Here is a 131,646-nt window from a genome sequence, read left to right as displayed (position 1 = left end):
TATATGTTTTTCATTCATCTAACAGCTATTGAGAACTTACCACTGGGTAGGGATATTTTCAGGTATCAGAGGCACAACAGTGAAGAGAGCAAAAGATTTTCATAGCAATTAGAATCTAGTTGGGGAAGAAAAGCAAAATCCAATTAAATAGAAATAATTTTAGATAGCAGTAGGTGTCATAAAGTAAAAGAAGCAGGTGGTATAAGACATATTGCCCAGGTTGGAGGTACTGCCAAAACTCCTGGAAACACAATTTACCTGGTTTTCTAGGTACCACTGGAGCAAAAGGGTTGAATGAACCCTCTTTATAGTAAGTAGTGAGGAGGTGGCACTCAAGCTGAGATTTTTTCATAGGTTCCCCAGCATTCAATTATAAGATGAGGATTCACGTGCAGTTTATTAAAGGGTTACTTTCAGAAGAAAACAGCCTAGGAACAGGGGAATCAGGAGAGGCTAGGAGAAGAAGCCAAGATAAGGTAGATTTTTAGGCAAAGGCCCAGCCCTCCGCCTGTTTTCTCAAGGTCCCCTGGAGATTACATCAGAGTAGGCTTTGCTGGAAGGGAAGAAACTGGGGCTTTTACACATGGTCACCAGTCACTCACTGCTGCTGCCCTCCCCAGGAGGGTACAGGCTCCCAGGCACCGCTAGCTGTCTGAGCTTTCAGGGGAAAACTCCTGAAGCCCCAATGTGACCCTCTCAAAAAAGCTCCACGTGCTGGCATTTGGAAGCAAGGAAGTCCCACAGCGATGGAACTAGACACAAAGAGCCAGTGAAAGGAATGTGGGCGTGCTCGACAAAGAGTCAGCTGTGTCTGTTTCAGACCTGTATGATATAAAGAGTTGGCATGCAAAATTCCAAGCAAAGATCATTCAGGTAGGAGAGAATCAAGTGTCAGTGCTCTGAATGGAAACGACACTGGTAGAGTTGGACTTTGTGAGGAAGGGGGGCATCGTGTGACAGGAGGTTGGAGCAGCAGGCCATCGCCAAGAGCTTAGCTTTTGTTCTAAGTGTGATGGGAAACCTCTGAAAAGCCTTAGACATGTATAATTTGTTGTTTTTAATTATTTTGACAACTAATGGGAAGATGGCTTGTAAGGGGACTAAGATGAAAGTGGAGAAATAGCATACATAATACCACACACACATACACACACAAACACACTCACACTCACACTCACTATGTGATTTAACATAGTTCAAATCCTATTATGTGATTCTGGATTTAAGTTAGAAAGAGAACTTGAATATAAATGACAATTGAAGTATTTTGAATGTCTATCTATCTATTCATCATCTACATACATACACACATACTCACACAAATGCAGAGATTCTTTTATTTTATTACTACTCATGGAAACTGACTATATTCAAACCAGATTTACATTTAAAATTACAAGGGACTAATAAGACAATCTTTTCCCAAATGCCAAACTTCTCAGACATATTCTGTCACAGAATACATAAACACCCTTTTATGAATGTTTTGATTTAATATCTCTCACAATGCAAATGCCCAAGAGATTACATAATAGGACTTATATGCCTCAGATGACACATTCTCTAAAAATTTTTGAAACTAGCTCACATAAAGCTGTGTGAAAGATTAGGCTAAATTACATTATTAAAACAGGCTGAATTCCATTATAGTTTAATGTTGGGAAATAAAGAAATGTATAACTAAACATTATCTGTAAGAATATACAAAAGAATATAAATGTTTTCATGAAAATTTGGACTGTTTTAGATATCTAGGCTGCTTCAAACAAATACCATGAAATGGTTCAGGTTCTAACAATGGGAATGTATTAGCTTACAGTTTTGAGGCTGAGAAAAGGACCAAACCAAGAATCATCAAGGCAATGCTTTCTTCCTGAAGACTGGCTGCTGATGACCCTTTGTTATCTGCTACTTTGCAAGGCACTTGGCAGTGTCTGCTGGTCAATCCCTTCCTTCCCCAGTTTCATTGCTCTTCCAGCTTTTCTCTTCAGGGGCTTTGCCTCTTTTTATCTGAACTTCATTCTCTTATAAAGGACTCCAGTAAGAGGATTAAGTCCCATCCTGAATGGGGGAGGGGAGTAACACCTTTATTAGAATAGCCTTGTCAAAAGATTATATTTATAATGCATTTATACTCACAAGAATGGATCCACTCTAAGAACATGTCTGTCTTGGGGTACATACAGCTTCAAACCACCACAGGTACCCTTGGGTTAACTGCTGCTGCTGTTGCTTGCTTGCCATATGGCAGATCATTTTGACCTGAGCCTGTTTCTCTCTCTAGATCTGTTGATCCTCATTATTTGAAACAGATAAGAAGGCATTTCCATGACAATTACTACACAATAATCATCTGCAACAGTCTGGATTTCACTATTGCTTTGTGATATAGATCCTTTATAGATAATATGAAACATGAGCAAGTATTTACAGCTAAGGAATATTTAATTGCCTTACTCAGTATCAAATGATATATACAAACATTATTTTTAAACGACTTACTGTTTGAACTTTCTCTTGACAAGTGTCTTCTATACTTTCCGGAGTAGTTATCTGATTTGTAATTAATATTCTTTTTTTGAGTTTAAATCATATTCATACATTTTTAAACCAGAGGCATTTCTACTAGCCTGTTTCCTGAAGGTTACAGTGATAGGTTCCTATCCTTAAAGAATTGAAATATTAGCACATAATTTACACACAAAAAATTTTAGTCATGTTGATCAAAACCATATTTTAGGATGTTTATGTTTTTAAGTCCAAAATAAAGATACTAAGGGCAAAAAGCATTGTACCAGTGGCTGTATAATAAACCCCAGCCCTTTGTTTGATCTCATGCATTTAAAGTTGCGCTTTTATGTTGTTGTTGATCTACAACTTTGTTCTAAACTTGAAGCATTCTGGTTGTATATGAATATAGAACACATGCAAATAAACATTTAAATTGCATAAATGTGGCTCTGATCATTTTAATACTTGTACCTATTAGATTGTACTTTTCCTGTAGAGACAAAAATAGACAACCTTTCCGAGGTATGAAAATCACAGCACAAAAGAGAAGATGTAAAGAATTCAGCCCTACATTCTAATTTTAGCAACTATTCCACCCTCTTCATTCTCCTTTGGCAATGAATTTTTTAAAGTGTGTCTTTTTTAAAAAATCATGGTATATTTACATTTTCTATATCTATTTCCTCAATTATCTCTTTCTTCTTAGGTACTTTACATTTTAAACATCTAGTTTTGTCGGAAAATGTTTAATTGAAATTTTTTTTAGAAAGCGTACTTGTTACTGAAAAATTAATCAGCAAAATCAGTGAGCTAATTTTAATGATGATTACTATTTTAATGGAGGAATATTTTTAGCTCTATCTGGAATGCAAAAATGCTCTCTGACTTAGTGAGATTTAAAGTGAGCACAAACTGTGTTATGCCATATCTAACAAGCACATAGCACATTATCTTAATTCAAATTAGCAAGATATTTATAGAATAGACTGAGATGCTGCTGCACAGGTAATGAACAAAGGCACAAGAGGAGACCAAATTCTTCTAAGTGGATAATGAGATTGGCACTGTAATGGCTGCAACCAGCTAACTGTCCTGCTGAGAATGACAATGATTTCATTCTATCCCCTTTTCTTTATTTTATAAAGAAAAAATATATATCTTGTCAATTCAGGTTAAAATTGTAAACTACTATATTATACCTGGTGGGGTAAGTTTATGACTCTCATTAATCAAAAATGTGTGCTGTATGTCTGGTATTTAGTGAGAGTAGAGAATGGAATTTTCCATAGAACATCATGTTATGAATTGCTCTGACTCATAATAGGCTCCCATAAATAAGCACTCTATGAAAAGTGCATTGTGATAGTCATTGTGTGGAATATCTGGACCAGTAGTTTTTGACCTCGGTTTCTGTTCTGCACACTACATTTTCTGTCATTTATTTTCACAGTTGAAGCATTAAATGAAACCATATTTACTACTGTGCATTTGTCCACTGTCCGTATTATATATTGCTAGGGAGGATCCTGCTGTAATGGTGAGGGATAGGGACAAGAAGGGAAGGAGATGGTCAAGGTTTAGTCAGTGTGTTAGCTAAAAACAGTAAATATGCAATTCCCTTGTTTCTAGAATACCCTAGTGAGGTAAAATTAATTAAATCGAAACCTCTAAAAATAAAAAAACTAGTGAAGCAGGCTCATGGAATTGGAGACCAAAAAATGAACTGTAACTGTGATTTATCTGTTACCCATGTATCCCCTAAGCAGCAGCAATTCCATCTATTTTGGGGCTTTTGCCATCATCAAGGACAATGACCTCAGGGACTCAAGGCATCTCTCCAACCATTCAATCCTTTTCCTTACCCAGAAGACTGTTGATAAATTAACAATTAGGGCTTTTGGCTCCAGTAGTAACTGGCCTGGAACTAAAAATATTTCATCTTTGGCAACTAGCATCCATCAAATAGTAAAAAGATGTATCCATTATTGACCTACCTACCCTTAGACCAGAGATTGTCCCTGAAATGAAACCAGTTGATCCCAGCCTTTTCTCCTGTGGCAAAAAAAAAAAAAAAGAATAAAATTAAATTGCAAAGAATAATTCCTTTTCCCTGAAACATTTTTGCTAGCAATTTTCCCTTTTGGAAATATTCATTTAACCTTTTATAATAAATGGAATAGCATCTAATTAGATAAATGCACAAATTCATTTGCAGTACTATGATTTGAAATTTTGCAAAGCATCTCATTACTTCGAGAAAAAATCCTGCATTCACTGATCTTAAGGGGTTCTTTGTACATGCCTCAGGTGGCAGGTATCGTAATTCACATGAGCATTGTGGGGGCCGAGGGCCCGGGACCACCTGCATGTGGAGAATATTTCTAAATGTAGCTGTCTACAGTGACAGGGATAGAAGTTAAAGGTCTTCAGACCTCTGAGATGGGGGGAAGAGAATATACAGATAGAAATGTAAACAAGACATTAAAACTTCCCTCTCTTGGGCAGGCCACGGTGGCTCACTGACAGAGTTCTCACCTACCATGCTGGAGACGCAGGTTCAATTCCCGGTGCCTGCCCATACAAAAAAACTAAATAAAGTAAAAAGTCCCCTCTCTTGATCACTGATATTGATAATAAATCTCCAGACCCCTGTGTCATGAGACCCTGCTGGGATTTTGTAATCCAGAACCAGTCAGTCATGGGGGGTAAGGAGAGAAACAGTGTGAGAGCCATGACTCCCAGGTACTTCCAAGGGCAGTCTTCCCAAGAACATCCTTAGCAGCAGAAAGCATAAAAACCAGAAATGCACACAGAGCTGGCCAAAGAAACAAAAGGGGATCTAGATGACGCAGATTGTATCTGCTACAGTTCTGTTGTTCCCTTTCTTAGTTTCCAGAGTTAACCAATCACCATATTTACTTTCTGCTTTTTTTAAAAATCAAACGAATGTTTTTATGATGCTATATTTTATTTTATATAATCGTGCTGTGACAAAAATCTTTCAGAGTATCTCATATATAAGGTATCTGGTTCAACAGTGAGGTTTGTGGTTATAGAATTTTACCAATGAAGATTTGTCTCCAGGAATATTCAGGAAAAAACGAGGGAAAAAAGACTGAAAGGTATTTATCTTTAGACTGCCCAACCCTGCTACCTTCACCATTCTAATAAGTTAAGGACAAAATTTAAAGTTTAGAGTGTGTATTTTATTTGGAAATAAGGAAAGACAATGAACACAAATAGCAGGACATAAGTATTTGTAAGAAGATATTCATGAGGAAGTAGCAAAACTCTTATTTTAGAGGATGAAAATGGGCAAAAATTTAATATTTATTGACAACTTCCTAAGTGAGTTAGGCTTTAGAAGCAACCACATTTAATTTTCACAATGATCATTATGGCATTATGGCAGAAATACATTCTTTATTTTATTGATGGAAAAGCTAATACAGTAAACGTATTTGTCAAAAGTCACATAGCTTGTGCAAAGTAAAGCTGAGATTCAAACCTAAGTTATTCTAACTCCAAAATGGCAATCACACTTTTCAATTGATATGATTTGCATTCTACACTACACTTCCCAGCCTCACTTTAAATCACATATGGTCATGTGATTGAATTCTAACCACAGTAATATGAGCAAAGGCTGCCATGTTGCTTGGTCCAAGGCTTTAAAGAAGTGGGTTTGTCTTTGCTACACTTCTTTGTCAATTTCACCAACAACACACAGATGACACCAAGGGACAGAGCTACAAGATGGGAGGAAAGTAAAAACCTGAAATACCATGTGGAGGTTAGGCCTAAGAGTCATCCCCAGAGAACCTCTTTTGTTGCTCAGATATGGCCTATCTCTCAGCCAACACCCAAGCAAACTCACTGTCCTACCCCTCTCTACATGGGAGGTGACTCTCAGAGGTGTAAACCTACCTGGCAATGTGGGACAGAAATCCTAGAATGAGCTGGGACTCAGCATCAAGGGATTGAGAAAACCAACTGAAAAGGGGAAGAGAGAAATGAGACAAAATAAAGTGTCAGTGACTGAGAGATTTCAAATAGAGTCAAGAGATTATCCTGGAAGTTATTCTTATGCATTATATAGATATCCCCTTTTCAATTTAAGGTCTATTAGTGAGGCTAGAGGATGCCTGAAAGTGTAGAGCTGTGTTCCAGTAACCACGTTTCTTTTAGGTGATTGTATAATGATAAAGCTTTCGCAAAGTGACTATGCAACTGTGAAAACCTTATTCTGATGCTCCTTTTATCTATGGTATGGACAGATGAGTAAAAAATATGGATTAAAATAAATAAACAAAATAAGGGGAAAAATGTTCAAATAATTGGGTAGAGGGAAATATTAGTGGTCAATGAGAAGGAGGGGTAAGGCGTATGGTATGTATGAGTTTTTTCTTTTTTCTTTTTCTGGAGTGATGTAAATGTTCTGAGAAATGATCATCGTGATCAATATACAACTATGTGATGATACTGTGAGCCATTGATTGCACACCAAGTATGGAATGTTCATACCTTAAGAATGTTTGTGTTTGTAAGTTGATTGGTTTTATTAATAAAAATTGAAAAAAATTATATCTAAACCCAGTTTAGAAGATGGAAGCAATGAAACTAACTCCTCCTGTCTTGTAAATCTAGACAATGCATAATGAGAATAAACAAAGGCAATAACAGAAGAGAAAGAGAGAATAGGGGAGGGTGATAGTTTGAAGTTATATGAAATGATCATGTCCTTAAAGCTCATCCATTCCTGTGGGTGGGAACATTTGGTTAGGTTATTTCAGGTGAGGCATGCCCCAGGTGACTCGTAATCCTCTTATTAGGGTCCTTTATAATAGGATGAAATACAGAGATTGAGGCTGAGAGAGAAGGGCACACACAGAAGATAGAGAAGAAGATACAGAGGTTCAGAAAGAAAGCTACAGATGGGACAGCCAGGAGCTTGAAACAATGAAACGTAGGAGAGAAGGGAGAGACCAGCAAACACCGCCATATGCCTTGCCCTATGATAGAAGTCCCAGATCACCAGAATCCTTTCTTCAGGGAAAAAGCATCATCTTGATGGTGCCTTGGTTTGGATCTTTTCACAGCCTCAGAATGGTAAGGTTGTAAGTTAATATATTCCCATTGTTAAAAGCCAGTCCATTTCCGGTATATTGCATTTTGTCGGCTTTAGCAAACTAAAATAGAATAAGAGGGTGATCGCAAAAATAGAATTAACAAAATCTGATTATAATTTATAATAAGACAGTCTACATGTTATAATTAGCATACATGTTTAAGATGTGATTATGAATTTCACACTTGATTTTTGTTTTCATGTCCAACCATACTTTAAACTCACTCCTACACTATGGTTGCTGCATCAAGAGATGGGTTGGAGTGAGAATAAGCTTGTCTTGTGTTACTTTGTCATGGCATTACTTATAACATAGGAATTTGCAAACATAACTGAAATACTCAATACCTGTGCCTTTAAAAAGTCACTGCAAGTTCAGTTGAAAGTTTTCCTTTTTGCCAGTTATTGAAACAGAGGAAAAGAAAGTTTGAGCAACTTAACCGTGGTCTCCTTCCAAGTATGTGGAGAAGCAGACAATGAAATAACTTCTAGGCTCCACAGCATTCCTTGTTGTAGGATATAAACTAAATTCTCACTCACCAAACAGAAGAACTCACAGAATGAGCCCTACTGATTAGAGTTTATGTATGGCCCATATAACTTTTTGATATATTAAAAGCAAGTCAAGAAGTGAAGAGACAGTAATCCTACAAATACAAACCACTTGACTTTTTTCCTTTGGTTTTCTATTGCTACTGACAGAGAAGAAATTTAAGTCTCCAGCCTGACATCTTAGACATACCACTGGTGTGAGGCCTGCCAGAACCGCAGCCCCAAATCCAACCTCAGACAAATATTTTTCATCGGTAGTCCACTGCTGCTAATCCTAGAACTAGGGGGAGATGAAACACAGAGATGTGAGCAGCAGCCAAAAATAGACAAACATTGAGGAACAGCTTCTCTTTGTGTTTCGTTTCCTAAGCATGTTGAACTCTCAGCTATACACAAGTGGATTCGCTACCCAGTGAATCGTCAGACCCCAGAAGTGATGCCGCTAATATTGCAGGATGTACGATGGATAGGAAACGTCTGTTACCTTCCTCTATGACTTAAACTAGTTGCAGACAGTTGGACCACAAAGAAATAATGGATTGGATTTTGGGTTCTATATATTATCCCGTCATTTGCAAAATAAATGAAGACTGATTGCTGACCATTCATTCATCTCTGAACAAGTTAAGGCTGAACTTTATAAAGTTATTCCATTGAAAGATCCTCTCAGGTTTCTAAATCCAACAACTAAGCTGCTGATTCTAATATGAGTTGAATGTATAAGGAAAAAGAAATGCATCGGAATAGTTCAAATTTAAAGGCTTAACAGCATGATTCATTTTGGAAGAGTATTTCAAAATGTGAGCCCCATTTTAAAAATCCACATTTTAATTTTATCTAGGACTCTGACAGTTCCACTAGAAATGAATGATTCCTTCTCAGAGAGAAAATAAGAAGCAGTTTAATCTTGGTCTTCTATTGCATGAAACTATTCCACCTCTGTGAACTCATTTCATATTTGAAGTTACCAAAAAAAGAGCAAAGAGTTTAGCAAACTCCCATGTGACAATGTATAGCTAATAGAACTACTTAGTAATTTTTTTTAAATCCCACTTTTCAGAGAAGACACTATCATCTACTCTAAGATAGGGTTCAGTGTAGTTTTGTCCTAATTGCTATCTTGTGAGACAGGATTAGTATTTATTTACTCACTCATTTAAATATTTTTGCTAAGACATTGTGTAAAACACTGGGAATGATTCTTTGAACAAAAGATATGTCCTGGGTTCACTTAAAGCTTACAGTTTCACGAGAGATACCTACACATTAACTTGTCATAGAAATATGTTGCTGAAAGGGCTGTGATAGGGGAAGAATAGGTGCTCATATGCAAAAGTCACATAGCCAAGCAGCATGGTCTTGTAAGGCTGCCAGTAGAGGAAGCATCCAAGCTAAAGCATACGAATGTGGAGATACCAGCCTCTGAGAGTTGAGAGAAGAGTGTCCTAAACAGAGGCATATGAAAATTCCTAGATGTGCCATCGTAAGGTGTTAATAAAGGGTACCATAGATAGCTCTCACAGTTTTGACCTCAGAGAATGGCACCCCCCAGTTTAACCCCTTTCTAGGAGAAAAACCAAAGGAAGAAATGCTCCATTTGATGATGACAGTAATATTCCTCTCCTGTTCTAATTTGGGTGCTGGGTGAGTCACCATCCTTGTACAAGCTTACCAACCCTTCCATCTTATCTCAGTCTTCCTGCTGATGGAATTCTCACCTGGCCATTCGCTTCTGTTGATCCTGTCTCCAATTTTCTCTGATATTCTAGGACCCTAATTCTAGTACTACTCAAATAAGCATTTAATTTTCCTACTTTGCCAATTAAGTGTTTCCTGTATTTATTATTTTGATTTACTCAACAAAAGTATAAAAGTACAAATCCTTGGAGTACAGTGAACATGTTTCATCACATTTTGATCTGTTTTCTTGTTTTTCACTGCCCAGTGTGCTTTACCCAGTTCTGCATAGGTGCAGTTTAGATCTGCAAAGAGGTTATTTAAGCAAGTGTAAAATGAGAAACAAAGGAGGGGGTATTAGTAGGGTGAAGGAAAATATGCTGTAATGAGAAGATCCTAGAATGCTTCAATAATAGTCGCAGGTGGCTGACAGGTGCCATCTAAGCAGCAGCGCTGGCAGGGCAGCTTGGCCTTAAAGTGTGCCTTCCAAAGTTGCTCCAACCCTTTCAATTCATAGTCAGCAAGAAGGAAAGTTAGGATTAAGTCATCGCCAAGGGATTTTTAAGCAATCTAGGGGCAAAATGAACACATTGCACATGCTCACAATCTACTGATTATAACGTAATCCCATAGCCATGAGGGAGACTGGGAATTATGGTCTAAAGACCATATGGTACTAAGAATGAGGAAAAAATCTGAAAAGACTAAGACACATATTTTGATATTCTCAAATCTGTTTAGTCCTTTCCATCAGTCCACGATAAGTCCTTCCTTTTGTATATCTAACATGGGTAGAAGTATGAGAAATATTAAAATCAAAATGGTACTTGTGACTATACCTAAAATGATTATCTGGAATTTATGTATCTGAGATAAAATAGAAGATTACTCCACCATCTTCCTAACTCTCTCTGTATTAGGTGTTCCAGAAAAAAAAAAAGTAGCTGATAGACTATGTATGTAGAAGAGAGAGAGACAGAGAGAGTGAGACAGAGAAAGAGAGACATAGGGAGAGACAGAGAGAGTGATTTGTTAGAGGAATTATCTTATATGACCTAGAAGATTGGCAAGTCTAAATGCCATAGGCCACAAGTTGTAAACTTAATAAAGGCGACCCTGAATACCCCAGCAGAAACTGACTGGATGAGGTACAGATAAAGATTCTTCTTTCCGCTTGCTGAAACCTTCAGTTCTTGTTTTAAGGCCTCTAACTCTTTAGATGATGAAATTCCTCCCATTGCTGAAAGCAGTTTCCTTTGATTGTAGATGTAATCAGTCTTAGATGCAATCAGCTAATGATTAAATCCATCTGTGAAATACCTTCACAGTATCAACCGATTTGGTCAGGTGTGCTGGACTAATAACTGAATACCATAACTTAGTCAACTTGATACGTAAAATTAACCATCACACCCACCATAAGCTACAGATATGCAATAGCCTAACTTATTTAGCCATGATAAAATAATTAATAGGACATTTCCAAGAATCCTCTTTCCTGTATGTCTCCAGTTAAGCTGGGTTAATATGGCCCACAAGAGAGATTGCTGTGGGAGATTTAGATGAGGGCTTGCATGAACACCCATATTTTTCTTATTCTCATGCATATTATCTCTTATGTGCTAGGGTTAGCATGAGGCAGCATCTGAGCCTGCAACTGGACCCTCCTGAGCACACAAGTATATGTGTTTATGGCCATGGAAGAGAGTTTCAGCTTTTGCAGAACACCCACATAACTAAGGTCAGTGGCAGGAAGAACTGCCATGGGTGTCAGTCTGCCCTTATGGGATTCTGCTTGCATTTGGGGTTCCAGCTTGTTCTTGGGCTCCCCCGCTTTATAACCACATTTCCTACTTTATGGACTTTAAGCTTTGGTATCAGACATGAAGATAACCTTACTGAAACTGTTCCAACAAGTCCCACAATTTCATAAGGTCAAATGCCTGTTACAAAGAAATGTATATAATCTTGTAGTTGTTCTGCTTCTCTGCCTTAAAATTGGTTGATAAAAGTTCTCACTTTTATACTGAGAGTGATTCAGAGGAAGAATCTTAAGGACCAGCTCTCTGAGTTGTTTCTGGGTTTTCTGGAATTGATTTTCTGGTCTGATTAGATATAAGGACACTAATGACCTGTTTCAAGTGGTAAAGGAGGGACTGGTTGTCCTTAGCATGTAATAGCAAATCAGTTACTCAGTTATCACCTTTAATTACCTGTTATTAAGTGCTTATTGAAGACAAGATCCTGGGTGACCAGGTATTTGCTGAATTTGAACATTTTATTGAAATAAGGAGTGTAATGGATCTGGTTGATTGCTGACTGTGCTGGACAACTTGGGCAAAGAAAATAATAGAGTCCAGGGCTTTAATCCCCAGCTCAATGTCTACATAAAGAACCTGAAAGCTTCTATATTACCCCCAAAGCAGCTCATATCTCCTGTAGCCCTGTGGACCAAGATTTTGGAAAACTAAATCCAAAGTTTCATCCTTCAGGTGGGTGAATAGCATTACAAATTGAAATTCCAACATCATGTCTCTTTCACTAAAATTAAGACATTGAATGGGAAGGAAAGTTTGAGATGGGGATGTATGATTAGAATCAGATGGAGCTACAGACCTCAAGCCCTTAATTCTGTGGCCTCCTTTGATGCTAGAAGAAGCCTCTGCCCCTGCATGAAGATTCTCTAAGACCTCCTCTAAGGTACTTGCCTTGCAAACCCTCCTAATCCTTGTGAAGATCTACTCTCACCACCTCTCCTTCGTTCTAGACCCATAATTAAACACAAATCCCAAACCTCTGATGGGGTGTGACCTGCACCACAAAGAGTTGCACAATTTCACAATTAATACCAGCAGGAGCCTGTAGAATGTGACTGGCAATGCATTTTAAGAGTGTGGGATCAAGAATGGAAGGACATAAAATCAGATTGTTCTGACTTTTCTAATATGGATCTCTAATGTTACATTTTAACTTGAGGAGCTAGAATGGATTAATAGTACTCTTGTTCAGTTGGCTGAAATATGGAAGGATGTGGGGTCTATGATAAATAAAGTTGAAATGTCAGAATTTTCTTGGTATACTGCAAAGGAAGGTATCCAAACCCTTAATGAGATTGGAATGCAAGAGTGGATTCATCATGCAAGACCTGTTTAACTACCTGGGAGGGTCCAGAGGACAAATCTTTCTCCTCAGCTGAGCCTTAATAGAGAATGAATATGTGATTATGGGCCATGAACTTGAGTAGCTCAACATGAGCTAGGTGCTGTCTTTACCACTGCACTATATATATATATACACACACACACACATGCACACACATATTTACTTTAACAAGGACTTTTGTATATGTTATTACAACTTGGAAAGTTAAGAAAGATTGGTTCTATCGCTGTTTTCCTGGGTTGAGAAAATTGAAGTTCATTTAAGATTCTGCATTTCTATATTGATAAAAAATTGTACATATATTTGTATAAGCCACAACTTGAGATAACTAAACAATAAAATAGTAGATAATAGTAAATTTTATTCAGTTATAAGCAGTGCACTTAATCACATCTAAAGTAAAAACATTAAGAAGAGTATAAGTTACCAGCTTAAAACACTCTGAGAAATTCAGTCATGTCAAATCACATTAGGAATATATTTAGGGGAAAAGTACATCTATCCTACATTTCATGGAGTAAGTGAGATGTGTGGGAAATGACTTGAGCCCTTTTCTTCCATTAAAGGGCAGAGTTTTTTTGGAAGAAAAAAAACATAGTTCAATTTCCTCCCTCCAAGCTGTCCTTTTAAAATAACACAACATAACACACATCTTGACATAACTCCACATGACTCAGAGGTCCTTCTTAAAATAAGACCAGACCAAGCGTTCATGAAGACTGAATCACCCCTAACCTTCCAAACTTGGTGAGTATTACTAATCAGGATATTTTTTTCATTCCTAAGATAGTATGGGAAAGTTTGAATCTTAACAGTTAACATAGAACTCAATCAATTATATTATCGTGCAGACTCTTATTACCAAATTTTGTTTTTCTTTTCTCATTGCCTCACTGAGAATAATAGACAGCCCATATAAAAACTATGCATTTTCCTGATGAAATTGTGACTTTCCATATCATGAAATAAATCATGATTTCTAAGATGGTTTTAAAAATGAACAGAGTAGCTTGAAAATTACATGAAATTCATCTACATTAGGATCTCCCATGGACATTTTACCACTGAGTGATGTATTTAGCCTCTGAGTTAATTACACTGGAAAACAGGTCTTTCTCCAGGACAAAAGAAAACTTTTTTCAAATAAAACTCAGCATTTTCTTCTGATCAAAACTTGAGAAATAAAAGTAGATACTGCGAGCGGGCCATGGTGGCTCAGCAGGCAGAGTTCTTGCCTGCCATGCCTGAGACCTGGGTTTGATTCCGGTGCCTGCCCAGGCAAAAAAAAATAAATAAATAAAGGACATGCTGCTAGAATGTACCTATTAGTCCATATTGCATTCCACCTCTTACTATTGTGATTAGTTTACATTTCCATGATTCTTCAGGAAGTCTTAAAAAGCTGTGCATTTAACAATAACAAAACATATATATATATACATATCATAGCTCTAGTATGGTAGAAAGAAAATTAAACAAACATAAACCTTGAAGACCAGGATTTAAATCTTTATCTTTTCCTACTAAATTTTTGCTTTCAATTTTTTATTTGAAAAACGAAGATAAATAATATTTTCCTCGAATTTGAATAGACTGTGGTAATTAATAAGCTAATACAATGTTAATGTTATTGCAATTAATAATAGCAAATTTTGGGCTATTGTGACTAGCCTGAACTCATTTGCTCAGTGTTTCCTTAGAGACTGGACCAGATGATAAAGAGTTATGATTGCTTCCTGGGAATGATGTCTTTCCCAAGTTACATTGAATAACTTTTGCATTATTCATTTTTAAGCATTCACCTATTTGGGAAACATATTTCTCCCTAGGCATCTGTATAAATCAACCTTAAGAATAGTGATATCTTTGTCTGCTCAGCTGCTCTTCTTCATATCACATCCTCCCCTCCCCTTGTTCTCACTTCCAATCACATATAGAAATTTAAGCTTTTAACGGCAGTTATTAGCTCTAACTTCCTTCTCAACATTCAGTTGATGACATCATACAGCAGTGGAAAAATTTCTTGCCGAAAATATTAGTCACCTCCCAGGTGTGCTGATTTTGGGGGCAGGTCTTGAATGACATGTCCTGGTGGGAAATGACTGGCCATGTTTTGTTCATATTCAAGCCCTGTTGACGATGCAAGTACCACAGGTGCCCCTCTGAAATTGCCACTAAAATAACTTTTTCCAGTCAAAAAAAAATAATAAACATTTTTGGGTCTCATCTCATATGTATATCTGCACATCTTTATCTTTTTTAAAAATTCATTATGTTCCACTGATAGATTTTTAAAATTAATCTGTTGTGGCAAAATTTAATCATAATTAATAATAATAGTAATAATAATCTTCTTCCCTGTTGCCAAACTCTCTTGTCCCATTTCTTCGTTTTCCAGTGAAGGAATGCAATATCTGGCCATCATGAATGCAAACTGATTTTCATTCCTTTCTCTTCCACCTACTCTCTCCTAACCTCTATCTTCCCTAATATAGACAATTAAACTAATCAGTGGGCAGTTTGGACCCCTTTTTCTGGAGATAAACTTTTTCACAGTTTTAACTTAATCGGAAGAAGAAAAAAAGAGAAAACCTTAAGCATAGCCATCAAATAAATAAATAAATTCACAAAGGCCCAATGTGGCTGAACTCCTAGAGTATTGGCCAGCAGCCTTCAGCAACAAAAGTCTGGCTGTTGAAACAGAGATAGGAATAAACCCAAAGGACCACATCTGGGAGCGCGAGTGTGTGAATGGAACTTAGCTGGCCTCCCACACAACAGGAATTCCATCAAAATTATGTGCTCTGTATGGGAGGACAAAAAAAAAAAAAGTGTTTATACATCACTAAGGAAACCCAGATACATTATCTTTGCCAAAGTACGGAAGACAGTGAGTACAGTTAGTGACTGACATGACTTTGAAAGAGAGACCATGCATTTAATGATGTTGACAAAGCAGGGAACAGAAAACAAGGGATGGGAGCATTTTTAATGCACTACAAAGTACAAGACACCTCCCTGTTCACAACACCAGAGAAGATTCCCATTGTTTTTGTTTTATCCCTCATGTCTGTGGCTTTGTTTGGTCTTTAAGTTGTGGATTTACAGAACAATCATGGATAACATCTGTGGCTTTTTGCAGCCAAAGGATAATCAGAATAAATGCATTTCAGTCTTTCTGCTCCAAGTTTCTAGCTGTAATACATTTATCTTTCAAATGTCAAGATGCTTTTCTTGCTTTTACACCTTTAAAGTGTATTTTGTTTCAACATGTATTACACAGTTTAAACTATGTTTGACCTCAGAATTTTGAGGGTATATATTAACCTCTAAACTCTCACTCCAAGAAAAGATACCATGTGTATGTATGTGTGTATGTACGTACAGTCTTAAATTTTATTCAGCAGCTTAGGTCCATTTTAGCATTACAACAGTGAATTGCTCTCTAAAAAAAGCATTGAGATATGGCTTATATTTATGAAGGTTAGGCAAAATGACACCACTTGCAATTTCCTTCAATAAATTACCAACTATTAAAAGGTAATAGGGGTGGGTAGGCCATGGTGGCTCAGCCAGGCAGAGTTCCTGCCTGCCTTGCCGGAGACCCGGCTTCGTTTCCCGGTGCCTGCCCATGCAAAAGAAAAAAAGTAATCAGATTGATATTTTGTTACATCATAATTTTTCCGTTATTGTTGAGGCATGTGATGTATAATTGATGTTTCATTATGAATTAGCCTAACTTCAATCCATTTGTGTTTTATAGGTTCCACTCCTCAGTTCCTTCTTAAAGCTGTCATGCATTATTTACCATCCTGCTGTTATATTTTGGCCATATTATTAAAATTCAATCTATTAAAATGCACACACACAGTGATATTAATTCTTCTAAGAACGGTCTAAGCAGAAGACCTTATAATCATTGGTTCTTAATTTAGCAGCACAATGATTTCGTTAATCTAAGCAAGATCTCACCGACTGAGGTAGGAATTTATTTTTGCTGAATGTCATAGAAGTGACATTCAATCTTCCTGTTTCCTAACACAACAATAAAAGCAGTGACTATCTCCACACATATGTACTTGGATGTAGCTTCATAAATTGCACTCATATTTTTTAATTGGATGGATTTTTTTTTTCTGAGAGCTAGAACTAAATGAGATTCTGGGGAAGAAATGTGTGCATTCTGGAAAGTCAAGATTCAAAAACAGGTTGGACAGAAATATTTGACTCAATATGGGAACACATGGAAGGCAACCTCTATGAGGCACGTGAATTATCTATTGATTGGACATCAATGAAAGGAGGACCCAAAAGTTTGTAAGTGCAGAAAATGCATTCAAACCAGTTAATATGAAGGCTAGAGATTGAACCAGCAATTGGTAGAAAAATAAATAAATAAAGCAGGCTAATAAGACAAATTTTGTGGATAATAGCTGTAAATTATGAATTCCAAGATGCAAGATCTTGTCTAACATATGTTGAAATGTTTACCAAAGAAACTGTCTCTATTTTTATCAATTCACTTATTATAAAGCATTTAGTATCTACGATATAACACCTATGATACTGACTGATTCATAAACATACATCATTTAAGGGCAAAAATTGCAATAGGTAAATCTGACACTTTCGTTAAGGTCTTCGTCTAATCCAGCTAGAAGACAAAGTCTATACATTTTTCTTTAACAACAAGCTATGTTTCTAATCACATCCTATATTGGAAGATAAGAGTGAGAGTTACAATAGTTCAAGAGAGAGTTGAGGTCTATATCACTGGTAGACAAGCAGCATCCTCCAACTTGAAAGAAAACTAAACATATAGCATCGAGCAGCACTTTTAATGGGCTTTCATAGGACTTAGTATTCATTGTTTCACTTAAGTACATTTGAAACAAATTTCAAGTAGCACATTTCAAATTAAAGACCCTGAATACTACAGCATTTTATAATAATATGCATCCTTTTGTGTACTATATAACTGCAAAATTAAACATTTTATATACAAAAACATTTGCAAAAGCCACTTATTAAAACAGTGCTTTCTAAATACAAGGCACAAATTCTTAAGGAAAGATTCACTCAAGATTTCTTCGGCCCAGATACAGAGAAAGTCATTTTTCTGAATTTGAACTCAAGGAACTTGGACAAGTAGAAGCGCACACACACACACCTAAACAATAACTTCAAAAATACTTGACTATATTCTACATAGCAAAACCAACTCTCAAGATAAATTAGCACAGCAAACAGCTACCAGAAATAGCTTATTCCTTCTTCCAGTTCTCCTACTTCCTATCTAGTTTTCTGATGTTTAAGCATGCCTCTCTTTATACCTTGTATAGGATGAGTTTTGATCAGCATCTATTTATATAAAGTAACAGTAACAATCAGCAACATAATCTACAGCAGTTAATTTGGCATTTATGATATAAAACTAACTGCACAAAATATCTCTCACCAATTCAAAAGTACGCAACATAATTTATGTTGGCCATAATGATATCTTTCTATTACCTTTCAGGGCAGCATGCTTCTACTCTGAAGATTCGTTTCCCAGCCAGCTTGCATTAAGATTAAAGGAAAACGGGGGCGGGCCGCGGTGGCTCGGCGGGCAAAGTGCTTGCCTGCCATGCCGGAGGACCTCGGTTCGATTCCCGGCCCCAGCCCATGTAAAAAACAAACAAACAAACAAACAAAATACAATAAAACAAGAAAATGTTTAAAGATGTTTCCCTTTCTTCCTCTCTTCCATCCTTCCTTCCTTCTCTCTGTCTTTCCTTCCCTTCCTCCCTCTCTCTTTAAAAAAAAAAAAAAAAAAAGATTAAAGGAAAACGTATATGTGCTCATTTACAGCAGGCAAAGAACATGGGCTACTAATGGGGGAGGAGGGTGAAATCTTATGGATGATAAATAACTTGGGAAGTATTTCATATATTAAAACAATATAAAATTAAAATTTGCAGAATGGATTAAAACACAGATGTAACTCGAGATTTTTTTTTATTAAATGACATGATACACCCCTATCGTAATAACAATGCCTTACTGTTTCTCTCAGTCATTATAAACATATAGCAGAGAATATATGCATTCTTAGTTGTCATTTAATCCGCACAAAAATTTGACAAACAAGTTAAAAGATATACAAGCTATCCAAGAATAATATTCAAATATTTGACAATTGTTATGGCACAAGTGGTGAACGAACAGTTAAGACATTGGTTGTAAACAACAGAAGGGACAGCTAGCTTATTCTGGCTGCTTATTTCTGACAAATCATTTGAACTTACTGAGGATATACCTTCATCTGACACAGTTAAAAGGAACACGTACTTCATGGTGTGAAAAATGTATGAATAAAGTGCATGGAAGTACAAAGAGAAGACTAGGGAAAACCTTCTAGTGCCCCTCCATTCACATATAATATGGCTCCGAAACATATTCTGCTGTAGTCCTTTGATTTCATGTCTGGTCATGCAGACAGCTGTGTTCCTTGAGAACAGGAATCACGGGAAACTTCTATACCCTCAGCACTTAGCCTTAATAATTACATTACACATGTAATATGTTAGCCTGTACTAAGTAACAGCATGATAAAATCAGCAGAAAAACAAAATAAAGCAAAAATTAATAGTAATAACCAGCAACCAGTTTGGAGCTCAGTGTGCGAATCGTCCAAGCAAATTTTCTTCCATTTGCTACACACAGCTTAGCTCTCACACAGGTATAGCCCGAACCATGCTCTAGGAGACCTGGTAGTCAGGCCTTGGGGCCAACAACACTTCAATCTGAGCAGTCCAGAGTACCTGTTAGTATGTAGGGGTTCAGATATCTGCTTAGCCACAGTGAAAGAGAAGGTGGGTGCCAGAAATAAACAGAGCTGGGTGTAGTAAATGCTTCTGATGTCACCTTTGCCGTGTAAGTTAATTGTTCCCAAACGTTGCTCAAGAAAGGAAAAAAAGGACGCTAAATTCCTAGAATGCTAGAACGACCCTAGTTCCTGCTCACATCTAGCCATGAGGATGGAAATCTAGCTCAATAAAGTCTGTCCAAAGTCTTATGAAAGTGTATGTCTTCTGTATCTCCACAACACAGCATTCAGTACTGTGTGTGTGTGTGTGTGTGTGTGTGTACTATCTATTCAACTATAGTCAGCTTTGTCTAATCCACACTACTAAACAGGAAGGTCCCTCAGAACCTGGAACAAGGCTAATGTTTTCCATCTAACATTACTAATAGGAGCATCGCTGTGTACTCTGAGAACAAGAGGATTATAAACGGGCCAAAGAACAATGAAAGCAATAGTAACAGTAAAATAATATTCACTGACAGTTTCATTTCTAAATCTTTAACAACTATTACAATCAATTTTTGATAGCCATATTTCAATCTCTAACTCAGAAAATAAACAAAAAAATACAAAAATTCATATATTCAAAACCACTCAGATTAAATTTCTGAAGCAAAGTAATACAACATAATCACTGAAAAGTTGTCAAAATTATGATGGTGCTTATCAGAAATACACCAACAAATAGAGTCAAAGGCTTCAACTTTCCATAATATAGATTAAGGACCCAACTTCTCAAAAGCATGAAGTTGCACAGAGCGGGAACAAATGCTGTCCTTAAAGGGCCAGATAGTAAATATTCTCAATGACGTAATCCTCCTGTGTCTGTTCCAGTTACTAACTCTGCCGTTGTAGTGCAAGACAGCCATAGACAATTTGAAAATGAATGGATGGCGTGGGACAGTGTGTCAATAAGACTTTATTTACAAAAACAAGCAGCAGGGATCCTGAACAAGCAGGATCCCTGAACTGTAGTTTGTCAACCTCTGTTTGAAAGAAGCAAGTGCCTGTCTTTCTGATTACGGGTCAGAGGTACCCAGAAGCTTACCTCAACCTGTGACAGCTCCTGCTAGCCTTCATCAGCATGTGTTCTCACTAGAGGAATAGAACAGCAGTTGGGCACATGGCCACTATTCCACTGGGTGGAACTGGGAAATGCTGGTCATCAGCTTCAACCACATGCATAATAAAAATGCCCTAGAATAGTGGTTCATAAAGTATAGTCCTGAATAAGCAGTTTCAGTCTCATCTAAGAATTTGTTTGAAATGCAAATTCCCAGGCTGCATCCCACACCTACAGAATCAGAACCTCTGAGTGTGGAGTTGAGGATTTATAACTTAACAAGCTCTTTCAGAGATTTAAAGGCAAGCTCAAGCCTGAGAACTACTACCCTTGAGGTTAGGAAACAATTGTTTGGAAAGAACCTGGGTCCTTCTGTGAGAAAGAGAAATACATTTTTGTATTCTCTAATTTTAGATTATATTGGGATCATGTTGTTAGCAGCTGGGGTTTACCCTGATGCATCTCCTGCTTTATGTTTCCTTGAAAATCTCCTTGTGCCATGTCCACTGGTGATTAATATCTCCAATATTTTCTTCACTCTTCCAGAGAATTAGAAAACATGCTTGCCTGCACATTTCTGAGTGCTACTGTAAAGTTGAAAGAAGGATCACTTTTAACATATCTTATCTCTCCAAAGGCACAGCCCTTTGTGATCCACTGGCGTCCATTAACTCCAGTCACCTTTGTGTCTCCAGAGGTTCCCGCTGCAATGCCCTGCATTCACCACAAAATATGTGTCCTAACCTCTGAAACTTCCCAAGAACATGAGGACCTTTTTGTTTGTTTGCCTTGGCTTTAAAAGTTTGGAAAAATTGTATTTACTCATGAAGTGCACATACCAAATGCTTGGTTTCAGAAAATGGGAAGGCTGTTTCTTGGTTTCCCATCTGTGGTTTGTATTCTCCACGTTCAACCAGAGGATATATTGGTGTCAATCTGGAGAAAAAGTGATAAGGAGGCTCACATAAATACACAAGCAAAAACCATATTTATCTAAGCAGAATTAAAACCTGGTTTAATTCCCTCACCAAAGCTTGCTGTGTACCCTATTCCCTCAAACTTCCTCATGAGCCCACACCACCCTTCTTGTTTCTATTTTTCCAACCATTTCACAGGAAGAGATGCCTACAAAATACTTAAAGGTGCATTTCTATTTGTGAAAGTCTCTCTCATTTTAAGACAAAATAATAAAACTTCCTATACTCCACACTCCTCTTTTACAAATGCCTTGAGGGAGTTGTGTCATTCGGTGGAACCATTTCTTCATCCATACTCCTCCACGATGTCCATTGTGGCTTCTCTCCCCCAATGCTCCACTGAAGCACACTTCATGTCATTAAAATTAACAACATGGTTTTTGGTTCTCCTCTTATTATCTTCCAATTGCATTTAACAGAGTTGAGCATTTTTTCCATCCAAAACATTCTCTTCTCTTGGCTTCTGTAACACCACATTTATAGTTCTTCCCCCACCTCTGTGGACCTCTCTTAGGCCTTCTTCAAGGATCAGTCTCCTCTAGCCATCTCTTTACATAAACATTATAAGAATGGAATATAAGACTCATTATGTTTTGAAACCTATTTTCTTTTCACTTAACCAAATAATCATAACAGTTCTGATTGCAGAATTAGATACATATCAAATTTGTTTTTAGTGGCCACACACTATTCTACTATCTAGCTGCAATGCAATCTATTTTGCCAGTTACCCTAAGATGGGCTTTTAGAAGGTATATTATACATGTTGAACTAAAAGTACCTTAGATACATTTGTTTTGTATGTATCTGAAATCACCAAGCTGGTCTATACTTTTGCTGAATGAGTTTCCTGTCTCTATGTTTTTCTGTCTGTTCAAAATGCATATTTTTTTACATTGTAACATTTTGAAGTTGGGATGCATTTTGTAATCTGTGAATTCAGAATAAGTGAAATGTGGTACTTTCTTTCTTTAAACCATCAATTAATATTAACCAGCAAGATCTTCTGAAGAGATGAAAATATAAATATGCTCACGTTACCTTTGATGTTCCCAGGCATTTTGTCAACATCTCAGGTGATGTAAACACACTTCTTGCCGAAGCAGTGAGATGTTACTCAGGTGGAAGGAAATGGAGAGAATTTCATAAAGGAAGACATTAAAGATGATTCACAGGTCATAGTGGTTGAACGTGCATTGTCTTAGACTGTTTATGGGTGATACAACTCTCAATTTCTCCTCCTGTTGTTTCTTTTAACTGAATGTGCCACAGTAATCTATTAGACTGCATGTCCCCTGTCATCCAATGTCAATCTACTCCTTGAGTTTTATTTTCATTTTAATACTACCAAAATTGGTCAAGCTGGCTCCAAAACAGAAGGTTTAGGCCTTGTGGTCCTCTAAGGCAATATTTCTCAACTGTAGGTCCAGATCCAAAATGTAAGTCAAGATGCAATCTATAAATTGTGAATCAGTGCTTTTATTTGTGATTAAACAAGATAGAATGATAAAGCAGTGTGCATTTGCATGAAGTAATACTGAGTATTAGTTCATGAAATCATGGGTTCAGTTTTTATATATGAGTTAAGTGTGAATATGTCTGTGTGTGTTTGTGTGTACTTGATTGCACTGAATCACAATCTACTTTTAGAAGTAAAATTGAGTAGAACAATAAATAACATGTTTTTGCACAACAGTATTGTTGAATGTTAGTTATTGAAATTATTGTTTTGGTAACTATGAGTGGTAACACACTGAAATATAAAAAGATATTTCTTACTGAGATTAAGGGTAGAAATATTTTTAAAATATTACTCTATACGAACCATGTTCAGTACCCTCCATTCTGGTTTTATCTCTACTAATCCTCAGCTGCCATTGAAATTTCCAGATTCTATACCCAACAGGCTGAGGTGAGGCTATGTATCCTGCTTCTTTTATCATCTAATGGAAGAGAATAATTCTGGGGTCAGAGTTTCATGAGTAAGATTGCCCCCTGCATCCTTCCTTTTCTTACACCTTTCAGAAAAGTTCTTTTATTCTCAGTTGCACAGCTAGGTAAGCAAAAGCTGTGCAGTACTTGAGAATTGTTGCTGATTAAAAAACGTTCACTTTTCCACAATTTAAAATTCCTTAGCTCTTTCTTCCTCAATATTTAACACGTGATTGTTAAACTGCTCTCAAGGGTAACACTCCTTGCACATTCTAATGAACTCTGTGGGGAGCAAAAAATGTGAAATCCAGAAAATATAACATATAATTCCCTGTAATCTGAGAGAATGCATGGACTCTGAACCTGGGTCACCTACAGATCTTTTGGAATCCATGTAAATCCAGGTTAAGTACATCAGACTTATAGATTAAATATGTGTAAATGAATAAACATATTCGTAAAATAATATGTTTAAAAAATAGATATGCTTTCCTTGTCCGCTCACTCTGAATACCAGGAATTTCACCTGCAATTTTCAAGTTGAATTTGGCTGTGGGAACAAAGTCAGAAAGGAGAAGACATTGCCATACAATAGGAAAGTCAAGGAACTTCAAGGACTGCCAGCAAGCCAGCACCTGTACACCAGTTTTTAGGGAGAAAGCATGTCCTCTCTGAGGCTTGATTTTGGAATCCTTCCAGCCTCAAATCATTGACAAATAAATCCTTATAGTTTGGGCCACTATATTGTGTGATATTTGTGAGGCTGTCTCCAACAGACTAAGATAATATGTGTAGACTTTCTGTTTGGGATCTCTAACAAGTCTTGGTAATTGATGGTGAAGAAGCTAGTACAGCATCGTGAATGCAATTAATACCCCTAAAGTGTACACTTAAAAATGGCAAAAATGGGAATTTTTGTGTCATCAATGATTCCACTATAAAAATAAGAACTATCTCAGGCAAACCTGGATGTCTGACCTCTGTATCTCTGTTACTTTCCATAACTGCAGCCATGTTTTTGTTACCTTCATTTCCATGTAGGTCATACTTTGGGCATAGGTATAAGCCAAATAATAAAAGCTCATGACTTTTGAGTACTGTGAGTGAGAACTAATTAAGACTGATTTAAGTCAGAAATTAAGGTTTCATAAAGGTAAACTGTAGAAGGACTATACACACTACAATAGGCAGCTTTGACAGTCTTGCAAAATTCGAAAATCATGTTCATTTCTTGTTGCAAAAATGGATACATTAAAACATTCTGATGAAGATTTATAGCTTTTAGAGCAAAAGCTTTCACACTGGTTTGCCTTCTCTCCCTTAACAGATCTCTTTGATATGATCGTTAGAAGTACGTGAATAAAAATATATATATATATGTGTACATGGGTAGTTTAGTAGTTAGAATGCCCTCCTTCCATGCAGGAGACCCAGGTTCAATTTTGGGACCGCGCACCCAAAAAAATAAATAAATAAAAATAAATAAGTATGTGAATCCCAGCAGGGATATCAGTCTCCCAAAGATTTTGACAAATTTCTAGTACATTGGGTGAGGATGGGATGTACTGCCCACTCTACCAGGAGCATATCCTCATCCCAGGAATGATGTTTTCTTTGTCACACTAACTCCCAGTTTTATACTGGAAGTATTGAAACCTGTGCTAGATTCTTCTCAATCCTTTGCCACTTCCATTCTCTGTATGACTCCTGGACTGTTTCATCTGTCAGAATGATCTCATCCTCTTTCTCCAAAGGGGAAGGTGAGCAAGGAGAATATTTTGGAAGAAAACATATTTTCTGTAAAAACCACTATGATTTTGAAACTAGGCCTCATTATTGATAATACTGATAAATAAGATATTGACCCTGCCTGCCTCATTTCCAAATTTTCTTAAGTATATTAGTTTTCTAGAATTAAATCTCCTTTTCTATGGTCCAATTCTATTTTATTGGTTCTGGAGTGAATGAAGCGTACCTGGTCATATTATTGACTGTACTTATTATCAGTTTTGCATATTAAAAATACTACAAACAGGGCAGGCTATGGTGGCTCAGTGGCAGAGTTCTTACCTGCCATGCCAGAGACCTGGGTTCGCTTCCCAGTGCCTGCCCATGCAAAAAAATACTACAAACACACAAAAGAAAGAAATTATGATTATAGAGCAAATGCAAATGCTATGTCAAAGAAAAAGGTAATGATAAAAGATCTCAAAGAAATATAATGAAATGATTGACAATTGTTACTAGTGAGCAGTAGTGTGAGAGGAGAGCTAGAAGGAAATATAGGGTCATAATTACCTTATACACCATGGGAAATGAGAGATACCGTTACTGATGAGTCAAAAAAATATATGTTGAGATATATTATTTAATTCCATAATAACAACCAACAAGTAATTATAAATGAATGTAAAACTAGCAGGAATTTGGAGCTAGAGCAAGTAGAAGGAAGGAAAGCAATTTGTAGTATATTATCTTTTCACAGTGGTATCAATAGATATGGTTTAAAGTTAATAAATCAAGAAATAAACATAGCAAGATACTGCTTTCTCTAACTACTGTAGTCAAAAAAAAAAAAATCAATAGGGGGGTTTGTTTAAAATCCCCACTCAAGAGACTGTGATTTTTTGGGGGTCAGATGCAGACTGAAACAATCTATATTTTTAACAAGCACTTGACATAATTCTAAAACAAAAGTTCAACTGAATGCAATCTTACAAACATCTCCCAAGACTAATATTCTATTCACTGACTTGTCCAAAATTTTAAGAACAAGATCTGTTACTATACACACCAAAGAAAACTACACCACCTTTTTTTTTTTTTTGTAAGCTGTATGGTGGGAGTTACATTTCATTCTTTTTCCATGTGGCTATCCTGTTACTCCAGCACCATTTGTTGACTTTTTTTTTATTTGTTTTTTCTTTCTTGTTTGCTTATTTTCTTTGCCTTGGGAAGTGCATGGTCTAGGAATCATTTTCTTTTCTTTTTTTTTTTTTTTAACATGGACAGGCACTGTGAATTGAACCTGGGTCTCCAGCATTGCAGACCAGAACTCAGCCTGCTGAGTCACCATGGCCCATCCAGCACCCTACCTTTTAAATATGATAACTAAAGAATGCAATGTAATATTAAAAAAAAAAACAAAAACTATCATCTAAGGGTTTAATGAGTGAAAACAATGCCATGTGGCAAACATTTTGAGTCCCATTTCAAAAATTTGTTACTCTTTCTTTTTTTTTTTTCACAAAGATGCAGTCTTCATGAAATCTTATCTATTCCCTAATAGTAGATTTTCACCAAATAAATTCTGTAGATAAATTATTTTCTTCTCAGTTATACCCCATAGATTTTAATTTATAAGCATATCATTCTTGAGAGCAATATATTCACGTTTTAGAATGTGCTATTACATGAAATTTCAAAAAGAAAAGCATTTTAACACTATCACAATTTAAGACAACCTTCATATTGCTAAATTCAGAAGTTACTTTAATCCTCATTTTATGCCTTCACCAGGTATCTTTGGATACTATTAACACACCGTTCTTGAGTCGCTCTTTCCTTTTGCTTCCATGGCACCACAACTCATCCTGTAATATTATCTTTTAATGTTGATATTCATAAAGTCTTGACATTTGACTATCTTCTAATTTCACTCTCTTTTTTCCGTATGCAGTTTTATTCTCACACATGTCTTCACTATCATTTTTATTATCAAGTACTGATAATTCTAAAATTATGTCCTTCACATTATAACTGAATTCTGAGCCCTATTTCCTTCCAGACAATTCCTTGTACCATCTTCACTTTGATATTTCAAAGGCATCTCAAACCCAATTTATCAAAAATTGACTGCATGCTGTCCTTCAATAGAGAGATAACAAAATGCAAACCTTTTTTAAATAGCTTCTATCTCTTCAAATACCCTGCCTTCCACCCTGTTGCCAAAGCCAGGTAATATGGAGTCATCCTTTATACTGTCTTCTTTCTCATACTTCATTTGTAACCTGATAATTAACTTACTAAATGTTCCTTAGGTCTCTTCAGTTCTCTTCATCTCCCTTCCCCAGCTATAGTTCAAGCTTCCACCATCTCTCACCTGAGTACTGTAATCACACCTAAATGGTCTCTGCATACCCACTTTGAGTGACCCTGACAATCCATTCCCCAGTGTAGCAACAGTAAACTTCTGAAAACCTAATTCTGATCAGCTTCCCCCACTCCACTTTACCTCAACAGTTTCCCATTACTTAAGTTAAAGATGAGCAACTGGTCATAACCTCAAAGACGTACGAACTGGTCACGGTCTTCCTCTTGGGATGACCTCATGCCATTTTCTCTTCCATTCTCTGCCCTTGGGTCACACCAAATGGGATGTTCCCCTTCTATCTTGGGGTATCTATTGGGAAAATGCTCATGCTTTACTCACTTATTTTTATTCCTCAGATCTCAGCTCAAATGTCACTTAGAGAAGATTAATGATGGGTGTCACTATCATTTTGATATTTCATCATTTTCCTTTATTTCAGTAATGACATATACAATTAGATAATATCTCTTTGCTTTTTTTTGAACTAAAACTTTCTTAAATACTATATAATACTTAACTCACTAAAATTTAACTTTTATAAGAGCAGGGGTGATGTAATTTGCTTAACATTGGTTACTTGACAAAGAGAATAGCAAGTGGCAATATAGTATCCCATATCACTTTGATAAATGATTTTTATTAATTGTGTCTTCATCCTCGAAGGCTAGGTGGTATCCTAATGTTGTAGATGAAGGAACTGAAGCTCAGCCATATTTAGTGGTTTTCCAGATTAATTTATATGCATTCATGGTAGCCTATTATAAGAGGTATCCATCTTTATCCTATTATTATGAGGTATCCATCTTATTATTTGAATACCTATTTTCATATTATATCAAAAAAGTTTCTCTACTGGTGCATTTTCTCAAACACAAAAATCGTAGAACAAGTTGTATCTATTGGTCCACTTAAGGAAAAGTTCAGAGTCTCATTTTTCTCTCTTAAGTGACTCCACTTTTAAACTGATTTCATATGGTATGGTCTCTAAAATTACTACCTGAACCCCTTTTTCTCTACTTCTCCACTAAGTAATAGCAGGAAAAGCATTCCACTTAGTTGAGTCACCTAGGGGTTTTCCTTAAACTTTCTGATCTTCAATGTCTTCTCTTTTATAAATATGCATCACACATTGACTGAAGACTAAGATTACATAAATGAACAGACATAAAAATTCTGGTATCTCGTAGGTATCTGGAAGACATGAACTTCCTCATCTTCCTGATATAATCTATACTATTTTATCAGTTTTCACAAAGTAAATATGTATTGATTTATCAAACATAAATATTAAGAGCATCACATATGGAGCATGATATAAAAGCTTTATTAATAATCATTAGCAAGAAATCAACTATATACTGCATGTGGACCTCAGGGTCTCCCCAAAGGAAGTTGCCTGTATTTTTTTAATTTTGAAAAAGACTAGAAGAAAAATATCCTGAAATACTAAAATAAAATAGGCAAGTGTGATGGCTAAAAACACATGTTCTTAAATCTACTCCATTTCTGTGGGTGTGAATCCATAGCAAGTGGGACCTTTTGATGAGGTTACTTCTGTTAAGGTGTGACCCATCTTAATCAGGATGGATCTTAGTCCTGTAACTGAAGCCCTTTTTAAGAGGATAAAATTCAGACCCAGAGAGAGAAAACCATGGAGGTGAAAAGCTGAAATCAGTGAAGAGAAGGGAGAGGCCAACAGACACCGCCATGTGCCTTGTCATGTGAAAGAGGAGCCAGGGTTCACCAGCAGCCAGTCTCTGTGAAGGAAGCATCACCTTGCTGGGGATGCCTTGATTTGGACATTTTCCCTGCCTGAGAAATGTGGATGAGTAAATTCATTGTTTGACCCATTTCACAGAATTTACTGTGTGCAGCTTAGGAAACTAAAACAGTAAATGTTGATTTTTGTACTTATGGCAATCATTTCTCAGTTAAGAAGCTTAAAGTTTTTCTTTAATGGATAGACAAAAGTAATTTGTAATTAATGGATTCAATGCTTCCTTGAAAATGCTTTATTTAAAATCAGCTTTTCTCTTGTTGTATTAGAATTTTTCTCTGAATTATATTTGCACTGTTAAGCAGCTATTATCTTTACAGATAGCAAAAAAGTAAAAGAAGTCATAGCCCAGCCCAATAGCTTTATTATCACAAATATGAAGATGAATAAAATGATATTTAAGTACATTTAAATTTGAATTTAATATGGCAAATTTTTGCTTTTATTGTCTGTGGGGAATGTATCACAAAACATGTTTCCTTTCATAAATGCAATATAGCTTTCTGTAAAACACAATTCTAAACTCAACAAACTGAATAATCACTTATGATTTTATCATTTTGTAATCAAGGTGTGATTTTTTTGTTAAATAGCTTGAAACCTCTATAATCCAAATACATATGCTTTTTGAGATTCTCATGTGTGTACATATACGCAATCTTAGACACTTATATTAATCTGTACACCGTAAATCGAAAGGTCATTTGTTTCCAGGGATGTGAGATTTTGTACATCTTTTTCTGAAAAATTTTCATAAGACTCGCCGTATCTTGATATGCATCTCAGCTTCCTAATTATTTAGAAATATGTAAGTACTGAAGATCGATATAACTTTCTTCCCTGTGTCTTAAAACTGTCAAACTGGTAAGGCTTATTGTAATTATCTTTAAAGTTCCTGATACCATAAAATCTTTAATAATCTGACAATCACTTTTTATCTCTAAGATCTTTGATAATATCTAAATCATCTTTATGTTTCTCAAGAAAGCAGCCATTTACATGTCTTTGTTTATAGCGGCTTTTTGAAAGAAAATGCCTTATTGAGGTAATGGCATTACATTTAAAAATGATAACTTGATCCACACGCATCACTTGAAAATGGACACAATTTCTAATTGACCAGTACCACTACTTGGTTGTATAACCATCCCCCATTGATTGAAAGGCAGTTTGGATCTATTGTCAGCTGCTAGTCAGATGAGAAGAATGAAAGGATAAATACATTGCAATTACTATTATTATTATTATTTATTATTATTATTATTATTATTCAGGGCATTTTTATGCCTGATTAGTGGTGCTACCTGAGAGTATTTTGACATGACATGCTATCAAGAAGGGAAAAAACAGAAGCTCCCCTCTGGAGATGTGTTACAGTTTTCACTGCGGTAATTTAGAAGAATAAGGACTGTCAAAAGCAATCAAACTAACACATAAGTCTATTAACTGTTAGTGAAGATATTTTGGCAGATCAGAAGTGGAAAGTTCTGGTGACACTGTCCCTACACGTAATAATAGTGGGAATTCAGCTGTCACTGATACTAACTAACCTTATCATAAAGCGGAATGAGAACATTTTGCCTAACTAGAAAGATTGCAAGATTTACATTCCAATTAAGTGGCACAGACTCATGTAAAACACAGAGCCTTGTCAGCAAAATACTTTTAAAGGGGGCGGGCCGCGGTGGCTCAGCGGGCAAAGTGCTTGCCTGCCATGCCGGAGGACCTCGGTTCGATTCCCGGCCCCAGCCCATGTAAAAAAAAACAAAACAAAATACAATAAAACAAGAAAATGTTTAAAGATGTTTCCTTTCTTTCCTTCCCTTCCTCCCTCTCTCTTAAAAAAAAAAAAAAAAATACTTTTAAAGGGATTGCAGAGTGTAAGAAACAGAAGGCTGAGACAACTTGTTAAACTATAGCTTTATTTACGATAGGGGTTTTATTTACAATAGAGGTTTTATTTATGATAAACCTCTGTAAATAAAACCTTCCACAAGAACACATTTTTTGTTCTTTTGATGGAACGCTTCCACACATCAAGAAAATCACTATGACACCACAGCTTTAGCATTAGTCTCAGACTGATGTAAAGTGGTCATGAAGGTTAAAAGGGCAGCTGTCTGCAAAACAACCAGGAATTTAAGACTAGACAGTCCGTGGGCTGTAACCTGGTCAGATCCACTTGAATTCTAGGAATGTGGCAACAATAATGGCTACTTGTTTGGCTCAAGAAATCATTCATTGGATTCTCTGATATAGTTGTTTCCCTGCTTGCATACTGACCTTTGCACTTATTCTACAAATTCATTGAACCTCATGAATTTTAAGGGGTTTACACTTACATAAATTTATGAAGAAGCAGAACTGGGTTTCTAACATTATATTAAATTTATATAGCCGCAGGGCTTACAGCAAGTATAATAACATCACTTTAAAAAGTATTACCTTCTAACACACCGTTTAAAATTCCTTCAAAGAAAATAAAATTATATTTCACACTTGTCAATATAATTCCAACATATAATTTTGTTCTATCATAAATAAGGTTATGTTCCACTAAGGGCTTTCTATTTGCAGAAGTTCCCATATTATTTATATGTAATCTAGATATAGTTCTTCACATAAAATTAAAATGCTTCAAGTTTAGCTAAGAAGCATTAAAACCTTTTATTCATATTTTACCTTTATACCCCTTATAAAAAATAGATGATATACTTTTCTTGTGGTGCAAGTTTTCATATACAAATAAAATAAATAGTTAGCAACAGTAAACCAGAAAATGGATTAATGGAATACTTGAAGGGGAGGGCAAGAAAATCCATTTCTTTCTCAGATGATTCCACAGATTCATGCATGCATTCATTTAATAAAGCTGTAATTCATCAAGCCACAGGAATATTCTACGGAGAGAGTTAAGGAAACTTGCTTCCCTTCACATGAGTAACAGAAGCAGGACAGCCATCTGGTAATGCTCCTGACAACACTAAATTTGTCTTGAGCAATTCGCTTTGGGCTTTGGAGGAGCTGATGCACAGGACCTTCAATAACGTAAGTCTATTCGTCTTTTCACCCAGGCATGACTTCCTCAGGGCTGCTCTCCCAGACCTAGGAGAGCATTCTTTGCTTGATTCTGGGCCAGAAGCCATTCAAAGATGGTGATTTCAGATAGGTTCAGAAGGTCTAGCATGTCAATGTCGTACCACCTACCTACTGGATTTGCAGAACTGTAACACTCTCTGGACCAAAATTTTAGTAATTCAGCCAAGCCTTTTGGTGAAACAATAGCAAAGAGCCTTGGTCCAGCAGGGCAGAGCCATTCTGGGTCTACCTGTGTAGAAAAATCAAAGCACTGGAAATATTTAAATGATTTCTTAAACATTAACAAACAAAACAAAAAAAGAACTTCAGAGTCAGGCAAGGTACCAACCCATAATGTCTTGGTTTCCTGGATGTGAAAACAAATGCCATACAAAAAATAGATAAATAAAATAAAGTAAATGCCATACAAAAAATAAATAAATAAAATAAAGCAAATGCCGTACAATAAGTTGTGCTTAAAAACAGGAATTTATTGGCTTACAGTTACAAGGCCAGGGGAAGTCCAAAATCAAGGCATCATCAGGGTGATGCTTTCTTCTTAAAGACTGTGGCATTCCGCGACTAGTTGCTGGTGACATTTTGTCCTTGACTTTTCTGTCACATAGCAATCATATGGCGGTGTCTTCTGCTTTCTCTCTGCGTTCTGTTGACCTCCAGCTTCTTCCTGTGGCTTTAGCCCTGTGCATTTTTATAAAGGACTCTGGTAATATGGATTAAAACTCAACCTGATTCAATTGGGCCACACCTGAACTGAAATAATATCTTCAGTGGAATTCTTTTATGATGGATTTACACTCATAGGAGTAGGGACCAAGATCAAGAACACGTCCAAATAGGGTACACAATTCAGTCACCACACATTACCCACTTAGCATATCAAGGTCAATGCTAAATGTTTTGCTCATATATTATAGGTATGAAAGCTATAGTGAAAGAGGCTAAACTTGAGATGCTTTCCATTCCTGTCTAAACTATCATGTCCCATTTTTTTTAATTATAGCATTTTTTAATTGTAAAATTTAATGTATATCCAAAGCAAAGAAAGAAAAAGTAAAAATTTTCAAAGCACATTTCAATAAGTAGTTGCAGAACAGATCCCAGAGTTTGTCATGGGATACCATTCCACCATCTCAGACTTTTGTTTCTAGCTGTTCTAAAACACTGGAGACTAGAAGGACTATTAATATAGTGATTCAGCAGTCATACTCTTTTATTAAATTCTTTTTTCTCTATTATACCTTCTCCTTCTCCTATGATCACTCTCCCAATCTATAGGGATCTTTAAGCAATGCCCATTCTGACTTTTTCATGTTGAGAAGAGGTGTTGACACTGAAGGATAAGGGGATGTAATCAATCAATAATCTTGGAGAGGCTGGTTCTCTGGGTTTCAGGATTTAGATGACCTAGGAACCCTCCCAGGACTATAGATTCAAGGAAATCAAACACTGCATGAAACCTTTATAGAGCCTCAGTTAGAGCTGTCAGTATTCTTAAGAGTCAACAGAAGTGACATTGGTTGGGGTTTAGCAAACCATGGCAATTAGCACTATCTAACTGAAGCTTGCATAGGAGCAGCCTCCAGAACAGCCTCTTGACTCTATTTGATCTCTCTTGACCATTGATGCCTTATTTTAATACATTTATTTTCCCCTTTTTGGCCCAGAAGGCATTGTAGATCCCACAGTCCCAGGGCCAGACGCATCCCCAGAAGTCATGTACCATGTTGTCAGGGACCATGTCTCATTTTATAAGAAAAAAATTATGCTGACAAATAACATGATTCAAAGACGATTTTATAGACCTATGTTATCATGTTTTTCCTTTTTACTTGCACAGTTTTTAGAAGTGCTATAGACTCCCAGTTTCTATAACATCAAGTTTCTTCTCTAGTTCTAATATCCAATTAAATAAGATTGAAGAGGTTGACTATTTAAAAGAAAATCATTCTTTTCATTAAAAAGAATGCTTTTTAGTAAGTATGATTATCTCCTTAGCATGATCTTAAATTTTATGAAAACACATAAAGTGCTTAGTGTAATGCACTTTTAAATATTTCTTTAGAAAACACTTTGCTGATGATGATCAAATGATTGAAGCTATTGTTTCATATGTTTTGACACTTTTCAAAGGACTTTTATAGTCATAGAGCCCATATGTGGATTGTAGTTTTGGGAGAAAGAGACAGAATAACTGGATCATAAAGCAAAGCCTGGAAGCTTCCCAGTCAGAGGATGAGAAATTTCCACGCATAGCCTTGTCCTAAATCAGAATATTAAAATATTATAAACAAATACATTTGTTGGGGGTTGTTCTAGAGTCCTCATCAGAGTTGGGGTATGGTAACAATGTTTACATACTACACATGTTGTTAAAAGCAAAACACATCTGTAGCAGAATGAAATTTTCAATAACAAAAAAAAAAAACAGATGTAAAATCATTCAGAAATAATGACCCCTTGGAAAGCAAGAGGATATTACTGTGGCTCTAAAAGGAAGTTTTTAAGGATGATGTAGTTTAGCTAGTTTCTCAAATGCAACATGACAAGAATTAATTATATAATTAGTCTTTGTTAATTATACATATGTGATATAATCAGATTTGGGGATAATATCACACTATGGAACTGCAGGTTTTGTCACATTAAATTGATGAGAAAAATTATTGCTTCAAGAGACCTTATGACATCTTAATAAATGGGTATAGTCTGTAAAGAATATTAACAAAACCTGTCTGGAATAGATTATACATCCCCAATGAGTTTTTAAATTACTGATACCTCCATGACACAGAAACACAAACTATGGGATTGTAGCCATGTCACCTTTGCATCTACGTGGCTTAAGAAAATATCAAGATAAAAGTCAATGATTAATAAAATGTGTCTATACATATTTGAGATAAATTCCAGGTTATGTCCATTTTAATTGTACCTGTGTAAAGCAGTGCACCTGTGGACATTTCAAAATAGCATTTGCTTAATCTCAAAGCACAAGGAAGGTCTAAGTATGTCTTCAAAAAGAATAGTATGAAACAAACATACCTAGTATTTGCTTAATATCTTATTAGACATATTTTTGTCATAAGATTAAGCTTACATGAATGATGTAAAGATTTAGGTCAGAAAATATTTTTTAAGGTACTTTATTGATCCTTTAGAGACAATCATAACAAACATATTTAGAGCAAATACTGCGTATTAATCACTGTTCTAAGTACATTAGAATTATTCATTCACTCATTCTTCACCACAACCCACTTTATGAATGATGAAATTGAAATTCATACAGATTAAGCCATTTATACAAAGTCACATACATAATAAATAATTCTCAGAACATAGGCTTAAATCCAGGCTGTAACTAAATTTTATCAATCTAAACACACTAATCCCTGCTGCCTCCCATAGTTTCTAAGACAACCAGCTCCATTAAACTTTAACTATATTGAGTAAATAAAGTTTATCAATTAGATCTTCAGCAAATCATGTAAGAATATGAGAGACAATTTAGCACCTATTTACTTTAAGTCCTTTCACCATATCAATTACCTCAGCTCTACTGAGAAATATATCAGTGTGTCATACTCATGAAGTTTTGTAAGAAAAGTTTTTGTAATTCTTCTCAACTTCCTTTACTAAAAGATGACAGTAGGGAGAAATGTGATAGGCAAATATGTAGAAGTGAAAAGTTGGCAGCTATTTAAAGTGGCATATTCAAAAAGTGTATTTAACCCTCTGAATCCATTCTTACCATGGAAGCCAATGGAACTTTGCTTTTCACGATCATTCTGGTTTGGGTGACAACCATCAGACATTTTAAGTGAACTTTAGTGGTGTTTCTTAAACATGGTTATTGAGGAACAATGGTTGTGATCTAGCTCTTGTCTTCTAAGAGGATGCCTGGAATTCCCCTTGAATGAAAGTTCTGCTTGCATTACCTGTAGGTCAATGAGGAAGGATTATGGAGTGAAATCCAGACTGTGAATCAGGTGGATGACCTCGGACTTGAAAAATCTCAGAAGTCTCATGAAAAGAAATTCGAAGAAACAATTGGCAACTCGATTTTTCTTTCATATGGACTTTTTTAATATACTAGAAAGATACTGGCAAGATAACTTTCATTCAGTCATTCATTCATTCACTCTAAGGCTGCACTCTTTGGAAAAGCTTTCATTTGCTTATTCCAAAATGAGCAGCAGATTTGAGGTAATTCTATATAATTATATTGTCTTAGGCTACGTAGGCAGGGCTCTGAATCTCCCATTCTCATTCTATTTAATATAGTTCCTTTTATATCTGTTTTATATAATGTTACTCTTTTGAAAAAGAAGGGGAGGGAAGCCTTTATTTAAGTAAATTTTTTGTTTTGTGTTTAAACAAAACCCAATTTTTCAAACTGATCCAGATTCTACCAACCTTAATCCAGGTTTAAACATGACAATACAAAATCGCTCTAAGTAAACGGACACTTGCCAATATTATTGAAAATTATCACATGTTCTTGGAACTCTGGGAGTCAATACAGAGTGGAAAAGGATTCCTCAAATACTAAATCAAAGAAAGAAAATATACACCAAAACCAGGCAGGAGATTTACATCCTAGACCCACCATTCTGGCCCTTCGCCTTCACTGGGTCCTGTTCAGCTGAGTCCTTGCACAGAGGCACCTTGACCCGGGTCTCTCCTGCTGTGGATGCAGAACATAGAGCCATGTATGAAACAAGGTAGAGCCCTACATATATCCAGGCCCAGGGACTCAAGTCCACAGAGACCCAGCACACAACACAAGGGCTAAAGGGTGCCACATAAAAAAGCACAAATTTTGTATGATATCACTGATATGAAAAACCTAGAAAAAGCAAATTCATAGTGAAACTAAAATATGGGTTACCAGGGCCTAGGGTAGGGGTGGGGGATAAGGCATGGGAAGTTCATTCTTAAATTGTACAGAGTTTCTATTTAGGGTGATGGAAAAGTTTTGCAAATGGATGGTGGTGATGGCAGCATGACATTGTGAAAGCAATTGACAGTACTGAATTATGCATCTGAATATGGTTCATGGGGGAAAACTTAGATTGTATAAATATTACTAGAGGAAAAAAAAATAGCACTGTACCATACAGTGAACCCTATTGTACCACACTAATACAAGATATTAATGACAGGGTGGTATATGGGAACCATGTGTTTTATGCACGATTTTCCTCTAAGCTCTAACTTCCCTAATAAAAGAAGAAGAAGAAAAAAAGGTAAGGCTAGTAATGGATCTCAATCCCTTGAATAAAATAGGAATCCATGATTCCGTACTGAAATAAATAAATAAATGAACAAAAAATAAATAAGAAGGGAAAGTTCTTCGATGAGGCAAAAGCCAAACTAATAAATATAAAACAAATGACAGATTTAGAAATTACCACTTTGCAATTTCCATATTATTAATTGTTTCAGGCAAGAATCATCAATGGATGCTAAAAGTAGTAGGTGAAAACTTGATAAGAAACATGATATTTTTATAGTCTCAAAGTATCTCCCCAGGAGATTCTTATTAAATTCAAAGGATAAACTAGTAACTTTCTCATAGAGGAGTCTGACAGATATAAACTTGCCCCTATTACCAAGTGATCAAAGTTAATATCATCAGTTATGGGACAAATCAAAATCATGTACTTACTGATGTGATGCATTAAGAAGTACATAAGAAAACATCAGACAAACTCAAATAAGGGAAGTTCTACAAAAGTAACTGGCCTGGACTCTAAAAAATCAGTAACATGAAGACAAAAACAGATTGAGGAAGTGTTCTAGATTAAAGTAGACTGAAGTAATAAAACAAAAAAATGTAATGAGTGAGCCTGGGCCCCCCAAAATATTTTGTTTGCTATAAAGGATATTAGTGAGATGATTGGTAAAATTTGAATATGGTCTGTAAGATTAAATAACAATGTTATATCAGTGTTAATTTTCTCATTTTGATCATTGTACTGTGGTTATAATGAGAAAGTCTTTATTTTGGGGAACCAATCACTCAAGTATTGAGAAGTAAATGAACATCAGTTGTGCATAGAGAAAGAGAAAGTAAAGTGGATGTGGTAAATATTAAAAACAGGTGGTATACAATATGTTACAGAGTATATTATTTTTGAGTATTATTTAAAATTATTTGTTTTTGTTTTATATCCCTTGTTAACCCTTTATGCTTTATCATGTCATATTAATCATTACTCTTCTAGTTTAATTTCAATAATTAACTGGAAGCAACTAAAACTATTTAAAATTAAAAAAACTATTTAAAAATCACTAATAGGTTTGTGTGTTGGTTTAAAAGTATTATATACCATAGAAAAGTCATGTTTTAATAATGATCTAATCTTGTGGGAACAACCAACTATTTCTTTTAACCCTGATTCAATATTTATGTAGAAGCTTTTGATAAGATTATCTCCATGAAGATGTGACATGCCCAATTGTGGGTGTAATCTTTTGATTAGTTGGAGATATGAGCCCACCCATTCTAGGTGGGTCTTGATTTGATTACTGGAGTCTTTGAAGGGGGAAACATTATGGAGAAATGACAGAACTGACAGAAACAATGAAGCCTAGGGAAATGACAGAAGCCTCAGAGTCAATAGAAACTTGACCACAGAGCTGACACAGATGTGGACACGTGGAGAATAAAGGCACAGTTGTTTGGAGATGCTTGCAGCCCAGCAGATATTGCCATCATATGTTAGCTGAGCCAGAATCTGGAGAGAGCCAAGGGAAGCCAAGAGATGAAAGCCAGCCCTGGGGAAATAAAGTGAGGGACCCCCGCTGGAACAGAGGCTGAAAGCAACGGAGCCCAGGAGCATGGGACCAGCAGATGTCAGCCTCGTGACTACCCAGCTGACAGAAGTGTTCCTGACCCATCAGCCTTTCTTGAGTGAAGGGAACCTCTTGTTGGTGCCTTAATTTGGACACTTTTACTTCCTTAGAACCAAAACTTGTAACATATTAAATTCTCCTTTATAAAACCCATTCCAGTTCTGGCATATCACATTCTAACAGCTTGCAAACTAACACAGTTTGTTATTTTTTAAATCTGTCAATATTTTCTCTAGGAGATGCCAGGGTAATGAATGGGTAAAGAGTTGAGAATTGTGGTATAGAGTTGAGTGATTGCTGAAAAGTGCAAGGAGAAAAAATAAGTTCATGCTTTAAAGAGAATTGAACTAGAAAAAATATCTAGCACTAATTAGCTTTGTATTAGGTAGAAGTGCTTATCTCTTTGGTTCAATAAATATTTTAACTGTTATCCATCATATTATTTGTAGCATCTTACTCAGTTTAATTCTGCTTTCATTCATCTCATATTGCTTCTTCACATAAGCTATTTTCTTCACAGATCAGCTGAATAAATTGGAACATTACCAAGGTCCTCCAGCCAAGAGAACGGAAACAAGAGTAGATTTTCCAGATGGGTTATGGCTATGAGTAAAAATCAAATTCAATTCTAGACCTCAGTGAATATATTAAAGTACAATCACCTTTATTGATGTCATTTTCTTAATTAAGAAATCTACATGCTTTTCTAACTCTTCCTTGTGTTTACATAATTTTGATACTTCATTTTCCTTATGGTGAGAAGAAAAGAAATTATGGAATAATATTTCTATTGTGCACCTTTGTTGTAAGATTTCTGGGAATGATACCTGTGGTAGTTAGATTCAAGTGTCAACTCAGCCAGGTGAAGGTGCCTAGTTCTGTTGGTGTGGACATGAGCCATTGGCATGTGAAGCTCATATGTCACAGATTGCATCTGCAGTTGGCCTGGGGAAGTGCTTCCTGAAATGAGTGATGTTTAGTTTAATTGGCTGGGTGATTAAATGAGAGAGCTCAATGCAGCACAGCCCAAGGAGCTCGGCATACCTCATCTCAGCACTCGTAGCTCAGCCCAGACCTTTGGAGCTTTAGAAAGGAATCATCCCAGAGAAAGCTGTGGGAATCCAGAAGCTGGGAGAGAAGGCCAGCAGAAATCACCCTGTGCCTTCCCCTGTGAAAAAGAACCTCAGATGAAAGTTGGCTGCCTTTCCTCTGAAGAACTATAAGCTCTTAACTAAATAACCCCCCCTTTATCAAAAGACAATCCATCTCTGGTGTATTGCATTCTGACAACCTTAGCAAACTAAAACAATACTGAAAGACACCTTACCTACCTAATCAACACTGGATATATAAGGTCCGTGAAGTTGATTAATCAGGAACTACTAACTTTATCTTCTTACAACCAACAGCTAAATTTGTATTTATTTCTACAAATGTTTATTGTCTGTCTTTCTTAGTTAGATTATAAAACCTATGATGGGGATTTTTTTGCTTCATTTATTAATATTTCCCCAGAACCAAGAACGGTGCCTGGCATGTAGTAGCAGTCAATAAATATTTGTGGAATAAACCAGTGGAGAATGGATGGATGGATGGATTGGCAGATAGATGGAGTGGATCTATAGATAGATGGATGGGTAGAAGTGTGGGTGGACACATGGATGGCTTGATGGAAGAATGGGTAGATAGAAGGATAGATGGAAAAATGGTACATCCCTTATGACCCTCTCTGGACCTCAATTTGTAGGATCCAATTGTCTACTTTTGCAGACTTTTTCTATTTGAAATGAGAAATAGACAAATAGACAAAAATAGTTATGATTCTTCTAACACTGAATTTTGCTTAATTCAGGAAAAATGGTACACCTAAATATTGCTCCCAAAATATTTTCAATGAAACATATTTTTTTTAATTTTTGATGTAATTAAAAGAAATTACAATCTAAGTAAAACTACTGATAGACTTTTAAACTCAATAGTTCAGTGTGATTGTCACTTTCTCTTCAGATCACTTAAAATTAGGATTCAGCCTAAGTACCAATTATAGAGTTCTCAAAGTTGTATTCCTAATGCCTTAATGGTTTTACTTTCTATACATCATCTAGTAGTCAACCTAATTCAGTGGAGGTCTTTATAATGCTTACATAAAAATATCTGTCTAACCAAATTAGGACTTGCCTCTACTTTGTAACATAATGCATAATTGTAAATACTCTTTGGGCAATTGGACTTCTTATATATGTACATAGACATTGCAAAGTTTGCTGACTTTTACATTTGGATTGAGATGGACAATATATTTCACTTACTCTACTTAGTAAAGGATGATTTATTATTTTAGAATAAAGAGTTATTGTGCTTTGAGATTTTGTATTGGTTTTAACCTTGTATTGTATTTGTAATGTTACTGAAATGGCTTAAGTTTCTCTGATATTGTTATGGAATGGATGTATTTTACATATGGGGAAAACAAGTCTTTTTTTAGGGTCCAGAGTGTGGAATGTGCTAGTTAGAAAAGGTTTATGTGCCCTAGAAAAGTCATATTTTAAACTTAATCAACCTTGTGGGAGCAACGGTTTCTTCTGATCCCTGTTCAGTACTGTGTGTTGGAAATTTAACTTAGCTTATCTCCATGGAGCTGTAACTCAATCAAGAGTTGGTATTGGCAGGCCATGATGGCTCAGCAGTCAGAGTTCTTACTTGCCATGCCATAGACCCAGGTTCGATTCCTGGTGCCTGCCCATGAAAAAAAATAGAAAAAAAAAAAGAGTGGGTATTAAACTTGATTAGGTGGAGAGGTGTCTCCAGTCATTCCAGGTAGGTTTTGATTGGTTTTACTGGAATCCTTTAAAAGAAGAAGCACTTTGGAAAAAGCTAGAGAACAGCAAGAGAGAAAGCCACGAGATTCTGAGAGAGCAGAGACCACCACAGAACCACAAAGCAGAGAGTCCACTAGCCGATAACTTTCGGAGATGAAGAAGGAAAACACCTCCCGGGGAGCCTCATGAAACAAGAAGCCAGAAGAGAAAGCTAGTAGACTTCACCATGTGCCCTTCTGGCTGAGAGAGAAACCTTGAACGTCATCAGCCTTCTTGAACCAAGTCTCTTTCCCTGAATGCCTTAGATCGGACATTTCTATAGACATGCTTTAATTGGGACATTTTCTCAGCCTTAGAACTGTAAACTAGCAACTTATTACATTTCCCTTTTTAAAAGCCAGTCTGTTTCTAGTATATCACATTCTGGCAGCTAGCAAACTAAAACAGTTAGTAATTGAGAAAAAAGAAAGATGGGGAAAGCAATCTTGAAAGTTAAACTCATATTTAATTGTGGTAGTTTGGAGGCTGTGTGTACCCCAGAAAGGATCACGTTCTTTTAATCTATTCTTGTGGGTGCAGAACTATTATAGGTAGAACCTTTTGATTAGAGTATTTCGGTTGAGGCCTGCCCCATGGCAGGTTAAATTTCCTACTGCAGTCCTTTATAAGATGATAAAACACAGAGAAAATAAAAGAAGAGTGTGCGTGCGCACGTACACACACACACACACACACACACACACACACACAAAGTCCCAGAAAAGCTTCAAGATGTTTCTGAAGCTAGAAGCTGGAAGAAATGAAACCTGGGAGAGAAGGACAAACAAATGCAACCAGATGCATTGCTATTTGACAGAAGAGCCCAAGCTCGCCAGTAACTGGTCTTTGGAAAAGGTATTGTCCTGTCGATGCCTTGAATTGGACATTTCATGCCCCAAGAACAATAAATTGTAAAAGCCAAACTTTTTCTGGTATATTGCTTTCCAGCAGCTTTAGCAAACTAAAACACTAATCTATATATTTTCATAGTCTCTGCTTTCAATAGGAAGATGTTTCTCTGATGGTATTTTCAATTGACAACTAGAATTACCAATAGCATCAACAGAATTTGAATATTTTCTGTATCGTTTTTCTACCCACACGTTCTTTCTATGTTTAGGTTAGTTCACATGTGAATGACAATTACAGATATTTGTGAAATGTAATTTCTATCCAGTAAAGTGGCAGCAGCATGGCTTGGAGGGAAGAAGGTTGAACTGAGAGAAGACCCAAATTCTAATTGCGCTTTTGACACTAATCTCTTTGGCAGACTTGGACAAGTGATCTCATTATCTAGGTCTATGTTTCATTATTTCTGAGCTGAACTTTTTTCTTTTAGTAGATTCTTAGTTCCTAACCTCTACAAGGGTCAACAGACCTTTATAATGGTCAATGATAATATAGATTCCACATGATAATAGTTGCACTTCTGAGAGCCAATGATTGACAAGCAAAACTAATAATGACAAAAAGTAGCCATGATGCAGTAAGATGTTTTAAATTGTTCATATTTTATTTATCACCCAAAATCCACAGACACTCAGAAAAAAAAGGAGTCTGTTTATGTGGGAGACATTTACATGGTATTTAGAAAAGTTTTAATTGTGCTTATAGAGCTTGAAATTCTTCCAAAAGACCCTCAGGGGTTCAGTTAAGAATCACATTATATGCTTCTAAGCTTATTTCTAACTTTATGATCCTGTGTGATCCTGCGTGATGACATCATTCTTTCCCAATTTACCTTCATTCATTTTACACTCATTTCCTCCCAATGGTAGACTTTTTTTTTTAAATTTGCACAGCAGTGATTTAGATATTATTCCCAGCTTCACACAAGAATAAAATAAATCACTAAGGCTAAAAGAATTTAGAGTCTTTATGATTACTGGAAATCATATTGAATATCTAACCAGAAAAATTTAACTAATTATTTGGCATTCCTTAACACCATAACCAACACCCAAGAACATTCTTTTTGTTTTGTTCTATTTTTTGTTTTCACACACATAATGATACAAAATTTTTAAGATTCAGAGAAACTTTCTATTTAGCATATAATGTGATCAATTTTTCAATTACCCACATTTCTTAAACATAATACATATACTCTAATTAAATGCTAAATACTGTGTAATATATGAAGTCCCTTAGATAAAATGTTAAATTCCCCCTAACCTCACATATTTTATTAAAATTTTGGTTGCTTTACCTGTGATTTTCTGAGAAAGATATATTAAAATTTTCTATTATAATTTTTAACTTTCTCCCTGTGAGTCTTTTAATTTTTGGCTAATGAGTGTATTTGGATATATGCAGTTATAGGACAATTATATGTACCTGGTAAGTTGCACCTTTCATCAGCAATTTGTTTTTCTTTTAATCTAATATTTTATTTTGCCTGAAAGTAAATTTTTACTGATATGAATCTAACTATATAGCAGTATTTTCCTGACATAACTTTAAATTTCAAACTTCTGTGTTAATATATTTTAAATATTTACAACAAGTTTTACACTCATTGTTTTTATCCATTCTAAAAATTTAAGAAGTAATATTTTCTTACATTATGACTGATATATTTATGATTCTTATATTGATAATAGATTTCTATTATCTTATGATTACTATTTTTTATTTTTTTCTGTTTTTTTTATTTCTTCTTTCATTACTTGTCTTTGAGTTGTTCAAATTTCTTTACTTGCCATCTTTCTCTTCTTTAGTTTTAATGTAAAAAGTGTTTCCTTTTTTATTTCCTCCCATAAGTTTTGATATATATATACTTTAAATGTATTCCTTCTGCATTTACTCTTATATATTATGGTGGTTAAGTTCACATGTCAGCTTGGCTAGGTTATGGTGTACAGTTGTTTGATCAAATACACACTGGCCTGACTGTTACTGTGAGGATATATTGTTGACTTAAATCAGTTGGTTAAATCAGTCATTCAGTTGGTTATATTTTGGGCTGGTTACATCTAAAATCAACTAAGGAGCTTGACTTAAAAAATGAAAGACGTCCTTTCCAATCGTTTGAAGTTCATAAAACAAGAAGTGATGATTTCAGCTGTCAGAAGGAAGAATTTTTGTCCCTACTTCAGTCAGCCAGCTTCTCCTGGGGAATTCATTAAAAACATTCAGTGGAGTTTCCAGCTTGCAACCAGCCCTACAAAATTTGGACTTGCCCATCATCCAGTCAATTATAGGAATAGAGGCAATTCCTATAACAAATCTCATAATATTTACATAATGCATATGCATATCTCTCCGACAGTCTTGTTTCTGCTTCTAAGAGAAACCTGACTGATAGATATGTCAATATGCATTCTTGCTTAACTAACATCCAAACTTAAACCATATGTGCCACTTTCTTGAATAACATAAGAGGTATCTAGACCACTTTTATATCAAACATTCTAATTTCCTCATGCATGTTATTTTAACTAGATATTTTAATTGCATTCATTCAAGTACCTCAAATTAACCATTGCTTTTAGTATTATTGAATTTCATAGTCGATGCTTATTTAGATTTATCAACAGCTTTATCAATTTTTATGCTGTCTTTTATTTCTTAGTCATATGTTAGAGGCTCTTATATTATCTATCATATGTTTTATCTGTTCTTGATTTGCCATCTATTTGAGTTTCTGCATTATATTTTAGCCATGGTCAACAAAATTTTTCTATAAATGCCAGATGTGATATATTTTAGGACTTTCAGTCCGTATAGAGCTCTCTCAAAGCACTGCCATTGTCAAGTAAAAGCAGTCATTGATAATTCATAAATGAAAGGAAATGGCCATGTTCCAGCAAAACGTTATTTACAAAACAGTTGGCCCATGTGGTATAGTGTTCTGATATCTATTCTAGGTGATTTTTTTCAATTCTTTCTTCCAATTTAATATATTTCCCTTTGACTATGTCCCCTTGACAGAATCTAGAATGACAATGTTTTTTTATAGCCAAGACATTTTTTTACTTTTTTTAATTAAAGAAGTTGTAATTCTATAGAAAACTCATCAGAAAATACAAAGTCCAATAACCAAGACTGTTAATGAAAAATAACATGAAATTTTGAGGGCTATTGTATTAATTAAGTGGCGTGGTGTGTATGTAATGTTTATGCCACATGCATAGTAACATCACCATAAATGTTTGCCACTTTTATGAAACTGCTAAATTTCTTTTTGTTCTAAAATGGGGGATTACTCTGACTCAATAGTTTAGTTAGAGAGTAAGAAAGAAAACCACAAGAAACAAGAAGTTGAAGTTCAACAGAACTTGAAAGAGAAGGGAAAGAGCAGAAGACATTGCCATGTGTCTTGCCATGTGACAAGCTAAGGACCAAGAATTGCCAGTAGCCAGCTCCAGAAAGCCCCAAGCTACAGGAAGAAAGCATCACATTGATGATGCCTTGATTTGGACTTTTTCCCAGATTCAAACCATGAATGAATAAATTCCCATTGTTTAACTTAACCCATTTCATGAGCAGCCTAGGAAAGTGAAACATCAAAAATCACATGCTAGAGCTCCACTATAAGGAAAAAAAAAATTGAATTAATGCTGGTTTAAACTTAGGTAACATTTCTCATATTCTTAACAGTAAGCAAATTCTTAATTCCTGGCAGTTTGTTTTTAATAATTTCTAAGACTGGTTTTCTCTCTTACTCTCTAACTCATCCTGAAATGGGCCATCCCTTAATTGAAGTAAGCTCATCAAAGGGTCTTACTTAAAGTGGGTATACACCAACAGGAAAGGACTAGTTTTTTTGTTGTGGTTTTTCTTTTTTGCGTGGGCAGGCATCAGGAATTGAACTTAGGTCTCTGGCAAGGCAGGTGAGAAATCTGCCTCTGAGCCACTGTCGTACCCTCCAGGATTAGTTTTAAGAATATGGTTTTCTGGGGCACATACAGAAACCAACTTGATAACTGCTTTTTCTCATTATCAACCAAAAATAGATCCTAGAATAAATCCTGACTATTGGAAGCTCCTCTTTAATTATGTAATATATGCCAAACAACATATACTTTTAAAATTATCTTTAAGTTTATGAATATGGTGGTCAGTCTCCACAGATACCCCATTAGCTCAAAATCATTGTTATTACACAAAGCATGCCTAGTCTTTTGGGGTGCTTCTTGGGTTACTATTTTGCATTTGCCATAGGTTAATTCTCTGTAGCCTAATCAAATTATTAAATGATTAAGAAAATGCTTTGGCCATCACAGTAAATGTTAAATGCAGTTGTACACTTGGACAGAAGGCTCACAAACAACAGAGCACAATAATATTTGCTCATTCAGTTACTAATTTACTCTTTCAAAAATATTTATTGAGCACCTCTAATAGGTGCCAATCACTCTTCCAAGCACTAAGAATTTATTATTCCACAATCAGGCAAGTTTCTTGCTTTTATGAATTTCTGGACTTTTTTAGTATTCAAAATATCATAATTACACTGTCTTATCAAGAATGGACTTTTTCTAAGTACTTTATTTGTTTTTCAGGAAATAACATACCTAACAAAAGAAAATAAAGTGAATATTCTGTTCATTTCATTCAAGTGAAAATTAAGTATATTTTTTTCAAATATAACTTATTGATATTTGATTCATGCAGAATGAATAAAATATTCTTAATATGCTGAAAGTTGAATAAAAACTAAGACATAATTGCATAAAAAAGGCAGACAGCCTCAGTATTTTATAATAAATGAATAATATCAGCTCTACAAAGGCACATTTGTAAGAGCAGAGCCAATTTGTTATTTCATAGAAGAAGAAAAGTCTCTTCTAAGGACAGTAGCTGAAATTTCATTTCTTTTAAGTTTTCCAACCTTGTCCAATTCCTTTTGAAGTGTACTTTAAACTTATGATTGAATTTTCAATTTTACACATAAATCAAACCTAGCAAACATATTGGCCACAAAGTGCTTATTTTTGCTAACTTTGACAAAAAAATCCACATTTGAAGTAGATAAAAGAAAACTTCCCTTTTATTCAGATTTTTAACATGATCTTTATATGTGAAACTGTAGCTCCGCCACTACCAGGGCTCAAATTATAGCTTTCATTAGTGCTGATGGATTTACAGCTGACCCTCATCATCTGAATCTCAAGAATTTATGTTACTGATGTCTGGAAAAATGAGTTGTGATTAAAAACACATCATAGATTACTGACTTAGAAAGCTATCAAAAACCATCACATTAGCACCTTTGGTAAAAGTGTTTAACCCAGATTAACAGCCAGTGTTAATTTTACTTACTCATATGCAGAAATAAACTAAAAATCCACAGATGAAAGTAGAGAATATTTGCAATCAAATATGCCCTACTCATTTCCATTGTGTAGGAAGGAATGACCAGGATAAGTGAGAATACGCTGTCTACCCAGTGTCTGCTCTGAGGGTTTACTTTTGGTGCTTAAATGTGGGATTTCTGCAACCCTTTGCCTACATCTTTATACCTTTCTCACTTAGGAAGTTGTTCTAGTTTGCTAGCTGGCAGAATGCAACACACCAGAGACGGATTGGCTTTTAATAAAAGGGGATTTATTTTGTTGGTTCTTCAGAGGAAAGGCAGCTAACTTTCCACCGAGGTTCTTTCTTACGTGGAAGGCACAGGATGGTCTCTGCTGGTCTTCTCTCCAGGCCCCTGGGTTCCAACAACTTTCCCCGGGGTGATTTCTTTCTCCATCTCCAAGGGCCTGGGCTGAGCTGCTAGTGCTGAGTTGAGGCATGCCGAGCTGCTAGCAGTGCTACGTTGCAATCTCTCATTTAAGCACCAGCCAATTAAGTCAGACATCACTCATTGCAGCAGACACGCCTCCTAGCTGACTGCAGATGTAATTGGCAACAGATGAGGTTCACGTACCGTTGCCTTATGTCCGCAGCAACAGGACTAGGTATGCTCACCTGGCCAAGTTGACAACTGAACCTAACTAACACAGAAGTGAATGCATGCTCATGGCTTAAATTACCTTTGGAATATGGTCTCTAATTCTTACCATCCACCCCCGTCTGAGCTTCAGCATTTTTATATAAATTCGACATTTCTAAAAGGATGTCCCACTTTCACCACTCATACACTCAAATTCTGCACAGCCTTTTCTTAAATAAGTTAAAAAAATACTTTCTCCTTCCTTTTAGGCAATTTTAATTCAAAACAGTTTTTAAACATCTTTCCTAATAACCGGAATGGGGATTCTATAAATTCAGGGACTTATTCCTCCTTTTGTTTTCGATATCTAACATGGTGCAGTGCACAAGGCAGGCATTCAATAAGTGTTTCTTGAATTAAGAATTTAAAAAGAGAGAAATAAACATATTCAGACAGCCAACTTTGCCCACTTTTCCTTTAATATACTTTTTTTTTCACATGGGCAGGCACCGGGAATTGAACCCAGGTCTCCAGCATAGCAGATGAGAATTCTGCCACTGAGCCACTGTCACACTGCCCTCATATGCCTTTTGACTTAGTTTCTTGCCCTTCTTTGCCCATACCTCTCTATAAATATCTGGATGGGTTTCCTTCCCACTGGCTTCAACACCTTGCATCCATCCTGAAAATCCCAACCCATATCATATTGTATATACACTAATGAGTATAACCAACAATATCTAGAGAACTCACAGCTATGGTAGGTCAAGAATAATCTATATTAAAACTTAAGCTCTAAACAGACAAATAATTAACCCATACAGTCATCTGTATTATACTTTAATTGAGAGATTCACCAGGATCAAAAGGAAGAAAAGTGGAACAGATTAGCAAGTTGTTTTTGACCCAGTCATTAAGGAAAGCTTGATTCCATTTAATTTTAAGAAATTCTCCTGGGAAAGCATACTGCTTACCTGAGCTTCTTTCTTCTTAAAATCTAAAAGGGCTCCCTCTTGAAAAACAGATGGAAATGTAGTCTACTTTTAATATTTTCAACAAAACAAAATATGCACATAAAATTAGGAGTCTTGTTTGGATTATGTACATATTAGAATTTGTACATAAAGAAAACAAAGTTGTATTAGAAAAACTATCTAAATATCTAAGATCCAGTCTGTAAACTATAAGTTGAAAATATACTAAAGAGAAATATATATAAGAATTGAGGCATCCTTAGTACTCAACTGGAAAAATTTCTCTTCGAAGATCTTTACAAATATTTGGTAATTAATTCATAATATTAGCACTTTGATTAAACACCAGTCACCTTTGTATCATTTTGCACTGAAATGTGGATCGATATAAGAACTAATATTCTTACAGAGAAAGGGGAAAACGATTTTTTGAGCACAATTTAAAACAGAAAATGAAAGTAAAGGTGGACTTTAAGGCTTGCAGGTATTATTAACTCATCACAGCAGTCCATTTGGGGGGTTGTCAAGATTAAAACTAAACTAAATTTGGTTTAGTTTAGTATCTGATAAAAATAAAATTCAATGACCATATAAAATGCAAAAGAATAAAGCTACTTTCAGAAGCGACCAAGTAGACAGTGGCTTTTGGCCTGAAGTTATGCCTTGAACGGAGTACAGTTATTGTTTAGACATCTCATTGCAAGTGCACATGAGGTCTCTCAATTAAAGACCAAAGTTTGTCCTACAAGTCAGTAGAATATTCCTTGAAGCCAACTGTCCTGCCAGTGGATCCTGGCAAGAACTTGAGTATTATCTATGTGTGATTTTTCACGCTCTGAAATGTATTCTACAGGAAGGAATGGGAAAGAGAAGGCCTATCTGACAACTACAAACAGTGGTTCTTCATTGCCTTAAATCTTACCACCTCCTAAACTTACATCCCATGTGGAGTTCCTTGTTGACAGAGCACCCATCAAAACAAGTATAAGTGAGTCACCTCTGCAGCAAAGGAGCCTCCATACTTGTACATTTTTACATCCTTCCCATGGATGGAGAACTGAAACTTGGGAGCCCCTGACACCCTGAATTCCAAGGGCAAGAATAGAAACAGCCCATGAGGTCATACACCACATTTCTGCTAAAGAGCTGCTAGACAGCTGAAAGCCAGAGAAATGATTCAGTTCAAGGCCTCAAATCACAAACAAAATCATCAAATTTAAATCTAATTCTTAAAAGTCCAAAGGTTAACAAGGAAATAATAATTTCTCCTGGATTCAGAGAACAATGTAAATAAATCACCTGATATTGGCAACAAAGTTCTATCAATCACAATCACACAGATTCACAGGTCAAGGGTTGGAAAATAATGATAGAGTAAAACTAGTAATGAAATAGCACAGTTGAAAGGATGATCTCTGATGACCAAGGTGATTCAAAGTTAATGAGATGTATTTGACCTACAAAAAGCTAATGGTTTAGAGAATGTCATGCTGGCAATATCTAATACAGAAGCTTTTAATTGCCTACAAGATAAACCCTAGTATCATAAATGGAATAAGGATTCTATTTATGATAATATAGTATACATAACAAAGAAAATTGAAGCATTCTGTGTATCAGAAACACATGCATTTAAACATTAATCTCTCTCAAAGATACTGTTCAACAATGTTTGAGCAGAGAGATTTAATCATGAATTTAATGTTGATTTGCTATGTAATATTAGCAAATTGCCTTCACTTATGACTATCCCCTTCTATTAAGCATGAATAATAACTTCTACCTGGTTTAGTCAGTTCCATGCTCTCAACATAAAAAGCAAACTACTAAAAAATTATAAATGACTCTAAATATATTTTATGTTTCTAAAGTTTTGCAGAGATCAAGTCATTACATTTATTTTTTAATCTTTAGTATACCTGCATGTTTGAAAGAGGATTATTTTGATTGTGGGAAATGCGAAATGTCCTGGGTAAAACATACTCAAATTTTGCCTTACACCTGTTTTTATTTTGGTTCTTTTTTTTTTTTTTTCTTGTCAAAATATAAAGCCATGGAAAGTTTTATTCAGGGAGAGATATTCATGGAATTTTTTTTTGGTAAGCATTGCCCATTTTACCAAAATGAAAGAAAACAATATACAGATTAAAAGATCTGGCTAATGCGTTAAATTAATTAAGAATCATTTAAATTGCTCTTTTCTTTCCTCTTTACCTTTCCTACATCAATCAATTATTAATCAACCAGGAAGGAGTTACTGAGCAAGTTCTGTGAGCAAAGCACTGAATTAGACTGCAGGAGAGTGAAGTGGTAAGATGCTTCCTCAAATTCTGCCTGCATTTTGCATTTTGGTAGAAGGTTTTCATAGCACTTTCTAGTGGAATGCCTTCTGTATTCTTGGCTATCAAGATGTATGTTCTTCACTGTGTCTTCCGGTAAGTCAGTTAACCCATCTATTTACTTATCTAAAATGAGATTCATTTAAAAATGGTTGCTGATGAATAACATCATTAGTACTCAATTTTACATTCAAATTGATGCAATTCAGGGGTCTATTGGTAGGCAAAGGACAGACACAGTTTTCATCCTATCCAAGTAAAGAACATTAGATTATTAACATCTGATCATCTACATCTGCTTGCAACTTTAGGGTACAGTATTCGAATAACCATGTTTAATGAGGTCATTTAGGTCTGTTTTGTATCCAATGGGCCAATATTAAATATTTCAATATTTTATTACTAAGTAGGCTATTACGATAATGCCTTAAAATAATACTAATTCATATCTATATGAAGTTCTTATTTGGGTAAGACAATGCAATTAGATCAGTAATTGGAATAAGATGGTTGCTCTCATCAGAAAGAGATTGTGCATTAGAATAAATCAACTCCCCCTTATGGACTTGTGAGAAGAATATGATCTCTACTCTGTACAAGCAATGAAGACATTTATGAACATGGTGGATTCAGGGGAGTAATTGAATTGCATGTAATCAGATAAGAGATGATTAAGAAAAAGAAAAGCAGAGGAAAATAGGGAAATGACCAGAACAAATATGCGATATGGATACACATGGGGGCAGGATAAAAGCCAAAAAGGATGATCTGAGGCTGGTCTATCTTTCTATTTCAAGATTGCTCGTGTGAAACCTATTACAAGATTCTCAGAGCAGTGAATCTGACTCGGAAAGGAACAGGGATAACAAGTTTGCTCAAATCCACCATTGCAATATCTGCCACCAGATTTGAGAACTGCAAATGAGAGAGACATTTATGGTGGGAAGATTTTATTGCCCCTCAGAGACTGAAAAAAAAAAAAAGGTGAAATCAGTACAGTGAATGTTCGCATAGAGATTTGAAATCAGAAGCTTTGATTTCATGCATTGAGCTCGGACTGCCTTTCCTGCTTATCTCTGGAACTGTCTTTGCATCCCTCAAAACAAGTCTATAATTTGTCTCTGGCATCAAATAGACACTGAGTGGGTGGTCTCCAGGCTCAGTCCAAAATAGAATCCCACATTTCAAGGAGTAAAAAATTGAATGCAAGCAATATGTAACCTGTTTTATTTACAAAACAAAGCTTGCTCGTTATTTCAGACAAAGCTTCACATCAATTTCCAAATATCTTAAATCACTAATCCATACTAGGAGTTAGAAGAACATAGTAATAATGGCATATGTTCTGGCCAGATTACCAGGCTTTGTATTCGGGCTCTGCTACTTCATTATCAGAGTGAACTTGAGTAAGTTGCAGAACTTCTCTGTGTCTCAGTTTATACATCTGCTAACTACTGGACTATTTTAGAACTTGCCTCATAAAGTTGTTGCAAAGTTCACGCATTGATAAGTGTAAAAAGATGAGAAGCATAACGGGGCAAGATTAGAGCACAATTGATATTAGCTAGTATTATTGTTGCCATTGTTCATAATTACTTTTAATTGCAATTATATATACTCTATGCCTATTTTCTCAAAATGACGTCAGCCATCACAGATCAAGAGATGTATAATTTGTTTGATTGACAGTTTAACAAAATTGGCTGGTGGATTCAGAGGCGAAAGATATACAAAGTTATATGGGTGGAAAGAGTCTCTCTGACTCTATATTTTGTGAGGATGAATGCCACACTCCAACAACTGGTGTCAAAGCTTTCCCTCATCACATGGTAAATATAGGAAGACGCCACATAGACCATTCTCTCAAGCATACACAAATGCAAACACATATACAGGCATGTATACTTCCTTAGGTAAAGCCAATGTATGTGATTCCTTTTCAAGGAAATAAGATCAAACAGGAGAGACAGTAAAATAGAAGGAAAGAAGTTTTTCTCACCTCACTACACAAGGGCAGTACAATTTCAAGTTTAAACAGATAATCTGGCACTACAATAGTTTTCACTATTAACTGCATAGCAGGAATGGAAAAATTTATTTGTAATCTCACCCAAGAATGCAAAGTGCTTTTGAAACTGTTCTTGTCCCAGAGGCATTTCCCACTCAGAGCTTTCAGTCATTGAATATTCTATTGCTTCCTGCCTCCATTAACAATTCAAATCCTTCATTAATGGGTATAGACCATTATCCCTGGGTAACTGTCTAATACTCAGATATGTACATCTTACATGCCAAGTACTTGTCTCAAATCTTTGGCTGTGTTGTTTTGTTTGGGGCGTTATCTTTCCTCGCCTCTCCTAAATTTTAACTTGCAGACGACCTCTCTTTGGCAGTTGCTTTATTCAGACACAGCTGACCGTTTATGACAAATGCCTTCTCTATGAATGAATGGAAGCTAAATGTTAACACCACCAACAATAAATTCTGTATGGCAAGGCATTTCTATTTCCCCCACCCTCCGATCTCCCCACCGAAACAGACGCAATAAAGACATTCCTGAAGAAGGATGGAACTGTTGCTCCGTGGGTTTCCAATCTGGTCCTGCCATTTGATTCCACCAGATCATCTGCAGTGTTTGGCAGATGGGTGTAACTTCCCATAAACTTTAATACTTTAAAGTTTCCAAAGCAGTTATTGTCTTTAGACATCTTTTGGCAAAATGCTGTCTAAGCATTTCTTAGGTATTTTAACTTAGAAATTCAAACAACCTGATAGCTCACTTGGCATTTTATTTTGCTTTATTGGCTGCATATCAGTGCATATCATACTTGCTTACACTTTTTTACTAGAGACTTGAAATGTGCAGTTATTGTGACAAGAAAAGAAAATTCCCTCTAATATCCCGATATTGCTGAACTATTGCTGGAATAGCTCATTGCCATGGAAGGTTGTTATGCTTGTGAATTTTAGAGAGCAGGTCACCTTTCAGCTTTTTATGTTGATAATAATAGTAAACGAATGGTGTGTATATATATATATATATATATATATATACCTATATACATACATATTTGTATATATTCATACACCTGTTTCTCACACTATGAAATAGTGTTTTAAGAGATGTAGAAAATTGTTTTTTCTATTAAACAAAAGAAATCATTTCAATGAAAGCCGAAATGATGTCCATGTTATATAGATTATGTTCTCATATACACAAATGTTCCTTAAAATTTTGATTGTATAAGCAATCACATATAGAGCATTCACTAAAAGCCAGCCTTTCTGAAGTTAAAACATGAATAAAATAGCCTTTGCCTTTCTGGAGTTTCAGAAAATATAGAAGGCACAATATAATGGCTTTTTAATTAATGGCTACCTAATGAATTTAAAGTAAGTTGTATAGAAATGGGCAATTTGAAGTTGTTAACAATACATTTATATTTTCGGTATAAAGGAAACTATGTGGTAAATTTGGTATCCAGGGAAAAAAATGAATGCAAACTGATCAAGCTTTCATGAGTTTTACCTGCTGAATAACTAAATTAATATTATGCTTCATTCAGCACATTTCCTAAAAAGTATTAAATTTAATTTTTAATTGTATATAAATATTGAACATATGATCATTGATGTAATAGAAGAGCTTCCAAGGTTTTAAAGGAGCTGAATAAAGAGAGCTAATTCTGCTACAATTGAGGAGAAAGATTTCTCAGAGAAGGTGACTTTTGAGCTGTGTCTTAGAGAATGAGGAGATTGCAGAACATAAAGGTTAGGGGAGGGGTAGAAGGGCATTCTTAGAAAAAGAAAGGACAAAGTGCTGAGCTACAAAAATGTAAATGTATGTGGAAACATTCAAAGAAAGGTGAGAGTTTCACATGAATGACCTGAGTATGGTGTAGGTGAGTCTTCAACATATTTCTTCTTGCAGTTCAAGTTGTAAAATATTTCTGTTGTAGTTACTTACTTGCACCCTTATGTACTATTTATTTATTTAGACATTATTTATTTATTTGATAAAAAAGCATCTAAGGGTCAATGGTACTGGTTATGTTAATGCTGTTTGGTCAAGTTCACCAAGGATTAGTTGAACCATACCTTGTCCTGCGCACTGTGCTGAGCATTGCAGAGATCGAGCTAAAGAAGCTCACTCATGCTTGCCCATGTCAGGGGTCCCCTGCACCACCCTCAAGCTTGATGATGACTAGACTGCATAGCATGCTGTATACTCACTGATATGGTTTAACACGGAGACAGGGCACAAATTAAAATTGGTAACTGAAAAGACTCATGGGGCAAAGTTGGGGGAAAATTGGGTGTAAGCTTCCAGGGCATCTCTTCCCAGGGAAGTCATACAGGGAACATTTAACTGCTCAAGCAATGATGTGATGCAGTATGTGTGAAGTGTTGGCAACCAGAGAAGCTCACCTGAGTCTTGGTGTCTAGGAGTTTTACTGGGGACCAGTTATGTAGGCAGCAGCACCTTCATCACTGACTCTAGGAACTCAGACCACAGACCCCCAAGTGAAAGCAGATGTTCGCCATAAATCGCACTGGTAGCATAAACTATCTGATCAAACCAGAAGCATATGGTCTAAGGCTTCAGGCATACAAAAACACTCTTATCAGACAAAGCATTCCAAGGGCTCTAATTTAGCAACTAGGATCTAAACTAGGGCCAACTCTGAAAATTTGCCTCTCTTGGGAATGTGCAGGCTTTTAGGAACCCAGGTCTGTTGAACTAACCCTTTCCTGCACATGACCCTTAGATCTCAATGTCTAGCGATCATTTAAGAGTAAAAGAGCATGGTTCATATGGGCTTGACTGATACATATGGATTTCATATATTCATGGGAAGTAAAAAAGATAGAAAGAAAATATGTTTAGTTAATCTCAGTAACCATTTTAGGAGGAGGATGAATGATGGACTATGATGTCTTCAACGTAAGAATAAAACAATGTTAATTTGCAGGTTGTTTCAGTGTTAGATATTGTCTTATATCTACCTTATTCTTCTCTAAAGGCAAGGGCAACTCACATCAGTCTGAAATTCTAGAGGCTGGGCCATTTCAAACTGACAATTGGAAACAGGGCTAAAAGAAATATCCAGCTGGTTCCAATGGGTGATGACAGACACAGTCATTGCCTGTGAAGGTATAGTTTGAATTTTTAACCTATTTTCTTAAATTCACAATATTTAGATACTATTTTTTGTCTATTTTTTTCTTTTGGTACATTTTTTGATATACCTGTTTGCTTGTTTGTTTGTTTTTTTCCCTATAGGAAGCTGGACATTGTTTATGGAAAACTTGTAGAGGCTCTTAGAAGATATTATCTTTCTCTGGAGGAGAATCACTCAGTTTTCTGGGAGAAAGCCAGAATAAGGGTAGATCATCTAAATCCAATGAAGGACTGATCTGACTTGAAGTTTGATTCCAGTATCGCTAAGACTCAGTTCTACAGTAAAGTCTTCGAGTGATCCCATTAGTGCCTACAGAGCGGTCAATGCACTCGTCCTTCTTGAGTTCTGAATGATAATTTTTCATCTTGAGCACCATGAGACTGCCAAATGATTTGCTGAGCTTCATAGCTGCTTTCTGCTCAGATTCTTAGCCTCTGATCCTGTGAAAAAAATAAATTTACATATAAAAAGAAAAGAAAAGAGAAGAAAAACCAACAAATACCTTGAGAAATGCTGTTGTAGAGACTGGTCCTTCAAATTCTGGTAAACTCAGCAGAGCCAACTCCAATTTTATTTTTGTTTGGTTGCTTTTACTCCAGTCTGTGAGGCTTCCAAAAACTCTGCTTTTGGCTTTCTGCTTGGGATTGCTTGGCCTTTCAGCCTCTGGCCCTGAGTCACTTAAAAGCCAGCTTTGAGGGACATAAAAGAGTGCAGAATATGTGCTTTAACTCAACAAACACTTTCGCCCTCTATGTATGGAATATTGGTCTCTCAAGTCCTGGATGTCTGAGCAGTTCTCAATGTCTTCAAAAAATATTGAATGAATTATTTTTTGTTGTATTTTCTCGGCCTTTTTAGCTTTCAGTTGAAATTGTTGGGTGGTACAATCCACTCTACTATAGCCTGAAGTGGAATTCTCCTTTCATTAGAATTGAGCAGAATATATTGAAAATGCCCTACCTGGAGGTAGAGAATATAAGTAGAACACCTTGCTTATTTTTTCCTATAATCCTTTGAATTTTTGTAGATAGACGGTAAACAACTGCCTATTATTAGTTCATGATTCCTGAAAGCCTCTCAGAATTTGTATAATCTTTTAAGAACCCAGTTACCCAATGAACTGTTAGCTATGTCTAGATATTAAATCATAAATATAATGAAGAAAAATTTAAAAACAGTTCCAAAGATCAATATTTTCAGAATCAGGTCATCTTTTGAATTCAAGTAATATATGGGACAACTTTATTTTGGGGGAGGTGCATTATTTCCATAGTATTCTAAAAGTCTGAAATTGTCTTCTTGTTATCATATCATTTAAAATCAATTGAAGAGTATGGCTAAGCAAACATATCTATTTCACCAAACTTGGCTTTATGGGATTTTTAAAGGCTGAATTAAATTGAAAGATTAGATTTGTTTTGTTTCGAGTTATATTATTTCAAGTGAGCACTGATACTGATGTTTTACTTTTCTAATGCTTATTTTAGGTTTTGTAGGTGGGGAGAGGAAAAGAGGATTGAGAACATAATGTTTTTATCAAAACTACTTAGATTGAAGTGGAAACTATATGTATGATGTTTCCTCCTCACTGCTGTTTGAGTTTGCAAGCTTTGACTTTGTATAAAATAACTTGAATCTCAGTTAAATGGAGTCCCCATTAGTTCCTTTAGTGTGCAGATGACCCAATCAGAGCCACAGTTAAAAGGCCATTTCCGTTTACTCTAGCAGTATCCAACCTCTCTTTCTCTCTTTAGAATAACTGTTCTTCCTCTTGTCGCATTAGGACCCCACGTTTGTCCTTCTGGGAGGGAGCAGGCATTATTAAACACATTGCTGGGTTTTATACATGAAAGACAGTGCATTGCAGATTATAAAATGCACCCATGCATTGAAGAGTGATCTAAAATCTCAAATGAGTAGAGAAATATATAGTTAGTTGTTCCCTTTCCTTATCAGAAAACTCACAGCATGTTTATTCATATAAACAAATGAATATAACTCCATTTCAGCAGAGCACTGTCAGATGCTTTCTGCAGTTTTCCCCCAAATTATGTCTTTGAAGAGCTGGCATTTAACTTAAAAAATAGAGAGTTATAAAATTATATTTAATGTCTTAAGTGTATTGTGCTTATATTCCTCTTTCCTTTATTTGAAAGGGGCTTCATAGTGTTTTGATTTAGATTTTTTTAAAGGGTACATGGGTTAATAATATCTTTGAATCATTTAGGAGTCTATAAGCAGGCCCTGTGGTATGGTAGTGCATGCTAACAGTACCTTGGTTTAATAATAAATGAATTTTGTTAATCTAATCCTGGATATTTCAGGAAACAGAATGTCTTCCTCTTAATGTCTTTTTCTGATAATGGTGGAGATCTAATTGATAAAATTGCTTGCACAGAAGAAGTGCTCCTGATAGCTGCTTTCAATCATACAGGAGGCCATGAGAATGTATGAAGCTTTCTTCTAGAGAATGAAGCAGGCTCCAGTCAGGGGGCACGTGTTGGGCTGCATCCACATGGAGGCCTCTGATGGAGAAAATTCAAGATAATCAGTGCAGGAATTGGAGGGTTAGTGCAAGAAATGGAAGAAAGTCTGTGCTTATTTGGCCCAATCCTTCGATCAGTCAATCAACAAATATTTATTGAATGCCTTTTGCATTTAAGACACTTTCTTGGGCAATGGGGATAAAACAGTACAAGCACCCCCAAATCCTTAACTTATCATTTGGTATGTAAAGTCAAAAAATAAGAAACTAAGTGAAACATGTAGTATGGTACAAATGAGTAAGTTCTAAGGGAAAAAAAATAATAAAGTAAGAGAAGAGACAAGAGGGTGCTATTGTGAAAACGGGCCAATTTTTAAAAAGGAGGTATAGGGAAGCCTAAAGAAGAGGTAACATTTGAACAGAATCCAAGAAGAAAATACTCCATATAGACAGAAAGAAGAGCATGTTCACGAGTCTGAAGCCAGGGCAATCTTTGGGGGGGATGCAAACAGATTTAATAGGGTATATTGCACATTATTATAAGAATTCTGGAGGACACAGAGAAGATTTTGGGCAAAGATCTGACATAATCTCTTCACTACTGCTGAGATTGCAGTGCAGTAAGGACAATGGCTTCATTAGAGACCAGTTAGGAAGTTATTACAATAATCTGGGCATAATGGTGACTCAGACCAGAGTATTCATAGTAGTGATGGTGAAAAGTTGTCAGCTTGTGGATAGATTTTGAAAGTCAGAATTTTCTTATGTGTTAGATGTGGGTGCAAGAGAAAGAAGTCCAAGATAGCCCTGGCAGGTGCTGTCTAAGTGAGACATGGTAGAATAGAGAAGGGGGAAGGTTGACTGAGTGCCTAGGAGTATCTATAAGATCAACAGCCTCCTGCAGCTACAGAGAATTCCCACTGGAATTATCAGAAACCAGCAAGGCAGAAAGTCCCTATTGTGGGTCTGCTGGAATTATCTGCCTGTGGGATAAAAGACCCACAAGGAAGGAGTGAGAGGATGTTAACAGAAAAGGGCAGTGGATTCTTTTGCCTGATACACTCAAATGGCCAGTTCCTGAGACACTGGAGTTAAAAAGAGAGAAAAAGTTTATTACTAGACACATAGCAGGAGAACAGATGGTCTATTGGCCCAAAATCTGTCACCCTGAGTTTAGGGGGATCAAAGTTTTTATGGATTTTAGCAAGGGGAGATGAAGTCATTAAAATTCAAATAGCAAGTTCTAAGCAGAAGAGGAGACAGAGTTATCATTTCAGTAGGAAAACATAAGTGGAAAGCAGGAGAGGCAGAGTTATCATTTCAATATTAAAGGTGTAAGCCAAAAAAGAAGGGAGACAGTTATCTTCTCAATAGCAGACTTATGCTGAAACAATTTACAAATGTAAAGGACTGGAACTAGTTAATGGCTGATTTAAAATTCTTCATTAGTGTTAGGGCCTATGTCCTACAAGTTACTTTTGGAAAATGACCAGATAAGGGAGTAACAGCCTTTATAATCACAAAGGCACAAGATATGTGGCTTTATTATTTATATTTTACAGCCCTTTTAGTTATCAGGACAGCTGAATTATAGTTTAAGGATTTCAGGTATTACCCTCTGTCTACTGCAGTAAAAAGTAGAAAGGAATATTTAGGTGATGGTTCAGTAATCAAAATCATCACTTAAATCCTAATTTCTTGGTTACAACTAAAGGAATGGAAAAATACTGAGACCAGCAATGGCCCATATAAAGGGTATCTCCAGGCACTGAAGAGTGCACCTCTCCTCTTGTGAGAGCACCTGCATGCCCCTTTTGTGTATGTGCACAATAAACTTTCTACCTGTTTGCTTGTTCTGTGCTGTGCCCTTGAATTCTTTCTCTTGGTGCAGCCAAGAACCTGGGAACTCAATGCCAGCAATATAAGCATCTAAGAGGTCAAAATAGGAGTAATCTAGGTGCCCAATGAAGAGAAGATTGAAGAGCTAGTTAAAGAAAATCATGAATAAGATGTCTACAACTTCTGTTCAATATTTCCAGTGAATGCTCGAGTTTGGAGAGATTCTATTATGACAGACACCCCAAATTTTCTTTTACTTATAGGCCATCGAAAATCAAGAGAATAAGTTGCTATGATATGGAAGCAAACAAAGACTTTCTTTGTGCCGACTTGAGGGGAAAGATTTAAACCTTAATCATGTTAGTTCTTTATATAAAACCACAGCATCTGGAAAAGTGTGTCTACTCTATGTGTTGTTAGGAATTGTGAGTCACTAAAAATTGTTACCAGCCTGAGGAGAAAGGTGGTGGGAAAGTGTTTTTGTTCTTACTGATTAGGACAGTTGGCTCCATTCCCACATGGTATAAGAGCCTCTCTGCCTAAGAAGACACACATAGAAGCTCTACTGAGGCATCAGTTGCTAAAGGTAGCATCAGGGCTATACATGGGTCCAAATCTGAAGAACAGTGCATGTTTCTGCAGTAACTAATATCCAGAGTAGTCTCCAGGCAGAATACCCTTTTGTAGACATAAAGGAAAGCTACTCTCAAGCTTTGTAAAAGGATGTAAGAAAACCTGGGACAATAGGCTGCCCTTGAGAAGAAGCCCTGTGGAACCCAGCTTGTCACTATCTCTTTTTCCCCTTCCCTTAAGGACTGTCTCAATCATCATATTCTAGCATTTCAGATTTATTCCTTTGGGGATAAATTACTTTCCTATAAGAATGAAACTTTGGGTGGAGAAACTCACTAACCATTTCTCAATTTTCCCTTCAATAGGAATTGATTTCCAAAAGAAGATCGAGAGTTATTTGAAATTGGGCCAAGGCTCTCTCCAAAGGCGATATCCCTGGAATAGGGTAGAACAACAAGAATAGGGGAAAACGGAGCTGACAGGGAGGGCTCTAGGGCCCCAAACACTTGCTTGAATAACTTTAGCTTGGCTCAGTACTTCTCATTGAGGTGTGGGGACAGTCTTTAGCAGTTCTGGACTATTCAGCTCAGCTTTGTTTACCTACTTCTAAGAACTGAACCAAGAAGTCTTGAAAATCGAATCTATTCCCTCTTAGATTTTAAATTACACTGTGAGTAGTAAAAGTCTTTTTTTTAATAGATAGAACTGAAAGGAGAGTCACTAAGAAGAACAAAAGTAAATAATCACCTCTCCCACATCTGCAGCTGTACATACAGCAGCTCAACACTTGAAGCAAAATATTTCTATTACGGAACATGAAGCTCTCTTCATCTGTGTCCCATAATATGCCCCTGGCTACCTATTAACATCTGGATCCAATTAAAGCTCTTGATTTCATCCTAAAATCTTCATGCAAAATAGTGTTTCTGATTATCTTGGAGTTTACTTCTCCCTGGTCCCTCTTCATGACTCCTTTTTTTACTGTAACTCCTTGAGAAGTTTTATTTTTCTTTAAACAGGTTAGAATCAAATTTTACTTTCATTTGGTTCCAGTTTTTTATTGACAAGCTTTGGATGTTTATTTTCATCTGCCAGCTACGCTAATCCAGGAACTAATATTATTGAGCACTTCCTGGAGTTCCTGGAAGCTCTATCAGTAGATCTACCATTTGGGTACCCCCTTGGGGTCAGTTTTAAAGATTGGCCCGAATTGCACCTTTATGGTGAATGGATCTGAGTCTGATGGAGCTTTTGTAATTTCAAAGAATCAATGGTTGCCTGCAGGCAATATTGCTATTATATAAATTCTGATCACATTTAGCTTCCTTTTTTAATAGAAGTTCAAAGAAGCTGCAAGCAAAACTGGTAGAAACCAAACTGACCTTATATATTTTATTAAGGAATTATTTGTAACTGGTAGAAACTAAACTGACCTTATATATTTTATTAAGGAATTATTTACCTTTGCAATGCAGTAGCAAAAGCATTGAGCTGGAATAAATTTTAAAAAAGAAGCAATTCAAGCAGCCTTTCCTGTAAGTTGGGGGAGAAGTTGGAAATTTTCACATTTTTAAGTTGTGCTGCAAAACCCTTTTCTTTAAATGCACCATGGAAGCCAATATGCTAGTCAGCTAAGCAGAAGTTTTTGAAAACCACAAGACTGGATGATTTCTGGGATGCATCTATTCCTAAAACTTTACATTTCTAGAACCACCTGGGTAACCATGGCTCTTCCAATAGCAAAGAGAGGATAGCATTTGCAGCTGCTCCCCAGAAGCATTTATCTCCTCTTGAGAATGGCTCTGCTTCTTACTCACAGGGTGATCTTGAACACATTGGGAAATATTTCAGAGTCTCAATTTCTTCCTTTGTAAGATGGGAATCTGCTTGAAAAGTGGTTGTGAAAATTCAGTGAACTGTAAGATGCAAAACATATAGCATTTGCACTAGGAGGAAAAAGGTCAGCAGAAAGCTGGGTGATTTTTCCAACTTGATATATCAAAGGGACATTGCCTTGTCCTAGGATCTGCTTTAAAGGTCTCTTTCAGGTAAATTGCTTGAGTACAAAGAGATTTAAACTAGGCAAAGTTTTTTTGTCCTTGTTATTCTGAATTTTTCAGTGCCTTTCTGCAACATGTGTATTAAAAATTATTGTTTTAAAATCTAATTATTTTGGAAATTTCTTACTTAGAAGCAGTCTTCCATGGTAAGTCAAAGGATTAAAGCAATTAAAGGTTAGTTCACAGCAGCATGTTTCTATCTGCTTTCTAGAAATATTATTTTCAGAAGGCAAGAAACCTCTAAGCTAAGGGCAGAATTTAAATTCTAAGCATTCATTCAGCAGCTGTCTTCATGAGGAGAAAGGATTGAATTGTGTCCCAATCAAGCACCAGATTTTCAGGGAAAGCAGATGAGAAATTAGAAAGTGTATTGAAAACAGCAGAAATGGTTGTTAAAGGTTTGCCTTTTAAAATTGACAAAATTTTTGGACAGATAACAGACCCCAATAGCTGGAGGTCTTAATTCAGGCATGAAGAAGGGGAAAGATGTGGTAGGAAGTATACAGAAGAAAAGGGTCAGTGCCCATTATGGGTTAGAAATCAAGAAAAAATATGTATCAGCCCAGCAGGTGAGGGGTCATTACAAGAGTTCCTTACATAGTATTTTCTCAACTTAGCAACGTACTTCAGGGCTTTGATTCTTTGTGCATTTCCAGCCTCAATTTGGCAACCTCCTCAGTGCTTAGGTTGTATTTTTTATGGTCTATATTTGCTATCCTGTGTTTGGGCATTACATTCTCTCATAATTGCATCCAAAAAGAAAAGTGGAAAAAATATGAAAATCCATTTCTCAGAGAGAAAACATGTTTCTCAAAAACCTACAAGGACTCAGCCTTTCAAGTCAATTGGCCAAAATTAGGTCAAATGCCTAATATTAAACCAGTTTAGACCAAAGGATATCTATTGCCACTGCATTCCATAAGAAAATGAGGCTTTACTTGCTGACAAAGAAGCTGGAATTGCTATCTTGAAGGAACTCATACACTCTTCGTATATTATGTCCCAGATTCTCTACTGATGCTGGAAATGCAAATTTGAGCTTTTCCTGACACACCATGCAAGACTGGCCACCACCCTAGAAAGTATATTTGTATGAATAGAAAAAGTGCCCACTCTGGGAAAACAGATATTCAGCCCTAAATGTAGGATGCTTTCCCAAGGCATCTCGTGTAAAGAAAAAGGTACCTCCTCACTGGATGAATAAGCTACCATCCTACGCCACCCAGGAAGCATGTCTTTGTGCATGTATTTCACCTTCCTCTCACCTTCTCAGCAGAATACACAGAACTTTGTGGTGACTATGACACCTGGCTACACTTTACCTATCCAGAGAGAAGAGATAAAAAGTAAAAGCAGGAAATTAAGCTTCCTGTTATCTATTTGCACATGTTGAAAACTAGGAAAAAGAAATCCTTTTCCTCCTAATTTGTACGATTAAGAATCCTACAAATCCTATTTTGTTAATCCTAATTTGTAGGATTAACAAAAGCCCTTCAATAGTCATATTTGGCATTTTGATTCCCATTACGTCTTCTGGGTAAAAAACAGAGAGAAGATATTGGAAATCAATCCAGACTCATCCATTTTATAACGGTAGCTTTATTGGTTTTAGAGGTAGAATGGAAAGTAAGTTATAGTTATTCTTAAACCAGATATGGTTCTTTGTGTGAGTTCATTGTTGTCCTTTGCTGTAGTGGACATCTGTTTTTTTTTTTCCTGTACAGCTTTCATTTCCCCTTACATCCTATCAGACAAGTTAGTTTTTCTGGAGTCAATTCTAAATGTTTCTGTTTAGACTAAATGACTCCCTGCACATCCCCAGTTATGGTCAGAGTTCTTTATCCTGAAGGCCATTGTTTATGGTTAAAAGATGGGTGCATAACCCAAATAGCCCAGTAAGTGACTTGCCTTAGATTTTTATGCCAAATACTCCAGGAAAAAACATCTCTTTCCTGGGCAAATGGCCATATTGCATTTTCTTATGCCCTTGTTCTCGGGTGCAGCCATTTACCTTGTTTTGGTCAATGAACATGAGAAGTGATGAGTGCCACTTCCCAGCAGAAGCAAGTCCTTTACCATCCTCTTTCCTCAATGCCTTGGTGGTAGAAAGTAGGCCAGAAAGGGTTTCCTTGTCACCCTGGGTCCTGGATAGAGAACTGAAATGAAAACAAGAATACAGACTGCAGCCCATAGCTAAGCAATAATGGATATGCAGTGTAAGTGGGAATTTAATCTTCGGGGTTTTGAATCCAGCACACAGAGTCTACATCAGTGGACTATAAACTTAATCCACAGAATGTTCCTTCATCAGAAACCATGACTTCATCTGCTTTCACTTACAATATACAAACAAACCACTGTTATATCACACCATGACCAGCATTTCAAAATACATGTGACTCTTAGGAGTGCTTTGGAATCTTTCTCTTTATCTAGTGTGACCATCACTATTAAATCAAGCTTCTATTTTTCTATTTCAAGGCAAATGTTGTATTTCATGCTTTTTCCAACTAACATGCTACACTTAATAAAACACATCCAGATCTTTACTCCATTGGACATTACATAATGCTGCTTCCTCCAACTGCCCCATCTCTCAGCACCATCTCTCTAACAGCAGTTATGGTGGCCCTGACCTCTGTTCCATCCCATTCCCAGAGCTCCAGGATTTAACCTCAATATAGGTTAAGGGTGTTGGTAACCAAATATCACCTTCCATTTTCCAGTGGTTGGAGCAGCTGTATGCATTCACAGTGGACTTTAATAACTTATGTATCCTAAAACTCTTCCTATGTCTACAGTGCTTGGACTCATGGAAAGGGCTGTTGGGCCCATCAACGGAAATAGTCATCTTTGATTTTAAGGAACTTCAACCAGTGAATAAAACAGAGACATTTTTATTCAAAGGGCTCAGCAATCATGGCACAGCAAGCCAGCCTCTTTGTAAAACAATCTTGTCCTGAGCATGTCTCTCAAGGAATCACATAAAAAGAACCAGATCTGTCATCATCCATGTAAAAGATAGCTTGTTTAGGTGAGAATGCCATCGAGCTGGCATAAATATCTACCAAAACAACCCTGAGCTTTTAAAGAATAATTGTAAGAGCACTCCAAGGTTTATTAAACTTTATTAGATCAAAGAATATTTTGGATGTTAGGAGATCTGGATTCTCTTCTTGACTCTGTTATGGGTTGAGGTAATCTTAGGGTAGGGAAACAACTAGACTTGGACAGCTGCATATACACTCCTGGAACTGTTCTGGGAGTTTGCATACATCCCTTTATTTGATTTTCAGGACATTACCACAAGTCATATTAATATTTCTGCTATTCAGGGAAGAACATTTGGTTCAACAAAAATTAAATAACTTGCAAAAGATCACACTTAGATGGAAAAGTCAGAATTACAGTCTATCTGTATTTCTATTGCTTTTCCTGCAATGTTTACTCTTCGATTATCTAAATGATAAAAATTTCAACCACTGGCTTAGTAATTGTGACCTTGCCACCCTATTGTGATATAGAAGTTCACAACTTAGGATGTAAACCCTCCCCATAGACATGGGAGAACCTGGCAACATTATCTTCCCATTTGTAGAGCCTCAAAGAGGCACTGGTGGAGTCGTTCTGCATCTTTACTACAACTGATAGTATGGCTTGGAAAGCTGCTTGAATTCAAAATGAGTAAGCCAGCATACTGAAATGAATTCTAATGGTGTTCATATCATGCTCACTATTCTTAATATAAACTCCATTTTAATGATTAATGGTGAAATCACCAAAGTGAGCCAAACATGGAAACCCAGAATGCCATATCTTTTGCTTCCTGAATGTATAAATTTAGCAAGCTTTGAAAATATGTGCTGTTTTCCATGCAGCATCCTATGAAAGAAATATAAAGCAAACAGTATAAGCTATTTAATGTTTTGTTCTTTCTTATTTTCAATTAATCCCCAAATATTTGTGTGTGCATTCCCCAAAATATCAGTATGCATGTCAGCATATATGTGAACATGTGTGCAAGACCTTAAATTGTGTAGTGCTAACTTTATATAAATTTACATAAATCAATCAATGTATCTACTATCTGTCTACTTATCTATCCATCCATCTGTCTATCATTTGTGGTAGTTTGGAACTGCATGGAACCCAGGAAAACATTTTTAAGGCAAATTCGTTCCTGTAGGTGTGAATGCATTATACTCAGGAATTTTTAATGAGGCTACATCAGTTATGGTATGACCCACCTCAATCAGGATATATCTTAATCTATTCCTGGAGTCTTTTATAACAGAATGAAATCCAGATACAGAGAGTAAAAGCCAGAGAGATATGAATCTTAAATCAATGCAACCCAGAAGAGAAGGGAGGGACCAGTAGACATTGCCATGTGCCTTATCAAGTGACAAAGGAGCCCAAGATTACCTGTCTTCAGGAAGAAAACATTGCCTTAATGATTCCTTGATTTGCATATTTTCCTGGCCCCTCAAAACTGTGTATGAATAAATTCCCACAGCTTAATTCAACCATTTCATGGTATTTGCTTTTTGAAGAGCCTAGGAAACTAAAACTAACCCTCTCCCTCTTTTTCTATCTATAAGCAATTATAGGATAAGGTCATCAAGACTTGACCTGTCAAGACTACACTGTGGTCTTTGGACATGTGTGGAACATCAGAGCAAGAAAATGAATTTCTAAAGCCTTCCTTTCAATAATTGTTTGGGGGTAAGGAGTGTGGGTATGGGGATGAAGAAACCAAAATGATTTGATCCCACAAAATGTAGTCCATTTTTTCTTAACCAAAGTTCATTTCCTACTACAGGTTATAGGGAAATGGGAGAGAAAAAGTTAAGAGATGCTTAAAAAATGAATGGGAAAAATTAAAGAGAAAGCACTACAAAATTTGTACGGAAGAGGATGGAGGTGCACAAAAGGTTGAGAGAAGTGAAGGTCAGGGGTGATTGAATCGACTAAGGTAAAATAGGTTCACACCTCCATGATCCCACATCAAATGCCAATGTTGTGACATCATTTAGACTTTGGTCTTTTGTTTTTGTCTATTTTTTAACCACAAAGATAAAGCTATTGTATATGTTTATCTGTTGGCACAAATTTGGTTCAAGGCAGCAAATATTTAGAAGAACACAATCCCAACCCCTTCTTCCCATAGAGGAAGACCCTGGAGAGTTATCTGAATAAAATGACATCTCTTTAGCACCTGGGAAAACAAAATCTTAGTGGCACTAGTGTGAAACTTGCAATGACATTTTGCTACTTGATTTTGGTTTAAAAGTTATTTGGTTATAGTAATTAAACAGTATTTCAGAAAACAGTTTCCATGAACCTCATTTTTAAAATTTTAAGGTTTATACAACTTTTTTTATCTTTTCTTAGTTGCAATTTGGGGATAGCATATGGTAGATGTATAATGACCACAAAGAAAGATGATTAGAGCCAAGCACATGATTTCTTTTCTCTTTCTACTAAAACTTAATCATCTATTTACCTAAAGGAAAATGGGTTCAGAATTGTTTCAATTACAAAAAAAGAAAAACTGATGTGATTATTCTATACAGCAAAATCAATTTCATGACAAAAGTCAAAGAGAAAATATGCACAGGAATGTATGAACTAGCAAGTATTTATCATACATTAAAATTGACTATATAATTATTACATTACTAGTATTTAATAAATTTTATCTATTGATTAAATCAGCTGCAAAACTTTATAAGCATTTTTTTTACTAGAGAAGTTGTAGGTTTACAGAAGTTTAGCCCCCAAATCTTATTCAAATATATGATTCAGTGCAGTCAATTACAATCAAAATGCTGTGCTACCATCACCATCCATCCATTACAAAAATTTTTTGATCACCCCAAAAAGAAACTCTGTACAACTTAAGAATTAACTCCCCATTCCCTACTCCCACACCGACCCCTGGTAAGCTATATTCTAGTTTTTAACTATGAATTTGCTTGCCCTAATTATTTCATATCAGTGATTTCATCAATATTTTCTTTTGGTTGATGGTTCTTTTATTTCCCACATGATGTCATCAGTGTTCATCCATGTTGTCACATGAATTGCAACTTCGTTCATTTTTATGCCTGAATAATATTCCATTCTACGCATATACTACATTTTATTGTCCATTCATTGGTTGATGGACAATTAGGCTACTTCTATCTTTTGGCACTTGTAAAGAATTCCACTATGAATATCAGTGTGCAAATACCTGTTCAAGTTCTTCAAGTCCATTGATCTATATATCTTTCCTTGGTGGGTATTATGATGTTTTGTTCACCATAGCTTTGAGGTAAGTTTTAAGATAAAGATGTGTGAGCCCTCCAGATTTGTTCTTTTTTTCGAAGTTGGTTTTGGCTATTTAGGTTCCCTTACCCTTCCATATGTATTTGATGAATGGCTTTTCCATTTCTGAAAGAAAGCTGTTGGAATTTTTATTGAGATTGTGTTGAATCTCTAAATCAGTTTGTATAGAATTGACATGTAACAAAATTTAGTCTTTCAATGCATGAACACCCCATGTCCTTCATTTATTTAGGTCATTGGCAATTTCTTTTAGTAGTGTTTTGTAGTTTTCTGTATACATGTCTTTTACAGCCTTGCTTAGATTTATTCCTATATATTTGATTCTTTAGTTGGTATTGTAAATGGATTTTTTTTTCTAAATTTCTTCTTCCAATTGTTCACTACTAGAATATAGGAAAAGTACTGTTTTTTTTTTTTTTAATTATTGGTCTTGTATGCTGCCACTTTGCTGAATTCATTTGTTAGTTCTAATAGTTTTGTTGTGGATTTTTCAGAATATTCTGTATGTAAGATCATGCATGCAAATAGGGAAAGTATCACTTCTTTTCCAATTTGGGTGCCTTGTGTTTCTTTCTTTTGCCTAATTGTTTTATTTTGGACTTCCAATACAATGTTAAATAACAGTGTTGACAGTAGACAACCTTGTCTTGTTTCTCAGTTCAGAGAAAAACTATCAGTCTTGCAGTATTGAGTATGTTGTTAGCTGTGTTTTTTTCATATATATCCTTTATTATATTGAGGATCTTTCTTTCTATTCCTAGTTTTCTAAGTGTTTTTATCAAGAAAGGGATGCTGGATTTTGTGAAATGCCTTTTATTGAACAATTCAGATAACTGTGGGCTTTTTTCTTTTGTCCTATTAATGTGGTTTTACATTGATTGATTTCCTTATGGTGAACCACACTTACAGACCTGGGACAAATTTCATTATAATTATGATGGAACATTGTTTTAATGTGCAATTGCATTCAGTTTGCTAGTATATTTTGAAGAATTTTGCATCTATATTTATAAGGGATATTGGTTTACAATTTTCTTTTCCAATGGAACCTTCGCCTGGTTTTGGTAGGAAGGTGATATAGGTTTCATAGAATGTGTCAGGTAGTGTTTTAGTTTGCAAGCTGCCGAAATGTGATATATCAGAACTGAAACAGCTTTAAAAAACAGAACTGAAACAGCTTGTATGTTACAAGTTTACAGTTCTAAGCTTATAAAAATATCCGAAGTAAGGCATCCAGTAAAGATACCTTAATTCAAGGAATGTTGATGGGTCAGGAACACCTCTGTCAGCTGGGTAGTCACATGGCTGGCATCTGCTGGTCCTTTGCTCCTGATCTCTGTCCTTTCAGCCTCTGTTCTTGTGGGAATTCCTCATTTTGCTTCTCTGGGGCTGGCTTTCATCTCTTAGCCTTCCTTGGCTCTCTTAAGGTTCTGGCTTGCCTAACGTCTCATGGTGACATCTGCTGGGCTCTAAGTATCTCCAAACATCTGTATCTCTGTTCTCCAAGTGTCAGCATCTGTGTCACCTCTGCTCTGAAGTTTCTGTCAGCTCTGTCATTTCTGAGGTTTATCTGAAATGTTTCCCATTTTAAAGACTCTAGTAAATGAATCAAGACCCATCTGGAATGACTGGAGTCACATCTCCATCTAACCAAAAAATCACAACCACAATTGGGTGCATCATATCTCTGTGGAGATCATCTAATCAAAAGTTTCCAACCTACAGTGTTGAATCAGGATTAAAAGAAGCAGCTGCTCCCACAAGATTGGATCATGACTAAAACATGGCTTTTCTGGAGTACATAATAGTTTCAAACCAGCACAGGTAGTGTTCCCTCCTCTTCAATATTTCGGAAGAATTTGAACAGGATTTTGTCAGTTCTTTGTGGAATGTCTGGTAAAAATTCACCTATAAAGTCATCTGGTCCTGGGGTCATCTTTGTTGAGAGCTTTTTGAGAATTGACTCAATCCCTTTACTAGTGAAGAAGTTTGTTGACATATTCTATGCCCTGTTGCATCAGTAAAGGTAGTTTGCATGTGTCTAGCAATTTGTTCATTTCATTTAGGTTTTCTTATTTGTTGTTGTACAGTTGTTCATATTATCTTCTTATACTCCTTTTTACTTCTGCAGGTTTGGTAGCAATGTCCCACTTTTCTTTTTTGATTTTAGTCATTTGTATCCTCTTTTATTTTTCTTTGTCAGTCTAGCTAAAGCTTTCTAAATTAATTGATCTTTCCAAAGAACCAACTTTTTTTTTCATTCTTAACTTTTGATTGTTCTATTCTACATATAATCAGTAATTCACAATATCATCACATAGTTGCATATTCATCATCATGATCATTTCTTGGAACATTTGCATCTATTCAGGAAAAGAAATAAAAAGAAAACAGAAAAAAATTTATACATACCATACCTCTTACTCCTCCCTTTCATTGATCACTAGCATTTCAAACTAAATTTATTTTAACATTTGTTCCCCCATTATTTATTTTTATTCCATATGTTCTACTTGTCTTTTGACAAGGTAGATAAAAGGAGTATCAGACACAAGGTTTTCACAATTACACAGTCACATTGTGAAAGCTATATCATTATACAATCATCTTCAAGAAACATAGCTACTAGAATACAGCTCTACATTTTCAGGTCATTTCCTCCAGCCTCTCCTTTACATCTTGACTGACAAGGTGATATCTACTTAATGTGTAAGCAAAACTTCCAGGATAACCTCTCTACTCCAAAGAAACAACTTTTGATTTTGTTGATTCTATTATTTTTTGTTCCCCATCTATTTCATTTTCATTTTCTTCAAGATATTTCCTAACTTCCCTTGCAATTTCTTTTTTGACCATTTTGTGCTTAAGAGTAAGTCATTGGGCACATGGCCCAGACAATGGGGCTGCAGACACCAGAATCTACTTGGGGATGCCCCCTCCCACCAGGCCACAGAGTAATACCCATGTGGCGTAGTGCTCCTGGAGCAGATGGAGCAGACAGTTGGACCAAGGAAGCAGAGACTCAGAGACTGTGGCATGAGTATGGTGCCTAACACCCATTGGCAGTGGCAACAACTCCAAGAGTCATAAATGTGAGGCTAGGCTCTGAGGGATGGTAATGAACTACGTTGTTTTTCCATTGCTGCCATTGCCCCAGAAGCTGGCAGTTTCTAGGTTCTTTTATCCAGCAAATATGTACTGAATAGCCAGAATCAAAATCACAGAGCTGAATTCCCACCTGCTGTGTGTGCTTTGTGCAGATACTTCTTTTACTCCACCACCATAATTGAATGTCTTTATGGCTCTTGGATCTGTTGCCACTGTCAATGAATGTATAGGCACCATATTTATGCCACAGTCTCTGAGTCTCTGCTTCCTTGGCTCATCTGTCTGCTCCACCTGCTCCAGGAGCACTTTGCCACATGGGTATTACTCTGTGGCCTGGTGGGAGGGAGCATGTATCATGTGTTACTAGGAGACCAGCAAGTACTGTCCATTCTGTGACATCCAAGCCTACAAAACCAGACCACTGCTAAATAAAAAGTCAGACAAAAATCTTTGAGATATTATATACAAATTAGTTCCGGGGCTTTTCAAAAATGAAATGAAGAAAAGAAGGGATTTTTATGCAGCTCAACTTTCAGCCCATGTTGCCAATGACTCTAATGAAGATAGAGAAGAAGTTGTAGAAGAAGATAATACTTATGATGAAATAATAGGTTTATCTGCTGAATTCTTTGACCAAAACAGAATGACTGGAAAGTAAACAAAGACAAAGAGAAATCTAAGGAAGAGGTGAATGATAAAAGACACCAATGGTGTCCCACAGCAATGACTGTGATGCACCTAAGCGACTTTCTCAGAAATGAAATGGATATACCTAACACTTTCCAGATTGCTGTCATGTTCAGAGAAGAACCTTTAAAGAATTACTATACACTGATGAATATTGCTTACATTTATACCTGGAGAAGGAATGGGTCACTTCCTTTGGAATACAGAGTTTGACCTACTTATAAAAGAATGAAGATCAGTTATCAGAGAGATGGGCTGATGACTGCTGGAGAATTGGAAAGTGACTCTGGGACCAACAGGACCAACAGCCCCACAAAAGGCCCCCCTTCATCTCTTCATGTTTACTGAGCCCCAGCACCCTGGTCCAGTCTCCCAACACCCTCAGCTTCTCCACATCTCCAGTATGATGAATGGAATCAGCAGCAACCCCAGTGGGATGCACCAACCTTTCTTTGCCAGTAGACCTCAGAAATCATCAATCAATGGGTCTTCAGCAGCTTCATCTGGTTGAAAGCTGAGACTGTTGATGAAAATACTTTTAAACTCTTGATTTACATAGATATCTTCATGTCATTACAGCTTTATAGATGCTAATACATGTGATTATTGTCCAATGTGCTTTCTTTTCTAATGACATTAAATTTGCCAATGGAAAATGGACTAGATGTGATATTCATATGTGTGTTAAGTGAAAATGATTGTTCTTTATATCTTGAAATTTCAGCAAATGGAAAGAATATGCATAGAATATTGCATGTATTATTATGTACAATTCTATGTAGCCATGTCACTGTGAATAACAATTTCTCTATTATTTATCTATTTTAATTCCTATGTTTCTTTTTTTATTCCTCTGTTGCAGCATAAAACTGATCAAAAGCAAACTTCATTTTTATAATATGTATGCCTAAAAGCAGGTGCTACTGTTTATTCATTATTTATTGCAGCTAAACATTCCATTGTCCCCAGTCTGCAAAAGCACAGTTCTATTGTTTGTCTTGATTATAATAAAGTCATTAAATCATTACTTTTGCAAAAAAATAAAAAAATAAAAAATAATTATGTCATTTAATTTCCACATGGTTGTGAATTTTCCATTTCTCCCCCTGCTATTGATTTATAAATTGATTCCATTGGGTCAGAGAAGATACAGTGTATGATTTCAATATATCTTTTTTAATTTATTGAGATTTGTTTTATGTTCTAACATATGGCTGATCTTGCAATGACCTTTGTGTACTAGAGAAGAATATGTGTTTTTCTGCTTTTGGATGAAATGGTCTGTATATGTCTGCTCGGTCTTATTGGTTTAGGATATTGTTTAAGTCTTCTCTTTCCTTATTGATTTTCTGTCTAGATGTTCTGTCCATTATTAAAAGTGGTATATTAAAGTCTTCTACAATTAATATAGGACAATCTATTTCTCCCTTAAAATTTTTTAGTATTTGCTTCATGCATTTTGAGGCTCGGCTATTAACTGAATATATATTTATAATTGTTATGTCTTCTTGATGAATTGACCCCTTTATGTCTATATAGTTACCTTTTTTCTCTTGTAACAGTTTTTTACTTAAAGTTTATTTTGTCTGTTATTAATAAAGCTACTTCAGCTCTCTTTTAGTTGCTATTTGTATGGCATATTTTTTTCCTCCTTTCATTTTCAATTTACTTATTATGTGTTTGAATTTAAGGTGAGTCTTTTGTAAACTGCATCTAGTTGATTTAAGCTTTTTTATCCATTTATAATTTCTGCCTTTAATTCGGTGAGTTTAATCCACTTACATTTAAAGCAACTACTGATATCACAGGATCTTCTACTGCAATTTTATTATTATGCTTTTTGACCCTCAATTATCCTTTTTGGTCTACTTTATATCTATTTGTTTTTTGGGAGTAGAATTATTTTGAGTCCATACTCATTTCTTTCTGAATATATTTTTCATATATTTTCTTTGTGGTTACCATCAGGTTAATATTTTACAGTCTAAATATGTGTATGATTTGATACCAACTTACCTTTAATAACATACATAGACATCATTCCTGTAACCCTCCATCATCCATCTTTATTATTTTGTATATGTTAAGAATTATATCTTGGTATGCTGTATGTTCAGAACCATAAATTTATCATTACTTTTTCATCACCACTTTTTATGGGAGTTGTGGTGCCTTAGCTGGTAATTCAACCTGGATCTCCCACATAGCAGGCAAGCATTCTTATTATTGCTTGCATCCTTATCATTACTTTTTATGCATTTGCATCTTATCGTCCATAAGAAATAAGAAGTGGAGTTATATACTGGCATTTATAATTGCACATATGGTTCCCTTTATTGGAAATCATTATTGCTTTATGCTACTTTGATCCACTGTCTAGTGTCTTTACCTTTCAATTTGCACAACTCCCTTTAGCATTGCTTGTAGGTCAGGCCTAGTAGTGACGAACAGCCTAAGCTTTTATTTGTCTGGGAATGTCTTCACCTGTGTCTCATGTTTGAAAGTCTTGCTGGATATGAAATTCTTGGCTGGCAACTGTTTTCTTTCAGCACTTTTAATATGTCATACCCCCGACTTTTTGCCTCCATGGCTTTTAATAAGAAATTGCCACTTAATCTTATTGGGATTCCCTTCTACATGACTTGATGCTTTTCTATTCCAGCTTTTAGAACTCTCTGAACTCTTGTTGTTAGCTTTGGCCAGTTTAATTCCACATATTACTGGAATTTGGAGGACTGGGAACTTTATATCATAGGCACCAGCAATATACAGCAGAAACCAGAGCTTCATACCTTACTGCTGCCTCCAGACTTAAGGCAGGGGACTGGGGGCTGGGAGCTGGGAGCTGCTTAAAGGAGAGTAAAATTCATTGGTTTTTAACTCAGTTTACCAGGCTTTTCCTCTAGCTCTTCCTTGGAAGCTGCACAGTGTTCCACTGGAATTTCAAAATAGTTGATTCTGCCAGTTCTTGCCAGTATAATATTTCTTTGGTGCAGGAACTGATTCCTGGAGCTTCCTACTCCATCATCTTCCCACAACAATTTTCTATAAGAATTGGAGATTCATGGAAAAATCTGTTTAATATGCAAGGATTAAATATTATTTTTAAAAGTTGGCAGTGGTATTTGAAAATGGAAAATAAGGTTTGGAGAGATGTCACTGAAAAAGATACACAAAATGTATACCTTGTATTGCATACTTTGATATTGGAGACTCATACAATTGACCCAAATTTCTAACAGAGGCAAGAAAGAAATATGATTAGTTAAATCATTCAAAGTTTCCATGATAGGGAAAAATTACTCACTTAAAAGAGACTCATTTATTTCTATTTATTTTCCCTATGGGTCTCCCTAAAATGGTGATTTCCATCATGCCCCTCAAGGAAAGGCAAGTCCTGATGCCAAAGTACAAGTTTCTTTCAGATGTGATATGCTGTTGTTTCTTTTTTATTTTATGTTTAATTGTGGTAAAAAAATGCATTAAATAAATATTATTTTAGCCATTTTAAGTGAATAGTTCTGTGACATTAATTGCATTGAAAACATTATGGAACATTCAGTAGTATCTATTTCAAGAATATTTTCATCATCCCAAACAGAAACTCATATCCATTAAACAATAACTCCCCCACTACTAGAAAAGCACTTTTGTGTGGACAGGATCTGGAGGGGTACAGAGCTGCTGGCAGGTTAAAGCATGCTGTCTAGCAATGCAGTTATCTTCTATTCTAACTCAGAGCAGTCTATATTTTAGGACAGACTACACTCTCCTTGGCAATGTATCACATATTTTTTTCAATGCACCTTTTAAAAAAAAATTAGCCTATAATGGGTTATGTCCCCATAATGACATGTCCAAGTTCCTAATCCCAGTCCTGTGAATGTGAGTTTTTGTAAAAATGATCTTTGAAGATGTTATTAGTTATGATGAGGCCAAACTAGAATAGGGTGGGTCCTAATCCAATATAACTGTTGTTCTTATAATCAGAAGAAATTTGGACACAGTGAATAAGAGACAGACAGAGACAATCATGTGATGACGGCAGAGGTTGAGTGATGCCTCAAGCCACGGAGCACCATGGATTGCCAACCTATCAGAAGCCACAGAAGAAATGTGGAATAGATGCCCCGTTTAGAGGCAGCCTGGCCCTACTGACATCTTGATTTCAGACTTCTAGCCTCCAGAACTATGACGTAATTATTTCTGTCCTTTAAGTCAACTAGTCTTTGGTACTTTGTTATAGCAGCTTTGATAATCTAAGATAGAATCTTTTATAAATAAGGGGCATCAGTTAGTTATAGATTAGACTGTCTGACAATATCTGAACTACAGCAACTCTACATTCCTGTCTTAATGTAGAAGCATGTCTTTTGACAGTCTACTGAGGTGGATGTAAGATTTATAATCTCTTATGAACTCTGAAAAGCTTGACAAGGATATACAGCTGAGTACATGTAAGAATATATAGCACACAGAAAGAGGATAAAGGGAAGAAAGACCTAAATTCTCTTGAAGAAGTAACTTGGGATTTCTTCTTGCTTACTGATTAATGGACCTGCACGGATGGAAAGTTCTCCTCTGTAGGAGAGCTGCATACTTGTTTATGTGGCTATGACTGAGAACCGTGCTCAACCTTTAAGAAAACAAACCAAAATAAGCAATAATGACCACAGAAATATAACCATAAACACTTAATTTTAAGGGCTCATACTTTTCTGATCAATTGGCTGCAAAACACATATCGAAATAACTAAGCAACTGTTTATAAGTAAAGTTACTTTAGTTCATTGTTGAAGACTATGTTCCCAAATTGATAAAGATTGTTAGGATAATGATCTATAATGCTTCATTGTGATGATGATTAAGATTGCAGAGCCAATGGCCTATTAAACCCATTCCTCATTTATGACAATACAATCATCTGACCTACATAAATGAAAACCTTAGTCTCTCTTCCTTCTGGTGGAGGCAAAAGAAAGATAAGGGGCTCAATCCCAAGTAATACCAAGTAAGTCACCAGTATTCACATTGCTATTAGAAATATTAACAAAAGGGTGTGAGGAAAAAACATATGTCTTTAGCCCTCTGGAAAGTGTTAATAGATCTGTCAATGACTCTTTGTGTAGACTCTTATTGATTAACACTGTGTTAAAAATCGGGTCTCTCACTGAGATAACATAATGAACCTTGCCTCTGCCTAAACTCCTTAAAAGTACAGTGTGGTTGGCCTCCTTTGTATGTCTACAGCTTCAACACCAAACTTCCTTTCCTTTTGTGCTCTGATAACATCAAATTATTTTTAGTCCCCTAGAATTCAACATGCGGCTTCATGCTTCCATGCCTTTGTGCAAGCAATTCCCTCTGGACTGGAATGCCCTCCCCTCTCCTTGTCTACCTAGTGAACCCACCAGCCATGCTTCAGGTCATGTTCAGACACCTGCTGTGCTGAAGGCATCCTTCCCCTCCACCCTCAGCCCTCTGAGGAATTATCAATTCTATGTTCTAAGCAGCAATTTTTAAAGCTCTCTTTAATATTCCTAGCAGCAAAATCAATAGCTTTCTAAGAGAGGATGTCTCCCATTCAGTGTGAGAGTCTCTTTTTACAAACTGTATTGTTTCAGTTATAGCCACATCTGAATAAAATAATTTTCTCAGTGTACTGAAAACCAATATTAAAGTAAGACCCAAACCTCATTACTTTACATCAAGATAATGTCAAGTTCTCAAGGACTAAATACAGGTACTTTACAACACAAGAAGCAATGTAATCCCCCAAAAGAATGCTTATTCTGCCTTTTGGTAATCTGCTGTACTTCTTTGTGCTATGGTTTTTTGCATAGTCAGAGAGACTGGTGATATTAAATAATTTATAATATAATTCAGTCTTTTCATGTTTCAATTTCATTCATCCTGAAGGCTCATTTCCTTCGGTGTCCTCCAGCTGGATTCAGAATATTAAATGAAAGTTTAGCAACCAGGCTCAAGATGTACTCTAAAAATAAGTTAATTTTTGTGCTAAAGGAGGGCTGCTAGGCAGATTAATATAATGCTGTTACATTGATATTAGTTAATAAGTGTATGGAACTTAGCCTATTGAATGTCATCTATCATGCATTGGTTTTGATTGATGGGGTGCCTAATACGATGTTCATTGAACACTTCCCTTAAAAGATTAAGCTACTGACACTCTGTGAATGAAAAGCTTTTTTACATTACTTCAAGGACATTTCCATTGTTATTCATTCCAGGTAAAGCAAAGTTTTCATAATAGTGAAATTAAACCATGCGCCATTCTGTGCTAAACATTCTACCCCATATATTGCCTTGAAAGTTTAGTGAATAAAAACATATTCTGTATTTTTAATAAAATGAGTAATTATTTGAGTCCACAAATACCCAATGGAAAAGCTATATTTTGAAAACACACCTGTGAGCATTTCTTCACAGTAAAAATGATTTCAAAAATGGATGAAGTTTCCTTTGGAAATTGCTGTAAGTTAACTTATTCTGTTTTCAAGAAAGAAGGGGTCTGAAAACTGCATGATGATTAGTATGCACTTTGTAATCTCCCCCCCCCGAAAAAAATAGGCTAAAAATATAAAATAGGTTCCATTAAGTTTAAGTAAATTCTAGGATGGCAATATAGTTAAACAGTCCTAATCTAGAATATTTCATAGAAAAGATAAAAATATTCAGAAGTACAAGGCAGTAACTTCTAAAAACTTTTTTTAAGTCCTTTTCAAATTACTAGAAGAAGACTGTATTCCTTTTTAATTTACTTGGCTTAAGGGGAAGGAAGAAAAGTTGGGAAACTACAGAAGAGATGCATGCTAATGGTTAAAACTGGAAAATAGGCAGTAAAGTGATAAGCATATAGACAGATTTAAATATCATAAAATTTTAAAGCTATAAGTGACTTTAGAAATAATCTTATCCCATATGTTTTGTTCCATTTTATGGATGAAGAAATCATAGCCCAGGTAAGTTAAATCTTTTATCTATGGTCACACAACTAGATTGAGTCAGAAATGGAACAATAATAAAGATTTTCTTGCACTAGTGCACCACTCTTTGCATTGTAGCCATATTTACTGACTACCTTTAAGTATAAGGACGTTAATGATGATCTAAAGGAATATTCAATAATCATGGTGGATATGTTATATACAGCAGTATATTTCCAGGGAAAACGTTTTCAGGAAACCTCGATATGGCTTTGTTTTGTACTAATTTACTCAATGCACGTTGAGTGAACTTGTTCTATGGAATACTTGGGTGATATTTGAAGAGGATTCTGAGCAGTCACTGCCTTCATGGAGCTCTAAGGGCCATTTTTGGATTGTCACAAGTTTTAAGCACATTTCATTTAGAATAGCTCATCTGCCCCTCCTCACGATAGCTTTATTAAAATGAATTCCCATTTACATTGAGGAAGGGAGGAATTATTATACAGCTATTAACTTCTGAATTTTTTTTTTGGCTATTTGTAACTCAATCAATTAAAATGGGCTATGATTTCCATTCCACTTCTAACTCCATTGTTATACTACTATAACATGCAATTGTTGTAACAGAAAAGCTCAATGGAGTAACTGCACAATGAGTAGCTGCATAATTCACTGAGAATGATGCCAAAACAGAATTCGTAAAGATCATCACCTTTCAAACTGGACATTTGTGTTCAATGTTCATCTCACTGAACAACCCCATTGTGTTCAGGGGTGTTCAGGCTCGTCTCCTTTCTTCTTATCCATGAAGGAGCACAGAAATGCTTGCTGGACTCTATCTGTACAACACTGCGCTCAGGGAAAGCTTCGGGTTGAAGCTGGGCTTAATGGTTTCCATGTAAATAAGAACTTTACAAGTAACTATAAGAATGTTTCTCAGAATGTTTTTTAATTTGACACAAAAAAATGCCCTTTTAGGACCATTTTACTCTTGGTCATGCAAATATACTAATGCTCAAATTCGCTGTAAGACTTTCTATCTTCATTCTCAGCTTAGGACATATTGCTGCCTAGGCCATTGTGATGTCAGCTTTTCTACCATTTTCTCTTCCCCTGTTCAACATGGAATACATTATAAATAACAGGGTAGAGCCATCATTTACTGAGAGTTGCATAGAGATAAGTTCTATCTCTATGGGTGAAGCTTATGGCCCACTCTGGTGCTTAGAGGGATGCCCAGAACAAGGGGGACTCCACAGGATAGTGCCATGATATTAGAAGTTGTTACAATTCTAATTACATCTCTGGTGAGATAGTAGCATATTAAGTATTAATAGGGATTATAAAATTAGTTAGCTCTAACAATGGAATACAAAATGCAGCTTTTGGGATTGGGCAGTCAGGATTGGTAAATAATGTCAGGGTATGACATGGGAGAGGCTGGGATCACAGATTGTCTGTAGAAAAATTAAAGATATGGATGATGATGGGACAATTTTTTATTTAGTTCACAATTTCTGGTAAGTCCTCAAGTTCTTACCCTCTATTTCCCATTCCTCTTTTAGGAAACCTCTGTATTCTTCATGTTCCAGTGATCTCTGAACCCTTAGAATCTAGAACCTTTCAAAGACACTTGGCAGATCAACATACTTCCTTTTATAGATGATGGTCTGGGAAGCTTCCACTGAATAAGATTTTTTGCCACATCCTGAGTAATTAGAAAATGTCAAACACATGAAGATCATCTAATGCAGAGAAAAAAACACCAAGGTCCAGAGATGGGGATGAGCTTGATAACATCTCAAAATATTGAGAAGTGAGCAAATTAAAACATATGAAAAGCTGAAGAAAGGCAGATGGAAGTCAGCTCCTGTTGTTTGTTGCAAATTTGATTGAAGAGTCTCTACTGAGTTATGTATAGGTATTAAGCTCATTCTATTCTTAGAATGTATGTGCAAATGTTGGCTCTTTTTTTTTGGTAAGCATTTTTTGTTTCATTTTGAAGGCTCTGCTAGGTCCATCCTGTAAAGCTCTACATATTCTCAGTCCCCAGCCCCCTCAATCCAACAGAGGGTTCTACCCCACAGCTCTCTTAGGGAGTGGCATGACGGTTCAAGTTCCAGCTGTTATCCACGGCACCCACAAGACTCATAGGATGCTCACTCATTTTTTCTACTTGAGTACTCACAATTCTCACCACCCATGGGCACTGTAGCCATTTTTTCCTGGAGTCCCAGGAGAGCAAACTTCTATTTTGTACTGGGATCAGCCAATTTTGAGAGAACAACGGCTTGAACAGTGGAAGTGAGGCAGAATGAACAGTGCCTGCCTCCAAAACTCTGCTCACTTACAACTCATTCCAGCTCTCTCTCTCACTCTCTACAAAATCTTTATGTAAAAAGGGGAGGATGGGTGATTTTCTCCCCTGGTTTCATTAGAATTCACCCTTTTAGAAACACCTGCAATAAAACAGCTGGCATACCAGTGAGAATTTGTTAAATCCTCAAAGGTGAGCTTTTGGGGATTTTGTTGTGGCTCTGGGCCAGAACAAGCAATCGGAGCCTTACACCTTCCTGGTGCACACTGGGGATATAGGTGGAGGATATGGATGGGGCCATGCACTCATTTATCCTTCAAGACATCTGCCAACTTTGCGTACTAAATCATCTACTTCGTTCCATGCATGTTCTTTTCTTTGTGGTTACAAGAAAACATGTTACTCTCTGTGAGCTATGAAATTGGCAAATGCCTGTGAATAAATGTACCTTATTCTGCCTCGTAATCCACTTCTTAAAACTGCTGATATTGTCCAATACCCTTAAAAGACCTGGCCTCCACAAGCATTTTATGGCTGTCTGTTCAGCGAGAGCCACCTTTGCCTGAAATCCTCAGCAAATGGGTCTAGTTGGCTGCTTTCCTGCTTTGGTACGTAAATTTCAATGTGTATAAATAATCAAACACTCCCCATCCATTCACTAGAGGAAGGTTATTGTATTTCACATGCTGTTAAAAATCCAGAGTGTCAAATCATGCTTTATAACATCACCCCAGGCAAATATATCATTGTCAGGAGTCTTACTCCAATAAAACCTCTTTATGGGTGATAGATTTTATTTGTGATTTTATGACAAATGTCTGAAACATCAGGTATTCATGTTGTAATCACCTTTTATGGGTTTCAGTTTTATCCCATGCTCAAAAAGAACTTGCACACCTATGCCTAGGATTTAGAAAGGTTGAGCTTTAGATAATAATTTCCCTGGTAGCCTTGGGCGTGATGCTCAATTTCTCTTGCATTGCATCTTTATAAGACCTACTTTGCATGCATGTAATGATAATTAATTGGGCATTAATTCTAATGTTCTTTGAAGATTTGAAAGGGCTTGTGTGTGGCTATGATAGCAGCATCTTTATGAGTTTGGGTCTTTTTTTATTGGATTTCACTGATTACATTTTTATTAATACATTAAGATTAACTCCTAAATGGGAATGTTTCTGTTGCAAATTTTCCATTTTTGCAGAGCAATATTTCAGGTTGTATAGAAATTGATGTAATAGTATGCCAGCATTTCCATTAGGGGATTTACTGCATTTATTTGTTCTCTAATATTAGAGGATGAAAAATCTACCATGGCACAGATAAAATCTTGAAAAATATGATACAAATCTTTTTTTCTAAGAAATTCTAATCGAGAGAATTAGGTATGATTAAGGGTGGTCACTAGATTGGAGTACAATCTGAGTTTTTGAAGAATAAGTTTATTTCCATCTGGATGCAGTAAAAGATTGTCCAGCAAACTGCTAAATTATGGTACAGTCCCTGAAGAGTGAGAAATTCATGAAATACGTGGGTTTGTACTGTCTTTTTCTATAGGATTGAAGGTGGGTGTCACACCACAAAGAATTCAGTGACCCATCATAGCTCTTTGTTTATATTCCCTATGGAAAGTAAACCATAGGCCAATTTAAAGCCCACCAGACACATAAATGTCTTGTCACTTCTATCTTATCCTCCCCAGTTGAATCAAGAAAATATTAACTCTTATGGTTTTGAAATGAGAATGGAATGCCCATAAATTTCAAATTAGGCATTATTAGGTTGAAGCACAAAGAAAGTCAATGTTTCGGAAGTTGAACCATCTAACCAGCAAAAAGATATTTAAAAGGGATATACATTGAATGAACGTAAGTTAATAATTAAATATGATTTAGATTTAGGCTCAAGATGCTATGTGTTGGGAAAATAAGTTCACATTCTCATTCAATATAACCTCTTCCCTCAGCACATTTACTTCATCAGCTAACAAGCTTTCTGAATCTATTCCAGGAAAAAAAAAATGCTTCCACCTAGCCAATTACACTCTCTATTCTGAACCGCAATCATTTTTGAATGATTTTGATATTTAAAGTGTATCTTTAAGTAATCCAAATATGACAAGCAGAAGAAGCAATGATAACAAATAACCGCTCCTGTATTATACACACATTCAAAGGTAAACTCATTTGGCTGAACTCATTCCAATAGCAGAACTCAAAGAAATTTTCAATGTTTAAGCTGGAAAATGTGCAGTTGTTATAAAACCTTTCATCATTGCTAAAATTAAAAGTTCTACACCTTCAGACATGAAGTAATAAAGGTATTTGGTGAGGCACTCTTGATAAGTACATAGTCTACAAAAATGAGAATTTACTTCAGCTATTAAATTCCCTTAACATTCTGGTTACATATTCAGAATTGAATAACACATTTTTAAGGCCTGAAACATTTTCACTGTATTTTGGCTGCTACTTTTCCCATACTGATATTGTAGGAACCTAGTTAAATTATTTCATTTTGAAATAAACTGTATGCATGGACTGTAATAAGTTGCAATGCATGTGCTGATGCTGTCAAATTAATTTCTTAAGACCTGTTGCTTGTTTTTAATGTATAAAATAAAGAAATTTTAAACATGACCCTGGTTCAAAAGGAGGTGTATAGTATATTTTGGAGAATGAGGTTAAGTAAAAGATTAAAAATTAATGGAAAATTCAGTGACATGGATGCTGCAATTTAGGTTTATGAATAAAATAAATCGCTAACTGTGCTGTCTGGACCATTGTAAAATAGAAATGCATTAAATAAAATTCAAAGGGTGATAATGTTGAAATGAGCCAGAGAATTTAAGATCACAATTGGCTGGCACTGTTAGGATTGAGGCACGAGACTGGTGAGTAAGAAAGGGAAGACTGGAGTGGAAACCTGAGGCTCTTGTATGAATACTAATGTGAAACCATCAGAAACCCCATCCTGGACATCACATTCCATTATGCTGCAATTCACACACAATTGGAACATGATAAAAATCAGAGCGCAAAATGTGCTGCTCTGAACACAACATGAGCTGTGTTTCTCAATGCTAATTATGTAAAGGATCCTTTCACCCAAGATTAGTGGAAAAGAAGAGAATTAACAATGAGCAAAGAAATAATGTTTAAATGGAGAGAATCAAAGAAAATATGTTCCATCTTGGCACACCTTTTTGAGAATGCTTTAATTGGGACGAGATTCTTTCGGCTCCAAGTCTAGGAAACTTATTCTGTGGCCCTAATGTGAATCTCTTCTGTCTCCTTTAATGTACCCAGCTTCATCCCTCTTCAATGCCTTTTCCATGCAGTTTTCTCTGTCTCATTACTTCTCTACCACCTGTTCCCCCCGCCCTTAACAATCCCTGCCTGAGCTCTACTTACCTATTGAAATATCAGTTGAAATACCAAGGTCTCGGGCGGGCCGCGGTGGCTCAGCGGGCAAAGTGCTTGCCTGCTATGCCGGAGGACCTCGGTTTGATTCCCGGCCCCAGCCCATGTAACAAAAACGGAGAAACAGAATACAATAAAACAAGAAAATGTTTAAAGATGTTTCCCTTTCTTCCTTCCTTCCTTCCTTCTCTCTGTCTTTCCTTTAAAAAAAAAAAAAAAAAAAAAGAAATACCAAGGTCTCATGATGGTCTTTCTCTGGTGGCTTTAGTCAATATTAAGGGTTTCTATCACATGTTCTAAATCCTTAATTCTCAAGGGGTAGTCCAGCATCAGCAGCAGCAGCAGTACCCTGAAGTGAGTTAGAAATGCACCCACACCAGACTTCTGTATCGGAATATGCATTTTAACAAGAACCTCTAGACAGCTTATTTGCAAATCAACATGTAAGAGGCAGTGATTTAAAAACTTTGTATTCTTCCTTTACAGTATTTATAAGCTAAGACAGCACAGGGCAATGCTCATCTATTTTACCACTGTGCACTCAAAATAATAGGCTAAATAACAAGTGTTGCCTAACATCCTCTTCTGCTCAGTAAACTCTGTGAAGGAAGGAACCTTGTTTGTCTTCATTGTCTGTCTAGTGCCTAGAATAAGTGGTCTGAGTATATTGTTGAATAAATTAACGAATAGGAGAAAATTTCTGTACCTCCAATTCTGAAGCTGTGGAACACAGGGTGGGAGGGAAGAGAGAAGAGACAATGCTGGCAACAGAGAGGAGTAGCCAAAGCAAAATCCACCAGATATGTTGAAAAGAACCCACCAGAGAAAAAGACAAAAGTTCCAGTGAAACACAGTAGGGTCCTCAGGATTCTCTTAAAGAAGAGAACTGAAGGTTTTAGGGTCCTGTGTACCTAGATCCTTGACTGTTTCCCAGTGAGATAAAGGCTATGCTTGCAAGATTTATAGCTCAAATTAATCGGATGCTTAGCTACAGGCATTCCACTCCTGATAGAATAATACCAGGAAGCTCTCTGTTGATAGTTTCTTCTAGCCTCAGTTATATAAAAAGCCCCCAGTTTTATCCCAACCACTGTTGCAGCTACTTGCTCCTCTTTCATCCTTTGTCCCCATCCACAGTATATTTTAGATGCTTGCCAATCATTGTTGCCTTTTCTCAAACAGGCCTGGGTTTTTCAGCTTCTGTGCCTTTGTATAAACTGCTCCTCCGTTGAACTATCTTTACTCACAATACATTTCTGCCCAGGCCTACCCATCCTTCAAGGTATAGTTTTCATCTCCCTCCAACAATACACTTCTTCCCTAAGCATCTAAACAGATTAAATGTCTTCCCTACCTGTACCTTTACCATGACTGCTTTATATCATGATGATTGAAGTTGCCAGAGTGAGCTTGATATACAATTACTTAAATCTATTAGAATTAAATTATAATTTTCCAGAAAAGTTTGAATCATTTATGTAAGATCCCAGTTACAAACCTGGGAACTGACTAGTGCAGTGCTTTGTTTGTAGTTACACCTCAAAATGTTTCTCAAATTAGATTGACTGGAATTGGTTTACTGGATTAAGCAAGAGCTAAGGTGAGATTTTGACACCTCAGACACTTCAGAGAAGTCTTCACATAGTACTATAAAGAAAATCATTAACTTCTGTGAGCAAGACATATAAAGACTTTCAAAAGTCATCACAAAGCATATGTACTTCAAAACACAATCAGAAACCTGTACTGGCCATTATCTATCTGCTTCTCTAATTGAACTCTCTTCCTTGCAACTTTTTCTGTTTCATCAATATACCCATGTGAAGGTACCCAACTGGAAATGAAGAATATTACTGACTAACCCCAATTCTCTCTCTTGCATCTTGGAGGTATTAGATGTGAAAACTGGATTTTAATCTGGTTTTAAACTGTAAAGTGAATCAATGGTCTCCTTAAACAAATTTGCATCTGCTTATTTGATATTTCACTCTTATAAATAGCTGATAGTTGACAATCTAAGAGATCAAAAGTCCCTTTGCTTTACTTCTGAAATCCATGAGAATGTCCTACAGACCACCTTGTTTTGATCTTTTATTTTGTTCTGTCAGTATTATACTAGCTCTTGAGGGCAGGCCCAGATAAGATCTCTTAATGGGTATGTGGTTAAATGGAATCATAATCTCCAAGCAAATGCTGAAAATGTGCCATTGTAAGCCAGACCTTTTTAGTTTTCCTCCTACTTAGCAGAGATGGAGTTTTTCATCTTTCGTCACATGCTGTGTGTCTAGAACTAAAAGATGCATATGGCGCTGGAGGGCAGGGGAGTGTGGGATAGAGACAGAGTAACTGCATGTGGCCACCACACAGAGATCTTCAAAGTTTATTTTTGCAGCTTTCAAGAGTCAGAGTGTTGTGGTGACACCATGAAAGAGGAAATTCTATTCTTTCCATTAAAATTAAAAAAAAAAATCTAAAAGAAATAAAATGTACCAGTTATTTTAAAAGGAAATATTGACAGCAAAGCCAGACAGGCAGGTGAACATTAGAACAAATTGGAACTGGAAAAAATCACAAGGGAAAATCTGTAAAGAGATATGTCATAAACAAATGTTCTTTTGTTTGGTGAGATGTTCAGAGGCTGGGAACTGAGACAATTTTAGATTTTTTCTTTGCTCAAAGACCTATCAGAAATTTGGCAAGGAAAAACTAACAAGAAATTCCAATCCTGTTTTTCTCAAGAACAACACATTCCCCATCATTTGGGGCTTGAAGCCATACTCTCGGCTGGGTAGTCCCCTGAAAGTAGCCTTTACTGGGACATAGTTATAAATACTTGTGTGCATTTTAGACCAAATAAGCAGCAAAGGAGGGCCAATCTTCCATCACTGGGGAGAAAAGATCATTTGATAGTCAGAGGCTTTGGTGATAGAATTATGTGTGCTTTGTTTTTATTTTTTCTCCAGGAATACTGGATTGAAAAATAAAGAAGCATTAGGAATGATAAATCTTATTAGGGCTTGCTGTGTGTCATATTTGGCTTCCCCAATATTTTAACCTCATTTATAATTAATACATTATAAATATAGTGTGCCTTTGCCAGAGAATGTAGCCCAGATGTGATAAAACACACCTTGTCTTTGCTTGGCTGGAGCCAAACACTTTACTTCCTTTTTTTCAAAAGGTCACTTAGAGGATCATCTATTGATTGTGGCTTAAGGTATGAAACTACATTACAGCCATTCATGAAATTATAAGACTTCAAAACAAAACACAATCTCTCTATAGAGTCGATTCTCAATATGATTTAGAGATTAAATCTGTCCATTCAAAGAAGCTATTGCTTGGATTTATGTTGGAGCACGGATATGGGTGTTTGAAAAGAGACTTTCAATCTTCTGTGTTATGAAGCAGTGCATCACAATGGAAAGAACATGGGATTTAGAGTTAGAGACTTATTGTTTGGTTCAAACCTGTTCAGAAAAGTGTAAGTACCACTTATACTGAAGACAAACCAAACTCAAGAATACTGTAAACTGGGTGTTGGAAGGTTTCTTTACTACTGTGTAGCAAAATGGGTTTTCTGCATGCATGCAATACATAATCACTGTTAGCAAAGGCCCAGTCCTCAAAAATAAAAAATAAAAAAAAAGAACTTCCTAGGCTGAATAACTGAACTGGAAACAACTATATTCAATCAAAAGATGTTTATTGGAAAATAATGACTATTACACAATTTTTAGGACACGTGCCAAAAGCTATGCCTAGCATGTAGTTCATCAGATAATCTATGAGAAAACTCATTTTATTTGCAAGGTTTCAAGCTCTAAGCCCTGGTTCAATTCTGTGGCCACAGTTATTGTCAGAAGCTTTCAGTGGAATTTGATTCGGAAATTATTACAGGAGTATCAGGAATTTAAAGCTTTACTGCAATTCCCTAGCCATGGCACTTGGGAAAACCCATAGTCTGGTGTGATTGTGGGGGAGAAGCAGTAGCTTCTATATTGGACTCTGCATTATTTCTTTCTAACCCTCCCAGTAAACTTGGGTAGGAGTGTTGTCTCCGTACACATTTATGCATTCAGACATGACATATCATAATTCATTTCTTTAGTGAATAACACAGCTAGTATGAGAGATTCCACATAAATATATTAATGACTTTTCTAAAAATAGGCATGCATCTTAATGAAGCTCATCAGTGTAAAATTTGCAAGACTATAAATTGCTCCCTTTTGAGAAAATGTAGTGTAACATATCTGAGTTATTAAAATTGTATTGATATAGAATAGGAACAAAAATTTGGATTTGAGTGATTAACTAAAATCTTAGAAGCAAAGTACGAATGTTTCAAATTCTTAAAAAAAATTTTAAATCAAATTATCATAGACATGTCCGTAGTGATATAGCAATATTTTCATTAACCAAAAACTTGATAAAGCAGTTTAGCTTGATAAAGGTTTCTTAAGAAATAATTTATCTACTTGTCCAGAAAATAACATTGTAGCTTTAAAGAGTCTGGGAACTTCAAAACAAGAGTCAATAGAAAAAGATTAAGCAAACTACTTTCTTTAGGAGTCCTTACTTGAAATTAATTATTAGTTAATCAGAAACAGTACCTTGTAGTTAGTGATTTTTTTCTTACACATTTACTAGCATTTGATAATCTAATCCTAGCTAAGCATTGAAAAATAATGTCTCTCAGGCACTCCCATCATTCAAAATTGTTTTCAGAATAACAGGAAAAGGGAGGAAAGTTAAACTGAAAATTCCATCTGGTTCTAATTCAGTATTCCCAATAGACTTTTGTGCACCACCTTCAAAAAAAGAAAACCAAATTAAAATTGACATGTTACTAATTTGAGGAAGCAAGTAGAATACCACTCTAAAAGATGTTCCCCTTTCTTTAAAAAAAAAAAAAAGTGTTCTTCTGTGTTTTAAAACACCACTAAGGAGAGAGGGGCTAGGGCAACCGCCTTTATTATGCTAATATGTCAACCTGGGGGAGGGGAGGGGGGTAACTTGAATATTTCAGTTTAGCTGAGAAATAAACCATTCAAAATGTTTTTGATTATATCTAACCTGGAATAAAGTGTTTCATCATTAGGGAACACATTTGGTGTTTTTTGTAACATTAAGTGTGTCAAACATTAATCCATTCCTTTTTTTTTTCTTTAAGAAGCACTTTTGTGGATGTTTTGCTTCTGCATCTTCCTTCGCTTGAAGGCATCCCTCTCTGTTCCAGGCCCAGTGTTCCCAGGCTTCTCTTTACTCTTAGGTTCTGGGGTTCCCTCACACTGGGATTGTTTTTCTGTTAGAAAATTTTCCTGTGTTGGGGGGGTGGGGGTAAGATAACTCAGAACCCTAACAGAAAATGAAGATCTTTTTGGTTGCTAGGGACAAACTATTCTCTTGGACATCTGATTTTAATTAAATGTCCCGCCACGAGTGGAGTGAAGGGAAGAGGGGGGAAGATGAGTTTCTACTACTATAGCTTGTAACTTTCTGACTGTAACCCAATATACTTAATAGGTTTTCAGTAGATATATGGGATTTCAAAATACATGTGTGTTTGTGTCGCAGTGAGGTTCCCAGAAGGCCATGTAGATTTTATCTATGTAACTATACATAATATAGATTTTATATATGTATTTGCTACGAAACCTAATTAATTTGCATAGAAGAAAAAAATAGTTAAGATTTAGTCAAAAAAACCAAACAATTTTATTAGCATAATGGTATTGAATTTCTTTAAATTCTAGTATCTGAGTTGGTGAGGTAAAGGGATTGGAGTGATATAATGGAGCTTGAACTCTTCAGTTAATTGAAGAATAAATTTTATTTTTAATCATAATTGAAAAATAAATACAGTTTATCTTTGAAGAGCATAAATGCATATGAAAGGTTCATGGACAGAAAGTAATACTGTACTGATGGTTTGTGGAGTCACTTCCATTTGAGATCGTTTCAAAGGCAATTCTGTTGGAAAGACTCAAGTTTAACATGTACCACTTAGAATAAAGTTCAGAATACTATCCTCATGTCAGAGCGTCCGAAATACACCTGTATTCATCAAGATTCAGCAAGACAAAATTTAAAGTAATGCTAGGCTGACTCCCCTACTGCCAGAATTTTTGGTTTTACTATGATTTATAATAATATTCTAATAGTTTTCTGATTGTAAAATCAATGTATTTAGTAGTTTGAAGAAAATAAAGCAGTATAAAGATAAACAAAAGTTATCTGTAATTTTTTACTTTAACTGCCAACTTAATATTTTGTTATATTTCTTCTTATTTTGATACTCTTTTCTAAACACATACAGCTGTACCTATGAACAAGATTTTAAGAATATTTTAGCTTACTGTATTATAGCTTGGTTTCCTACTTTATTTTTTTACTTAATAGTGTATCATCATCAATTACCCCATTATTTTCTTTGAAAGCAATGGTTATATAATATATCATTGCTTGATTATTATTAAACAACAAATTCTTTAATAAAGTCTTTTTTTTACGCAGTTGAGGTGTTTCTTTTTTGCCAGTATAAATTTTATTAAAATAAATATCCTTTTAGATATAGTTGGAGTGATTGTATTATTGGTAAGTTGATATGACAGACTAGATATAGATATGTAGATATAGAAATAGAATATAGATATAGATACAAATGATAGATAAAGATATAGACAAAGGAATAGGTATGGATAGCGATAAAGAGACATTTGGTGAATATTCAAAAGAGGCAGTCAAAATGAGCTAGAAAGAAATATGTAATAAGTTTGATACTATTTGAATGGTATACATATGTACAGTAAAGGTTTGATTATAAATGATACATAGTGAAAGAAAAATTTCTGGAGATTAGCCGAGATTAAAACTAAAAGAGAAATAATTAATTGCCTCATTTTGCTCTGATGCTAATTTTGAGTTAAGGGACCATCTATTGCCTAAGTTTTAAGACAAGTATACTTCTTTACATGACTTCTTTATGACACTGACATGAAATAAAAGTGATGATCTTCAGAAGTTAACATAGGGAATTGAAGTAGCTTGTACATGCACACAAGGTAGGCAGGACAAGAAAGTATTAATGCTTTCTCCTCACTTAACATAACAAATTAGTGCCACTGTTTAATTTGTAAAATATAATCTAAATATATTCCAAATTTCTTCCAGAAAAGTAGTACATCATCTCCTCAATGTCCAAGCTCTCTTTTATGTTGTCAAATGACAAAAAGTGTCATTTAAGTGGTCCTCTTTAAAAATTTGTCTGAAATGAAATTAATTTGGGAGTTTTCCTTCTAAATTATTATTTTTTAATTTACTCAAAGCATTGAATGCTTCTGAATTAAGATTGACCCTATTTCTTTTTCAAATTTTGTAATGTAAAATGCATTGTGTAAATTTAGCACAAAGCATGAGTAAACTATAGAGTTTTATCTTCTATATGATACAAAAATATTTTTACTTGCAAAATAAGTAATGTCATCTCAAGTAGCATCCTTACTAAAGAATGCTAAATCTGGCAATGTGTTATAAAGATTTCTTGCATTTACATTTTATTTGGGTGAGATATTGCTAAATACCATATATCCTTGCTTTTCTTTCTAAACTTAAACAATATATAATCCTGTTTCCAAAACCTCTACACTTTATTTTAACATCACTAAGGCAGTACTCATTTTTTAAGGACTTGAAACTTAAGGTCATAAAATAATTATTATTTTCAAGTGTTTTAAGAATCTAAGAAAAAAGATGTTCTTTTTCTTCAAAATCAGCAGTATATTGAGATGTTTTCCTTTTCTTTTTATATCAGTTACATATTTGAATGCAATTCATAAATCCCAGTGGTTTTTAGAAAGGGCTTTTGTGATTGTGTAAGAAAATGTTCTCTATGTCAGTAATAAATGGCAGTCATGGAATTTTGGCAGCAAATGTATTAGACGTCCACATGAAATGAATGGATATTTCTCCACTTAGATTAATTCATGTTATACTATGTTACTGTAGAGAATGATAATAGAATTCCTCTTGCAGGCTTGTCATGGATAAAATATTGTATCCATTCTATAACATTACATGGATGAATGAGATCAGACAGTATTTAAAAAACGTGACTTCAGAAATGGTGTCTTCAGAGAAAAGTGTAATGGCAACTGTGATATCGTAAAAAAAAATCCCTATTTCAAATTCAGCTCTGATGTTGAACTTCTCAGGACAGCTATTTTCACAATGGCACCTTAAGACATTTGGTATTCAATGTAAAAATGCAGAATGATTTGCTATGGATATAGGGCAAATTCTCCTTAAAGAGAAAACAGTGTACCTACAGAGATAAGCATGCTCATACAATTAATATGGAATAATTTCGACAGTTAAAAAAAGAAAGGGATTAATTGTACTTGGCCAACAGTGCCGAAATATGTCTAACAGCTTGGCCCAGAGCATGCTGCTCTATGACCTGGGTTTCTCCATACAGAAACATATCAGTTCTGCCTGTGCAAGTCAAAGGGATTGTCTCTTTCCTAGAGCACAGTAAAATTATACTGAACACCAGTTATGTAGTCCTGGAGCAGATGAAGCCCTGTGAGCTCAGCGGTTTCCAGTGATACTCAGGTTCATACACTCACATATGCACATATGTTCCAGGTAGGTTGGCAATTTTATTTCTCTTTCTTCCACAGCACTGAAGGACCCAATCCTCCTATTCCACCCAGTTTGGCTTGTTCATCAAAATATCTTGAACAGAAAATTTATGACGCATCTTTTTGCTTAAGTTTTCTTTTCTTGATTTATTTCAGTTCCCTATTTACTTTAATATGGCGATCCTCCAGAAATAAAGGAACTAGGCACGTGTCAGTCATTGTCAGAATCTTTGATCTGTACACTGAAGAACTGGCAATATCAATAATGTTCTTTTCTTTTAGAATGAAAATTCTTTGGTTCATCCTGTGTTTGTATGGTCTTGCAGCTTTTTAAAACATGTGGGAAGGAAAAAATGAACATGCACATCGTGACACTATCCAAGCAACTGCTCTTTTAGTGTGCAGTACTATAAGATTCTGATTGGTTACGTATTGGTTTAATTTTCTTCTTAGTTTGAGATTTCTGCAATCACCAACACAACAATCAGTACTTTGTGTTCTAAGACACAGCAGCGCTGTTACCCTTGGTATATGGCTTTTCCATTTTCTTGTTTCATATTTCTAAGTCTCTCTCACTCTCCACCTGCAGAACTTGAGTCAGAGTTGATGTTTATTTTTGATACCCAAGTCATTTTTGCAAAGATAGAGGCAGCTGATAGAATGACAACTGAAGACATTGGCACTTCATTTCTCTCAAGGACTAGGAACCACTCATTTCTTCCTGAAATCAAGTAAAAACTGACATCTTTGGAATTTCCATATTCTTCTCTTAAACAGTGCTTTCATGTGGTGTAAGAAGTTTTAGGGCAATGGTTCTCAAAATTTGTCTGTGTATAAGGGCACAATGCCAAGCCACACCCACAGAAAAGTCCATTGATGTGTCTGGGGATAGAACCAAGAATCAGCATTTTTAAAATTCCACAGGTGAGCTTCTTTCTCTAAGCCAACTCTTCCCATGTAGAACATGACTCCTGGGGGCTAGTAATGTGGGACAGAACTCCTGGGATGAGTTAGAACCCAGCAGCAAGGGATTGATAATGCCTTCTTGACAAAAGGGAGAAGAGAGAAATGAGACAAAATAAAGTTTCAGTGGCTGAGAGATTTCAAACAGAGTCATGAGGTTAGCCTGGAGGTTATTCGTAAGCATTATATAGATATCCTTTTAGTTGATGGTATATTGGGGTGACTGGAGGGAAGTACCTGAAACTGTTGAGCTGTGTTCCAATAGCCTTGATTCTTGAAGACGATTGTATAAAGATACAACTTTTACAACGTGACTGTGTGATTGTGAAAATCTTGTATCTGATGCTACTTTTATCCAAGGTATGGACAAATGAGTAAAAATATATAGATAAACAAATAAATAAATGAGAGGGGAATAAAGGGTAAAATAAATTGGGTAGATGGAAATGCTAGTGCTCAATGAGAGGGAGGGTTATGCTATGTATGATATTGTAACCCACCATGCATGGAATATATGTGTGTGAAAAATCGTCAATAAAAATATTTTTTTAAAAAAAGAACTGCCCAGGTGAACCCAAATGAGAGCCAGAGTTGAGAACTTTGCTTTTAGGTCATAGAAATGAGACTGATTTATTCTGCTCTTGCTCTTTATGTAGTTCAAACAATTTATTCCATAAATAAAAAACACAGATTCTGGAGTAAAACATGTATCAAAGCAACAGGGAATACTTTTAATCCAAAACAAACAACCAAAAAAAGAATAATACTTTTAATCTGGAATCCTGAATATAAATCCATAGATATGAGATAAATGCTATAGATGAGCCCTACTCAGCTCTTTAGTCAACACCGGGTGGGTCCGGAAATTAGTTGTATGGTCACAGCTCTTTCAATCCAGGGATCCTGAGGGACTTCTGAACATCTTCATTACTTAGTATCAAAGTGCGCCCACTCTGGAGTCAGACAGTCGTGCTTTTTTCAATTCTCACTCCGCCATTTCAGAGCATTGTGACTTTTGGAAATGGAATCATTCTCTCCGGAAATATTTCACCCATCTTGAAAATGGGAATAATAACCACATGATTTTATAAATAAGGAGCTTTAAAATATAAATTACTGATTAACCTTCTGTGAATAATTCCAAAGGAAGGAGAGGGAATAGTGAGACATATTTAGAAATACCAGTGTAGGTAAATAAAAAATTCCTGCTAGATTTAATCTAACCATGGATGCAAAACAGAGTGGTATGGAGTAGTACCTGAAAGGGTTTAATTGCAAAATATTTGAGGCCTATCATAAAGGTCAAAAAACAAAGACACTGCATTTTTGTTTTTAGTTATGTTTGGGGGAGACAATATGGGGAAAAATGGTGTGAAGATGACATACAATAGAGAAAGCAAAAGTGCTGAATTTCTATGTTTTTAAAATTTTTCCACCAAAAAGGATCATTTCTGGTGCAAGATCTAGTTCAGTGATAAAATTCTTGCCAGCCATGCAGGAGACCTAGGTTCGATTCCTGGACAATGCACCACCAAAAAAAAAAAAAAAGTATAATTTCTAATTTGGAAAAGAAAAAATTAAACTGGTAGGAGGATTAGATTAAGGGTAAATATTTTTGGTTTTTGCATGGGTGTGGCACCGGGAACTGAACCTGGGTCTCTGGCATGGCAGGGGAGAACTCTGCCTGCTGAGCCACCATGGCCCACCTGAGGGTAAATACTTTTTGTGTTAAATTGTAGGGCCTTCTGAATGACATTTTGTGCTATGTAAAGAATCTTCAGGTGTGAAATGAAACCACTGAGGGATCTTAATGCATGGAAAACATGGCACAGACTGGCTGTTTTCCTGATTGTCAAAGAGAAATTATAAATTTCATCCCTTACAAAATTCTGAAGCAATTTACTAAGGTACATGAAATTTATTAGGACACAATTTGGGGGGGCTTTAAAATATATAAGGTTTTGCTAAAAACACATGCCAAAACTATCCTACTTTTCTGATAGCAATGCCAGACACACAAGGACAATATAAGCATTTTCCCTGTAGATGCCATCAGAGTATTTAGCTCAGGGGCCATTCCACATGGATCCTGCTGGCATACTCCATCCTGTTGATTGACACCAGGGAGTTGGTTCCAGAACACTGAGTTTTTGGCCTCCCAATGCTAAAATAACTACTAAACAATGGCAGAGATTGGTAGGAGGAGGGAATAAACAGATTGTATTGCAGTAACACAAGCCTGTGTAATCAAAGGCTGACCTTATATCTGGAATCCTTTGATTTGGTGGGTGAGGGCAGGGTAACAAGAGCTGCTAAGAGGTTAAATAAGATCTAGACAGGAAAGTATCTATTGATTATGGCAATACGGATTATCAAAATTATTGATAACTTGGTAAGAGCAATTTCAGTGGACTCCTATAGAGAGATGTCACATTGATAAGGGTTAAGGAATAAAAGGAGACTTCAGGTAAAGATGAACATGAGACTTCTACTCACTCTCCAATCTGAAACAAAATAAACAATTGCATTGGATGTTTGTTTTTTGTGTTTTTTTTTCTTAAGACACAAACCATCAAGTAAAGGGAAAATGTCAGATGCAGAAATGGCAGCACCATTTTTCAAGTTGTAGAGCAACTAGATGGTTACAGCTTCCCTTCCAAGAAAACAGAGTCTAAATCCAGCTATGGGGAAATCTTATTAATTGTTTATTTAATTTTGATCAGACATCAAAAAATCACCAGACTTCTGAGAATATGAAAATACAGACCGAAATGAAAACCAAAAGACAAAAAAACAAAATCTACCAAAAAGGATAGTTAAACAGAAAACAGGAGAAAAAATTAAAACAACAACAATAACAAAGAGCTGGGGAACAGTCTATGGTGTCCTCAACCTCTTAATTAATAAGAATACTAGACAAAGGACAGCACAAAATGGAGGGTAAGAAAGTATAGAATAAATAATTCAATGATACTTACTAGAATAGAAAAGCATGAGTTTCTAAACTGAAAAGACCCACAGCCAGAGGTGAAAACAGGCCTACACTAAGGCAATTGGTTGTGAAATTTCAGCATACTGTACACAAAGAGAAGATCCCGCAAACTTCCAGAGGGAGAAGCTAACAATGAAAAATATGTCATATGTAGAAGATCAAAGCCCAGAGTGACTTTAGACTTCTTTAACAACAAATCTGAAAGCTGGAAAACAAGGAACCAATTCCTTCACAACCCTAAAAAGAAAAACGATTTATAAAATAGCTCCTAAGCTCAACTACTAATTAACTGTGAATGTTAAAGTGCCTAAAAAACATATTTTCAAGGCAATAGTCCTTAGGAGACTCTCAAAAAAGCTATCCCACCCTGAAGAAAGTATTAATTAAGAAAGAGGAAACTATGGAAAGTAGAAATCAAGATCCAATAGAGAAGAAAGAAGAAGGAAATCACTATTATGAAGCTAAAGGGTACAGCATGGCTGGGTACCAAGCATGTAGAGCAGCCAGTCCAAATTGGGTTAGATTAGAAAGCTGTAGGACAGGTTTGTGAGAAGTACACTTGATGTGTCTGAGTATATTGACAGCAGATGTAGACGCTTGGTGAAAAGTTTGGGAATGCATTAGTAATGAGAACATAGGAAATAAAACAGAATGAAACAGAAACAAAATCAAAAGCCCCACAGAGAACAGTCAATTAACTATAGGATGAAAAATGGGAGGGAATGAGGAAATGAAGAAAACATGGTTAGACAAAATTTCAAAGTTTTCCAAGTAGGAAAGCAGAGAAAGGGAGAATTTGGGATTTGTTAGCGTTGCACTGCTTTGGTTTTCAAAAATCCAAAATGATGGTTTATGTTTGTAAGCAGGATCTGATGGCCACTGAGGTTATTTCAGGAGAGAGGTGATTATTGTGCAATGAAGTTTTTGAGGGTACAAGAGAGTATGAGGTCAGGAGAACAAAGGGGAGGGACATTTCCTGTGTTTCACAGCAATTCGATTTGGACATTTAGTGGAGGAAAGATACAGATAGATTTTTTTTTTCATTAAACAATAAGATGAGACTGTTAGACCTTTTCTTGTTACCTCATTTACTTTTTCAATAATCTAAGAAGTAAGCATTTCAACTGTCCCCATTTTATGAAAGAGGGAACTGGGGCTCAGAGAAGTTTACATAACTTTCTTAAAGTCACAGAACTAGTAAGAGGAGAGTAGGAAATGAAAATCAAGGCTGATCCGATCCCCATGTCCTGATCCCAAGCTCTCTGCAAAACTTCCTCTCTTGTAAAATTTAGAATTCACCCACAAGTTGCTCAGTGCCCCAGCAGGAAAGATGGTCAGATACACAGATGCCTTTATGCAGGGTATACTATGAATGCTACAAGAAAAGGCAGCATATGCAAATGATTCAATTAAACCTGGAATAGCAGTTTCTCTTACTGTTCCCTCTCCCTTCCAAGCCAGGACAACCATCAGAAAAGTAAAAATAGAAAAACAGGTGCTTTATTTTTAGTAGAATGACATTTCTAACCTATCTCTAGGTATCTGAGTTTCCATGAAAATCCTCTTTTTGTGTGTGTGTACTCCATTCTTTCTGTGTTCTTCATTCTCTCAGTAACCCAACTCTATCCTTATTTTCTAGCTCAAAATTGTTAATGGGATGAGAGGAAAGGCATGATGAAATACTTGATGTATCTTCCCAAAATGCTGTGTGTCAACTACTTTGTTGGCAATAATGGCATACATATTAAGAGGTTTGGCTGACTCTACTGATGAAGCATACAGAAAAAAAAAATGTAAATGTTCATACCCCTCAAAGAACTTGAATGGCTGTAAAGATATTATCAGGGAAGTCACTACAGACTCAGAGCTCTTAAGACATTCCTAAAAACAGAATATTCAAGCTGACTTTCTTAAAAAACTCTGATGAGTGAAGTGTAGGAGAATGAGGCTTTGGGAGAGTCTCAAAAGATAGACAATCATGAGATATTAATTTGAAATATTTAGAGTAACATAAGAACAGAGTACATTCCTAGAAATTAAATTTTGAGTTAATATGCAATGTTGAAAAGAGAAGCATATTAATTTTTTGCCCCCATCCCCCCCAAAAAACACCTAACTACATAAATAAAAATTAAAATCCACTTACCTAGAAATGGAGTAGCAGCTTCCTTAAAAGATAGAGCAAAGTCTATGTACCTGAGGGCTCTCTCCCAGGGCACTGCAGAAGATGAGAGGATGGCTTAGGCTTCAGCCCTGTTCTTCTTTGCCTCTCACCTACATTTCTTTCCCTGCATTTTACAGCCCATTTGCCTCTATCCAGGGAACTGGGATAACTTCTAGCCCATATATACTGTGAGTGGAAATGACATGTGTTACTGCTGGCCTAGAGCCAAGAGGAGAGGGTTTGGGTTCCATGTGCACCTACCTCCCTTCTCTGCTCTGTCAGTGCTCATAAGATCTTATACTCCAGGTGGTAGAGCTACAGGATTTGAAACCTGGGTTCTTTTATAGCCAAGCCTCTCCTAACCTGTGTTGTAGAGAAGACATGGGTGAGGGATTGACTGAGATCATGACAAGCTTCTAAGATTCAAGGCTAATTTTTTACCACCCAGGCCGTGAGTAGGTAGACAGACTATCTTATGACTTTTGCATTTTCTATGCACACAAACTAAGGCAGGCCAAACATTTTATGAAGAAATAAAATTATCAAAAACAAAAAATACATCTGCTTTTCTACCTAATCAGTCAATGGGAAACAAATTTTCATCACTGACGTCAGTGGCTCTGCAATTTAAGAAACACATCCTTTTAAATCATTTTGCAAATATAAGCTCATTTCAAGTGAGGGTCTTGACTTCGATCTCATTGCACTTTGAACACCTATTTGACAAGTATTTTGACTTTATAACTCACCGGCTTAACACTATGGAGAGTTGGGTCATTGTCATACTCATTTGCTCTTCCAGTTTCGGGAGAACAGTCTCCTTAAAAAAGCTGAAGCCTTTGTTCCAGCAACAAGTCCCAGCTACTCTCTTCTTGCAAATTAGCAAACCTCAGCCAGTAAAATATGTAGAACTTGTTTCTCAGCAAGTCTCAAATATTTCCTCGCCAAGGACATTTGCTGTAACTGCCCTTCATTAGGGCGTTTGCCACTTTGCTGAGTTCTTACTTCCCAGTAGGCAGATTCCTGCCATTTTTTTCTCAGCACACCCATAAAACTTGAAATCACTCTCTGGAAGTAGCCCATAATGACTTGCGTTCCTAGGCAGGCATAGAAAACTTGACCTGCTGGCTCTACTACCTTGCCTATCAGGGGAGATAGGCAGGTGGTTTAAATCAAACTGTAAATGAAAATCACAAACCCAGTATTGGAAAATAAACCTCTGATTAAGAAGGAATTCTGCTTTTTTTGCCTAAACAAAACTTAAAGCATTCTTTAAGCAAGACACTTCTAGTAACTATGGGGAATTAGAGAGGAGGTAATTAAGCTATTCCTTGCCTTCACTGAACTTCTCTGATGGGACACAATGACATATACACATGCAAATACAAACACATTAAGAGTTTTGTAATCAAAAACCGTTTTTTACATTAGCAGCGCATCAAAATCCTGTCCATTCATGAATGTCCATGAGTAATGGTGAAAGCCCCTGAGGGCTGGTAACCCATCTCCAACTCTTTCACCAGGTCATGGCATTTGGGTTCTCACACCTGCATATTTCATAAGTGCCGTAAGTCAGTTGCCTAATAATAACCCTAGCTAATAGCTACTGATTTGGGCATTGTGGTGACATGTGTTACTCCATTTAATCATCACAATCCTGTATGTTAGACACCTTCATTATCTTTCATTTACAGGTGGAGATACTGAAGCTTTGATAACTTTAGTAGATTGTCACAGGTCAAACAATGAGTGGTAAAGCAGAAATGAAACCCAGATCTGTTTAGATTCTTAAGCCCTTGCTGGTAACCTTTGTTGCCCTTACAGTGAGTCATTGTGGTGTCTGCTCCAAGCATAAAGATTTTAAGACAGGAGAAGTAAAGGGGAGTATTCCAGTCAGGAAAGAGTTTCTACAAAACGGCAGAGTTTGCTGATGATTTCTTTTTTATGTGTACATTTGTTTCTTTGTGGAATGTTTGCCCTGTCTCAAACAGGTAGAGAAAAGGCAGAAGTCATAAGGTATTCTGAGTATTTATTGATATAAAAGGTTATTTGGTGGTGACTAATTATCTCTGAATCTTAGAGGCTTAGCATAAGCATGGTTTAATTTTCTCCCATGCCATCCCTACAACACAGGTCAGGAGAGGCTTTCAAACCGTGTAGCTCTACTATCTGGCACAGGAGACCACTACAAGCCCTGTGACAGAAAGAAAAGAAGATGCACACCAAATTCAAAACACTCTTCTTGGCTTCAGTCCAGCAGTAACACATCATTTCCATTCACGGTATATGGGCCAGAAATTGTCACAGGTAAGTGGACATTTAGTTATTTGCTTAGTAGGGACTGGGCATTCTAAGTGTTCTTAAAGATTAGCTCATTTATTTCTCATTTCAGCCAATCAGGAATCTTATAGTATCTTTAAATGCATGAATGGCAAGTAGATTAAATTTCTTCTACATTACTGGAACAGAGAAAAGAACCCAAAAAGGAAGGTCAATCTGAATGAATTAAAAGCCGATATTATATAACACTACAAATATTAAAAAGTAACAGGGGAATGTTGTCTACAAGCAGGAGCAGATCATTAGATGAGAATGACCTGTCATTGTCACATCAGTTTTACACGAGTGGGTGCTGCTGAGGAACCCAGGAAGTTTGGTGTCTGTGCCCCCTTCTAAGCCATTTCTTCGCATATGTAACTGATCAAAGCTGCAGTCCACTCTCCTAATTATTATGGATCCTAAGTCAGAAGAAAGTTATAAAGTTTTACGGCACAGAAATGTTTTATTTTTACTTTTTTTTTTCCTGTTCTAATCTATTTTATAAGTTGCTCTCAGATTAACATATAACCCTGAGCTCAATCATAATGTTTTGCTATTTTGTTAGGAGTTTTTGGTTGTAGGCAACAGCAACAAATATTTACCTTCAAGGAGGAATGTCCTGTTAGGACATAGGGATGTCTCATGGAACCAGTGAACATACATGCAGGTAAGGCTGAGGAAGAAATCAAAAGGATCTCTGTCTCTAATTTCTACTGCCCTCTAGACTATTGCTCTTCTCTCTCTTTTTCTCAGGCTCTCTCTCTTTCTCTGTTGTCCTATTTTGCAGCTCCATATAACAGGATATGGCTGCCTTTTAGCTTCCAAGTTGTTTGCCTATTATAGTTTAACCCTTCAGTGAGGTTGACTGAATTCTCCTGGTTCGATTCCTAATTCCAATGAGTAGGAATTTGATAGTCTCCTGTGGGTGAAGCGTCCATCTATCCCTGACCTAATCACACAGGCCTATGGGACTACACAGTGCAGAGTGGAAGCCAGAGGCCTCTCCCTGTCAGTTGGAGAAGGGGTCATTAAGAAAGGAGATGGCACTGAGAGTCGGGCAAATACTCCAAAGATGTTTATTATTACAGAGACCATGAATGTTCTGAGGAGAATGCACCATGTGGAATGATAAAAGCTATTACGAAGAAATAAGATCAAGAAGGTACAGGTAGAGTTCTCTCCTCTAGTCCTTCTCTGAATCTCTTACATCTTAACTTGTGTTATGCCTCTCCAAGAATGAGGATATGCAGAACCATACAAACATATTTGGCTATGTGACCGCTGTTTTGCAAAGTACTTGTAGGGTTAATGATCCTAGGAAACAATTTGAGAAATCATGCCTTATAGCATGGCGCCCTAAATACCCAGTGTAATTCCCACACATGCTCTTCCCTCTTAGAATGACAATACTTCCTATCATTATCTAGTAAAATTCTATTCTTTCTTTCAGACCAAACTGGAATGTCACTTCCTCTCTGAAAACTTTCTTTGAACTGAACTGCTAATGGCTCATCCTGGAAACACAGGTTCAGGGCACAAAAGAAATCAGTAGATGATCTCTTTATTATTTGTACCATGTAAAGACTCCAGAAAGGAACTTCTTTGTTACTTACCCAGCACAAAGAGTTCAATAGAGCAGGGGAAGAAATCCCAAAACAGCTGGTCATTGCAGGGGTGGCCAAAACTGCTGTGGGTTGGGGTCCATAGTTAGCAGCAATACAGTTTGCACTTCCTACCAGAGAAAAGAGAACAATCTAAAGTGAATATGAGGTTTTATTCACCTTGGAGGATAGGGATCTATGTCACTGGGAAGTCCTGTTCTGATAAGCACTGGGGGCAGCTTGTTCCAGGTTTCTGGGTTTAAATTCTGACAAGGCCTTTGCATTAGACTTAACACCTCCCCTGCAGGTTGTAGAACAGTACACGATAGGAAAGGAGGTGGAGGTAGGTGAGGTCTGGGTCTTTTAACAGGTGTCTGTGACTTCCTGATACTTTCCCTCATCCTGAGTCCACCAGACCCCCACACCCACTCAAATTTAAATTTAAGGATTTAATTAGCATCATAAAATTTAAATAAGTACATACACATACCTAGCTATCAGATGCTACCTATTTCCTTTCTTAAGGAATAAAAGTGGGCTGTGGAATCTTAAAGATGTAATTGAAAATTATGGCCTCTCATTGTTGGAGTGTAGGAAAACCTATGAGCCAAATTTAATCTGTAAATGATTGGAAATGAAGCATGATATGTGTAAATCATCAGCATAGCGACTGCATGTGGTGGGAGCTTCAGAGCGGTGCTTTGCCTGCTTCCAGCCTACCTGCCTTTTACCCCCTCCCTTCTCCCTCTCCAATTTGCTTTTCTCCCTTCTTCTGTGTTAATCATTATGCTAAAGTTAATAGAATGAATTAAGTGCTGGGGCTTTTGTGAATTGCTACTTGATGATGTACACATGAGTATCAGAGACTACAGAACAACAGCCATTTAAGAGAACTCAGAAACATCAATGAACATCAGATACAAAAGCAAATCCTTTCTTTAAAAATGTAACTATATAATTTAAATGAGTAATCATAGCTAATTTTCAGTAGATACCAGAAGTGGAAATTTCACTTAGAGAAATTTTTTTCCCTAAAAAACAAACAAAGCCTTTGCTGGCAGAATTGCAAATTCATTTTCTAGCTAAGACTTCCGTTTACTGCCAGTTTTGGCCTTCATTTTACCAGATTTCCATTTCTTCAGAGACTGAAACCGCTGGGATGAGAGACGGTTCCACAATCAGAGCTAAACCTGCTCTTATGCTGTCTTTTTCCAGGACATTGATGTTCAAATAGTTGTCTTTAACCACTAACAGCTGTTTTGGGAGATGATATCTCAGTCTCTTTGATTCTCAGAGTCTTGGAAAATTGAGTAGTCCTGCTGCTTCTCCATCCTTCTCTGCTCTTTCTGGAAATTGTCTTTAATAAGATATTCACCCTAATGGTGTATAACCATAAAGCTTCATATGATATTTCCTTTTACTCATTTTTCCTGCCCCTGCAGATGCCTGACCCGATTTCATGGCAGTTTTCTCACAGTTAGAACATGAATTTACTACTTTTTTTTTTAATTAAAAAAAAAATTAACTAACACAACATTTAGAAATCATTCCATTCTACATATGCAATCAGTAATTCTTAATATCATCACATAGATGTATGATCATCATTTCTTAGTACATTTGCATCGATTTAGAAAAAGAAATCGCAAGACAACAGAAAAAGAAATAAAATGATAATATAGAGAAAAAATAAAAATAAAAAATACAAAATATACATAAAAAAACAAACAAAAAAAAACTATAACTCAGATGCAGCTTCATTCAGTGTTTTAACATAATTACATTACAATTAGGTAGTATTGTGCTGTCCATTTTTGAGTTTTTGTATCCAGTCCTGTTGCACAGTCTGTATCCCTTCAGGTCCAATTACCCATTATCTTCCCCTATTTCTAACTCCTGATGGTCTCTGTTACCAATGACATATTCCAAGTTTATTCTCCAATGTCGGTTCACATCAGTGGGACCATACAGTATTTGTCCTTTAGTTTTTGGCTAGTCTCACTCAGCATAATGTTCTCTAGGTCCATCCATGTTATTGCATGCTTCATAAGTTTATTCTGTCTTAAAGCTGCATAATATTCCATCGTATGTATATACCACAGTTTGTTTAGCCACTCGTCTGTTGATGGACATTTTGGCTGTTTCCATCTCTTTGCAATTGTAAATAATGCTGCTATAAACATTGATGTGCAAATGTCCGTTTGTGTCTTTGCCCTTAAGTCCTTTGAGTAGATACCTAGCAATGGTATTGCTGGGTCATATGGCAATTCTATATTCAGCTTTTTGAGGAACCGCCAAACTGCCTTCCACAGTGGTTGCACCATTTGACATTCCCACCAACAGTGGATAAGTGTGCCTCTTTCTCCACATCCTCTCCAGCACTTGTCATTTTTTGTTTTGTTGATAATGGCCATTCTGGTGGGTGTGAGATGATATCTCATTGTGGTTTTGATTTGCATTTCTCTAATGGAATTTACTACTTTTGCCACCAAGGAGCAGCTCTCTCTCCTATTTTTCAGTATAGAATCTGCATATTTTTGTAATGCATAATTACATCCTCGGTTTCTTTACCTATTGTGCTAGTATGAAGGTATTATGTACCCTAGAAAAGCCATGTTTCAATCCTGATCCAATCTTGTAGGACCAGACCTGTTGTTTACTGTGGAAACCTTTGATTTGACTGTTTTCATGGAGATGTGACACATTCAACAGTGGGTATTTCATTTTGATTAGATGGAGATGTGACTCTGCCCATTTAAGGTGGGTCTTGATTAGTTCACTGGAGTCTTTAAAAGGGGAAATATTTTGGAGAAGCCTCAGAAGTGACATGCGCTGACAGAGCCAACACAGAGACCCAGATGTTTGGAGATGCAGAAAGTAAATGCTCCTGAGGAAGCTTTTGAAACCAAAAACCAAAGATCCCAGCAGATGCCAACCATGTACCTTCCCAGCTGACAGAGGTGTTCTGGACCTATCGGCCTTTCTGGAGTCAAGCTAGCTTTCTCTGGATGCCTTAGCTTGGACATTTTTACAGCCTTAGAACTGTAAACCTGCAACTTAATAAATTCCCTTTTAAAAGTCATTCTATTCTGATGTATTGCATTTCTGAAATCTTTAACAAACCAATACACTGGTCAAGCTGTTCTTTTTGTCGTTTTTTTAGTAGCAAACTTACAAAAATATAACATGTGCATAGCCTTTGCACTGAATTTAAGAATAGATGAAGAAGTACATTCAACAAAACTTCACCAAGGATTGCAAAGTTCAATGGAGGAGGTATAAGACAACCAATGAGAAAACTTAATAGATACATAAGAATTCTTCCAGGGAATGCACAGATGGAGTGATTTATAATTCTCAATGGTCAAATAATTGTTATATAGTGGGGCATAGAATTAGGGCATCTTAAGAAAACCCTCCCTCAAGTATTTGTTGTTGATTAAAGATGGGGAGAAGATTGGAGACACTAAAGCTAAAATGAACATTATGATTGCCCCTTGCTCTAGCTATTCTGAGAGTCTCCCAAATATACTGGGAAGGAAATAAAGTAGTTTGAGTAGGTGTCCTTCAACATGCTTTTGTGACCTTAGTTTGTAAGTCTGGTGCTTCCTGAATTAGATATGCTTTTCTGAAGGAGTGGTAAATGTTTGAAATTTCAAGTTACTTTCATTTGACAGTAAGGGTGCTTTCATTTTCATTCCTTTCCTATATTCTATGCATTCTTTACTGATGCAGATCAGACAGTTCATAAAAATGCATCATGGAACCATTTAAACTATATGATTAGCTGCTAATATATGATATTAACTTGTAGGATTTTTGTGGAGATTATCATGTCTAATTATATTTGATGGTATATGATAATTAACTGTTTGGTTGCATTTTAAAGTATGATGACTTGAGAACATTCATCAATCCGTATATGGTTCAAAGTCTGATATAAAATTGCAGCAGCTCATTTTAATTGTTTTTTAAGTAATCAAACTGACATCTCTCATAACATAAAGCTTAAAGGAGACTGATTTAATTTATGGAGACCATGCAAATAACATAGCAACTGGAGCACTAATTGAAAACTACATTTTAGAAGATGGGAAGTTCTGATCAATATTTTCCAAATGGGCTAATTAAGTGTGAATGTAATATTTCCACATTTCCGATTAAACATACAAAAATTCAGCTTGGATTCTGTCTGCCCTAGAAGGCAAGGGTCCCAACATCTCCACAGTAATGATTTTGGTGTTTAGGAGGTAAATGTTCTCATAGAGCTTGTCAGTAATGCTGTCAGGACTTCAGAGTTACACTTTTAGATCAAGCTTGAGCTGCAAACTATACTCTTCACTAGTCCAGTAGAAAAACCTTCACAACTCAATTTACAACACCCACCTTCCCCTACTTTTTGTTTAATTCCCCCCGGCCTTTCAGACACTGGTTCTGTCTCTCATCCCACACAGATTGATTGAATCAATCAATTACAGATTTCACAGGAAGCATGAGCCTGCTGATACCTTGATTCAGACTTCTAGTCTTGAGGACTGTGAGACAATAACTTCCTGTTGTATTAAGTTGCCCAGTTTCTGGTAACTGCTATGGCAGCCCTAGAAAATTGAAGCAAGGCTTAATTTGACCTTGAAACTTTGTTGACATTCCTTGCTCCTGTGTTCCTGCTGCCTCCCTCAAATTACTCACCTCAGCATGAATTCTAAATTATTATGCAAGTGTGGTTCTTTGAAAAGATTTATGTACCCTAGAAAAGCTATGTTTTAATCCTAAACCCATTTTATAAAGACAGCTGTTTCTTCTAATCCCTATTCAGTACTGTATGTTGGAAACTTTAATTAGATTCTCTCTATGGAGATGTGATTCAATCAAGTGTGGGTATTAAACTTGATTAGGTGGAGACGTGTCTCCACCCATTCCAGGTGGGTCTTGATTACTTTACTGGAATTCTTTAAAAGAGGAAGCATTTTTGGAAAAGGCTTGAGATTCCAAGAGTGTAGAGAATGCCAAAGAACCACAAAGCAGAGAGTCTACCAGCCAATGGCCTTTGGAGAGAAGAAGGAAAACATGTCCCAGAGAGCTTCATGAAACAAAAATCCAGAAGAGAATGCTAGCAGACTTTCCCATGTGCCCTTCCAGCTGAGAGAGAAACCCTGACATCATAGGCCTTATTAAATCAACATATCTTTACCTGGATGCCTTAGATTGGACATTTCTATAGATTTGCTTTAATTGGGACATTTTCATGGCCTTAGAACTATCAATTTGTAACTTATTAAATTCCCCTTTTTAAAAAAGCCATTCCGTTTCTGATATATCACATTCCGGCAGCTGGCAAACTAGAACAGCAAGTTATAGACAGGTTAATTTAAAGTTCAAGACCACTTAAGATTTAAAGCACACATATTTGAAAGTTTGTTGCATTTAGCATTTTAAATTGCACAAGACCAATTTGTCACATTTAGCATATAAATTGGGCAAGATCAAACCCCATAATATATTGTACATAGAATCCAAAGTTCAGGAGAGCCTAGTATCTCATCGCCTCACCATTGCTACTCTAACAAAGAAGAATGAGCAAATAGAGAGTCAGGGCACTTTCCAGGAAGAATCACACTATTTGCAAGTTTGTTAGAAGAAGATGAGTCTCATAATAGTCCAGCCTGTTGACCCTCCAACTCAGGAGAAACAACTATTCAGATGTTGGAATTGACAAGGTAAAGGATAGAAAGAATAAGAACTGGAGGACAAACTATATATGCAGTGTGCATAGCAGATCTAACTGGAAAGACAAACTTTCTGTCTTTTTTTTATTGTTTCTCTTGAATTCTGGTGGCTTCATATATGTTTCATATTAGCTGATGACACAACTGGGGAATGATGGCTCTAACAGGAATGTTTGATTCTTCTGTAATATAAGATAGTATTATATTGAGGGCTGCTAATAAATCTGTGATTTCAGTATTAAAAAATTTTAAAAAAGACACTTTAAAATCTTCTATTTTTAGTCAGAAGTTAGGCTAAAAACATCAATTATTTTCAGTTCATACATGCACGGCCTTGCTAAAATGAAGTAAAATATAATTGCATGAAGGAAACTGTTTAAAAAGTTAATGTACAATTTTCTAATTATTAACACAATTAATCTTCTCTGCTGCAGTTTTAGAATACTAATAAAATTATTAAATTTAAGACTCACTTCACCTGACGAAAGTGCTTAATTAGAAGATATGTAGGTTTTATGTATATAATTGGAGTTTCAAGTTGAGGACTAATTTTCAAGTTAACCCTATGGGAATTAAGAGACTTGATCTTTTATGGTCATTGAATAAATTCATGAGTTTAGAATCTGGGTGATAATTCCCAAAGGGGAGGTGCAAATCAAAGATTAATATTACATACCCACTTTTAAGAGCCCTTAAGAAAATATATGAGCTATTCATGCAATGAAATGAAAAGGAAGATATCGCAAGTCAGAGTTAAAAACAGGATCACTTAGTGCAAAAAAAAAATGTGTTCAATAGCTATGGAATACACCAATTACTCATTGAATCAATAGTATCAAGGTTACTGCAAAGAATCCACTAATAAATGAGGTTATAATTTCTGTCCTCGGGAAGGTTTCAATCTGATGAAAACTTCTGTAAAGAATTTGATATTTGATACAGTGATATCACAAATGATGCAATAGGATTTCAGAGCTGTGGGTTCATGGTGGGTCAGAGCTGATATGGAAGGCTTTCTGGAATAGATAAGACCCAGGAATTCGGAAGATTTATATAATTGTGCTGAAGAAGGAGGCAGTCTATCTTATTTACATACATATATTTAATTGAATTAAATACAATCAAAATCAGAATGACAACATGAGAATGAAAGTAAACTGGTAGAAGATGATGTGAAGGTGGCTCAGCAGCACAGTTCTTGTCTGCCATGCTGGAGACCTGGGTTCAATTCCCAGTGCCTGACAATGCCAAAAAAAAAAAAAGTAAACTGGTAGAGATAAATATAAAGAATTGAAGAGAGAAAGGTGAAATCAATCAGTATGACATAAGACAACTTAGAATGTAGAATATTAAAAAAAAATACGAGTTTAGAGAATGAGGATGAGGCCATGCCATTGAGGTTTTTAGAATTTAAATTAAGAAAAATATAGGATACATAACCTTTTTCAAAAGTATGTAAATTATATAAGGACAGATTATATTCCTGACTAATCCTACCACTGAATTTATGTAAAGTTCTGAATAACATATATTAAATGTTTCAAAAAATAGCAAATAAGAAAAATAGTATCTGAAGTCAAAAACTAAATGGCAGCAGGATTTAGAGGAGATAAGGTGAGAGCTAAAATTGGTATGCACCTTGAGGCCACGTTGAATCCAATGAGACTGAGCATCAGTTTTTATAGTTTCACCAAGTAAGGAAGCTCCCAGCAAAATTTACCTCCTTGTTGAGGCTTGAATCACGTTCCCCACTAAAGACATGTTCAAGTTTTAACCTAAGTTTCTGTGGGTCTGAACCCATTTGTAAACAGTTTTTCTGAAGGAGCTCTTACTAGTTAAGATGTGGACTCACTGATGAATAGGATCTTCAAAGAGACTAATTGGTTCAGTCTGGGTCTTAATCCATATAGCCAAAATCCTTATAAGCAAAGGAAACTCAGTAATGGGACAAGTCAAAAGAAGTCATGTAATGAGGCAGATCACCATGCGATGGAGGCAAAGATGCCAGACAAGGAATCCAAGCATTGCGGCAAGCCAGCACCAGAATGCTACAGATTCTGGAGATTGAAGGCATGGCCTGTGGAGGCTTGATTTTAGATTTCTAGTCTTCAAACCACTGTTGCTTAAGTCAGCCAGTGAGTACTATTTGTCATAGTAGCCCTGACAAGCAAAGGAATTTCTCTGCCCCCCAAAAGAGGAGCCTAATGAGATATTTTGCCTAAAATTAGGACCCTTAGAATAAGGTTAAACTGTTGATAAATTCCCCCAAACTCATGGAGTCCATGGAAAATGGAACATCTTAGATCTTGTTTCTTAGTGGAAGAGGAAATAAAGCCTCTCCTGGGAATTATAACTGCAAGCTGATCCTCATGGAGATTTGCAGTCTAAGTTCAAGCTACCTAGGAGCTCCATCAATGTCGAAGCCAGGCACTGAGTAAAAGTAGCTCTGATTTGGTGGTGAACTTAGATATTTGGTACAAATAAAACTCATCATTGTACTCAATCCAAGTTTCAAAGAACTTCTACAGATCAAGTTACAAGGGATGTGAGATCACTAAAAAGATTCCTTTCACACAAGGAGATGAGTTCCTAAGAAACATAAGCAAGTGTGGGCAGGAGGTTAAAAAAACTAACAACTGCAGAAACTGTCAATGATTTTTTTTTTGATATGGGAATATTAAAATAAAATATGCATATTTACTATATGTTTAAAGTATCAATAAAGAACAAGAAATTTAAGAATGACCAAGCAAATTCTTGAAAATTGATCTAAATCTGTCTTCTAGGAAAAAATGTTAATTGAAATTAAAAGAAAAATATTTAACTCCATGTTGAAAAAATTTGAAGAGACAATTAATAAATTAGCAGACATATTTACAGATCTAGAATTAAAAACCAGAATACAATACAAAAGTCCAAAAAGGGAAAGCAGGAGAGAAAAAAATGTGGCATGAGATCTTCGTGTATTGTGCATTAAGGTCAGAAAATGATTTCCTAAAAAAGTTACTCCTAAAAAAGTTATTAAAGAAGTTGATTACATCTATAACATATCTCCACAGCAACATTTAGGCCAATGTTTGATCAAACAACCAGTTTTCATCATCTAGTCAAGTTGATACATAATATTAATCATCACTGGTGAAGAACCAGTTGTGAAGAAGAAGGACTTAAAATGGAAGGGATAAATAAAGGAAGAAAGAGGAAAAGAAAGAAAAAAAAATGAAGAAAGGAAGAAAGGAACACATAACAGTGTGTTTTGGCAGAGAGATAAATTGATAATTAGAATAAAATAGAGAAGTGAGAAAAATTCTTACATATGAAAACAATTTAAGATTGAGCTTATAGTGTAGAGAGTGGAGAAAGGATGTACTTACAGTCAATAAATGAAATTGAATTATTATTCCACTGAAGACTTAAAATTGAAAAACAAATTTAGAAATTTTTGAAAACAATACAAAATAGTTTTGTAATCACAGTATAGGAAAGGATTTCTTAAATAACATCTAAAATCATATATCATAAAGGAGATAAGTTAAACTGAAATCAATTATAATAAAGTAATTTAAGTTACAATACATTTTTAAATTGTGTTCATTAAAATCTCATAAACTGAAAAGATAAGCACAAAGTAAGAGAAAATATTCTCAATACATTGACAATAGATTATTCATATTACCTAAAGGGTGTCTACAAACTAACAAGTAAAATTCAAATAATCCAATGGAACTTTGGATGAAAATAATCAACAGGAATTTCCAAAAGAAGGAAATGCAAATGATCAATAAACATAGGAAAAAAAAAATCTTGTCAGTAATAACCAGGTGTTCTAGTTTGCTAGTTGCCGGAATGCGATATACTAGAAACAGAACAACTTTTTAAAGGAGGAATTTATTAAGTTGCAGGCCCACAGATCTAAGGCCATGGAAATGTTCCAACTAAAGCAAGACTATAGAAATGTCCAATCTAAGGTATCTATGGGGAAGATACCTTGATTCAAGAAGGCCGATGGCACGCAAGATTTCTCTCTCAACTGGAAAGGCACATGGTGAACATTGTGGCGTCTGCTAGCTTTTTCTCCTGGATGGGGCATTTTCCTACTTCATTTCCAAACGTCTCTGCTTGCATGGACTCTGTAGCTCTTTCCAAAATGGTTCCTTCTTGAAGGGGTCCAGTAAGTAACCCACTTTGAATGGGTGGAGAGACACCTCCAAGGAAACCATCTAATCAAAAGTTACCACCCACAATTGGGTGGGTCACGTCTCCATGGATAATCAGAAAACTCCCACCCAGCAATATTGAATGAAAATTAAAGGACATGGCTTTTCTGGGGTTCACAACAGATTCAAACTGGTACACCAGGGAAATACAAATTTAAAAATAATGAATGAGATACAAGTTCAAATCCATTGGATAGGCAAAAATGGAAAAAGTCTAGAAATGTTCAGTACCGCTAGAGATGTGTAACAATTATAGCATTTATCTAATTCTTATAAATGTGGACAATTTTTACAATTATACTGGAAATCGGTATTATCCAAAAAATTTGAAATTGTGGATATTTTATGATCTAGCAATCCCAAGCCTAGGTGTAAACCCAAGAGAAACTCCACTTCATGGACCAGTACATTTCTATATGGGTGTGTATGTGTATTTCAAGAACACATATAATTTTAAGAATATACATATATATATATATATTCCTAGAATTAAATAAAATAATTTTTTTTCTCTGCCACAGGAAAAAAAAAATGCCATAAAGCAAAGAGGCAAATGAGAAATAACAGAGAATGCAAAGTTATCTAAGAAAGTGTAGCCTATTATAAGAGAATTTCTAGACATTTGCTATTTAAAATTTATAATGGTCTAGAGCAAGGTAAATCATCTTATCTTAAACATCAATGATCTACACTACACAGTAGTCAGATAGGTGACAAATTATTGTCAAAATAGAGAATTCAACTGCATTTTTATTATTAGCAAACTAAAGCTCCTCAAGTTCATAAAACATGATATAAAAAGCAAAACAGAAAACTGTCTCCTTTATAGCTCTTTGTTCAGCAACTCTCCTAAGGCTTTAAAACAAAGACATTATTCCAGGTAAAGCCTGAAAAAACTCACAAGTTTAAGATTATCCTTAAGAAGTTTTTTGGTTTTGTTTTGGTCTTTTTAATACAAAATGGGGCTTCAGGCTTTACTTTAGTGAACTAACAGGCACTGCTGGTAGGGCTTTATGCAGAGGGATTTAAGAAGCAAATAGAATTTAAATGATGCTACTGCATGGTATAACAGCTCTGGGTATCATTCATATCTGATATATTTTACAATATATTATGTCTAATTGTGTCTTTTAAAAAATACCATCACTGTTTGCTTTATTCTTAATCAGATTTTCCCCCAGATTATACCATTTATTATTCACGATGGGCCTTGAAAAATTCAAGAATCCCACTCATTTTAAATAAAAACTGAAAAACTGATTAAGGTGATTTTTGTCAAGGGGCTAATGGAACCCAATGAATATATTTTTAAAATAACATATGTGTGCTATCCTTCCTCTTTCATTAATTTATTCAAAAAATAATTTCTGGAAAGTATGCCCCATATGCCATTAAATATTTTAAGAGTTTGAGAAGTATAGATTGCAGTCCTTACTCTCATGAGATGCTCAAATCTAAGGTGGTGAGATAGCACTCATGGAAAAAATATGCAGTAAGATAGTGAAAGAGATGTCAGAGGACGGCATAGTGTCAAGCGCAAAATAAGTAATAATGCTATAAAATACATCACACGCAAAAATAAGTTCCTAAATTATGCCACTAGCACCAGTTTTGACATGCTCTGAAAATTAAAATTACTGAGAAGAAAAAGAAAAGCAAGCAATATTTTCTTATTTGGATTTCTCAATATTTTATGGTATACTGAGAGTTGCTTCCACAGAATGAGCACGAGCTCTACCGAGCATCAGTTTACCACTCCAACCTCCACTTTCTAATCTGCGAAATGGGATTAGTAAAGCCTATCACAGAGAGTTGTAAGGATAAATTGAGATGAGGAGGCACTTGGTACCTAGTTTAAATATTCATGTTCCCTTATTGAGTGGCATTCCTTATTACTCAAATAGGGAATGCCAGATAGTTTAGGGTTGGAAGAACCTAAGTTTCAACCATGGCTTACAAATTGTATAATATGACTTGTTATATTGTTACAAGTCATATTATATATACAATTATACAAATTTGTATATACAATTATACAAATTGTATAATATGACTTCAAATATTTAACCTCTCTAAGCCTTTATTTTCTTATTTAAAAAAATCACTCATATTTCATAGGGTTTTATGTGAATTAAATGGCATCATTTATGTACAGGCACAGAATAAATGTTCAATAAATGGTGGGTGTCTAGCACTTTGCAAATAACTTTTTTAGTTATTATCCATTCTCATCACTCTTCTAGAAACCTCACAAAGTCGGCTGTGTGCTACACCATCTACAGAGAAACCAGAGACTGTAAGGTTAAGTGAAATGGTGGATTCACAAATTAATCCAGATCCCATGGGTTTGCATTAGTCCTGATTGTGTATAGAAAACCTTCTTATATATGCACCTGTACCCAGATAAGAGTAAACCACTGTACAATCTGAATAGAATATACACTATTTATGGTATACAATATAAAACCAGCCCTGCACTGATTTGCCTTCATTTTGTGCATGTGTGTAATGTATAAAAAGCTGCCTGGTGAGATATACAGAAACACATAATGGTAGATATCTTTAGGAGAATGGGTGGGTAAAGGCTGTTTTGATTGTTCATCTTTATTAATGTTTCTACATATTCATCTTTTACAATAAAAATACACTAAGTTTAAAAATGATTACACCAACACAAAAAGTGAAGCACACTGATAGTTCATAGGCGTATTAGGTACAAATTCAATCAAAGCAAAACATCCAAGCAGTTATTGAGTAGGATACTTTCCTTTCCTCTTACATTGTACAGGCGGGCTGCACATGCAGTCTTAGTCCGCAAGGGGCGCCGGTCATGGCTTTTTTTCATCTTTTGACCTGCTATTAATAATGTAGCTTCTCATCTTCAGAGCATGGTCTTCCTGCCCGAGGTGTACTCACTTGGAGTTTACCTCCACTATTGCATTTCAGACCCACCCACATGACAGCACACTGACAATCCATATGAGTACTTTAAAAAGTAATCATTCCTTTGTCCTCAATCACTCATGGCTCCTCATGGTCTTCCCAGCGTATAACTTTATGTCATGTTTCAGACTTTCTCAATAAAATTTCTGCCCTGCTGTATTTCTCTGAGCGATCGGTCCCCTTTTTCTCCATCAACCATATAGTTCTCCTTGTATCCATTTCTTAGTAAAAGTCCTAGCAGCAGCAGATCAGGACTGAAAAGTCTGACAATAAACCCAGGCTGCTTTTTCTTCATTTCCTCATCCTGCCTGCTGTGGTTGGGGAAAGGACAGAAAATTCAAACTAATCTCAATCCAGTGATGTCTGAATTGACCGATGTATTCAGAAAATGGGCTACCGCCATTACCCAAAATTTCCAGGTTAAAAAAAAAAAAAAAAAATTCTGATAGCAAACCAGAAACAAGCCTAAATAGAAAATACACCCACCCTCCTCTTTTTTTTTTTTTTTTAATGCCACTTTTGGTCCAGAAAAATTCTCCTAAAATGTTTTCATTTCCATCCCATCACTGCCCGAAGCGGCGACTCCCTGGCTGGTCTAATGATCTGCTCCCCAGGCTGCCTGCAGAGCAGCTGTTTCAGAGCGGCAGAGGAGAGGCCCACTGCTTCCTACCGAACTTTACATTGTAAAAGCTCTAAAAGGAGCAGGACTGACTGTGAAGATTTTTAGGAAGGAAGTGGATTTGTCAGGCAGCCAGGGGATTCTAGCAGGGTGGAAATGCACCAACAGATTTATCCCCCGTCATGCCGTGTGAGTCCAGGCTATGCCACTCTCTCCTTCACCATGAAACGGGAGCGTGCTCAGCATGGGCTCCCTTTGCTTTTAACCCCGAGGGATTCCAAATGCCTTCCTTCTTAATGAGTTTTTCTACCTCTAATTTATTTACTTCATTGAACCCTGTTACAGCAGTTTGGCAGTTATAATTCTCCCTTTTAAGACTAGTTCATGCAGTGGAAACTGTCTATAGTGACACAACATGTTTCTCTCCACCTAGTTCAGAGAGAATAATCTTGTCAATTGAGAGCATTAAAGCAACATGGATTTTCCAAGATAAAGTTAATTTTTGTCAAACTGTATTAAGGCACTCAGTTTATGCTAATAAAATACATTCATTTTAAAGAAAATGTCTCTCTGCCCTGTTTTTCTGTAGTTGTTTTATTGTTTAACCACAATTTGGAACTGGAAAACATGAGATTACATGGTGCAGATGAAAGAAATATGCAATGGCAATTAGGAGAACCCCTCTTAGTTTTCTTACTTTGGTTAGCTTGTTCTCTTTGGTGAGGTACACCAGTGTCTGGTGTTTTAGTTTCCTAGATTACTCAAGCAAATACCATGCAATGGGCTGACTTAAACAATAGGGTTTTATTAGCTTATGGTTTTGAAACTAAAGGAAAGTCCAAATCCAGGTGTCATCAAGTTGTTGCTTTATTCCCAAAGACCAGTGTTCTGAGGCTGGTCAAGTGTCCTTGGCTCCTCTGCCACACAGCAAGACATATGGACGCTTCTTCTGGTCTCTCCTGGGTTCCGTTGGTTTCAGCCTCTTACTATGTGGATTCTTATTTTTTTCACTCTGTCTGAATTTCACTCCAGGAATAGGATTAAGAACCATCCTGGTTGACATGGACCGTACCTTCCTAGCTGAAGTAATTTCATCAAAAGGTGTTGCTTTACAATGGGTTCACCCATAGGAATGGATTAGATTTAAGAACATGCTTTTATGGAGTACATGATGGTTTCAAACAACCTTATACAGTTCTCAGTTTATAAATCTGTTTGATAAAGACAGAGGCTTGGGTAAGAAGTATGAAATACTGAAATAGCATCACATTTGGTAAATGATACTTGAGGGACAACCCTGCTAAAGATGAAAAAAAGCATTCAGACCAACAAACTATGAATATGCAGGGGACTTTTATATGTACAAGTGATGTGCCGTGCTGCTTTTACCAGAGAAACTCAAAAGGTCAATTCCACTTACAGGAGTGACCGTTATATCTATAATCTTGAAATGCCAAATTTAAAGTAGAAAACCAAAGTGGAAATACAGCCATTTAAATATACTCAATTTAATTATTACATTCATAGAGAATTAAAGGCTAACATTAGCAGAATCACCTAGCTCATTTAAAAAATATTTGAATCAGATGATGAAAATATTCTATCATAACTTTGGTAGGTTGTTTGATTTTTTTGCATTCTCGTTTATAATGAGCAAAAATATTTCATTGAAGAGAGCTAAGCTGATGAAACAATAACAAGGACAACAACTTCAAACAAGTTGCTCCTGAGTCAGTGGAACCAGTGGAGGTACCCCCCACCCCCCTTGCTCCCTAGCTACAGACAGGGGCAGCTGCTTACCTAGTAGGAAATGGATTTTCCTATTTGATGCCACAATTAAGAAACCAAAGTATAAGCTGGGACGGAATCACCCCATCCCTGTGTTCTCAGCATTTATAAAGACAACTGATTCTGATAAATTACCCATTAGATATCCTACTAACACACTTTCATTCTAGAACCTGGAGCATGCAAGCTTTAGGACCATGTTGAAACAACCTCAGAAAATAAGTGGGTACTAATTCAAAGCATGCTATATCTCATGTGGCCATCGTAAATTGTTTGGGTTGGAGAAGCTATGTATTGACATGCACACATATGATTTATATTGAGTAGTGTGACAACAGAGCATCTTCACAAAATAAAATCCAATCCATAAATAATAATCCCAAATGGGATAAGGATTGGAGCTATTTGGCTAATTTTTAGAGGAGGAATGTAGCCTGGAATACATTTTTTGTTTTATCTGACTGGTTTCATCTAAGAATTGTTTTAACTACGTGGTGAGTTAAAATGTGACAAAAGATTAAATTTGGGGATTTTCTTGAGTACTGAAAACAGAAGTTTGAGGAATAATTTAAAACTGTCAACATCTCAGAAGTATATGAAAACAGTAATTAACCATTTCTATTGAGGATAAAGGGGAACAACAGTTTTAAATTGCAATTATAAGGCATCAGAGGAGATATTCAGGAGGATCCTGGGAAAATTGCTATGTGAATATGACGCTTTTCCCCTCCATTACTGACTTGACTTTATCTGCCTACTCTGAATGAGGTCTATAAAGTTCTTAGTCTCTGCGGGAATATGTGCAGAGAAAACTGGCATGGGCTCTTTCCTTTGTAGGCAGGAGAGAAACATGGTTATTGTCAGCATTGATGACACTAGTAGTCAAGAAGCACAAAACTGTAAACCCTGGGAAATGTCAAAACCGAAGAGATATGAAGATATGTGGAGGAGGTCAATACTGGCTCTGTACACGAACACCCAACATCCTAGATCCGGAAGGTGAAGAAATTGCTGATAAGGCAGAGCCCTATCTGACTCTGAATGTGAGAGGCATGAAGTCAGATGAATAGGAAAGAGGCTTTATTCAAGAGTCTCAGGAGGTAGCTTACAGACTGCCAGCTTTCATATTAGTGGCCTGCGGAAAAACGCATCACTTATTTCCTCATTTTTAGGACTGCCAACATGGCAGAGTGGGGGGCTCTAACATGGGGGTCGGGGGCTCTAACAACCAGAACTGAGTTGCGTTGAGTAAACAAAACAAAATAATCCCACATCTAAGAGGGTCTAATGCCTGGGAGAGGAAGAATAGTCACAACAAAGAGTAAACACTCTTCGTGATATAGAGATACTAGGAGACACATAATGCCTTGAAGAGAAAAGATTCAAGAGCAGCTTAAAGAAATAGCTAAAATCATAACATCTATAGCTAAAATCATAATTTTACAACTAAAATGTTCAGTAGGTCAACTGAAAAAGAGGATAGTTACCTGGAAAGCAAAATATAAGGACTGTCTCACAGCACAGAGCAAATCTATGAAGTCTGAAATCAGGAGACAAAACATAGGAAATCAGAAAAGTGAGATCAAGAGATGAATATGAGAATGACAGGAATGAAAGAACAAAAAGAAAAAACAGATGGGCTTTGGGAAATTTTCTCCAGATATATCTCAGATAAAGAAAAAGTCTTACAATTTTTACAGAAACAAAGAAGCAAATAGAGAAACAAATATAAGAAAACATTGAAAGCATCCTAAATCTACAGATTGAATGGACTCCTGTGGCAGTTAGATTCAGTTGTCAACTTGGCCAGATGAAGGCACCTAGTTATGTTGCTGTGGACGTGAGCCAATGGTACATGAACCTCATCTGTTGCTGATTACATCTGCAGTCGGCTAGGAGGTGTATCTGCTGCAATGAATGATGTTTGATTTAATTGGCTGGTGCTTAAATGAGAGAGCACAATGTAGCACAGCCCAAGCAGCTCAGCATACCTCATGTCTGCACTCGCAGCTCAGCCCAGGCCTTTGGAGATGCAGAAAGAAATCACTCTGGGGAAAGTTGTTGGAACCCAGAGGCCTGGAGAGAATACCAGCAGAGATCACCCTGTGCCTTCCCATGTATGAAAGAACCTCAGATGAAAATTAGCTGCCTTTCCTCTGAAGAACTAATAAAAGAAATTCCCTTTTATTAAAAGCCAATCCATCTCTGGTGTGTTGCATTCTGGCAGCTAGCAAACTAGAACTCCTTAGAAGATACTGGACTGACGTCTTGAGATAGCATCCATGGTTTAAGTCAATCACCTTTCAAAGTAAAAGAAGGTATTGTGAATATGCAATCATTTGGAAAATATATCAGCTATATGTCCTATCTGAAAAAATCTTGTAACAGTAATGAAACCTAATGTCAAATAAATCATGTTGGAAAGCTCGGGATGACAATAAATAGATATTCCCCAAATGCAAACAAAAATGAAAGCTAGATTGGTAGCTGGGAGAAGGTTAATTTTAAAATTAAAAGCACAAAGTAATAAAGAGAAATATTCTGTTGTGCATATGTACCAAAGCATATAGGACTAAGTAAATAAAGCAAAACCCAAGTATTTTAATATTATAACTTTGATGAAATATTTTAATATGAAGCTGTCAGAACTGGACAAACTTAAAAGACAGAGAAAAGATTCCATAAACGAATTAAATAATACAAGAAATATGATTTAATTGGTATACATAGACTCTTAGATTCCTTGAATAAAGAACTTTTTTCACATGTCCATGGAATATTTACACAATCACTTTCTTGACCAAAAAGAATGCATAAATACATTTTTTTTTTTTTTGCATGGGCAGGTACCAGGAATCGAACCCAGGTCTCCAGTATGGCAGGTGAGAATTCTGCCACTGAGCCACAGTTGCACCACCCACATAAGTATATTTTTAAAGTACAATTTTAGAAAGTATGTTTTGTGTACATAAATTAATGAAATAAAATAAAATTAAAAACTCCAAAATTATAAACCTTTGTGAATTAAGGAGCACATATCCAAATGATCCTTGAATCAAAGGAAACATCTATATTCAAATTACAAATGTGTAAAAAGTAATGAAGAACATTCTTCATTGCTCAAGCATGAATTGAAAGCAGGTACTAGAGGGTGGAGGGGAATAGCATGAAATAACCATAATTATTTGCCAAAAAAAAAAAACCCATTAAATGACTATGTACACACTCTAAGAAAATAGAAAAATAATTAAAAGAAGAAATAAGAAAGAGAAATTGATAATAAAGCTAACATTAGTGAAAAACAAAAAGTAGCAAAAATGAAAAAGTTTTATTTTTTGAAATCAATTTAGTTACATTAATTCCTCATGACCTTGTTTAAAGGAAAAAGAGAGAGAAGACAAAAATAGTCCAGTTTAGGAGAGATAAAGGAGGAATAACCACAGATATAGAAATGATTAGGGCAATCATAAAAAAATATATAGACGCAAATTTGACAGTACTTTTGAAAATTTAGAGAAAATGGATGATTTCCCAGAAAAATATGTATTGCCAAAATTCACCCAAGAAGAAGGAGAAACTTAAATACATCAGCTTCCATAAAAGAGTTCAGAAAAAGATGCTTAAAGATCTACCATTGAAAAAGTCACCCAGAACAGATGGACTCCCAGCTGAGGTTTATGTAACATGAATTTTATATAACCTTTAAGAAAGAGAGTTTTATGAAGTTAAATTTTTCTAGGCCTTAGAAAAACAGATGAAAGACCTCCCCAATTCATTTTACAAAGACAAAATAACTCTTTTTAAAAACCTGATAAGGATAGAACAATTTAAAAATCTGTAGCTCGATCTGATTAATGAATATAATTGAAAAATATTCAAATATTAGGAATTAGATTCCAGCAAAGTTTTCCTTAAACTTATTCAACAATGTATTTGTTGAACATTTAATGTGTTCCATGTACTTATGTCTGTGCCAAGAGTACTGAGATGCAGTAAACAAATAAAAATGCCTTTCTAGCCCCTCATGGAGCTTTCTCTCTATTTTGAAGAGAAAGCAACAACAACAAAAATAAGTGAATAAAGTATGCAAGCTACTGAGTGAGGATAGTGAAATGGAGACAAATTAAACAGAGAATGTAGACAGGGATTTGTGGATGGGGGAATTAGCCATTTCAAGTTATTTACACAATTCAAGTTATTATACAATCTATGTGGGATTGTCTAAGAAGGCGCCCCTCGGGTGGTTTGGTAAAGACAGTAAACGGACCAGAATGTGTCAGCTAGCTGGGGCTGGGGCTTAGGGTGGAGAGACCATGCCAGGCAGAGGCAAAAGCATTGCAAAGTTCTGAGGAGTAACCGGGATGACATGTGCTTGGATACAAAGAAACCAATCAGAGAGGATAAAAGTCATGTCCAGACCCTCAGGGCATCGTAGGCAATAGGGAATGTGTCTTTTAAGAAACCATAAGAGGGTTTTCAACACAGGGCTAAAATGATCTGACTTCTCTTTTAATAATATCACTCAAGTTATTACATTGAGATTAAACTGAAAGAAGGATGAAAGTAGGAAACCAATTAGAAGGCTTTTGCAATAATCCAGAGAAGAGATCATGGTGCCTTAGGGCTCATGAGAAATGATGTGACCCTGAATATATTTTGGAAATAGAATCAAAAGGATATCTTGATGGATTGAATTTACAATATAAGGTGGGGGGAGGTTACAGAGACAGGACAAAGATGACCCTAATGATTGTAGCTTAAGGTGTTTGCATAAAGAAATAACCAGAAGGTGAGCTTGAAAAGAACGAGAGATCAACAAGTTTGGGTGAGGGTGGGGAGAGAGTACAAGCTAAGTTTTTAATGTGTTGTTTAAAATGCTTACTAGATGTCCAGTTGGCAGTATTAATAGAAGAATGGATATATGAGGCTTGAGTTCATAGGGAGCATTCCTGGTTGAAATTAAAGTTTGGGAGTTTTAAGCTTATAGGTGTTATTTAAAACTGTGAAATTGGATACGATTTCCAAGAATATTTTTAAAAGGAGGAAGTTCAAGTCCTAAGCCCTGGGGCATTCCAAAATTAAAAGTTGTCTCAATGGATTGCTGGGGGTAGAAAACCTAAATGGAGGGAGTTCAGTGGGGAATGAAATGGAGAAAGGAAATACGGAAATCTCAGAGGAGTTTTGTTTTAAGAAAGGAAGAAAATGGGGCAGTAATGGTAAAGTGGGATGAAAAGAAGTTTTTAATTTTTTCAAGATTGGAAAAATAGCAACATGTTTATATATTGATGGGGAAGATAAAGCAGAGAGGAAAAATATAACAAATCAGAAGAAAGAAAAAAGAATTCCTGCAGAAGTGTCCCTCAACAACTTGGAGGAAAAGAGATATAATATACAAGTTAGAAGGTTGGACAGCCTTTGCTAGGATTGACAGAAGACAAAGCCTAATGAATGTGATGATTATTATGGAGATGGGAATCTATGGAAGTTATCTTCACATTGCTTCCCCTTTTCAGAGAAGTAGAAAGTGAAGCCATCAACTGAACGAGTGGAGGAAGTTTGTGGAGAAAGGAATGTATGAGTGGGAGAGTCAATGATTGCTGGAAATGTAGTAGGATATGTGGAGCTTTAAGCATTCACTTAAGGTTTGAATATCTTTGTCCCACCACATTCATCTGTGTAGATGTGGACATGGAGTAGGTAGAAAATTCAATCACTGCTTGGTTGTGTAAGAACCCATTATATAAACATAAAAAATAAAATTAACAAGTATTAAAAAAAGATTTTTAATAAACTCATGAGCCATTGTCTTAAAAATGAGTATATGTGAGCTGCTTAAGTAAAATAAAAACTATTTTTCCAATATTATGGAATTACTATCATAAAAATGCAAAATATATTATAATTAAAATAAAAAACTTGATATTACCTCTACTATCGTACTTTTTACTTAATTATTATTTTCAAATATCTAGTCATTGTAAATGATTAAAATTGCAATAATTCTTAATATTAAAAAATAATAATTGTTATGAATGTTTACAGGAGCTTTATTAATAGTTACCAAAACCTAGATACAAACAAATATCAGCAGATGGATGGATAAGGTGTGGTACATAACCATACAATGGGATAGTTCTCACCAATGAAATGGGATACTGGTATATCAACAATAAGAATGAATCTCAGAAGTACTGTGTTAAGTGAAAGAAGCCAGCCACCAAAGACTACATGCTATATGATTATATTTATATGACATTCTGGGTAAGTCAAATCTATAGTCAGAAATCAGATTTATGTGGTTGACAGGGGGCAGAGAAAGGAAGTTACTCCAATGGGATAAGACAAAAATTATTGGCATGATGAAATCCAACTGTACATTTTAAGAGGATCCATGCGATTCTATATAAATTATACCTCAATAAACCTGACATTAAAACTAAAAAAGAAAGATAAGTCTACGACACAAGATATAAGAGACTTGAAGATGCTCAGTCTTACTCCTAAACAGATGAAATTACCACTGAAATACATATGCAGAATAATATAGGTACCTGATTGGTCACTGCAAAATCTGAATTTTTTGGAAACAAAGTGTCTCTTATAAGTGCAGTGGTAAAATCCATTGGTCCATCCATCAATGAAATATTATACATTCATGAAAAAGAATGTGGACACTCATATTCTGATATAGAAAGATTGGTAAAATATGTTTTTAAGTAAAAAAAATAGAAATAAGAATGCACATTCATAAAAAAGAATGTGGACACTCTTTTCTTTTTATATAGAAAGATTGGCACAACATGTTTGTTAGGTCAGGGGAACGGGGAAGGACACTGCAACTTGGAGTGCAAAATCCATGCCGCCGCCCCCTGCCCCAGACATGGCTTCTGAAATGAGGAAGTGAACCGTTAGGACAGAAGCACTTCCAAAACGACCACCTGACCCCCGACTTCCTTGCTTAATGACACCCTTGCTTAATGTGCCGCCCCTTCCAGATGTCACCTGACCCCCGCCCTTAAAAGCTGCCCACGTGCGGACTCACCTCTCTCCATCTTGGGTTTGGTGAGCTCTACCCAGGAGCGCAGAAATAAACCTGCCCACTTTAAATTTCCTGGTCTACCTTTCTTTCCTTCTTTCTCATCCTCTTGCCTCCTAAATTTTTCAATGTTTTTAGTAAAAAAAAAAAAAAAAAAAATTGAAATAGGAACACTCATTCATTGCTGGCAGCAATGTGAAATGATGCAGCTGCTGTGGAAGACAATTTGGTGGTTCCCCAGAAAGTTAAGTTTAGAATTATCTTATGACTGGGTGTGTTGGTGTGAAGCTGTTATGTGCCCCAGAAAAAGACCATGTTCTTTTAATCAATTCCTTTGACTGCAGATCTATTGTGGGTGGGAACTTTTGGTTAGGTTATTTCAATTGCGATGTGACCCACCCAATTCAAGGTGGGCTTTAATCCTTTCACTGGAGTCCTTTATGAGAGGATAAAGGACAGAAAAAGATGAGAGAGTTCAGAGAGAAAAAGCCCTGGAGAAGCTAAGAGATGAACCACAGGAGTTGAGAGAGGTGGCCACTGGAACCAGAAGCTAAAAGCAATGAAACCCAGTAGAGAAGGACCAGTAGACATCAGCCATGTGCCTTCCCTTGTGTCATGGCCAGGTTCACTTGTCAACTTGGCCAAGTGGTGGCACCTGTTTGTCTGGTTGGGCAAGTGCTGGCCTGTCTCTTGCTATGAGGACATTTCATAGAATTAAATCATGATCATCTTGGCTACATCCACAGCTGATTCCATTTGTAATCAGCCAAAGGGAGTGTCTTCTTTAATGAGTGATGCTCAATATAATCACTGGAAGCCTTTCAAGGAGGATTCAGAAGAGACAGGCTCTCTTCCTGCTTCAGCCGGCAAGCTTCTCCTGTGGAGTTCATCCAGACCCTCCATCAGAATCATCAGCTTCACAGCCTGCTCTACAGATTTTGGACTCTATGTTCCCATGGTTATGTGGGACACTTCTATAAATTTTCTATTTACAAATATTTCCTGTTGATTCTGTTTCTCTAGAGTATCCTAACTAATAAAACTTGATACCAGGAGTGGTTCTTGAGAAATAAAGTCTTAAAAATGGGTTTTTATGAATGGTTTTCTACTCTGACTGGACTCAAAGGCACTAATGACTCTGATTCCCATAATCAGAATGACATTGCCAATCTATGGAGTGAGTCAGCAAAAGAGATAGTCAAAATATCACCACTTGATTCTTCTGATACTTCACTTGTATGAAGTCAGACTCTGGGGAATAATGTTTTTGACACCTTTACAGAGTTTTGTGGAACTAAGAAGTATAGACATATTGGCTGGTTGTTGTTAGATACACTGTGTACATCAATGAGTGAAAGAGATGAGCTTAAGGCTTCCAATGAGAAGCTTACGTGCTGTCTGACAAATGTAGACATTTCTGCTAGTGTCCTGAAGGAAAATCTTATTTCCTGTAGCCATAGACCTGAGATCTCTGAAAATCAGACTTAGAATCTTATTGTTATAGTAGCAACTTTACAGTGTAAATTGAAATCTCAATTTTGGTTGGTGTCTGCCATTAAAGTGAGGGCATTGTTTGGAAAGGAGTGGGACACTGAAAGATGGGATGGTGACATATGAATGGATAATGATCTCATCTCAGTGGCAAGGTTGAAACCCTAATTCATGCTAAATCTTTTCTAGATAGCCCTGTAATAGCCTGCCCTGAGGAAATGCCCACCCTACCTTCAGATTGCCTTGAAGAGTTGACCACCCAACCTCCACCTGAAGGGATTAGCCCTGGAGTGATTAATCCTGTTTCACCAGATGAAACTGCAAATGAATTCCCTGAAGCAAATGGCTTGGAAGAGACTTTTAATTCTTTTCATGACCCACCTTCACCACCCCTCATTTCTTCCAGACCTATAACTAGAGTAAAGTCCCAATAGGCCCCTGAAGGTGAGGTACAAAGTATCACACATGAGAAGGTACATTATACTCCAAAAGAACTGTGTGAGTTTTCCAATTTATATAGACAGAAATCAGGGGAATATGTGCGGCAATGGATTTTAAAGGTGTGGGATAATGTGGGAGGAATACAAGACTGGATCAGGCTGAATTTATTGATATGGGCCCACTAAGCAGAGATTCTGCATTCAATATTATAGCTCAAGGGGTTAGAAAAGGCATTAACAGTTAGTTTGGATGGTTCATTGAAACATGGATCAAAAGGTGGCCGACATTACCTGAGGTTGAAATGCCAGAACTGCCCTGGTATAATGTAGATGAGGGGATCCAAAGGCTTAGAGAGATTGGAATGTTAGAGTGGATGTATCATGCAAAGCCTGCTCTTACACCCCAGGAATGTCCAGAGGATGTACCTTTTATCAGAACAATGAGAAATAAGTTTGTGAGACTAGCACCATCATCCCTGAAGAGCTCTGTAGTTGCACTTCTCTGTAGATCAGATATTACTGTAGGAACTGCTGTCACTGAGTTGGAATCCTTAAACACAATGGGGATGACAGGATCCCGAGTTGGCAGAAGCCAGGTGGTAGCACTTAATCACCAAAGACAGGGTAGATGTGGCTATTGTAATAGATAGCAAACTCAAAACAAGAGTCAAAACAATCTGACTCGCAGAGATTTGTGGTGTTGGCTAGTAAATCATGGGGTACCTACAAATACAATAGAGGTGCAGTCTACTAAATTCTTGTTTGAGCTGCCTAAACAAAAGAGTTCTAGGTCAAGTGAACAGAAGTCTAACTTGAATTACAAAAAGACAGGGTCATGGCCACTTAATCAATTTCCAGACTTGAGACAGTTTACAGACCCTAACCCCCCTGAGTGAAAGGGAGACCAGGTCCCTTTGGGGGAGAACCCTGATACACTGCCATAAATCTATACTGTTAATCTTCCTCCAAGCCTTCCCCAAGAAGACTGATGGCTTTTTACCAGGATAACTGT

At 36.1% G+C, this 131,646-nt stretch overlaps 1 long non-coding RNA gene and 1 pseudogene across 1 annotated transcript; one reads left to right on the top strand and one right to left on the bottom strand.

The window, feature by feature from the left end:
• Positions 1-56,906: 56,906 nt before the first annotated feature.
• LOC143688050 (uncharacterized) lies at positions 56,907-103,332 on the bottom strand. Its single transcript, XR_013177802.1, has 4 exons — positions 103,204-103,332; positions 102,437-102,817; positions 66,885-67,029; positions 56,907-58,356 (listed from the first exon to the last, which is right to left on the bottom strand). It is a non-coding gene; the product is annotated as an uncharacterized LOC143688050 (long non-coding RNA).
• Positions 74,400-75,512, top strand: LOC143688045 (polycomb complex protein BMI-1-like; annotated as a pseudogene).
• Positions 103,333-131,646: the final 28,314 nt, after the last annotated feature.

Source organism: Tamandua tetradactyla, chromosome 1 (assembly GCF_023851605.1).
Source record: "Tamandua tetradactyla isolate mTamTet1 chromosome 1, mTamTet1.pri, whole genome shotgun sequence".
Lineage (NCBI taxonomy): Eukaryota > Metazoa > Chordata > Mammalia > Pilosa > Myrmecophagidae > Tamandua > Tamandua tetradactyla.
The sequence above is the reverse complement of the archived record's forward strand: the minus strand, read 5'-3'. Positions and strand labels throughout refer to the sequence as shown.